We start from the raw sequence: 144,179 nt of genomic DNA on the forward strand, positions 1-144,179 counted from the left end.
ATAGCAGTGATAGCAGAAGCATGCAGAACAGTTTTGGAACTGCACATCCCAGAAGAGGCATCATTGGAGGCCATTATTCAGAAGTTGGCTACAGGTATGCGTGATGCTAGGACCAAGATGCCAAGGTTCAGTTTGAGTTAAACCTAACTATTACAAAGCTCTAGTGGAGGGCACAACCTTCAACTCCACCAGAGGTCAGAAGTGCGAGGCAATTGTCAAGGATGCAATTGCTATAGTATATGTCGCGGTGGCATAATGCACTGCACTCTTCGAGAAATCAATGGAGGTCCTCACGATCCTACAGGAATATACCAACTTGCAGAGGTTAAATACCAAGTCAAGGGACATGTAACAGTAATACGATGAAGCTAGAGCGACGACACACACCATCGCTATCATGCAGAAATTGGCAAAGCTGCAAGAGGCATAGCAACCGAAAAAGCAGGTGGAATCACCATAGCAAAAAGTGGCAGTCCTCAAGGCCTTATTGGGGCTTTGGCTGAATGAGTACTATGCACTCTCCACCACCATTGGGGAGAAGTTTTCCAGACTACAGAATACACAACAGAAGACTAAGGCACATATTGCAAGACCAGCAACGGAGCAGCTAGTGGAGCAGGTCTAGCAGGTAGCTATGCTGTGTACAACTAAAGTTACAATGCTGCAAGTGGAGTTCGAAAGTCTTCATAGTAAGGTCTCCACACTAGCGGAGTGACTCCAGGAGAGTCACCGTATTTTTGTTGGGGTCCTGTTGGAACAAAATCCCTTAGGATCAATTTTAGGGCTAAAAGCCCACATTTTAGGGTATAAAGCCCAAGTTTTTGTATGTAAAGTGTAAATTCTCCGCAATTTGTGGTCACAGAGAACGTAGATATAAAGTATCATAAAGGTTTTTACCCTTCTATTTATGTAAGTTGTGTTGGCTTTAGAATATCTACAGACCATGGGATTGTAAAAAATGAGAGTCTTAGAAGAGTCTAAGGCAGTTGAGTCATTGATGACCATGAATGTAATGGGTCATTAGGAGAAGGAGTGAAGACTCTTAGAGTAGAAAAGAGGCTCTGCAGCTATGTGCATAGAGGCCTAGAGTAGAGTCTGTAGCTGAGTGCGTAGACCCCTGTAGCTGAGTGCACAGGGTATTTTGGAGTCTATAAGTAAATCTGAAGTATTAATAAAGAGACTATTCTGGAAATATCTATGTTTTATCTCTTTAATTCTATTATGGATGGATGTGTTTATGTTGTGATGAATAATGGGTTTATGATTTAATGTTGCATTGATCCATGAATATGTATGTTTTACATTGTTATATGAACGCAAGTAATAATATTTTCTTACACGAAGAATATATCAATGCATGCTAAAGATATCAGACACTTGAGCCGATCTCGGTAATAACAAACTTAGGAGTGATTACAGAGTGCATAAGTGGTTGAGTCGCCTATTTAGGGTCCACAAAACATAGTCGTAGACCTTCGCAAAGGTCTAGAGACTCGTAAGAGGAAGTTATATTGATAAGCCTCGAGGGATTATCTATTTGCACGAAGGTAGATAAAGGGTACAAAATGATATCCCTACCATCTCTAGGCATAGAAACTTGGTTCCAACATACCCCCATACTACTTCGGGTGAGACTTTAGGTTGAGCCCCACGAATCGATGCCGAAAGGGCTAGTAGTGTAGGGATTTGTTTGGATAACTTAACGGTAACCCTAGGTCAGGACCCCTTAAGCCAACACTAATTAAACACCATCATGGGGATGGCTAGAAATCATTCATTATCCTTTCATATACTGCAAATCCTTCACAAGAAGGACATTATTCAAGATGCAAGATCAAAATTTGCCTAGACGCCATCATGGTGATGGTTAGAAATCATTTGTTATCCTTTCATATGCTACAAATCCTTCACAGAAAGGACATTATCCACTTGTAACAGATATATCCGTTGGGGACTCAAAACATTGATCCCCAGAGTTGGAGAAGGGTCGAATGTCTTGGCATATGGGAGAGATATCATGAGGAATGGGGGTCATACTGTAGAAAATTTGTGTAGGTTAACCCGATAACACAATATAAATCAAAGTAGAATACTATAACCTACTTCTACTATCATTTTCAGAAGCTTAAAGATCGAGCTGATATAACCAGAAGAAGAAGAATCAATCACACAATACACATGAAAATACTTTGGGCAAAGCCTTAGATAAAATCCCCATACTATCTGTATTATCATACAAGGTGGAAATACATAGGAATTATACAAAGCCGTAGCTCTCAGTACAATCCTCACATATGCTCACAGGAAATCTTAGCTTCTCTCAAGACTTCCTCTCTGCCCTCCAAGCTCCTATTTCCTTGTGTTGTTCCTCTGGGATGATTCACCCTCAACCAAGTGGAAACCTCATTTACCAAGTGGATGATCTCTTGATCTCACACACTGTCAGAACTTCTGAATCCTCAAGAAATGATTCCTTGACTACATGCATGAGTTTTCTTTACAAGAAAACACATGTAACTGATAGTACACTATCCTTGACTTTAATCTCAACTTGGTCTTTCTCAAAATAGATAGGCATGAGTTTCTGATGAGGGAATCTTTAGTTAATTGGAGTAGCACTAGTTGAGTTCATGAATGCATCAGCTGACTGTTAACTCTCTATTAGTTCCTCAAACAATTTGGAACTAATTTAACTGGAATTAACTCAGTAAACCGAGTTAACTAATTACAACTCAAATATAACTCAATCTTATCTCCTTAAGTTAAGGGAGAACTCTTGCATGACTTTAGAAAGACTTCTAACTTGAATTTCTCCAACTAATTAATTCAAAGTGAACTAATTAATTATTTCCAAGTAGCTGTTAAGACTAAATTCGATTTTAATTCACAATTTGATTTAAGGACAAATTAAATTGGAATATTCTTGTTGCCATATTTCAACACTCCCTCTCAACAAGAAAGGGATTATTTTCCACCCCGATCTAGCTCTATGGAACTCGAATTTACACTTTGACAATGCCTTTGTCAAAATATCATCATCTTGTTCCTCTATCGAAATATACTGCAACAACATGATCCTCTCGACCTGTGAAAAGCCATGGGCAGCAAATCTTGCCTTATGCTTCTCTGCACTACCGTCAACAGTTTGTTTCACTTTGTAAAGCCAACGGGAACTCACAACTGACTTATTCTCCAGTCTCGGAACCATGTCCCAAACAATGTTATGAACTATGGAGTCATACTCCTCCACCATAGCATCAATCCGAATCGGATACTGCACTACTTCCTCAAAGGAAGATGGCTCAGTCTCAACACATTCCCCAACAAGGGCCATGTATACAGTGTACCTCTCAGGTGACCTTCTCTGTCTGTGCTGAGAAGATGGTGCTCCCACATTCTCTCTTGCATCCTGTAACAATATGTCAGCTTCATTTTTGCGCTTCCATCCATCTATGGAAGACTCTGCTTGAGTGGATGTCTCCACTCCTAGAACCTCTACATGCAGCTACTACGCATCAGTTTGAGGCTCCTCCTACTTAGGAGCCAACAGTTCCTCCACAGCATATAGTTGGAGCTCCCTCTCAAGGGAAACTCACATGGCCTTCTGCTCATCAAACTTGAGATCTCTGTGAACCAATGTCCTCCAACTAGTAGGAAAGTACACCCGATCATTGTGAGGTGTATCAGTGTACCCCAAAAATATCCCCAACTCTGTTGTCTGCTCAAGCTTATTCCATGCATCCTTTGTCACATGGCAATATAACGATGAGCCAAAGATCTTGAAATGACCCACATCTAGTCTCTTACTAGAGAAAGCTTCCTTTCATGTCTTCATACCATGTATGTGATGCGGGCTTCTATTCTGCAAATAGACCATTGCATTGCATACCTCATCCCACAAGTGAAGTGGTAGGCCTTGGTCATGCATCATTTCCCATGCTGCCCCTACAATAGTTCTATTCTTCCTCTCGGCCACCCTATTCTGGTGTGGGTTATGAGGTGCCATCAACTCTCATTTAATTCCCTCCGCTACATAGAATTCCTTAAACTCTTGAGAGACATATTCTGCATTGTTGTCGCTTCTCAAGGCCTTGATCTTCTTCCCTGACTCTTTGATGCAGGAGCATTCAGCTCAACATCATTATTGTATTCTAGTAGACATAGGGGGGTCTTGTGTTTCAAGGATGTTGGTTTCCTAAGTATTGAATTAATGTAATTATTTAATGTTTTGAGTGATTTTAATGAGAATGGGAATTAATTGAATATTGTGAGGCATAATTGTAAATGTTCTCAAATGTAGGAGAACGTGAGAGATTTAGGATAGTTAAGTGATGGGAGGATTGATAATTGATTGTAAATCTTAAATTAGGAGTTAGTTCACGACTTTATGGAATAGAGAGGATCCTTAGGGATGAGGAAAATATTTTAGGATTTTGTTGAGGAATCTATGGATCTAAATTAGGTGTTGGTTTTAGAATCCCTTTGTATAAATGTAAGCCTAAAAGGCAAAGACAGAGGTTAGAAATAGCGACACTGGAGAGGTTTAATAAGTTAGATAGATAGCAGATTGGAGTGTTTGTAAGCCTACGGGAAGATAATGAACAGAGACCATTAAATTAGATGATCAGGTCAAGGAGAGATAGAGAGTCTTGTTATGTAATTTTTGTTGATATATATATACATAGAGATTCAATTCTAATTTGTATAAGTGTGCTATCTAATATTGAATGATGAATGAATGAATTAGCATATTTTGTGTAACAAAGAGTTGTAAGCGGAGTTTAGCGAACACACAGAGAGAAGCATGAGAAAAAGGATTGTAGTGGACCTTTGAGATGGTTCAAAGAACCAAAGGATGTTCTGGAGAGACTGTGTTAAATAACACATGCGAAGTCAAGCTCAGGAGAGAGTCGTGCAGTGGAAGGACCAAAACCATTGAAAACTGAAAACCACAGAGAAACATTGAAAAGTGGCATTAAAACTAAGTAAAGGGAAAAATGAGAAGTGAAGAAACGATGAACAACAACCGTTGGATCTTGAATATCAACGACTAGGATCCAATCGCAGAGGAAACGGAGGAATATCACATCGGTAGTTTTGTAATAATGAAAGTGGATTTCAGGCAGCCTCAAAACTGTAAGTAGTATTAAAGGACGAGTGCTGATTCCACTCATCAAATGACACGTGGTAGCAAGAGGAGAGAGGAAACCACTTTATTGGGTGGTTAATCCTCACACTTATTATCTACCCAATATCAATGATAGTCGTTGGATCTGTTGGGTGCAGATCGAAGATGGAGAACAGACGCGCAAGTTTAAACGGTCAGGAGTAATGTCAACCATTGGATCGGAGGATACAACAGACAGTCAAGGTTTGATCGGAGGCTTTAGTGATCAGAGATCAGAGGACAAGCAGCGCAGTGGAAGTTTTGATGTGGAAGGGCAGAATCGAAGATAAATATAGATGCGGCTTATAAACTTTGAAGTCTGGCCTTATGTGTTCGGGTCATGATTTCAATGTATTCCTTTGTATTCCATAAAGTGGATGCCCAAGTCTTTTAATATAAAAGCGTTATTTAAAACATGCCCGATAGTCACATATCAGAGTCAAAGGGGTGAGAGAGAATATATGTGGTAAGACCGTGGGTAACTGTGATGGTTGATGGTGATAAAGGCGTTTATCGATAACTATGCAAAGGCTTATGAAAGGTGGAAAAGGTATGATCTACGTGGGTTTATGTGATAACTATTATAAAGGGTTATAATAGTATTAAAGTGCAGATGGTGATTTGTGGGTTAATCCTATGTATGACCAAAGTTCAATACCGACTTAGAGCAGTTGTATGAGTCCCGATATTAATGGGGATGAAGGTTAAGGGGTGATATGAGTCCCGATAACAAGGGTTTAGACTATGGTTAGTATATTAATTATTTTCCACATGAAATATAATGGAAAGGGCCTAAACCATCATTGTTTTCAAGTTTTGACCTGGTAGGTTATATCTATTCCTAGGAAAATGGTGTATGCATAGGTCTATATGCATACTATGGGTAAAGCAGAGGTAACCCTGCATCATTTGGTATCAGAGCTGAACAAATAAATTATGTGTGAAAGTTCCTTTGGAAGAACTTAGAACAAAGATATGTGGCAAGATGTGTATGTAGGCAAGGGAGATCAGATTCTAATATGACAGTGAAGCAACCAGAGTAAAGTTGACAGATTGCAGGAACATAAATAATCCATAGTGATGTTTTGGAGAATGGAGATTTATTCGAATCTGAATAGTGGAAGGAGACTGCTTGTGAAATCATACAAGTATTGTTTTATTTAACTTTGATTTGAGTTTTTCTGGATAAAGAAATAGATTGAATATTGATAGTTGCAGCTAATGAAGTATCTAATCAAAACAAGATCAAGCCTTAAGAAGCAGTAATGAAGGAAACTATTAAGAATTTCTGAGTGGAAGAAAACTCAGAAAAGTGGGAATTGTTGTTGATAGCTAAGCTTTTCCAAGATAAATCCAGAAGATTGGAAGAAATAATGATCAGGTTCTAAATCTGAATGACAGTGGCTGAATATTGAGAATTTATGCATTGGAAGCATGAAGATCTGCTGAAACAAGTTTACAGAAATGGTGAGACCCTGAAGGTAGGTGAAGGTATGCAAATTTGTCTAATGATTAGCAAATATTGAATGAATGATATTTAGAGCAGGATTACAGTAGTTAAACTGTAATAGGGACTTTGTAATTTTTTGAAGTAACAGAGTTTTAAGATACGGCTAAAAGCTAGTGAGAAGAATAGTCCATCCAAAAGTGCAGGTGGATAGGAGGACAAGATCAGGCAAAGATCTTAAAGGTGAGATGATATGGTTTTATTTTAATTAGATTTGTAGATTGGAAAGTTGTAGTCTTTGCATTGATGCAAAAGTATTGTTGCAACTCCCAAAGGCAATTCCACAATGAATGGGGGTAGAATTTCTAAGAGACAAGAGAAGCTAGTAAGAGTTTCTAAGTGAAAGAAAAATGTGGCAGAACCTTGAGGAATTCCAATAGAGATTGGATAAAGAGGATAGTTGTGTTCTTGAAAAGGTGCAGATGAGTTAAAGCCTAGAAGGAGCAAAGAGAATTGCCCAAAGTAGGTTCAGATATAGAGAACCAATTGCTTGCCAAAAGACCAAGTACAGAGGAAAGCTTGGTGAGGTAAGTGGCAGCAGGGCAGACTTGTTGTTGTAGAGGCTTTAGTGCAGCTCATAGTGAGTGAGTGAGGAACTCATAAAGATGGAGAGGATGATGACTAGTGACAGTCATAACGGAGGTTCTGAAAGAAACCACAGCCAAGGACAGAAGAAAGGAGATGCCAAGGCAAATGGCATACAGAGACAGTTAAGTAAATAAAAATATGAGAGGGAGAAGGTTGAGATAGCAGTTCAGATTGAAGTGTTAATGGAAATGTTGCAGAGAAATGATACAGACCAGAAATATGGTTATGTCATGATAAAGAAAGTGAAGTGGCAGAGACTACAAGAGAAGAGAGAACAAGAGGTGAATATGTAGTTAATAAAGGAGCTAAGGGAACTTGAAAAGATCATAGATTCCAAATTGAAGACAAAGAAGCTTGAAGGAGTTGAGCTACAACAAAAAGGATATGTTGAATGAGATGTTGAAGTTTTGAAATTTGAACCAGAATGTGGACCATTACTTTTTGAAAGTGATGAAGGGACAGAGGATTTGGATCATATGAATGATTCAAAGCAACCAGAAGACTTGATGACTAAAGCATAAAATGAGACTGAAAGGTATTGTATTTTTAAAATTAATGATTTGTCTATGATTTCAGGTTTGGAAGAAAACAAGCAGTCTTTTAACGCTGTTAAAAACATGAAAGAAAACCTTCCAGGAGATGAAAGTTTTGAAGCAGAATATGACAAGGAGACTAGAAAGGAATCAGTTCACTACAGTGGACAAGTAATGAAAGAAATCATTGAAACAAATGATGAGAAGGAGAGACTAGCTGATAGTCTCAAGAGTTCTTTGAGTTTGAATGAACATAATGATATGCTGACAGAAAAAGAGTGATCCGAGTAGCATACTAAAGTGTTGCCAAAGGAAGAACAGGTACAAAAGCCTTATATTTTTTATTATGATGATTGTCTTATAATTCAATATGTTGTTGCATAAACCGGAACATATTTGGCACAGTTGGATAGCCAAATGAAAGAAGAAGAGGAAGGAAATCTACTGAAGGATGTTAAGGGAGATTTATCAGAGGAGGAAGGACCATGTGATGATGGGTCAATCACAAATGGAGAAATGTGAGATTGTGTAAAATTTCCAAAGTTTACTCCAAGTAAAATAATTGAGTTATATAGAGAGTTAGACTTTCAAAGGAGAAAGTTGGAGGAGTAGAGAATAAATGTTCAAGATAAATTGCTGAAGAAGGATGACAAAGAAGTTGTCATAAATAATAATCAACAAAAGTTGACAGGTGCAAAAAAAAGAAGCAGGAAATTGTTCAGAAAGACAATATAGCAACAGTTGAAAAGATGCAAGATAATAGTAAAGAAGAGGGTAAGGATGTAAGGGCGAAAGCAAGAATGAGAGTTCAACATTCAAGAGTTGAAGACAATCAGCAAACAGAGGATATACTGGACAGAGAAATTGAGTTGATAAGAAGGTTAATGATGAAAGTGCTCAGAAGAATACAACAACAAGAAAGGAGAGGAGTGACAACAAGAGGAACAGAGTAGCAGACTATGAAAGAAGAGAAAGTGGAGCATTGCAACATAAGATATGGAGGCCTAGAGAACAAAAGCAGACAAAAACATCAATATAACAATGGACAAGCAAAGACAGGTTACAAAATAAAGTCTGGGATCCAGGAGGAAACAATTATCCAGACTTATGACTAGGAGGTCATAAATTTTCTTACTTGGGGAGTTTCATGCAGGAGCATTCAGCTCAGCATCATTATTGTATTCTAGTAGACATAGGGGGGTCTTGTGTTTCAAGGAAGTTGGCTTCCTAAGTATTGAATTAATGTAATTATTTAATGTTTTGAGTGATTTTAATGAGAATAGGAATTAATTGAATATTGTGAGGCATAATTGTAAATGTTCTCGAATGTAGGAGAACGTGATAGATTTAGGATATTTGAGTGATGAGAGGATTGAGAATTGATTGTAAATCTAAAATTAGGAGCTAGTTCATGACTTTATGGATTAGAGAGGATCCTTAGGAATGAGGAAGAGATTTTAGGATTTTGTTGAGGTATCTATGGATCTAAATCAGGAATTGGTTTTAGAATCCCTTTGTATAAATGTAAGCCTAAAAGGCAAAGACAAAGGTTAGAAATAGAGAGGTTGGATAGATTGGATAGGTTAGATAGATAGCAGATTGGAGTGTTTGTAAGCCTATGGGCAGATAATGAATAAAGGCCATTAAATTACAAGATCGGGTCAAGGAAAGATAGAGAGTCTTATTATGTAATTTTTGTTGATATATATATATACACAGAGATTCAATTCCAATTTGTATAAGTTTGCTATCCAATATTGAATGATAAATGAATGAATTAGCATATTCTATGTAATAGAGAGTTGCAGGCAGAGTTTGGCGAACACACAGAGAGGAGCATGAGAAAAATAATTGTAGTGGACCTTTGAGATGGTTCGAAGAACCAAAGGATGTTTTGGGGAGACTGTGTTAAATAACACATGCGAAGTCAAGCTTAAGTGAGAGTTGCGCAATGGAAGGATCAGAACAATTGAAAACAAAAAAGCATAGAGAAACATTGAAAAGTGGCATTAAAACTAAGTAAAGGGGAAAATGAGAAGTGAAGAAATGATGAACAGAAACTGTTGGATCTTAAAGATCAACAGCTAAGATCTAATCACTGAGGAGACGAAGGAATATCACATCAACGGTTTTGTAACAGTGAAAGTGGATTTCGGGTGGCCTCAAAACTGTAAGCGATATTGAAGGACGAGCACGGATTCCACTCATAAAATGACGCGTGGCAATGAGAGGAGAGAGGAAACCACTTTATCGGGTGGTTAATCCTCACGCTTGTTATCTACCTGATATCAATGACAGTCGTCAGATCTGTTGGGTGCAGATCGACGATAGAGAATAGGCACACAAGTTTAAATGGTCGGGAGTAATTTCAACCTTTGGATTAGAGGATACAACAGATGGTCAAGATTTGATCGAAGGCTTCGGTGATCAGAGGAGGAGCAGCATAGCAGAAGTTTTGATATGGAAGGGTAGACCCGAAGGTAAATATAGATGCGACTTATAAACTTTGAAGTCTAGCCTTATGTGTTCAGGTCGGGATTTCAGTGTATTCCTTTGTATTCCATAACATGTGTGCCTAAGTCTTTTAATATAAAATAGTTATTTAAAACATGCCCGATAGTTGCATATTGGAGTCGGAGGGGTGATAGATCATATATGTGGTAAGACCATGGGTAACTGCGATGGCTGATGGCGATAAAGGCGTTTATCGATAACTGTGCAAAGGCTTATGAAAGGCATAAAAGGTATGATCTATGTGGGTTTATGTGATAACTATTATAAAGGGTTATAATAGTATTAAAGCGCTGATAGCAATTTGTGGGTTAAGCCTATGTATGACCCAAAGTTTAATAACAACTTAGAGGAGTTGTATGAGTCCCGATATTAAAGGGGATGAAGGTTAAGGGGTGATATGAGTCCCGATAATGAGGGTTTAGACTATGGTTAGTCTATTAATATGTTTCCACATGAAAGATAATGGAAAGGGCCTAAACCATCATTGTTTTGAAGTTTTGACCTGGTAGGTCATATCTATTCCTGGGAAAATGGTTTATGCATAGGTCTATATGCATACTGTGGGTAAAGCAGGGGTAACCCTGTGTCACTCTTTCTCGACCAAAGCTTTGAACTCACAAAACATTGTGAAGGTTTGGTCCTTCTTTTGCATGAAATAAATCCATCATTTACGAGAATAGTCATTAATGAAAATCAAATAATACCTTTGCTTTATTGTGGATGCCATCGAGAATGGCCCATAAAGATCAATATGAATTCACTCTAAGATAGCCTCTACTCAACTGTCTCAATCATGAAAGGAAGACTTGGTGTACTTTCCCAAGGTACAACCTTTTCATGTGTCAACTTGCTCAAGTTTACCTTCGAGAAGTCCTGTAGATATCTACTACATTATCTTCAAAGCCCCATGACGAAAATCGCCCAACTACCTGTGCCACAACTCACCAATGTCTTGGCTTTGCACCAATTCTACTTTCGTACTCAATGTTGCACAGTCATCTACCTCTAGTTTATAGAGATTCTTCACCCGAATCCCTATCCTCTTGGTCTGACCCAGGGCTATGTGTCTTCATAACGCCTTTCCTTTACTGAAGACAACATTGTAGCCTTTGTCCTCCAACATCGTGACTGATACCAAGTTCTTCCTCAGTCCAGGCACATACATCACATTTGTCAAGGTGAGAGGAGCTCCATGCTCCCTCTAAAAAGCAACCTTGCCCACTCCCGAAACACTATACCTTCCATCTTCACCCATCTCTATGCGCATCTTGAGGTCTTTCTCCTCCAAGGAACTGAATAAATTTTTATCACTAATCATGTGGAAGGAGGCTCCACTGTCAAGATGCTAGACACAACCCATCATCGATGCCACCATGCATGCAATGAGGGTAAAGTCCATTTCAAACTGAGAGGCTAATGCCCGACCTTCCGATCCTTCCGAGGATCCCTTCTTGGACTTCTTCGATGGGAACTTAGAGATAATGTCCCATCTAGTGACAATTAAACCATCTTACTTTAGACATGTCACCCTTCTTCCCTCTATGAGAAGAATTTGATTTAAAATGGGAAGCCATCCCCTTCCATTTCCTTGCCTTACTTGCTAAGGCTAGATTTTCTTCATCACCATTCTTGGATGAAGAACCATCTCGTGTGCTCCTCCTGATCTCCTCCTGCATAAGATTCGACCATATTCGTTCATAATCTGATAGTTTCTCCCTTCCATTCACAAAGTCCTAGTAGTCATTCCATCTCTTTGGAAGGCCAAGGAGAGCAAGGCTTACCATATCATCATTGGCAGTAGTTATTCCCACACTACCAAGCTCATCTCTGCAGGTGGTGAGCTTTTTCAGATATGTGGAAATAGTATCGCCCTTCTCCATCTTAATTCTTTGAAGCTTATCCTTGAGCACCAGTTTCCTTTGGTCACTACTATTCTGGTAGAGGTCCTTCAATGTCTTCCACATTGAAAATGGAGTATCCTTCCCATGGAGACTCAAGACAATATGGTCTCAAACTCCCTCACGGATGATCCATCTTGCCTTCACCACACACTTCTTCTACTCAGCCAACTCTTGTGCATTAGATGAAGCTGGCTTTGGGATTTCTTGATCAATGAATTCCTTCAATCGATTGTCTTCTAATACAACCTCCATTCTATCCTTCCATGCAATATAATTTGAGCTACCTTCCAAGGCATACTCGAGTCTCAATCCATAGAACACCATTCACCAACCTTGAAGTATGATATGAATTCGATTTGCACCTACAACCATGAACTTCAAACTTTGAATTCTTTTCTCAGTATATTGTTCATAGCTCTGATACTGTGTAGAAAATTTCTACAAATCTATCTTTGATACCATGTAGAAAATATGTGTAGGTTAACCCAATAATGCAATATAAATCAAAGCAAAATACTATAACCTACTTCTAATATCAATTTGCGGAAGCTTAAAGATCAAGCTGAACAATATAACTAGAAGAAGAAGAATCAATCACACAATACACATGAAAATACTTTGGGGAAGCCTCAGCTAAAAACCCCACATTATTTATATTATCATACAAGGTGGAAATACATAGGAATTATACAAAGCCTTAGCTCTCACAGCTAGCCAGTTCTCAGTACAATCCTCACAGATGCTCACAGGAAATCTTGGTTTCTCTCAAGCCTTCCTCTCTACCCTCCAAGACCCTATTTCCTTGCGTTGTTCCTCTGGGATGATTCACCTTCAACCAAGTGGAAAAATCAGTTACCAAGTGGATGATCTCCTGATCTCACACTTTCAGAACTATGCAATCCTCAAGGAATGATTCATTGACTGCATGCATGAGTTTTCTTTATAGGAAAACACATGCAACTGATAGTACACTATCCTTGACTTTAATCTCAATTGGGTCTTTCTCAGAATAGACATGCATGAGTTTCTGATGAGGGAATCTTTAGTTAACTGGAGTAACACTAGTTGAGTGCATGCATGCATCAACTCACTGTTAACTCTCTATTAATTCCTCGAAAGTTCGGAACTAATTTAACTGGACTTAACTTAGTAAAATGAGTTAACTAATTACAACTCAAATAAAACTCAATATTATCTCCTTAACTTAAGGGATAACTCTTGCATGACTTTAGAAATACTTCTAACTTGAATTTCTCCAACTAATTAATTCAAAATGAATTAATTAATTATTTCCATGTAGTTGTTAAGACTAAATTCTATTTTAATTCATAATTTAATTCAAGAACAAATTAAATTGGAATATTCTTGTTGCCATATTTCAACACATACATAGTGCAACTTCGATCTGCTGGCATCACTCTTGATTATAAGAAATATTGTATGATATGGGGGGTAAAACAAAAAATAAAAATTTGATGGTCCAAGGTATATACTTGAAGTTTCCAAGGGCCAGGAGGATTAATGATTGTAATAAACAATACTGTGTGATATGGGGGTCTAAAATGAAAAACAATAATCCGATGGTCCACGACATCGAATTTGCCAAGGCCCAAGAGGATCCGTGATCAAAATTTGATTAGATGCCATCATGGGGATGGATGGAAATCATTCATTATCCTTGTCGCTACTACAATAATTCACAAAAAGGATATTATGTGCATGCAATAGATATATTTGTCGGGGACTCAAAACATTGATCTGCAGATTTGGATAAGGGTTGAAGATATTGACATACTAGAGAGATATCATGAGTAATGGGGATCATACAGTGTAGCTTCGATCTGCTCACATCACTCTTGATGATAAGCAGGACTATATGATATGGAGGGATAAAATTAAAAACAGAAATCTGATGGTCTAAGACATCTACTTGAGGTTGCCAAGGCCCGTGAGGATCAATGACTATAATAAATGTCTATAGGATATATGGAGATGGAATCTCCCAAACAAATTAAAAAAAAAAATTGGCTGGAAGCACATGATCGTATATTGACATGGAACAACTTACAAAAGCATGTGTTCATTGGTCCTAGAATATGCCCTATATGCATGGGGTGGTGGTGGGGGGGGGGGGGGGGGGGGGGGGGGGGTGGGGGGGAGGGTGGGGGAGGCGATACACTTCATTAGTTGATCAAATGCTCATATGTGAGGATGATTTGGGATGGAGTTTTGGAGGGAATGAATCTTCCTTTCACTACGACTAATCAACCCTTGCTCATATTTCTTTGTCATGGTTCACTTCACACAAGAAATACAAGTCCATCCCATTATATATCATATGGAGTATATGGTGAAGTAGGAATGCTAACATTTTTTTATCATAAAACTGTAATTGTTAGAGAAAAAATTATCAAGGCAGTTTCTTTTTTCAACGAGACGGGGCCATTGATCAAGTCAAACAGAAACATGAAATGAAAATTCATTGATATTTGGAAAGAATATCTAGTTGGGTGTTTTGATGGAGCCAACAATAGAAGGAAATGCAGCTGTGGTGTAGTCATAGTTACTAAGCCTCGTAATTTATTTCACTTCTAATGTGAGGGTGGAATGGGATCAAATAACAAAGCAAAGATTACAGCATTATGGGGAGTCTTATCGTAGAAAAATGGATAAGGTTAGACAAACTTCAGGTATATGGAGATGCAAAAGGAATCATTGACTCGGTAAAGAAGCATACTAATTTAGATCTCCCCATACTTGCGAATTGGATGATCACAATTCAGATAGTGGTAAGGAATTTTTTTTTTTTGCTAAGGCAAGAGTCTGTCCTTCTATTATCTTGTCACTATAAAAATAGATTACATAAAATACAGCACACCCAAAGAGGAAGAGGGCTAAAAAATTTAGCAATCACTTCTAGCTTTGGGAAAAGAGTCAACGTCTCGAGAACTAGGCCTTGGGCCCAAGAAAAAACAAAACAATCTGCCTCCATTACCTGAACCATGATCCGAGATCAAGCAGTCGAGGGTCAAAATAGAACAAAAACATGTGAACTCGAAAAAACTTTAAGCGGACCCAAAGAGGGGAAATAGAGACCACAGAAGAAAGATTTCAGGTCCGCTGGGGAAGCAAAAAGATCACCAAGACCCACTAACCTACTCATCAAACCTAAGCCATTGATCTGCACCTACGTGATCCAACGGCTGAGGAAAATATCGGGTGGAGAAGAAGTAGGAGGAATACCTGCCCGATGAAGGTGGTATTCTCTCTCCTCCAAGAGCCACGTGTTGAACGCTTAGTGGCATTGGGTTCATTTCTAATAAACCACTTCTGTTTTTGAGGATGCCCGATAACTCGGAAACCGCTTTGACGCCCGAAAACCCAGAAACCACAGATACACTTCACCCACTGCCATCCATTCAACTGAGCCACCCATTTGAACCAATGCCTCGTAGCTTTGAGCAGATTGTCACAATTTTTCTGACTACCCGCTTGCTATCCAAGCTCCCCCTATCATCCATCTATTTAATGGTCAACTAGTTGATTCCCCTTCATGTGCCGATAATGCTCCCTGTCTATGCAAGTAGAGTGTAGCAGCCCTCACGCTATTTTCCTGTAGGTACTGACTCCCATAAGCAGCACTTGTTGTCTCTTGTGCATCTCACCCCTTCATTAGCTAGCCAATCCACTACTCTGTTGGCATCTCTGCGCACATGTACAAAACTAAGGGTTCTTAGAATTCTTAGGTGTGATTGAATTTGGTAATAGACCTACAAAAGTCTCCAATGTCTCGAGACTTTGTCTGGTGCAGTGCTTGTGCCTAGCCATTTGACTAAATTAATTGTTAATTCTGAGTCTGCCTCGATGATTGTATTATGTAAATTGAACTCAATCAGAATCTCTAAGCATTGCTTAATGGCCATGAGTTCAGCCATATTGTTAGTGGCCCTCCCCAGATGACTATGAAAGATGACTTTTATATTACCCTCTTCATCTCTTATGACTCCTCCATAACCAACATTCCCAGGTTTACCTTTTGAGGCTCTTTCTATATTGAATTCTAAAAAGCCTTGGGGAGGGGGTTGCCAGAAATCCTTTCCTTCTGATATGTGCCTTGATGTCTTATTGATGCCCTGAGGGAAATGTGACTGGAGCCGCAAAAGTTCTACAATGTGAGTGTCTCGATGACCCTGGGGTTTCTCAGGAGGTTGTTTCTGAAGGGCATTGATAGTTCCTTTGAGTTGTTTTAGGATTTGTGCTATGATACTTTGTGTGAGCCAAATTTATCATTGAAGATCCTGTTGTTAAATTCTTCCTAAACATCCCAGATTAAAAATCCTGAAATCAGATTCTAGGTTGTGTTTACTATCTCATTATCTGAGAATTCCTTCCTCGAGTTCTTTAAATTATCAGTGATGTCATTTTCATTCATGTCTGACTGATTGAAGATATAGGCCACCCAATTACATAAGGTTGTGGTGAAAGAGTAGAGGTTGAGAAGGTGATCCATAGTTTCTTCCTGTAGGCCACATAGTTGGCATCTTGATGGACCAGCAAGACCTCTCTTTCTGATATTTTCCCAAGTTAGAATCTTTTTGTGCTGAACCAGCCACCTGAACAGTTTCATCTTCGTCGAGTGTGGGTTGTTCCATAGTTCTTTCCATGTCTTATCAGGGGTTGGGTAGTTAAGATCCATGGCTATTCTTTTGACTTGTATGAGGTTGAAGATTCCATCGTCGTTTCTCCCCCATCTTAGTAGATCATTTGAGGTTGAAGTCAAAATTTGCCTCTTTTCTAGAATAGCTTCTAGAACTTTAGCTTGGGTCTTCATCAAGGTCTCTTCATTGTAATCTAGTACCTTCCAAATTCTCCATTTACCAATGTCCCTTGACATATCCCAATAGTCACTTACTTTTTTCAATCCTTTGTTAATGGTATCATTTTTGATGATATCCAGTCCTTATCTACAAAGTTTATGTTCCTGCTGCCAGTTGTCCTTCTAGAACCAAGCAAGATTCCCATTTCTGATCTCCCAAAAACTATGTTTCTAAACTAAGGCTCTGTTCTCCCATGCCTTGTTCCAAATATGGGAACCTATGATGTGTCATGTCATTCTAATGTGGTCCATTTCTTGCCAATCCATTGCATATTTTTGTTTCCATAGTTTAGCCCAGGGGTTTCTTATTTCCTTTAGCCATCTCCACCAAATTTTTGCCCCCAAAACTTTGCTTAGAATATCTGGGTCATGGAGACCCAAACCACCATGGGTTTTGGGTTTGCAGAGCTTGTCCCAAGCTACCAGAGCCCATTTCTTTTTCTCTTCCCCTTTACCCCAAAGAAAATCCCTTTGGATATTCCTGATTTATTGTAAGACTCTTGTTGGTGCCAGAAGGGCTGATAACATGTAAATTGGAATGGTTTGTAGTATTGCCTTTGTGAGAACTAGCCTCCCTACTAAATTCAAAGATCTGCTTGTCCACTTGCTGACTTTCTCCTTCAATTTATTAGTTACTAACTCCCAGACTTCCTTTCTTAGAGGTTTGTCAATGAGGGATATTCCCAGATATTTTGAGGGAAGATGATCTCTTTGAAAGCCTAGAATTTTGGAGAGATTTCTTTGAATTGAAATATCAGTGTTGAAAAAGAAAACTTTTGATTTTGAGAGGCTTACCTCAATACCAACAGCCATTGTGAACTCATATAGGATTTGTTTGAAATCTTTGGCTTCCTTGACTATGGGTGTGCCCTACAACATGGTGTCGTCCACAAATTGCTGATGAGTCAATGTGTCCCCATTCTGAGTGAGTTTGAGTCCCTGTATTCTTCCTTCCTCCTTGGTTGAAATGATCACTCTACCCAATCCTTCCATCATGAGAATGAAGAGGAAGGGGGAGAGAGGATCTCCTTGTCTGAGGCCTCTCGATGGTCTGAAGGTTTTGGATGGAGAGCCATTAAGAAGAATTGAACAACTGGCAGTGGTAACAAGAGCCATGACCCATCTTATCCAGTTGTGGTCAAAGCCATATGCTTTAAGAACTTCCCTGATATAAGACCAGCTTAGCTTATCATAAGCTTTCTCAATGTCCAACTGTATTATCATACCTGCTTGCTTATTGGTCTTGAGGGAATGCACCACTTCTTGAGATTGAATGATATTATTGAGAATTTTTCTACCTTCCACATATCTAGTCTACTCCTCTAACACAAGTCTTGGAAGAAGGGGTTTGAGTTTGTTAGAAATTACTTTGGAAATGATTTTGTACACCACATTTCATAAAGTTATGGGTCTGAATCTGTCTGGAGTCATGGATTTTTCCTATTTGGTGATTAAGGCTATGAAGGATTCATTAAGCACTCTTAGAACTGATCTTGATTTTCTCGAGTCCTCCACCACATCCAGAATGTCATGTTTGACTGTTTCCCAGCATGTTTTGAAGAAGTCTACATTGAAACCATCTAGGCCTGGAGCTTTCCCATTGTGCATATCTTTAATTGCTTCATTGACCTCAACTTCCATCACTAACCTATTGAGATTATAATTGTCTTCCCTGGTTACCAGTTTTGGAATATGCTAAGTAAAGCTTTTAGTAAATTGAGATCTATCTTCCAGGGTCTCCTCTACTATACTTTGAAAATGTTGAACCAATACAGCTTCCATTTCCTTGTGAGTATTTAGCTCTTTTCCTTAAGGATCTATAAGTTTTGTGATCCGATTATGTGCCCTGTGTTCCATGGTAGACTTGTGGAAGAACCTAGTATTTCTCTCCCCTTCATTGATCCATTGCACTATGGATTTCTATCTCCAGAAGATTTCCTCCTGCTTCCATCTGTTGTCCATTCTTGTTGAAGTGAGTTCGCTTGCATTTTCCTTTCCTCTGTGAAGCCTTCTCTGATGAGAATTTGATTAATTTCCTATAAAAAAAATTCCACTTCTTCTTTGGCTTTGAAAATGTTTCCAAACACATTTTCATTCCATTCTTTGTGCCTTCTCTTGATTTGTTTGAGTCTCTAATGCAGGAGGAACTCTTTTGTGCCTTGGATGGGCATTTCTTCTACCCACCAATCTCCAATGTTAGTCATGAAATCAGGGTGAGTAAGCGAGACCTTTTAGAGCCTGAAAGGTCTATCAGGGTTCCAATAAAGGAAGCTTCTAGCTGGATGGGCTAGTGGTCTGAGCCTCCAAAAGGGAGGATGAAATCTATCATGATGAAATCGGTGAGAAGGAGATCCTCCGAGATTGTGAATCTATCTAATCTTGAGGCCACTTGGGAAGTTCCTCCTCTCTTGTTGTTCCACGTGAAGATGCCATTTATTGTATCCATATCCACCAGTCTCATGTTGTTAAGGAGGTCCTGGAAGGCTATTGCATCTCTACCAAGTGTTCTAACTCCTCCTTTTTTATCTGTGAGAGATCTGATCATATTAAAGTCCCCTCCTAGAATCTAGGGCATTGCTAGGTGTCTCTCTCTCAGCTCCTCTAAAGAGGTGAGGAGCCTGAGTTTGTCTTCCAGAAGTTGAGGACCATAGACATATGTGATCATGTAACAATCCTTGTCCCCCAAATGTTGGATAACCATTGAAAGGTGGTTTCTGGATGCCTCAACATCCAGGATTCCAAATTTCTGAGGATTCCATAGAGTGAGAATTCCTCTAGCTGAATTATTTTCTTTGACTTCTAGGTACTCATACTTAATAATCCATTTGCTCTGCATTTCTCTAATTTTATCTACTGAGAATTTTGTTTCCTGTATAAGCACCATATTTGGTTTTTCTTCTTTTATTCTGTTACTGAGATTTCTTTTTTTTCTTTTACTCCCTAGTCCTCTAATGTTCCAGGTTGTAAGCTTCATAATGATGGATTTGTAAAAGAGTAACTAGTGAGATCTTTCATCTTACCTGAATTAATCATGAGTTTCCCACACTCCGTCAGCAGTTCATTCTGTCTCTTTCTTCCTTTTTTCTTTCCTGGGTTTTTGGTGGGGCGTGCTGATATTATCTCCATTGATTTAACTCCTCTGTTCTCCTGGCTGTTGTGGTTCCTTTTGACTCCTATAGCCTTTGTTTGAGACCTTCAGAGGAATAGTTGTTGTACTCTGTCAAACTCCTCTTGTGGTAGAGAGTCAATTCCTTTGTTGATTTCCTACTCTAGAAACTTTTCTAGTTCAAGGTTCTCCCTCTCAAGGATCTCTTGTAGGTCTTGGTCCTCCGTATCTCCTTTGCTTGAGGTCATCCCTTGGTCCCTTCCAAGTTCCATAGTGCTCGGTGGGTTCTCCTTTTGTCCATTGTATTCCTGTATGATTTCCATGCTATCCTCTTTTTCCTTCTCTATTTGATAGTCCTCTGGTTTCTTGTGCATTCCATTTCCCCCCCTCTTCTTCTAAAATTTTGAAACTATTATGACTTGGTATCTTTCTTTTACTAGGTTTCTTTGGGGACATTTTCCCCCTCTTTTCCCTCTGCCTCCCACTTTGGAAAAACCTTCAGGGTCTTTTCCTTTGTTGGTTTTCGGGTAGTCCTCCCTTTTGTTGAGTGGGCAATCTCTAAAGAGGTGCCCATGTTCATGAAATTTACGGCATCTGAATGGGATGTGTTCATAGTCGACTACCTGTACCCATTCCTCGTCATATACTTCTAGGATGAATTCATCCAGGAGGGCTCCCGAAAGGTCCATCTCTACACATATGCGAGCAAAGGATGTATATTTCCCTCATAGAGTTGCCTCTGATATCTTTATAAAATTCCATAATTTGTTACCTATAGATTTTAAAGATTCTGGCAGCCAATAATCTAAAGGTAAGGAGTATATTTAAATCCATACTAGGACCAATGTGAACAGTTCTCACTCCGGAACAAAGTTCATCACCCAAGGTCGCATGTAAAGGCCTGCGACAGCATAGAAGTGGGGTCCTCCTTTGAAAACTTTGTCTTTGTCCTCTAGGTTAGTGAAAACCACTGCAAAGAAACCCTTGGAGCCAAGATGTAGATTTATTTCTCCCTTTGGTTTCCAGTTGTTTCTTATCCATGTATACAGTGCTTTCTCCATGGGCCATATGCCCATGAACTTGCAAATGACTGCATAAGTTGCCATATGATCTCTGTGCACCTATAGTGCAGGATCATTTAAGACCACCCAGGGTTTAATGTTAGCCTTGGGCTTGCAGGGTCCCGTCGCAGACATTTTCTTAGTTCTTAGACTTCTGTCTCCAGGATTCGTTTCCCTCCTAGCTTCCTTGTGGGTCCCTTCCTTTTCAGGGGAATTGTTGCTTTCCGACTTGTGAGTTCTAGTTGTTTTTGTCTCTTCCTCCGCAGGTTTCCAGAAATTTTTCAGAATCTCCTCTTTGCTTCTGTTTTAAACAATGTTACTATAGGAGGGAGTGGAGCTCCCTCCTCCAAGCCTCTCCATAGTTATTAGCCTGCTCTTGTCACCCCTTGTTCAAAACCCTAGTTCCTAACAGCTCCCAACTGATCCCGAGAAAACATTTGTCTTAATATAACATGTAAACTTTGTGGTGGTAAGTAATTTTAATCATACACATTTCCATCATATATACATAGAACAAAATTGGATAGCACACCACCTATCTAAAAGAGGTATTTCGAAGGAAACTTGTAAATTTGTTTTCTGAGTCTTCAAGCAAGGTATCATGGTAAATGCATGCAACATCAACTAATATTAGAAGACATTTTAACACAGACATAATTTTGATGGAACGTTTGTATCTCTAGACAATGGAATTGTTCATTTATGAAAATGTAATGGTTATAATCTATAGTTTGATGTTAAGAAATACACTTTTGGTAGAACAGAAAAAATAAAAATGTATGGGCATAAGAATGATAGGAGAAGTATGAAAGGATAATATAATGAACAAAATTGGAATTATGTATTATCCTTATATTTCAATACAAAGATAGAATTTTTTCTTAAAAAAAAAAACAAAAATAATTAGCACTCAAAATAAGTGAAAGACTCGAAAAACACATAATAAAATAGAATCGATGGAGACCCTGAAAATTACTCCAACTATGTAACTACCTATCCATGTTCAGTGAAAGTGCCTCCATCGCTCCTCTCATGAAGCACACCTCCGTTGTCTGCCTCCATTGCCCTAAATCTCATTAATTGTTGTCATCCTCCATTGCTTTGCTTCCTAAAGAACCCATGAAAAATGTAAAGAAGGATTCCTAATCCTTTACCTTCACCTTTTTTACTAGTGCCTCGTATTGAAAATTTTAAGACAAAGATTTCTTTTATCTTAAAAGCTTTTCTTAAAAACCCCTTTTGTGTATTAGTGTCGAATGAAAAAACAAACAAGATGTTTATAATCGTATCAACACAGATCGAAGGGACAAAAGAGGAATTGATGTCCAGGAAATATCGCGAGGAGAAGTTGTCGCATTCCTCAAATTAGCCACCCCCACAAAGCAAAGAGCCCAACAAATCATTGTATTTATATAAGATAACGTGAATGGTAAGTAAAATAGAAACCTTGGTATAGGCGTGGGATAGTTGTAGGCTACAAGCTTGTGGACTTAGAGTGAACTGTGAGAGTCAATTTTGCAATTATCAGATAATATTGTCTTAAATTGATATGTTTTTGTCTTGATTTTTAATTGGCTTAAATGCGTTTCGTCATAAGTGACGATTGTCTTAAACACTAGTACAACCACATTAAAAATATTAATGTGTTTGATATATCCAAAGGTTCATAAATATAACCAAAAAACTATTCCAAGACAAAGAAATGTCTTAGTAATGCACACATTTATGTGATTAAGCATGTATAAAAAGGTTATGAGTCAAGTTTAACTTAAGAGAAAAAAGGAATTACACAAATGTACCATTTTTCTAAATACAGTTTGCTTATATATAATTGAATGTCATAAATAATAATGAGGAACTTATCATGGAGGAACTTATTAGAATTGGAATAATCTCAAATCCTTAGGAAATTAGTGGGTGGGGATTCACTTTGCACAAATCTATTTTTTTTAATTTATTAAAAGTAATGGACCATTTTGCTAAATAAAATCTGCTTATATATGAATGAATGTTATAAATAATAATGAGAAACTTATCGTGGAGGATCTCATTAGAATTGAAATAATCTCATTAAAATTCAATGCAACCTAACAAAATTTTGTACTACACTACAACCGTTGATAAGCATTAAGACTAAGCATATGTTGAGCATATTCTGTTGACAATCAATCTAGGTCCTCCATTATAAAAAAAAAAAAAAAGGTCAAGAGATCCTCATCCACCTTAAGTTGAAATAAGAAGCTTTCCGCAATAAATTGGTCCTTTCTCAAATTGTTTTTGTCTTAAATATAAAGTTTTGTCTTCAAATATTTTTTTGTCTTAAATTGTTTTCATCTTAAATATAAAGTTTTGTCTTAAATATAGAGTTTTGTCTTAATATATATTTGTCTCAAACTCTTTTTGTGTTAAATTTTATATTTAAAACAATTCAATTGATATTAATTTTTAATGTAAAATAACTAAAATAAAAAGTGACTTTTTAAGACAAAAGATTTCTTTTGTCTTATAAAAATGTCTTAAAAGTGCCCTTGGTGTAGTAATGGTATGAGAAAGTGGGCAGACCACGGGTACGAGAAAACAATACTTAAACTCATTAGCTCTTCATTGACAAATGAAGGCTTTGTTGGGATTTGTACTCAGGGACAATCAAGTGGAGAAACACAATATCTTCGTCTCTCTCGAGGATGTTAAGAGGATGCTAAGGAATCAAAGGATTTTTATGGATAGAATTAATTCTCAACTCGCACATGTAAAAATCAATATAGCCTATGACTCTCATGGCGGGGACTTGATGGATCGTAGAGGCTCTAGCGCAAGGGCTCCAAGGCATATTTCATCTTCAGAAGATGATGAATGAGTATAGGTGGTGGGTGGGTAATCTACGGTTTTTTCCAGTGCCTCTAGTTGTGTTCTATTCACGTTAGTTGCTAGCTTCTTTGTCCTTAGATGGCAATTGCTAACTTCTTTTTCCTTAGATGACAACGACTTAGTTTGGTTGTGACCTTGTGTTTCTGCGAGGTCTTTTGGCATTGTTTTAGACTACAGTGTTCCCATTTCCATCTTGTGTTATATGCTAATAGTAGTAGTGGAAGGATTTCTTTTCCTACGCCAACTTTGTTGTGTTCCTGTCATATTGTCACATGGCATCAAAACATTGCTTGGAGGGCCATTGCTTTGTAGTCCCATAGGTTGTGGAGATTCTCCAAATAAAGTGTAATTGTTGTTTTTAATGAATGCTTGGGAAAGAATCATTTGTATTGGTGTGAGTATGTTTGTGAGTTCTAGCATATGCACAGAGCTCTCGTATGTTTGGAGAGATAACTAAGCCATCTTCAACTCTGACCTTAAATGTTTTTGGTAAAGTGTATTCTTTTTTAGCTTTTTAAAAATAGTATTGTTAAAAAAAGTCACGCTCTCCACGCTCATTTAAATATCCATATAAATATTTTTTTAAATAATATAAATTTTAATTTAAAAAGAATAATAAAACATTCAATTTTTTAAAGTCATTAATGAATGTAATTTAACCCTCTCGCTTCTTTTTTTAAATTTTAGATATTTTAAAGAAGATTTTTTATTCAGAAAAAAATAGAGCGGAAGATTATAGAAGGAGACATCCATAAAACAAATTTCCGACTATACTGCACACGAAGCTTCATGAAATTTGAAACTGAGTTTTCTACTCCAAAAATGGTTTCTTAGCGAATTAAATTACTCCGTATTCTAACGAAATTGCTCTTCCATTGCAAGGCAGTGTGGAATTGACTTCTGACTTCCCATGCCCGGTGGAACCTTAAGTTGCAATTGTGATTTATGTGATTAATATGGATCTTTTCAATGGAAGTTGTTGATACGATTTATACCCAATGAATTAATTAATTATTTATGGTGAGTTTGTATTTTGTTTTTCACTTGTAAATTTTTATATCAATTATTATATCAATTATTAGATTGAAAAAACAAAAAAAATTATGCACATTTTCTATACCAAATTATATTTGGAAAAAATTATCTTAAAGAAAAATAAATAGTTACACTAAAAACCACAATCAACAGAGTAATCAACAGAGTTAAAAATGATAGGAAGGAAAAACAAATAGCTGAATTAAGAAACAAAATTTTTTTATAAGAAAGATAAATAGTTAAACTAAAAGCCACAATCAACAGAGTTAAAAATGGTGGGAAGGAAAAACAAATAACTGAATTAAAAAACAAACGTGAGCAAAAAATGAACATGTTAATTAAAAGGCACAAATAATGAAATTTAAAATTTAAACTAGTTTGTTCACTTTCTAAAATAAATGGTGATAAGGTGTTTTCCTAACACACTCACTAGTGTAAGCTATAAATTTTATATTTAAAAGTTTAGTAATGGGGGCTAGTATGGCTTAGGCGGGATGCAATCAGAGAATATCTTTGAGAGCTTAGATACCCTTGAGTCACCATTACTAAAGCCTATAATTAACATAACCTAGCAAACATAAAAATATCTATGGTATGCTAACAATTTCCTCATGCTTGGATGTATGTGATCTAAAGAGAAAAGCTACTCTTAAAGATTCATACTGAGTGGCATATGAGGTTTTTAGAATTTTCAATGCACCTATGACATTTACTTTTTGCTTGAAACTTTCCTAGCCCTAAGATAATAATTATAATCATTGGGTTAGCATTTGCTATTATAAAAAAAAAAAAACACATCTATTAATCAAAATATTGTGAATAAACTTATGAAGTGTAGATTAATTGTTTCGTGTGTGGTTTAGTCAAATGGTCGAATCATAAATTCAATCATAGAAAAGTTAAGGATGGAAACTATATTGGAAAATTAAATTTGATAATAAACATCCTATTATAAGTAGAATCTTTTTCATCTAATAAATCCATATATTTATAGTGCTGAATCCACTTCCCCGTGACTTTTTCATCTAATAAATCCATATATTTATAGTGCTGAATCCACTTCCCCGTGACAAATAAGATTGAAATACTCTTTCTATCCAATTCAAACCTTTCATTCAAATTTGTTGAAAAAAAAAAACCAACCATTTTTAATTTTCCGCCTGAAAAAAAGGCTTTCTCCACAAATTAAGTGATTTCGTATTCAAGCTAAAGTGCTCTTCCATTCCATTGCTTTGTGGAATTAACTTGCGTATTCCGCTGCCGTATGTTGTGATGTATGGCGTGATTTACCTGGAAGCCTTCGTCATACACCACATGTCAGCTGACGGTTGTCATAAATATAATGTCATCGTGGTAGGTCGTATGCGGTGGTAAGGGAGAAGCAACGCAGAAAGATTCACACCGCCTTGCATCAAAAATGTAAATACCTAGTCACAGCATATGAGGCTCTCGGAAGTTTCAGAGCTGCTATACGCGACCCGGACTTTTTGCTTGGAGCTTTCCAAGTCCTGGCTGCGATAAAAATTCCATTGTACTGCACGCTGAGAACTTTCCGAGTACCGGGTGTTATTAAAAGAACACATACACTGATCCAAGCATTGTGAAAAGCTACATTTTGAAGAGAGAGAAATCAGGTATTTGTGATATTTTGGAGCATCTGTATTTCACTTTTCCGGATTGTTCTGATGGATAGATTTAGTTGCAAGACTTCATGCGCTAAATTGGATGCGCTGCTCTCAGCTCTTATTCAAATATTTCAGCCTGTATGCTTGTTGAATTTACAGAAGCCTGAGAGTGAGCAAAATACAGTATACGAGAACTTCCTGAACATCCTCATGAAGGGCGTTGAATTGGTGAAAAAGTGTGAGAAGACCAGCGTTTTCAATTTTTTTCATCATCTCAGATATGCTTCTCAAATCCGCCAGTTCGAGAAGGAAATCTCTGACTTCCTTCAGTACCAGATGCCTCTCAACATTCTGCTTGACGTGAAGAATATCTTGACAGAGCTGAACAGTCTTCGCCGTCTGTACGAGTTGGGATCAATGGATGAGAGCAAGATGAATGGAACTATCCTCAAACACTCGTCCAAGCTCACCAATGATGCGCACGAGAATTGCATGATGCTCCAACAAATGGCTGTGGATGAGATGCTTGATGGAGATTCTGTTGAGGTTCCTTGTAGTTATGATGGGTTAGCAAAGCCTGATTTTGTAATGGGGTTAGAGAAAGATATTGGGAATTTGAAGAGAATTCTGTTTCAGAAAGAGGTGTCCCTTGTGGCGGTGCAAGGTATGGGAGGTATTGGCAAAACAACCATAGCATTGGCCCTCTGCAACGATAAAGAAATAAAAGGTGATTGGTTTTCCATCATTCTTCGGTTCCGGTGAAGTACCAATTTCTTCTTCATTCTTTTATTTTCCTTTAAAAGAAAGATCTGGTAATTTTGCTTCTAGAAAAGACTCATTTAAACCAGGTCCAAAGACACACACCCTATTTGGTGAGCTCCAGGTTGTTTATTTTTGAAGGCAAAATTTTATATGTTTATGATTCCAATATTTTAGATGTTTAATATAGTTGACAATTCAGGGAGTAAAGATCCAATCTCTCTCATTATGTGATATAATTTTAAGTTTTATTTTTATTTATTTTTAATTATAGAGGATAGCTTAATTGGAGATTGTTGTGTCATTTTATTTAGTTTTAGATTTTATTTAGAGTATAATTTTAGCTTTTTGTGTAAGGATAAAGGAGTATGCTGCCCCATTTTTGCTAAGTCATAAATTTCTTCCATATCTAGCTTACTAGTTGTTAGATATACTCTTGGTGGTTGTTGGGTATACTCTGGGGTTATAGTGACAATCCCTTGGTAAATTATTAGGGCTATTTAAGTTAGTTCAATGCATATATGATGTCATTATAATTTAAAAGTTTATTTAACAACCCACTAATCAAATATATCAATAGCTTAATGACTTAGGACTTCTATTTCAAGGTTGTCTACTCTTTTAGTCTTATCTAGAGAGGTCTCCATTTAGTCTTATCTAGAGAGGTCCCTCTACATCTTTTTAATAAAAACAAACCATATTTTTACTAAATTCCCTCTTTTATACCACCAAGACCTAAACTCCATATCCCCCATCCCCCACCCAGTACCTACAATAACTTGATTTTATTTTTCCACTACATCTAATCTAAATAAATGCTGATAAAAACTTCCAAATTCCTTTTATTGAGTCTCCACACTAATACATCTTTCTAATAAAATTAACCCCTTATTTTTAATAGATATCTCCTATTTTTAGAGAATAAACTTCTGCAATGTATTGATTATATTTTTCATATTGATCAGCGAAGACTGGTGAACTTATCACAAGGTGCCATATATCTTTTGTGGGAATTGAACCTAGAAGGGGAGGAGCCCAACCACCTAATCTATGAACCCTAGCATGCAAAAATTTAGGGGCCAATGTTCTCTGAGTGGGCTAATTTCTCATGATTAACTTGCCCAAATTTTAGAATATAAAATTATTTTACCTTAAAAATAGCCAACATTATATAGAGACTATACATAAAATCATTATAAATTTGAATATTTTTACAAATATATCAATAAACATTTTATAGTTTGCATATTAGGAATTAACGAAATTGGCCAATGTTTTTAAACTTCAAGAAATTTTTCCATCCTTAAAATTTTCCTTGAACCTTAGATATATGTAACCAATCCAATCTTAAGCATGAGGAGAACTTGTGTTTGTGGTATGTTCCTTTCCCTTTCATTATGGGATAATATTTTATATGTTGATAATTTTCTTTTGGTAAGTTTCTACTTTTCTTTGGAATAAAAAGGTAAAGAGGTAAGAAGTTCAAGTTAATTATTCTTTCAATGGAAAGGTAAAAAATTTAAATTTAGGTGTTTGGGAGAGTGCATTCAATATATCATGCATCCTAACACTCCTTACACCATAATAAGGCCACCTATCCCAATATTCCTCTCATTCAAACATGCCTACCCATGTACTAAGGTCCCTCTTCAATTACCCATACAAAGCTGGCACCTAGTAACCAATACTTCTCTCAAAGCTCACCCATTTCAATCCCCTTGAGTTCAAGCACACAAACCATGGAACTTGAAGTTCATTGTGGGTATATTATACACCTTTGACCCCACCAACATACGTGTTATTCTTAGGATAAATCCCTTAAAGTTGACTTCCATATGTAATGGCAACTCCTCCAGTTTATCGTATTAGATTTATTTTATGAATTTATAAGGTTTATAAAAAACAATTATCTTTAAAATAAATGAAATGCCTAAAGGAAATCCTAATAGTAGGAGTAAGTTAAAAGAATTTTGGATTGAAATGCAATATTCCATAAACCAAAGAACATGAATGGTCAATAACACTTAATGCATACAACACAATATCTATTAGATATATCAAATAGTTGTAAACTTCTTCACCTCGTCTTTTAAGCTAACAAGTTATAAAGAAACAAATAATTAGTTCATTGACATAATAAGTGATAGTTTGTTAAGTCATTAAAATTGAGTTGGTTTTATCATCTTCATCCAAATTCAATTGTATATAATGACATTTGTGGGGTTACGCAATATTCATATGCTTGCAAAAGTAGATAAGGACAAGAGACTATCGAAAAATATGATTTACATTATTCATCCATTTTAAATTGAACAAGGATTCCATATCATTGAGAGACAATTTTGTCTAGTGTTACATCTAAAAAAGGATTCCATATCATTGAGAGACAATTTTGTCTAGTGTTACATCTAGAAAAGGATTCCATATCATTGAGAGACAATTTGGTCTAGTGTTAAATCTAAAAATGAAACAATTACCCACTACTAATTCGTATTTTTATTCCTTCAAGGTGGCCTTATTATATACATGAGGGAGAGATTGTTTAGTTCATCTTTTGATGACTGTTCACATTACTTATTTATTTATTTATATTATGTTCACCCAAACTTGATGATTAGGTGTCAACATTCCCCCCTTAATCTGAAGGGATGTTGGTGAGTCCAAGCATCATTTTGAATCGTACAAGCTTTTCTCTTCCAAGTGCTTTGGTGAAGACGTCTACAATTTTCTCATTAGTGGAACAATGACAGAGATGGATTTTTTTGGCCTCAACATGATGTCGAATCAGATGATATTTCGTATTGATGTCCTTCATTCGATCATGGTACTTTGGGTTCTTGGCCAACTTTATTGCAAAGGTATTATCAATCATAAGTGGAGTTGATTGTACTTCTTTTACCTACGAATCTTCAAGAATTTTCCTAAGCCACACAATTTCTTTTGTTGCTTTAGCTGCTGCCACGTATTCTGCTTCTGTTGTGGAATCTACTGGAATTGATTGTTTGCGTGATCTCCAAGATACAGCTCCTGATCCAAGACTCATAGCATATCCTAAAGTAGATACCCCAGTTTCTTTGTCTCCATCGAAGTCTGAATCAAAGCATCCAATCAAGCTGAAGTCGTCCACCTGTGTATACTTGATTCCAAAGTCTTGAGTTCCCTTCAAGTACCTTTGAAGTCTTTTTGCAGTAGACCAATGTCCCTCACAAGGCTTTTGCAGAAACCTGGAGAGGATTCCAAAAACAAACGAAATGTTTGGTATGGTAGTAGTTAGGTAGTTGAGACTTCCTACAAGCTGTTTGTACTTTGTTGCATCCTCAAATTCTTTTCCTTTAATAGATGTGAGCCTTAAGTTTTGTTCCATTGGAGTAGTAGGAGGATTGCATTCTATCATGCCAAACCTGTTCAACAGATCTCCAATGTATTTTTTTTGAGAAAGAAATATGGACTTCAGATGTTGGGTTACTTCAATACCAAGATAGTAATGAACATAGCTCAAATCAGTCATTTCAAAGCTTTTTCCCAATTCCTTCTTTATGGATGCAATGTAGCTTTCATTGTTCCCTGCCATTAAAAGATCATCTACATATACCGTAATATATACAACTGTTTTTCCAACTTTCTTGACAAATAAAGTTGCATCATCAAGATCATAATGTTTGAAATTGAGTTTCAGGAGATGCTCAGTTAATTTTTCATACCAAGCTCACGGTGCTTGTTTGAGGCCATACAAGGACTTCACTAGTTTTCATACTTTATGTTCATGTTCTTTCATAGCAAATCCTTCAAGCTGGGACATAAAAACATTCTCTTTTAGATCTCCATTCAAGAAAGTTGTTTTTACATCCATTTGATGGACTTTCCAACCATTCTGAGCTACTAGGGCAAAGAGTGTCCGGATGGTAACCCATTTTTCTGTGGGGGGAAAAGTCTCCTCATAATCGGCCCCTTCCTTCTATGCAAAACCTTTTGACACAAGCCTAGCTTTGTGCTTGTCAAGTGAGCCATCAGCTTTATACTTGTTCTTGTAGACCCAATTGCAACCAATTGGTTTGGTTCCTAATGGAGGATCAACTAGCTTCCAAGTGTCGTTCTTTATGAGGGCATCATACTCCTTTTGCATCGCTTCTTCCCATTCATCATGAGAAGCAGCTTCTTTGAAGGAAGTTGGTTCAAAATATGTAGACAAGTTCAATTCACAATCATAAGAAACATCCATATCAATAAGTGAATTAGAGTCATCCACATCACCTCCATTTTACCAGTTTGAATTTCTAGTTCCTCTCTTTCCAACCTCATCAGGATGAACACTTTCAAGTGTCTTTGTCAACCACTTTGGGGGACCTTTCTCAGATCGTCCAGGCTGCTCCGTTGATTGAGTTGGGATTGAATCAAGATTGAGTCTCCCAATTCTATCAATCACATCACTTAAAGCATCATCTGTTGTTGGAGTTTCATGCGGGGGAGAGTGTTCCTCAGAAGAAGATTCCACATGTTGATCTAGTATAGGAATCCTCCCTTCAAGATGTGGAATCTGATTATCAAATTATTGAAATGATTTTTCTTTTGCAAATCTATCCAAGTGATCAAGTTGCCGCTCAACAACATTGTCAGTTTTGGATGATTCAAGAAAAATTACATCTCTACATACATCAAACTTTTTATTTACTTCATCATAGAGATAGTATGCTTTGGAGGTGTTTGAATACCCCAGCAAGATACACTTACGACTTCTAGCACCAAGTTTGTTTCTATGTACCTTTAGTATCAAGGCATAACAAGTGGAACCAAAGACCTTGAGATGCTTTACTGAAGGAACATGTCGATACCACATTTCATATGGAGTCTTGTTTCTAATAACATTGGATGGACATCTATTCTTTATATATGTAGCACATAGAACAACATCAACCTAAAACATTATCTTTACATTTTATAATAAGAGCATGGATCGTACCATATTTAAGATTGTCCTATTCATTCTTTCAACTACACCATTCTGTTGGGGATTATAAGGCACAATTATTTGATGTTTGATCCCATGTTGGCGAAGATAGTTTTCAAATTCATTTGATGTGTATTCTTTTCCATTATCAATGCGAACAGACCCAATATGAGATTGTGCATCATTTTTAATCCATTTATGAAAGTTCTTGAATGTTTGAAAAGCATCATATTTGTTCTTCAAGAAATAAACCCAACACATTATGGTGTAGTCATCAATAAATGTCATTATATATTTGTTTCCATTTGTAGAAGGAATAGGCATTGGACCACATAAATCTAAATGAATGAGTTCAAGTTTTCTATGTGCTCTTGAATGTGAATCATGAAAAGACTGTTTTCTATGCTTTCCTAGGATGCAACCATCACATTGCTTAAGTTTCCTAGGAATTGTAGGCAAACCAGCAACACCATTTTTCTTCAACAAGCAGAGACTGTCATACTTCAAATGTCCAAATATAGCATGCCATAATAAACTTGATGGAAGTGTACCTTCTTCATGATAATAATTGTATGAGAAATGTTGTGCACGAGCAGAGGTTCCTTGCAGCTTGAGAAGCCTTTCTTCTTCTATTCCCCTCATGACAAATGAGTGGCCAGATGTTTTTCTTACCTCAAACTTGCCATCAAACATATGAATGGAGTGACCTTGCTAGTGGATGTGGACCAAGAACAACAAGTTTCTCTTGAGCTGTGGGAGATATAGAACATGATGCAGAAGAAAGTCTAGAAGACCGAGCAGTTTAAGCCTGATTGCACCAAGCCCTAATGGCTTGATTTTTGATTGGTCTACAAAGTATATTGCTCCATCAACATTGTCAGTAAATTCTTGAAAAAAAATCTTTTCTATGAGCCATGTGGCAGGTTGCTCCTAAATCAAGCAACTAATCATTTTTCCAAGAAGCAAGTGAAGCATTAAATAAATCTTCATTTACTCCAATATTACATTGTGCCACAACATAGTCAGCGGATTCAGGTGCTTTACCTTTGTCTGTATCATCAGTTTTACCTTTCTGTTGGTTTCTTTCCTGCTCAATTTTGTCCCATGGTAACTTGCATGTAGAGGCATCATGTGATCCATTTCTCTTACAGTGTATGCAGTGAAAATCTACCTTTTCTCCTTGAGAGTGTCTGCCCACCCTGCCTCTGAAATATCTTCCTCTTCCTCTTCGACCACCTCTTCCTATTGAATGCATACTATAACAAAAAACTTATGCTGCAAAACTTTTACTCTTAATGGGAAAAATAATACGGGACAACAAATTCAAATGTCAATTGGCATTCATCTGGACAACGTTAAAGTATAGAATATATGGGTGAGACAGCTAAAATATGAGTGATTGTGGGTGTGAATTTTGTCCCATGGTAACTTGCATGTAGAGGCATCATGTGATCCATTTCTCTTACAACGTATGCAGTGAAAATCTACCTTTTCTCCTTGAGAGTGTCTGCCCACCCTGCCTCTGAAATATCTTCCTCTTCCTCTTCGACCACCTCTTCCTATTGAATGCATACTGTAACAAAAAACTTCTGCTGCAAAACTTTTACTCTTAATGGGAAAAATAAGACGGGACAACAAATTCAAATGTCAATTGGCATTCATCTGGACAACGTTAAAGTATAGAATATATGGGTGAGACAGCCAAAATATGAGTGACTGTGTGTGTGTGTGTGTATCTAGATATATATATATATATATATATATATATATATAGAGAGAGAGAGAGAGAGAGAGAGAGATATATATATATATATATATATATATATATATATATATATATATATATATATATATATATATATATATATATATATGGCAACCTAAATATACCATAAATATATATAAAAAATTGTGCAGCGCTGGACACAAAGCTTTACAACGCATACAACAAGGTTTATATCAGAGTTCCAATAGCATTCCAGCAGCATGATAATAGCCCTTCACACAGTACTCCCAACTTAAATTCACCGCATATCAATCCAATACCATGTGACCCATATAAGTGTTTTGCTTTAAACCTCATATAAATCCACCATTATATATGTATATGCCATAGGTCCCCTTTATAAAAAAAACTCAATTACCATACGTCCCTTTGTATATGTACATACCATACCATTGATGTAATCTTTTCACCATTTAAAAACCCCATTCGTTCTTCATAAAAAAGGGATTTTTTCACAATTTAAAAACAATATTTGGTCCTCATAAAATTGGATAGTGCATAGTCAATTTACCAACACATGTAATGGCTCCAGGAGAAAAAACCCAATGCATGGTACTCACCATAGAAACCAATGCATTATATAGTCAATGCAACATCAACAACTTTCAGTAGGATTTTGATAGAGATACTCCACACTCACTGCATCATACAACCCATTTTCAAATGCAGAGATTTCATAGCCCATAGAATACCATGTGCAACAGATAACGCGCATATAATACAATAGAGAAAGTTGGGGCTTCGATGGTGGCTGCTCGACTTGGAATAAAGACATCGCTTTCAGTGTTCAACGTATACCATCATTTAATATATGCCATTTAACAAAGGCCACCAAGTCATAAAATTAGACTTTAGCACTTCCTCTATATATCACAATAGTTACAGTCCTTTACACGAATTTATAAAAAATAATTACAAATCTTGAAGGACCGTCACGGTTTTCAAAAAGAAATGAATAGCAATGTCAAGAAATGTGTACCAGAAGAGGCCTATCTCCGTAAATGAGTGCAACAGAGTGATACTGTACCAGCGTTGTCAGCATTCAAAACAACGTAAATACCATACCAAACAGCCTTAATACAGTAGCGTGAATACCATACCAAACAACCTTAATACATCAACATTAATACAATATTAAAACAGTATTAATACAATGGTAAAATAGAGTTCAACTTATGGAATTAACTTCAATGTTTGCCCTTCATAAACCAGCGAACACGACGCTTGTATACCAACATATGGCCAAAAAACTTCAACGCATAGCCAGAAACTTCAACAGATTACTAAAGAAACTTCAACATCTAGCCATACCAGCGTAAATACCATGATCACAAGTCATCTAGCTTATCTCTAAATCTTCAGAATTTTTATTTTTTTGTAGATAGAGTCTTTGATTCACGCAGTGAACATGGTCATGGAGTCAATTCAGACACTAGCATTTCACTGCTCCTCCACATAGCTACTCAGACCATTCAACACATCAGCATGGCCTCAAGGGCATTCAACTCAGTGATTTAGAGGATTTTCAGGTCTGTTGCTGTCAGGTCAAAGAATTGAGAGTTAATTATGGAAGACAGAGCGCACAGGAGCAGTGGAAAGTGGACAGAGAGCAGTAGGCAGAAGGGAGTTACAACTATTTTGGGAGCTGGCTCTGATAGCATGTCAGACCAGGCAGTAACTCCTCAACCAAAAATTGATTCATATGTTTATTCCTTCAGGGTGGCCTTATTATATACATGAGGGAGAGACTGTTTAGTTCATCTCTCGATGATTGTTCACATTACTTATTTATTTATTTACATTATGTTCACCCAATCCTGATGATTAGGTGTCAACATAAATAAATATAGTTTGTATTTATAAATTATTTGTAAGACCATTAATTAAAAATGAAAATAGTTTGTATTTATAAATTATTTGTAGGACCATTATATAAAAATGAAAATAGTTTGTATTTATGAATCAACTCAAACAATTAGTAATATCTGAAAATTCTCTCACAAATAAATGACTTACAAATGAAATGGAACCCCTTCTTTTAATTTAAATGATTCAATTTCCATAAAAAAAAATCTTTTAATTATTCAAACTTCTAATTATCAATACTCTATTTTTTTCACATAATCTTCCAATTTTCTAAACACATTTTCCAAATGAACATAACATGGAAAATGAGCATTCAAAATATGTACATATAACCTATAAACCATGTTAAAGCTTCGTTCAATACCGCTTTAATCTTTCACATAATCTTCTAATTTATTAAAAACATTTTCCATAAAAGAACTTGGAAAATGATCATTCAAAATGTGTGCCTATTATATATAAACCATGTCAATGATTCGTACAACCTTTTTTCATCTCAGAAATAATAAGTTTGTAAAGAAGGATTTGATAAAAACTAAATATATTAACTATAAACTAAATGGCTAAATGACTCTCCAGGTGAGATACCTGGAGAGTGTACAAACACTCATACAAGCCCTCTTACATTGAGTGAGATGAGCCTCAAATAGATAGGCTTCCTCACTAATGAGATGGTTTCACCCACTCCCTGGATATTAGGATATGAGGTCTAAGATTAGAGTCTCAAACCTATCATCATCATAACAATAATCTAAGTTTAGCTTTCTCCATTACTTCCAACACTCGCCCTTAATGGAGAAAGGGTACTGAATAATAACATATGCCTACTAGTTTAGTCTTAGCTAGGCTTACAATTAAAACATGAAAAAACTTGGTAATAGAGGTTTTCATTTTGGTCTTTTTGCTTTTGATTCCATGCTTGTTCATCTTGAGTAGAGGTTTCATAGTCACTTTCCTCGCCATGAGGTAGTGATGTATCTTCACCTCATTTCTTCCCATGGATGGAAAGCTTGAATTCTTATTCTCGCCCTTCTCAAAATTATGACAGGTTGGATAGGAGAATTTTCCCTCTCACTATTTCCAGTGTCAACCATCTGAACATTAGCTATGATGTCTTCATAATTCATTGATGTAACATCTCTACACACAGAAATATTAGTGAGATCATCACAATTTAAATTCTCTCCAACTTTGTCTTCTTTTGCCACGTCTTTGCAATCAGCTTCATGTGGCTCGTCCATTTGATCAACAACACTTTGTTCATCTTTACACCCTTCCTGAAGATCATATCGTGTGTATTCAATCTCAAGATCTTGCACAACAAAGTGTGCCTCTTGATTTTCGTGGTCATCAACAGAACCACATTGTTTCTCTGAAATTTCTTCTGACTCAAACATACTACTCATGCTAATGCCTCCAAATGGCCACATGAGAAAATCATCATCATCAGAATCAAAAATATCTAAAAATATATACATGTTGTTAAATTCCATCTTATCTCACTTTATCTTGCTTCGACATTTCTTTTTGACTCCACACAATCCTCTAACGAACTCCAACAACCCTGTTACCATGTAGGCAGGAAACTTCTCCCTTTGATAGCTTTTCAACTATAGAACCTTGTAGACTATGGCTTCTATGCCATGCATGTCTCAGTGCCCTCGACTCTAGCGACGAGCAACAAAACGACCTCTCACAAGTTGGAAACACTATCAATATCTAATTCTGATGTATGTAATTAGCAATTTCTGATAACACATATTTCTAAAGATGGGTTCAAATCAGCAAGAATTTTCGCATTTTCATTGTGGCATATAATAACCTAGAAGAAAATTTACCCAATTGGTTTTGGGATATCCACAACCTGCAACTTCTAGGCTACTCAAACAATAAGATTTTTAGGACAAATTTGCTAGATGATGCTAACAGCAATACCGGATCTATGGCTTGTATGATGATTTGGTTCGAAACGAGGCAGAGAATTCATCCTCTCAAGGTGATTATATAATTTCGCCCCTCAATAATTAATGCTCATAACCGAGAGAAAATCACCTTGAATGGCATTTACCACTTCAACGCAATCCTCCACACCACTTACGACAAATGTTTAAGGTTTTTCTTTGATTCAATGTGGCAACATTCTGCAGCCTCTGCGATTTCGTAGCCTCTTGCATGCCTCCACGGAATTCCATGCAATGGTCTGATCTGGTAATTCAATGATCCAGTGTTTTGGCAATGCAACGATCCAAACTACTACTGATCTCCTCACGGCCTGCAAACAAAAAACAAGGATCCGGCCTCCACGACCTCCTCCTCATGGCCTCTGGGCAAGTCTGGCCTCATGTGATCTCTTCATAGGAGAAGTAGCCACACACAGTTTTTATTTTTTGTTCTACATGGTCAGCATGATTTACCATGGTGGATTCACACCGTTCAACCCTTCTGTCACACTGTTCCACCCTTCGGTCGTGCTGAAATGTCAAAATAAAATGTACGCAAGTCTCATAGTGGGATTGGAACAATTGTTCCTACAAACTACGCGACGATCTCGCCTCAGGTGTGCTAGGAAAATCCTTCACTCATCATACAGGTTCCTTGACCCTGCAACTCTCATACCATGATAAAAACTAAATATATTAACTATAAACTAAATGGCTAAATGAATCTCTAAGTGAGATACCTGAAAAGTGTACAAACACTCATACAAGCCCACTTACATTGAGTCAGATGAGCCTCAAATATATAGGCTTTCACACTAACATGATGGTTTCAACCACTCCCTAGATATTAGGATATGAGGTCTAATATTAGAGTCTCAAACCTATCATCATCATAACAATAATCTAACTTTAGCTTTCTCCATTACTTCCAACAGGATTGATTTTTCTTTCTTTGATGTCTTCAGTCAATTTCCAAATGGTGGTTTTCTCCTCTATCATGAGATATGCTTTAGGGAGTCCCTTGCTTTTCTCCGTACGGAGATCAAATTTTATAGAAGAGATACATGTATTTTTGTTTTGAAAAGTGGGCAATCTATAGTTCTTAGTAACTTTTAGTGTATCTCCTTTATTATATTTAAGCCATTTTTTATATTTTCAATTATTATTCTAATATTGTTTTTTCAAGCAACCAATGCTAATGTCCATTTTATCAATCTCCTTGGCTTGTAATCTAGGTAAATTTAGTGGAGTTTCTATTAATCCATTTTTTCGAAACATTACACTCTCTCGATGGACAAGGCTTGTCTACAAGCATAGTACTTAGAGAACATAAGCCTGAAAAGAGCGCAATCAAGTGGATCGATGCAAAAGAAGCAACATGAAGCTTCTACGGAGGGGAAGAAGAAGAAAAAAGGAGGGAATGATAAAAATACGGTACCCACAAGACATCAGTGCAAAGATCCTAGCAACCATTGAAACATTGATGGCCATATAGAGGATAAGTGTTGGAAGTTTCATCTAGAGATAAACCCAAAGAACAAGAAGAAAGATAATAAGAAGAAGAATCTCATGGCCACTGATTCAAGAAACCAAGTTGAAACCGGCTTGGATGTGGATGAGAAGATCGTATGTACATGAGTGTAGAAGTAGGTGAATTTGAGTAGCCTTCAGCAAGAGGAAGAGAAAGAAATGACCAAACTATTCCATATAAAGATACATGTCAGGAAAACAAAGATTGATGCTCTATTTGACTCAGCATCACAGGCGAATCTCATTGCAGTAGAGTTGGTCAAGAAGTTGGGGCTGGAAGTTTGTGAGCATGCAAACCCATATCCACTGGGATGGGTAAATAAGGATGTAGAGCTAAAGGTAACAACACAGTGCAAAATCAGATTTGCTATCAATATTGACTTTATTGATGAAGTAGATTTGGATGTGGTTCCCCTTGATGTATGTGGAGTCGTGTTTGAGATTCCATACATGTACATGCATGATGCAATATGCATGAGGAAGGCTAACCAATAAAAACTCATCAAGGATTGAAAATCGTTCATCATTAACGTGCACAAAGGCAAGTCAAAAATTTCACTGGTAAGTGCTAAACATGCCAAGAAATTCATTAGTTCAAGCAAGAAGTATGTTTTATTGTTTTTAAGAGAAGGTTAGTCTGAAGAGGAGTTAATAAGAGGCAAGGCATCCCTGGAGGGGTGTACTAACAAACAAAAAAAACAATTTGAGGAGTTGTTATAGACATACAAGGATGTGTTCCAAGAGCCTAAATGGTTACCACCCAAGACAGAAATGGAGAACGACATATAGTTATTTCCATACTCCCCATTGACAAATATTGGGTTGTACAGGTAGTCTGTTATAGAAGAAAGTGAGGTGAGGAAATAGTTGCAGCACCTTGTGGAACAGGGTGTCATTCGACCAAGTACATCACCATGTGGGTCACCCATCATCAGTGTGCCCAAGAAGGATGGAACTTGGCTTATTTGTATATATTATAGGGCATTGAATCAATCACGCTCAAGAACAGATACCCCCATCCCAAGATATATGATCTACTAGATTAGTTGCAACAAGAAAAGTATTTCACCAATATGGACTTGAATATTGGATATCACCAGGTTCAAGTCAAAGAAGAAGATACATAGAAGACTACCTTCAAAACTAGACAAGGTTTCTATGAGTGGTTAGTTATGCCATTTGGCCTATGTAATGCACCAACTACATTGATAAGAATAATGAATGATGTATTGTGCCCTTTTATAGATTCATTTGGCATTCTCTATTTGGATGATATACTGGTAAGTAGTGGTACCTGGGAGGAGCATATGTCACATTTGACGCAGGTGCTAGAAACAATGAAGAAACACAAACTTCTAGAAAATATCAAGAAGTGTGAGTTTGCACAACAGTATTTGGTGTATCATGGGTCTGTGGTCGGTGGAGGAGAGTCAAAGATAGATCCTTCAAATATGGAGGCCATCATGAAATGGCCGGTGCCTACTAATGTTTTTGAGGTCAGGAGTTTCATTGGGGCAACACAGTACTTGATGAAATACATATCCTTATTTTCAGTGGTAGAAACACCACTCCACATCATAATAGCAAGCAACACGAGCTTCCATTGGGGAAAAGGTTAGCAAAGGGCTTTCCATGACAAGCCCACATAGTTAACCAGGGGGTTAGAGGGGGGGGTGGAGCCCCCCACTCATTATGCCAATTGCATAGTGAGGGGAGTTACAGGGTGTTTGAGGGGTACAAGTAACCCCACTCTATGGGGTCCAGGGCAGTGCCCTAGAAAAATTTGGTTTTTGAACCTATGTTAGGTTGGGCGGACTCACCTATGGTTTTGTGCATGATTTTCGCACATGTTTTTGGATGCGATGGTTTTTCGGTCCATGGTTTTGGATGCGATCATTTTCAATCCATGGTATTGGATGCTTCGGCATGTATAAATATGTATTGTAACGTTGAATGGAACATAATGAAAAATTGAGCTTGTAGTCCCGGTTTTTGGATCCAAGGGAAAATCTCTGTGTATATGTTTTTATGTGTTATGCTCTCACATTGTTTATTTTTTGTGTTTTAGAATTCGTATGTAGGTAATTTATGTACGGGGTTAAAACCTACATTTGGTATCAGAGTTTTTTTGGCTTCAAGGGGATGCCTTTATTGCTGAGGGGTTTTGCTCGGGCCTATGATAGACCCTATTTAGTGGGAGATCTGCGAGATTGATTCTAGTGGTGAAAGAAGATGGTGATCAGTGGAAAGATAGAGATCGAGAAATTTAATGGTCAGAGTTTTGAGTTGTAGAAACTTGAGATGGAGGATCTGTTGGTGGATAAAGATCAGTCGATCGTGGTAGATCTGGGTACTAAACCAATGGGAGTGTCTGATGAAGAATGGAAGAAGTTGGATTGGAAGGCAAAGAGCACAATATGATTGTGTGTCTCAGATTCAGTATTGCTGATGTATCGAGGGAAGCTACGATGAAGGCTTTGTGGGACAAGTTAGGAACTTTGTACCAATCTAAGTCTCTGGTAAATAAACTGTTCCTATGGAAAAAACTGCATAACCTGAGGTTGAAAGATGGAGACTCAGTGATAGAGCATCTGAACACATTTAATATTGCGGTAAGTCAGTTAGCATCTGTTGATATTAAAATTTCAGATGAAGATAAGTGCATCAGTTTGTTGTGTTCTCTACCAAATTCGTGGGATAGTCTGCTTATTGCAATAGGTAGAAATGTAACTACTTTGCAGTTTGATGAAATAGTCTCATCTTTGCTTATGGAGGAGATGAGACAGAAAAACATGGAGATCCAGAATGGTGATGCCTTGTCTGTATGAGGACGGTCCCAGAACAGAAACAAAAATAAGTCATCGAGTGGGAGATCTAAATCTCTAGGAAAACCTGTAAAGGTGGTGTGCTGGAAATGTGGAAAGGAAGGGCACTAAAAAAGGGACTATAAATCTAAATCTTTTGATAAAGGAAAGGGATCTGATGATGTTCCTTCTGCAGAGGTGAAAACCACCTCAGATAAAGGTGGGGATGTGTACTTTGCTTCTTCAAGTACACATGTAGATCATGAGGCATGGTTGATTGACTTAGGTGCATCCTTCCACTTCACTCCCCATAGAGAGTGGTTCTATGAGTATGAGAAATATGATGGTGGTGATGTCTTCTTGGAGGATTATAGGAAGACTAGAATCATCGGTCACAGAAAAGTAAAGTTGAAGTTGCAAGGTCAAAGGGTTAGAACACTTCCGGTTGTTTTGCATATTCCTGCATTGGCCAGAAATCTGATTTCTGTAAGCAATTTGGATGATGCAGGTGTAAAAACAGTGTTCGAGAAGGATACCTACAAGATGTTTCGGGGGGCACTGGTATTGATGCAGGGAGTCCGAGTTGGAACTCTGTACAAGCTGCAAGGTAGCATTGTTGTTGATGGGTGCAACAATTTCGTGGTTCTTGAAAGTGGAGCAGAAAACCTAGTGGTCTCTGGAGAGAAGACCATGTTGTGGCATCACAGGCTTGGACATATTGGAGAGAGGGGCCTTCAGATATTTCATGGTAAAGAGTTGGTAGAAGGTATTAGTAATAGCTCTCTTGATTTTGATTCCTGTGAAAATTGTGTATATGGGAAGTAGAATCAAGTGAGTTTCCCCTCTGGTGGTAAGAGGGAGAAACATATATTAGAGCTTGCACACAGTGATGTGTTTGGACCTATGAAGGTTCCATCACTGGGTAATTATGTGTACTATGTATCATTTATATATGACTTCTCAAGGAATACATGGATATATTTCCTTAAGAAGAAATATGAATTCCTTGACAGGTTTAAAGAATTTAAGGCTCTGGTGGAAAACTAGACTAAGAAGAAGATAAAGGTGCTAAGGACAGATAATGGTGGAGAGTTTTGTAGTAAGGAATTTGAAGAATTCTGTAAGAAGTCTGTTATAGCATGGCAGAAGACTACTCCATATACACCTCAGCAAAATGGAGTTGCAGAAACAATGAACAAGATGTTGATGGAAAGGGAAAGAAGCATACTCACTAGTGCCAGGTTAGGATACGAGTTCTAGGTAGAGGCAGTGGAGACAACATGTTACCTAGTCAACAGATCACCTTCATCGGCGTTGGAGGATAATACTCCACAATAGGTATGGACTAGTAAGAAATCCTCTCTTTCACATCTGAGGGTATTTGGATGTGATGCATATGTACATGTTCCAAAGGAGAAACAAACCAAGTTGGATAGTGAATCTAAAAGGTGCATCTTTATTGGGTATAAGGATGGTTTAAAGGGTTATAAGCTTTGGAACCCAGTAACAAGGAAGGTTGTGTACAGCCAAGATGTGGTGTTTAGAGAGGCGAAATATGTTGTTAAACATGAAGTCCAACCAAAGGAACCTGAGAAGATAGAGTTTAAGCTAAAGGAGGAAGAATCAGACTCTACAACAGAGGAGGAATCAGAAGATAAAGAGCCACAAACTTCAGGTGTGAGAAGATCAGTTTGAGAAAGAAGGTAGCCAAAAAGGTATAGTCCATCTGCTTTCTGTTCAAATTTTTCTTTATCTATTACTGATGATGATCCTTGAACTGTGAAGGAAGCAGTAGATTTAGAGGATGGAAAACTCTGGGAAGAGGCCATGGTTGATGAAATGGAATCTTTGTACAAAATTGAGGCTTAGGATCTGGTGGAGTTGTCGACTGGAAGGAAACCCATTGGCAACAAAGGGGTGTTCAAGAAGAAGACAAATTTAGAAGGAAAGGTGGAGAAATACAAAGCTTGGTTGGTAGAAAAAGGTTATTCCCAGGTATTGGGAATTTATTTTGGTAATATTTTTTCTCCTGTTGCCAAGGTAACTTCTATTAGATTACTTTTATATGTTGTTGTTGATTTTGATTTTGAGGTAGAATAGATGGATGTAAAGACAACATTTCTTCACATGGATCTGGAAGACGAAATCTACATGAAGCAACCTGAATTCTTTGCAGTGAAGGGTAAGAAAGAATTGGTATGCAAGTTAAAGAAGTCTCTGTATGGGTTAAAACAGTCACCAAGGATGTGGTATCTGAAATTTGATACATTTATACGGGGACTTGGCTTCACCAAAGGCAAAGCAGATCATTGTGTGTATTTTAAATTAATTGGTGACTGTGTTATTTATTTGGTATTATATGTGGATGATATGTTGTTGGTTGGAAATGACAGAAATTATCTAGGATTTGAAGACCCAATTGTCCTCCAAATTCGACATGAAAGATCTTGGTGCTGCAAACTATATTTTGGGCATTGAAATTAAAAGAGATTGGGCAAAGAAGAAGCTTTGGTTAAATAATAGGAAGTATGTTGAGACAATATTGTAGAGATTTAATATGTAGGATAGTAAACCGGTGAAGGTTCCTATTCTTGTAGGTGTAAATTTATATGTTGAACAATGTCCCAAGACACAAGAAGAGGAAGAGGACATGTCCTGTGTTCCATATGCAAGTGCAGTCGGTAGCCTGATGTATGCAATGGTCTATACTAGACCAGACATTTCACATGCAATGGCAGTATTGAGCAGGTTTATGTCAAAACTAGGAAAGGAGCATTGGACAGTAGTGAAGCGGATTTTCAGGTATTTGCGTGGCAATAGTGATTATGGTTTGTGCTACCAAGGAAGACGAGGATTGGACAGAGTGTTGGATATTCGTGGCTTTGTTAGAGATCTGGATCAGAGAAGATATACAAGTGGGTATGTGTTCAACCTATTTGGAGGTGCAGTCAATTGGATGACTAAGAGACAAACTGTAGTGGCACTATCAACTATAGAGGCGGAATACTTGGCAGCCACTCATGCAAGCAAGGAAGTAGTTTGGTTGCAGAGATTGTGTTCAAGTATGGGGTTAGCATAGGGAGCTATAAGGATAGACTGTGATAGCCAAAGTGCAATTTTCTTGGAAAAGAACCCTGCATATCATTCAAAGACAAAGCACATTGATGTTCAGTATCACTTTGTGTGGGATATGATAGAAGACAAAAAGGTGTTCTTGGTAAAGGTGGACACTTTGAAGAATGCTATAGATGCATTGACAAAATCTGTGAGCTTTGAGAAGTTCACTTGGTGTAGAGAAACAATGGGCATTGCACGGTTGGATAAATGACTAATCTCTCTTGTGGCCCCCTGTGGAAAGGAAACAACAAGTGGGAGAATGTTGGGTTGTGTTATATTCTTTCCACGACAAGCCCACATAGCTAACCAGTGGGTTAGGGGGGGCGAAGCCCCCCCTTCATTGTGCCAATTTCGTAGCGAGGGGAGTTATAGGGGCTTTGAGGGGTACAGGTAACCCTGCTCTATGGGGTCCGAGGCAGCGCCCCAAAAAAATTTGGTTTTTAAACCTATGTTAGGTTGGGTGGACTAACCTATGGTTTTGTGCATGATTTTCACACATGTTTTTGGACACGATGGTTTTTCGGTCCATGGTTTTGGACGCGATGGTTTTTAGTCCATGGTATTTGATGCTTCGGCATGTATAAATATGTATTGTAACATTGAAAGAAACATAATGAAAAATCGAGCTGGTAGTCCCGGTTTTGGGATCCAGCGGAAATCTCTGTGTATATGTGTTTTATGTGTTATGCTCTCGCATTGTTTATTTTCTGTGTTTTAGAATTCATATGCAGGTAATTTATGTACGGGGTTAAAACCTACAGAAACAATGAAGAAGCACCAACTACTAGAAAATATCAAGAAGTGTGAGTTTACGCAACAGTATTTGGTGTATCATGAGTATGTGGTTGGTGGAGGAGAGTCGAAGATAGATCCTTCAAAGATGGAGGCCATCATGAAATGGCCGGTGCGTACTAATGTATTTGAGGTCAGGAGTTTCATTGAGGCAACATAGTACTTGATGAAATCCATATCCTCATTTTCAACGGTAGAAACACCAATCCATGTCATAACAACAAGCAATATGAGCTTCCATTGGGGAAAAGATCAGCAAAGGGCTTTCGAGGAGTTAAATGAGAATATTAGTCAAGCACCAGTTCTGGCATTACCAAACTTGAAGCAGCCCTTCGAAGTGGAGACAGATGCAAGTGGGTATGCTATGGGAGCTATGTGTTGGAAATAATACTGAGAGGGGGGCTGAATCAGTATTATCAAGTTCTTTTAATAAATCTTCCTTATTTATTCTTTGAATTATTTTTGCATGTCAGTACTATAAAATAATGAGCATGAACAAAGAAAATAGATAATCACACCAAAGAACACAAGATGTAAGGTGGAAACCCAATGTGGGTGAAAACCACCTGCTGCAATATGTCTCTATCTTCTTTCAAATTAGAAACTCCTTTTACAATGGTTTTGTACTGGTGCAGTCCTTTACCAGTACGCAGGCTGCAACCTGCAGAGAGCTACAACTCTCTCTCGTTTTCCAGTCTCTCCTGGAAGGGAGCTACAACCCCCTACTTCTTTTCTTTCAAGGACCACTTTTCATTAATTTTCAGACTGGATCCAAGAACATCAAAAACCCATCAACTACACTTGCATCATCAATCTCTGATTTCACCAAAACCAACCCGCATACAGATCTGCAAATATTTCCTTATAACTTTGCAGTTGTTACATCAGACATACCCAGATCATAACATGTGTAAAATAAAACATGCATCAATAATTCAGACCCAGATTATTAGATTTATAGATCAAGCGTATGCCACATATCACAGATCAAAATCATATAGAGATACCACTATTCCAGCCTTAAGATTTTGACCCATCAATAGAACTTATCCTTCTCCTTAAGCTCAGGTTCCTTCTTCATTCAGATCCAGATCTGCACCAAAACCCAATCACAATATTCCAGATCTAGCACTTTATCAGATATTCGATAATTCAGAAGATGCTTTGCCAAATGATCTCCTTCCTCTTTTATAGTCTTAGGCCTTTCACAATACCACGGGCCAAAACCATAGGATCAAAAAAACTGTTGGACTAATACCATGAACCAACCATGAAAGTGCGTGAGATCAACACTTTTGGATGCAATACCACGGGCCAAAACCATAGGATCAAAAACTGTCGGACTAATACCATGAACCAACCATGAAAGTGCGTGAGATCAACACTTTTGACGAGGTACCATGGTCCAAAACCATAGGTTCAAATACCAAGGACTAACTACCATGGACCAAAGGTAAGTTCTCCAACATATACGCACTTTTCCTTGCATGAAAGTGCGTACCATGGTCCAAAACCATAGGTTCAAATACCAAGGACTAACTACCATGGACCAAAGGTAAGTTCTCCAACATATACGCGCTTTTCCTCATAGGTTCAAATACCAAGGACTAACTACCATGGACCAAAGGTAAGTTCTCCAACATATACGCGCTTTTCCTTGCATGAAAGTGCGTGAACTTTTTCTCTACATGAAATAAACTTTTCTCTGCATAAAAGTGCGTGAACTTTTCTCTACATGAAATAAACTTTTCTCTACATAAAAGTGCGTGAACTTTTCTCTACATGAAATAAACTTTTCTCTGCATATAAGTGCGTGAACTTTTCTCTACACTATAATTTATTATCTGAGATGAGTGGGTTGCCATCAAGTACAACATATGTATCATAATGCCAACAATCTCCCCCTTTGGACTTGATGGCAACAACAACCAATCACTCTCCCCCTTTGACATCAAGGGCAAAGGGTTATGCTCCCCCTAAGAACATGCTCCCCCTGACTATAAACCAGATCTGCAAAGAAGAACCATAATCCATGACCATGAAAGACATAAAGACGTATTGCAGCAATATTCAGACCAGCATCCATGATTTCCTTCTGTACTTCCTCCATAATGCCAACAATGCATGATATGCTCCCCCTGAACCTATGCCATTCGATCTTTGACCAATCCGCAACCCAGCACATGTACGCATATACTTCAGATGAACCTTGCGTACAACCAACAATCAGAAGAGATTCAACAACAAGATGATGCATCAACAACCCCCAGCTTTTGCCTGAGGTATTCAAAGGTCTCCCTGGGCAAAGGTTTGGTGAGTATATCAGCAACTTGTTCCTTAGAAGGAACATACTCCAACTTGACCTTTTGTTCAAGTACTTGTTCCCGGAGAAAATGATACTTGATCGGTATGTGCTTGGTATTTGAATGCATGACTGGGTTCTTTGAAATACTGATTGCACTTGTGTTATCACATAAGATGGGGATAGGTGGTGTACAAGTGATTTGAAAGTCCTGCAAGGTCTGCATCATCCAAAGGAGTTGAGTGCAGCAAGATGCAGCAGCAACATATTCTGCTTTAGCTGTAGACAAGGCAATCGAACTCTGTTTCTTGCTGAACCAAGATACCAATCTGGGGCCCATAAAGAACGCACCACCACTTGTGCTCTTCCTGTCATCCACGCTTCCTGCCCAATCTGCATCTGTATAAGCATGAAGTGTGAGATCTGTATCTCTAGGATACCATAAGCCATAATTTTGAGTCCCTTGAAGATATTTAAAGATTCTCTTCACTGCCTGAAGATGAGTTTCCTTCGGATTTGCTTGAAATCTTCCAACTATTCCCACTGCATGCATGATGTCTGGTCGGGTACCTGTCAAATAAAGTAGACTTCCAATCATAGATCTGTAGGTTGGTTGATGCACTGCTGTTGATTCATCATTTGCACTGAGGCTACATCCTGTGACCATGGGTGTACATACTGGTTTTGCATCTTCCATGCCATATTTCTTCAAAATATGCTTGAGATACTTGGTTTGAGACAAAAAGATCCCTCCTTCTTTTTGTTGGATTTGCAAACCAAGAAAATATGTCAGTTCTCCCAGCAAGGACATTTCGAATTCTTTCTGCATCACCAAGGCAAAGCTTTGACTCATAGCTTCTTCATTGCTGCCAAAGATAATGTCATCTACACACACAACAAGTATCAGCAATTTGTTATTTTCAACTTTTATATAAAGATTGTTGTCTGCTGATCCTTTTGAAAAACCTTGTTGATGAAGATATTTGTCCAAACGATAGTACCAAGCCCTTGGAGCTTGTTTGAGACCATAGAGAGCCTTTTTCAATCTGCATACAAGATTTGGATCATTTCCAAGAATGAAACCATCTGGTTGCTCAATGTATACTTCTTCTTCCAAGTCTCCATTCAGAAAGGCTGATTTCACGTCCATTTGAAATACTTTGAAGTTTTGAAAGCTTGAGAGAGCAAGGAACATTTGGATGGCCTCAAGTCTTGCAACAGGAGCAAAGGTTTCTTCAAAATCTATTCCTTCTTTCTGCGCATACCCTTTACAAACAAGTCTGGCCTTGTTTCTAATTACTTCTCCATTTTCATTCAATTTATTTTTGAAGACCCATTTTGTCCCTATAACGTTCTTATCCTTTGGTCTAGGAACCAGCTCCCAAGTGTTGTTCTTTTCGATCTACTCAAGTTCTTCATCCATTGCTTTGACCCAACATTCATCTTTGCATGCCTCTTTCACATTTTGTGGTTCAGTGGAGGAGAGTAATGCCAAATAGCTTGAAGCTTCTGCAATTGCTCTTCTTGTTTGTACACCTGGTTCTTTCTGTCCCAAAATCTGAGATTCTGGATGATTCTTCTGAACATATCTGGATGGAGTCTTCTCTTCTATCCTTATTTTCTCCTCTGGTTCTTCTTGAGGTTCTTCTTCTTCATCATTCTGTCTTTGAGGATGGCCTTCATCTTCTTCGATATCTTCATGATTTACTTGCCTAGGAATATATCCCTTCTCATCAACCACTACATCAATGCTGTCAACAATTCTTCCAAGTCTTTTATTGTAGCACTTGTATGCTTTGTTGTGTGGAGAATAACCAAGAAGAATGCCTTCATCTGCTCTAGGTTCAAGTTTGCCAAGTTTCTCATCAGTATTTTTAATATAGCATTTGCTCCCAAATATTTTGAAGTGCTTTACCGAAGGAGTCTTACCATACCAGAGCTCATGAGGGATTTGAGTGCTATTCACTCGGACATTTGTTTTGTTGAGAATAATAACCGCAGCATGTGCTGCTTCACCCCAGAAAGTTGCGGGAGTTCCAGACTCATCAAGCATAGCACGAGCCATTTGTTGGACAGTTCTGTTCATTCTTTCCACCACTCCATTTTGCTGAGGAGTTCTAGCTGTAGAGAATTCTCTTCTTATCCCATGTTCTTCACAGAAATCGAAAAATTCATTTGAGGTAAACTCCCCACCTCTGTCGGATCTAAGGCACTTAATTTTGTATCGTGATTCATTTTCAACCAATGCTTTAAAGGATTTGAATTTTTCGAATGCTTCATCTTTGTGCTTCATAAGTCATAACCAGACAAACCTGGAGAAATCGTCAATGAATAATATCAAGTATTCTTCTCCTCGAGGTGTCCTTTTCCTGAATGGACCACATGTATCTGTATGTACTAGCTCAAGAGGCATGCTAGCTGATCCTTCCTTCTCCAGAAAGGTAGTTCTGGTTTGCTTTCCAAACTGACATGATTTGCATATGGTGTTGTCTAGAACTTTGATATCTGGAAGACCACGAACTGCCTGATATTTGCATGCTTTCCTTATTTGTGAAAAGCTTAGATGCCCCAATCTCCGGTGCCATAACCAGTGCTCATCATCCTTGCTCAGATAGCATTGTTGTTGTCCTTCTTCAAATATGTATAGATTATTTGGAGTTCTTTTACATTTGATCACTGTTTTACCTGTATCAAGATCACGAACAAGACATCCATTTGATCTGAATATCACCTCGGTTCTTTGATCACACATCTGGCTGACACTTAGAAGATTATGTTTCAATCCATCAACATACAAAACATTTCCAGCTTTGACCTTTTCTTTTAACTGAGCAGTGCCTTTTCCTTTTATAGTTGCAGGAGTACCATTTCCAAAAGAAACTTTCTTTCCTTTTTCTAGAGCAGAATATGATTCAAGTTTTTCTTTATCACCTGTCATATGCTTTGAACATCCACTGTCAATGTACCATAGATTTTCCTGTCCCTCTGCATAAAATGCTATCCCACATCTTTCTGTTTGTGGTTCCTTTATTCTCCATGTTTTGGTGCTTGAGGCTTGTTCCTTTGTCTACTAAAACCTGCTCCTGCATTCAGAATCTTCATGACCAAAGTTATTGCAAATAGAACATTCAACTTCATTTTCAAGAACCGAAAAGTTGTTATAGGTCCTTTTTGTAATCCTGGTCATACTTCTTTGTTTTTGAGCTTCTCTAGTCATGATTGTTTTATATGCAACACATTGAGCTGCTTTGTGACCAAAGTTATGGCAAGAAAAGCATTGTCCATTGAAGAAATTTCTGCGGTTATCAAATCTTCCAGCCAAACGATTGTAATTTCTATTGTTATTCATTCTTGAAGCAAATTGAGAGGATTTTACCTGTGGCTGGTTGTAGCTTTTGTTCATCCTTAAGACAGATTGCCCCTGATTTGCTTGATAGTCTTTGTTTGTAATTGGTCCATGCTTTACTTGGTGATCTCCATTGTGCTTTTGCTCCTTCCTTCTTGCTGCATCAAGATAACTCTTTGAGGTAGATGCTTGAGAAGTTTCTCCATTATAGCCCAGACCTATCTTGTTTAGAGGAGAACGCTGTACATTGATGATCTCATCCAGAGTTTCAGATCCTTTGACAAACTTAAGATTAATAGCCTTTGTTTTCTCAATCTATTTTCTAAGACCAACAATTTCACCTTCTAACGTTTCAAGATATTTTTTTTTTCATCAATTTGAAGTTGTAGAGTATCAATGATCCTATTCTTTTCTTCTATACATGTCTTGAGTCTAGAAATTTCTTCACAAAAGCTATCCACATCTATAGCATCCATGTAATCATCATCTTCAAATGCCATTAAGAGTTTATAGTCATTACCTCGTTCATCTTCGTCACTATTTGATAGACCATCACTATCTTCATGAGTGTAGTAGCTTTTCTTATTTGCAATCTGTTTCTTGTTCCATCTAGCAGGTTCCTTTCCTTTATCCTTATGAGGACATTTTGCAGCATAATGGCCTACTCTTCCACAAGCAAAGCATTTAAAAGGTAACTTACCTCTGAACCTTCCAGTTCCCCTTTGAAGATTTCTGACAAAATTTGATTCTTCTTCTTCTTCTTCTGGCACGTGACTTGCTTCATAATAGTCTCCTTTGCCTGAAGCCTTGAAAGCAGCTTCTCTTCTGTCTGATGGACCTCCCTTTCTCATTTCATAAGAAGTTAGAATTCCGTGTAGTTGAGACATAGTAAGAATTCGTAGATTTTCCTTTTCTTCTATTGCAGACACTTTAGATTCAAACTTGGGGGACAATGATCTTAGAACTTTTTCAACCACAATAGCCTCTTTTATTTCTTCACCCAAGTTTTTCATGCAATTAACAATCTCATCTACCCGAAGGAAATAGTTAGCCACACTTTCATCATTATACATTCTGAGATTCTCATACTGAATCCTGAGGGTTTGAATTTTAGCACGCTTTACCTGTTCATCTCCTTTGTAGCTCAAGACAATCTTGTCCCATATTTCTTTTGCGGATTTATATTGCATAAACTTCACGAATTCTGTTTGAGATAAGCATCCCAGCAGAGTATTGACTGCTTTAGCATTTGTTTCATATTTCTTCTTTTCGGTCGTATCTGTAGGAGTAGCTAAAGGAAAAGTGTAGCCTGTATCTATGATATCCCAAACTTCTGTACCAAGAGATTGAAGATAGGTAGTAACTCTTACCTTCCAATAATTGAAGTTTGTCCCATCAAAAATTGGTGGCTTGATTGATGCTTCCCTCTTGTAGTTGCTCATGATGAATGATCTTCCTTCAAGCGATCAAGCTTCTCTGAAGGACCTGCTCTGATACCAATTGTTGGAAATAATACTGAGAGGGGGGGGTGAATCAGTATTATCAAGTTCTTTTAATAAATCTTCCTTATTTATTCTTTGAATTATTTTTTCATGTCAGTACCATAAAATAATGAGCATGAACAAAGAAAACAGATAGTCACACCAAAGAACACAAGATGTAAGGTGGAAACCCAATGTGGGTGAAAACCACCTGCTGCAATATGTCTCTATCTTCTTTCAAATTAGAAACTCCTTTTACAATGGTTTTGTACTGGTGCAGTCCTTTACCAGTACGCAGGCTGCAACCTGCAGAGAGCTACAACTCTCTCTCGTTTTCCAGTCTCTCCTGGAAGGGAGCTACAACCCCCTACTTCTTTTCTTTCAAGGACCACTTTTCATTAATTTTCAGACTGGATCCAAGAACATCAAAAACCCATCAACTACACTTGCATCATCAATATATGATTTCACCAAAGCCAACCCGCATACAGATCTGCAAATATTTCCTTATAACTTTGCAGTTGTTACATCAGACATACCCAGATCATAACATGTGTAAAATAAAACATGCATTAATAATTCAGACCCAGATTATTAGATTTATAGATCAAGCGTATGCCACATATCACAGATCAAAATCATATAGAGATACCACTATTCCAGCCTTAAGATTTTGACCTATCAATAGAACTTATCCTTCTCCTTAAGCTCAAGTTCCTTCTTCATTCAGATCCAGATCTGCACCAAAACCCAATCACAATATTCCAGATCTAGCACTTTATCAGATATTTGATAATTCAGAAGATGCTTTGCCAAATGATCTCCTTCCTCTTTTATAGTCTTAGGCCTTTCACAATACCACGGGCCAAAACCATAGGATCAAAAAAACTGTTGGACTAATACCATGAACCAACCATGAAAGTGCGTGAGATCAACACTTTTGGATGCAATACCACGAGCCAAAACCATAGGATCAAAAACTGTCGGACTAATACCATGAACCAACCATGAAAGTGTGTGAGATCAACACTTTTGACGAGGTACCATGGTCCAAAAGCATAGGTTCAAATACCAAGGACTAACTACCATGGACCAAAGGTAAGTTCTCCAACATATATGCGCTTTTCCTTGCATGAAAATGCGTATCATGGTCCAAAACCATAGGTTCAAATACCAAGGACTAACTACCATGGACCAAAGGTAAGTTCTCCAACATATACGCGCTTTTCCTCATAGGTTCAAATACCAAGGACTAACTACCATGGACCAAAGGTAAGTTCTCCAACATATACGCGCTTTTCCTTGTATGAAAGTGCATGAACTTTTTCTCTACATGAAATAAACTTTTCTTTGCATAAAAGTGCGTGAACATTTCTCTACATGAAATAAACTTTTCTCTACATAAAAGTGCGTGAACTTTTCTCTACATGAAATAAACTTTTCTCTGCATATAAGTGCGTGAACTTTTCTCTACACTATAATTTATTATCTGAGATGAGTGGGTTGCCATCAAGTACAACATATGTATCATAATGCCAACACTATGTTGACGCAAGGAGGAAGGTTCGTTTGCTACCATTCTGAAGTATTTCATGGGGCAGTCCTTAACTACCCTACCTATGACAAGGAACTCTATGCCATGGTGCAATATGTGAAGAAGTGGAAGAAATATCTCATGGGAAAGGAGAGAGTAATCTACACAAATCACTAGTCATTATAGTACTTGCTAGCCTAGAGTAAGCTACAACAAACTAGCCATTACAAGTGGATGGGATTTTTACAACAGTTTCATTTCGTGATCAAGTATAAGAAGGGAAGAACAAACAAGTTGGCTGACATGCTTTGAAGGCTACCCACATCGAATATTACAGCTTTGGGTACTCTTATGCACATGGATCCATTCACCCATGAAGCATACAAAGAGGCATATTCAGAAGATGAGGACTTCATGGAGGTGTATCAACAGTTGCAGAGTTTGATTCATGTGCATGATGGTGACATCATCGTTGACTACCATAATGCAAGATGGGTTACTCTTCATGATGGATAAGCTATGTGTTCCTAAAGGTGAGTGTTTGCAGATGATTAGAGAGGCTCGCACCTCCAAGGTTGCAGGGAACTTTGGCGTAGGGAGGACCATGGCTAACTTGCAAAGGTATGTGTATTGGACCAAGATGCAAGAGCAGGTAGCTAGGTTCATAAGAGAATGCATGCTTCTTGTACCAACAAGCCTAGCAATAGGAAATAGGGTCTATATCATCCCATACTTGTACCTACTCGTACTTGTGAAAGCATTTCCATGGACTTTGTGGGAGGTTTACCGACAACCAAGAAGGGACATGACTACCTATTCATCGTAGTTGATAGGTGCAACAAGATGTGTGTTTTTATGCCTTGTAAAAATACCATCAACAGACACAAAGCAACAAACTTTTCCTTTGGACAGGTCTAGGTTGACTTTGGAATACCAAAGAGCATCATTTCATATAGGGACACAATATTTATCAATGCATTTTTTACTACATTATGGGAGAAAATGGACACAAAGATGAAGAGATCTATAACATTCCATCCACAAACAGAAGTATTCAATAGGAATTTGGTGCAACTTCTAAGGGGATAAAACTAGAAGCATATGAAGGCCTGGGATGAAAATCTGATATATATACAACATTCTTATAGAGCGGCCCACACTTCTATAGGAAAGTCCCCATTTTAGACTTTTTTTGGATATTTTTCACCTTCAACTTTGGATATTGCATATGGGTAGCAAGGAGGAGTGAGGTAAGATCTTAGAGGAGATGCTTTGAGGGCTGAAAAATTGATATAGAATATCAAGTAGATCCATCTAAAAGTACAAGAAACACTTCAAAAGTCACAGGAGAAGTATAAGACCAGCATGATCAACACAGAATAGAGAAATAATTCAAGGTGGGAGATAGAGTATGGCTACAGTTGAACAGGGAGAGACTGCAGGGGCCTAGTAAGAAAATCAAAGCTCTAAGATATGGTCCCTTTGAGATATTGGAAAAGGTGGGTGACAATGCCCATCAGCTCAATTTACCACCATATATGTGCATTCATTCAATTGTGAATGTAGATAATTTGAAACTCTATGAGCCCTCGATGTCAGATTAGGAAGAGGAATAGGTCCTACCTTCTATGGAGGATTTGACACTAGATGCTCAAGTAGAGTTGGAAAAATACACAATTTTTCAGAAGAGGTCTAGAACTACAAGACAAGGGCAGCATGACCTTTGGTAGATTGGGTTGAAGGGAGAACTTCCAGGAAAAGCTAAATGGTACACCGGAGAGAAGGTGGAGGAAAAATTTCCTCACCTCATTTAGTAAAATATTTTGGGGACCGAAATCATCCCAAAATGTGGAGGTATGATCCAGAATGGATCATTATATTTATTTTCATCCATCATGATGCATTTGAAGTGGAGTGGAAAAAGTGGGACCCAGTTTGGAAAAACAGGGTCTAAAACCCTTCAGGAGCATTTTGAGTCATTAAATAACGCTTTTGGGGGTAAAAATTTGCTTCTTTAGCGTAGTATCCTTTCATTCTATTCTACACATAGATACCTTTCCAACGGTGCAAGAAGCATGTTAGTCGGAGTCCGTATGCAATAGTTATGCCACTCAAAAGTTGACCTTCCTCTTTTCACACATATAGTTTGGGAGGATGCCACATCATCCTCCATTATTCATGGAAAAATGGGCTAGCCATATGTTTGTAATGTAAAAGACTCTAGAAGAGGCTATTTGTACCTCTAGTTAAGATTTCATGTAGTCAAACTTAACCACTAGTAGGCTAACACGTTGTGTTATAATTAGACCACTAGCAGGAAGAGGAATTCCATCCTTTCAAAAGAATTTTGTTCCATAGTTGAGAAAAGATAGACATGAGAGATACGAGGTAGAGAAAACAGAGAGGATTTGTGCAATGTAGCAGGACACGGGCCACAGGCCATAGGACACAGGCATTAATTCTTTGTACCTGCAACCATATTTCCAGACAGATAAAGAGAGCTAAGCGACCTCACATTTTAGCCGGGTTTTCTCTCGAAAGAGTTTCCCATATATAATATCATGTGTCTTGTGTGTGTGTTCTTATTCTTTCATTCTCTATTTTTCTACATAATTTCCATTCACATGCATGCCCTAATTACAATTAAATCCACATATATTAAAGTTTAATAAATTGTAATAGTGTAGAATTTTCAGAGTTTTAATATAATGTTATTAGATCTCTTGTGATGAACTATCCAATGGAATAGCCATGATAGTTCACGGATCAATAGGTCTTTGGAGTTCACTCGCATGCTCAAGAAGGAAAAGGAGGGCACATGGTGCATTTCTGAAGGATCAAGGATGAAGCTTCAGGGCTTCAAGGTGGTCTCATCCACTCAAAGGGAAAAGAAGGGTGTAGGGTCTATTATTGAAGGCTGAAGGATTTGAGCTTTGGGCCTTGAGAGTGCGCTCAAAGGAAGACTTATTTCTTTCAGAGGACACAGTTCAAAAACAGAGGGAAAGATTCTTAAGCGTGCACCATGAACTCTTGGAGGGCACAAGGCGCACTTCTGAACAATCAAGGATTCTCTCTTGAGGCTTAAGAGTGCTCTCATCCACTCCTAGCCTCGATGGGTTCACATTGCAACCTCAATTTTTCAAAGAATGGATGATATAATGAGGAGGAAACACAATGAGTTTAAACAAAAAATCATGTGTGACACTTACCAAATCATCAAGGAAACTTATAAAACCTTGAATAATGATGAATAGACATCAAAATATAACTTTTCAAGCATTCCCCAAGTATAATAAACAAAGTATGTGCGACTACGGAAAAAACTGTCGTTTTACAACCATAAAGGTGTTATGACCATGATGTGCACTACAGATGTTCTAATCAATATGACAAAACATAAGAATGATCAAGGACACTTGAAACACATAGAATGACCTGAAACGAAACTTGATGACAAAAGAAACACTAGATACGATGATGATGTAGGGTCCAAAATTTGAATGTAGTGAAATTTTGAAGGGTGTTGTAGCAGCGACAATAGAGAGTATAGGATAAACATGACAACTCAACAATAGAATGAAGACTCAATAGCTAGCTTCATACCAGCTATGGTTTTGATAGCTAGCTCACAAGTAAACCATATAATTAGAGTAATGAAGTATCTAAGATACAAGGTGGTTCATCAAGGAATGAAAAACTATGTCAAACTTTTATTGTCAATTTGTGAATACAAAGTTGAACATTGCAAGACCGATCAACACATCTCTATAGGACATGGCCTCTAGGTGTTCATTGCAATAAGATGAGGGAAGTCTTGGTAGCAAGGTTCATGCTTGAGTAACATCAATGGATGTTAAGATTCAAATAATGAAAAGAAACCCCTCAAGGAGAAAGCAAGGCTTACTTGTAATGAGAAAAGAAACCTTATGTTGACCTGAATGACAATTAATGATGGGCTTATGAAAGTGAGATTGTTGAGGAGAAATTTGATCAATGTTATGGTGTGGCTTTATATTATTGAAGTGAAAGTGTGGCTATGAACAACACTACAATTAAAAATATCAACCATTTAAATTTTATGGTTTTTTTGGATAAGAGAGATGAGGTGCAACCCCTAAATTAGCCAACCATAAAGAAATAAATGAGAAAAAATTCAAGCTAATATGAGGAATGATATAAATGTATATATGTGTAGGAATTATCATGTTGAATACACACCTATACTAAGAGAGGCTTGTGAATCAATATAAGACAACTTTTACATATTTCAACATTCACGAACTATAAGAAAATAGTCACATATGAGATCTATCAGTTGCAAAACATGGAAAACAAGACTTACATGGAAATCATTTTGGGAGAAAACCAAAAAACACTTTTTTTAATACTTTGTAGGAACCAACATATTGGAGACACCAATCACCATTGGTACAAACCTTAGTAGGCGCCAACCTACTCTTAAATATTTTTGTAGACACCTAGAGACACCAATATCTATTGTTGGAAATATTTGTAGGGACCAACTTAGTGGATACTGTTGACACCTAATCCGAAACGGATGAGGTGAAGCCGGACAGTCATCTAGAAGATGAACTGATCCGTTTTGTAAATGTATAAATAATAATAGTCTAATGAATAATATCATCCAGTTGTTTCTTGCGCTCATTAATTTCTGAGCTAACCTGGCCTGACATGGTATCAGAGCACAGGTCCCAGAAATAACTCCTGCCTCTGCCAGGTTTCTGCGCCCTCATGAAACCTCTGTCCTGAGAGACTGCGCATCCGTTTTGTCTGAATTCGCTGCCCCTCTCTGCGCTGCCTCTGACCTGACATATCTGTCCATATTCCAATGCATCTGTCTGAATCGATTTGCCTACGCTGTCTCTGTTGCTGCCCAAAGATGCATGTAACTGTCCAATGCCTCTATCCAGTTGCGTAGATACCATAACATCCGCATGCTCACTCATTTGCCCGTTTGGCTCACTGGTTTCCTTCTGTAAAATCATGAATTGTATTACTGATGCGCCTTTTCTCTCACAGTCTTCATGACCTGTGCATAGTGAGACACTGCTTTTGGAGTCAATAGGCTATTTGCAGTCATGCTTTTCTTACTGTTCGGGCGAAATAACGTTTGTTGTTGGCTTTTCGTCAAACATATACGTTCAAGAACAAGTCCAACCTGAAATATGAGCACTGGTTTAGAGCGATGTTGCAACTTTTTGTGGAACGTGCCTTATTTGCATTATATCATATTTATTATGCAGGTTTATTCTAGTTCATAGGCTTGGCGATGCGCTTGATGAAGGTTCCTTTTTTTTAGACGTCAGTGAACTGCAACAACTCTTCTTCCTTCCATCGTATTTTCGCTGGAAACGCTGCGTTGTATTGTTTTGAAGTCTGCGTTATATTGAAGAAACGCTGCGTTGTTGTGTTGTATTGGACTGCGTTTTTTTATTGTGGGCACCCATGTTTCATATTTTAAGCAGAGTTTGGAAATTTCAGTCAATTTCTGACCTAATCGACGCATTGAGCGGAAAGCAATGATGCCTACAGTGAATGATGCGGTGACCGCTTACCAATTGCCTTCAAAGCTGTCTGCATAAGTCAAAGTGCGCAACCGTGCGTGCAGCCTGCAGGAATCTGGGTTTCTGTTCACGGTTCAAAAAAAAAATAGCAAAATGACAAAGTGCGTAGGGACATTAATTGTGTGTATGGCTTAAGCCAGCTGAGTCTAAAGTGTTAAGAGTATGTATTTTTTAAAAGGATTCAAATTGCTGTGACCGTGGATTTGAAGACTGCGTTTTTTAGAATGAAATGGTGACTGCGTTTTTTTAAAGCTTGAAATGGTGACTGCGTTTCTGACATATTTCTGCTCTCGGCATCGGTTGTTGCCAGAAACTATTTTTTGCAAAAGTTGAATGCTCCCTTACTTTGTATGTGTAGCGGAATGTTGCATGCAGTTTTGAATGGACGTTTGGTGCATGGTTATGCGTTGTTGGTAATTTCGAAGGTGAAAGTTGTGTGTGTTGGAGACTGTGTAATGGTATGTGCGTTGAAATTTTGAAGAGCTATGTTTAATATTGGCAAATTCAATGTTGCCATGAAGTTGAGCAATTATAAAAACCTGTCCAAACAGTGTTCTTTGAATGCGCTGTCCAAAGGACTTTATGTTTGAGCTTTTGAATGCGTGTTTTTGAATGCGCTGTTCATACATTAGTTCACTATTTCAAAGTTTTTCCAGTAGTGCCCTATGAAATGTTTTAGAGCCTTTGATGTATGAAGGAAAATGGAACACCATTGAATCTGTTCTCAAGTAAAAGACTGTTTTTAAACAGATAATCACATAACTGATGCATTGTTACATACAGAAGTTACATAAGGCTGTGGCATAAAGTACATAAGGCTGTATTATTTTTTAAAACATATTTTCCCAGCAGAAGTATTTTTTCTATCAGCAGAAGTTTTTTTGTTACAGTATGCCTTCAAGAGAAAGAAGAAGATACTTCAGAGGCAGGGGGGGCAGACATTCTCAAGCAGAAAAGGCAGACTTACATTGCATTCGCTGCAAACAAAAAGGATCTCATGATGCTTCTACATGCAAGCTACCATGGGAAAAGATTGAGCAGAGAAGAAATCAGCAGAAAGGTAAAACTGATGACACAGACAAAGGTAAAGCACTTGAATCCGCTCACTATATTGAGGCACAATGTAACGTTGGAGTAAATGAAGATCTGTTTAATGCTTCACTTACTTCTTCGAAAAATGACTGGTTGTTTGATTCAGGAGCAACCTGTCATATGACTCATAGGAAAGATTTTTTTGAAGATTTCACTGATAATGTTGATGGAGCAGTATACTTTGCAGATCAGTCAAAAATCAAGCCATCAGGGCTTGGCACAGTCAGGCTTAAACTGCCTGGTCTTCCAGACTTTCTTCTGGATCATGTTCTATATCTCCCACAGCTCAAGAGAAACTTGTTGTCCCTGGTCCACATCCGCCAGCAAGGTCACTCCATTCATATGTTTGATGGAAAGCTTGAGGTAAGAAAGGCATCTGACCATTCACTTGTCATGAGGGGTATAGAAGAAGAAAGACTTCTTAAACTGCAAGGAGCCTCTGCTCATGCACAACATTTTTCATATATTTCTCATCATGATGAAGGTACACTTCCATCAAGTTTATTATGGCATGCTAGATTTGGACATTTAAACTATGATAGCCTCCGCTTGTTGAAGAAAAATGGTGTTGCTGGTTTGCCTACAATTCCTAGAAAACATAAACAATGTGATGCTTGCATTCTAGGAAAGCATAGCAAACAGTCTTTTCATGATTCACATTCAAGAGCACATAGGAAGCTTGAACTTATTCATTCAGATTTATGTGGTCCAATGCCTGTTCCTTCTGCAAATGGAAATAAATATATCATGACATTTATTGATGATTACACCAGAATGTGTTGGGTTTACTTATTGAAGAACAAATCTGATGCTTTTCAAACATTCAAGAATTTTCATAAATGGATTGAAAATGATGCACAATCTCATATTGGGTCTATTTGCACTGATAATGGAAAAGAATATACATCAAATGAATTTGAACACTATCTTCGCCAACATGGGATTAAACATCAAACAACTGTGCCTTATAATCCTCAACAGAATGGTGTAGCTGAAAGAATGAACAGAACAATTTTGAATATGGTACGATCCATGCTTTTCTTCAAAAATGTAAAGACAATGTTTTGGGCTGATGTTGTTCTATGTGCTGCATATATAAAGAATAGATGTCCATCTAGTGCTATAAGAAACAAGACTCCTTATGAATTGTGGTATGGACATGTTCCTTCGGTAAAACATCTCAGGATATTTGGTTCCACCTGTTATGCTTTAATACCAAAGGTACATAGAAACAAACTTGGTGCTAGAAGTCGTAAGTGTATCTTCCTGGGGTATTCAAACACATCTAAAGCATACCGCCTTTATGATGAAGTAAATAAAAAGTTTGTTTTATCTAGAGATGTCATCTTTCTTGAATCATCCAAATCTGACAGTGTTGTTGAGCGGCAACTTGATCGCTTGGATAGATTCACAAAACCGAAATCATTTCAAGAGTTTGATAATCAGATTCCACATCTTGAAGGGGGGATTCCTATACTAGATCAACATGTGGAATCTTCTTCTAAAGAACAATATCCCCTGCATGACACTCCAACAACGGATGATGCTTTAAGTGATGTAATTGATAGAATTGGGAGACTCAATCTTGATTCAGACCCAACTCAATCAAAAGAACAGCCTGGATCATCTCAGAAAGGTCCCCCAAAGTGGCTGACAAAGACACTTGAAAGTGTTCATCCTGATGAAATTCGAAAAACAGGAACCAGAAATTCAAACCGACAAGATGGAGGTGATGTAGATAACTCTAATTCACCTGTTGATATGGATGTTACTTATGATTGTGAATTGAACTTGTCTACAGATTTTGAACCAACTTCCTTCAAAGAAGCTGCTTCTCATGATGAATGGAAAGAAGCGATGCAGAAGGAGTATGATGCCCTCATAAAGAATGGCACTTGGAAGCTGGTTGATCCTCCATTTGGAACCAAACCAATTGGCTGCAAGTGGGTCTACAAGAACAAGTACAAAGCTGATGGCTCACTTGACAAGCACAAAGCTAGGCTTGTGGCAAAAGGTTTTGCACAGAAGGAAGGGGTCGATTATGAGGAAACTTTTGCTCCCACAGCAAAATGGGCCACCATCCGGACACTCTTTGCACTAGCTGCTCAGAATGGTTGGAAAGTCCATCAATTGGATGTAAAAACTGCATTCTTGAATGGAGATCTAAAAGAGAATGTTTTTATGTCCCAGCCTGAAGGATTTGCTGTGAAAGGACATGAACACAAAGTATGCAAACTTGTGATGTCCTTGTATGGCCTCAAACAAGCACCACGAGCCTGGTATGAAAAACTAACTGAGCATCTTCTGAAACTCAACTTCAAACATTTTGATCTTGATGATGCAACTTTATTTGTCAAGAAAGTTGGCAAAACAGTTGTATATCTTGTGGTATATGTAGATGATCTTTTAATGACAGGGAACAATGAAAGCTATATTGCATCCATAAAGAAAGAATTAGGAAAATTTTTTGAAATGACTGATTTGGGATATGTTCATTACTATCTTGGCATTGAAGTAACCCAACATCCAAAGTCCATATTTCTTTCTCAAAAGAAATACATTGGAGATTTGTTAAACAGATTTGGCATGACAGAGTGCAATCCCCTTTCTACTCCAATGGAACAAAACTTGAAGCTCACATCTATTGAAGGAAAGGAATTTGAGGATGCAACAAAGTATAGACAGCTTGTAGGAAGTCTCATCTACCTCACTACTACCAGACCAGACATTTCATTTGCTGTTGGAATCCTCTCCAGGTTTATGCAAAAGCCTTGTGAGGGACATTGGTCTGCTGCAAAAAGAGTTCTAAGGTACTTGAAGGGAACTCAAGACCTTGGAATCAAGTATACACAGGTGGACGACTTCAACTTGTTTGGATACTCTGATTCAGACTTCGATGGAGACAAAGAAACTAGGGTATCTACTTCAGGATATGCTATGAGTCTTGGATCGGGAGCTATCTCCTGGAGATCATGCAAACAATCAGTACCAGCAGATTCCACAACAGAAGCAGAATACGTGGCAGCAGCTGAAGCAACGAAAGAAATTGTGTGGCTCAGGAAAATTCTTGAAGATTTGCAAGTAAAACAAATACAATCTACTCCACTCATGATTGATAACACCTCTGCAATAAAGTTGGCCAAGAACCCAAAGTTCCATGATCGTACTAAGCACATCAATACTAAATATCATCTGATCCGACATCATGTTGAGGCCAAAACAATCCATCTCCGTCATTGTTCCACAAACGAGCAAATTGCAGACATCTTCACCAAAGCGCTTGGAAGAGAAAAGCTTGAAAGATTCAGAACGATGCTTGGACTCACCAACATCCCTTCAGATTAAGGGGGGAAATGTTGACACCTAATCCGAAATGGATGAGGTGAAGCCGGACAGTCATCTAGAAGATGAACTGATCCGTTTTGTAAATGTATAAATAATAATAGTCTAATGAATAATATCATCCAGTTGTTTCTTGCGCTCATTAATTTCTGAGCTAACCTGGCCTGACAGATACACCAATCTGCACTGCTACAAATATTTGTAGGTGCCAACCTAACGGAGAGACCAATCCCCACTACCTGGCACCAACTGATCAAGAGACACAAACACTTTGTTTCATCAACCACCAGGAATTATAACTCTTTTGTAGTGCATATAATTTCTTTAAAAGACGATGACATTCACATTACCTTCACCATGTCTACTTGCTATTTCATCCTTCACTAGATCTACATGTTGCTTCTGCCCTAACCAGGTCTTCTCACTACTTCTTCCTTCACCAAATTTTAACAAAACTTGAATCTCCCAATGAAATTTATGGTAACTATCCCAAAGATTATTTTTTTTGGCACCTCCCAAAGAATTAACCTTTATATCGCTAAGGACCATTCAAAAACCCTAACTTCCATAGGACATATCACTAAAATTATAGCAAACCAAAGTATGAAATTTTTACTTGAGGTTATTCTATGTGTCTCCTTAGATCTCTAAAAATCACAGTATAAAAAATCACAAAAATGAAGTTATAGAAAAAATTCTAATCTTACTTATTTGAAATTTATTTAAGGATTGTTTTAAAACCCTAACTTCCACAAGGAATATATCTGAAATTATAACAAAATTATATTTGAAAATATTCCCACATTTACCCACAAAGCTTTCTCGTGTCCTCAAAATTCCATGATATGAAATGCCCCAGAAAATAAGTTATAGCAAAAATTCCAAACTAACCTATTTGAAACTAATTTCATGAGAATTTAGGAACCCTAACTTCCATACAGAATATGTTAGAAAATATACTGAACTAATGTTTGAAATTTTTAATTCATGTACCTAGAAATCTCACTTCTATATCCTTAATATTTCACAATCTAAAATATGTCAAAAAATATGTTGTAGTGAAAATTTCAAACTATCATGTTTAAAATTGATTTTAGGAGCATTCAAGTACATTGAATTCCTAAGGGCATATCTCATATAGCATAGTGAATCAATGTTTGGAATTTTGACCAAATGTACCCAGGTATGTCACCTCTATCTCCTCAAAATTCGACATTCTAAAACATCTCCAAAAATAAGTCAAATTGAAAATGCCAAACTGACTTGACATTGATTTCACACTCTCCCCTTTTGGAATGATATTCAATCTTTTCTCATTCAATTCTCAAAAGAATGATACATTTTCACTCACACATTTCTCCTACTATACTTTGTCATGAAATTTCATGAAGGGACATTAATTTAAAAGTAAATGACACCATTAATTAAATAACTAATTCCATTGTTATTTCACCTTTCCACATACCATGGGCTTCCAAACCCATCTATTTCAAACTCTCATTTCACTTTTTAATTTTTCACATGAACCCCTTTCTTTTCATACTTGTAATGTATTAATATAACATTAATGACAACATTAATCCTTTGACATCAATGCCAATAATTATAGAAGATTGCATTATTCAAATCAAGTGATCCAATTCTACTAATCCAGAGGATTAAAACCTCAAATCATAGGATAATGAAAGGAGGGGAGTATTCTTTTGTTATTTTTCTTTGAAATAACACTAACACTAAACAAATTAGTAACTAGGTAACACTCAATAACTTAACCATTGAAAAAAAATTATAAAGGAAATCACACCAAAACCTTTTGAGAATTGTTATTTCTTCTTCATTTTTCTTTTGTTTATTTATTTTTTATTTGATAAAACAATTTGAATAAGCACATTAACTAGTCACAACAAAAAATTTTAAAGCTAAATACTAGAAAATTATTTTGGGGTTTTGGGATTAGGTTTTATGAAAGATACATTAGTTTAAGGGTTATTGGGTTACAATGTAACAATATCATGATGGTTCTTAAGGGCTTAGGAATGGTTGCAAGTATAGTTAGGATTAGCTATCAAGTTCCATTTAAGGAGAAAGGAAAATGTCATTAGATCAAGCTGGGGGGTGGTCTTATTTAGGATTACTCCCAAGTTCAAGTGGGTTAACTTAGAGAAAGGGAATGCAAGAGGGCCAAGCTAGAAAAATTTGACTGCAATGAAAAGCCTACTTACCTATGATGATCAAGGAGTAACCAAGTGGAGACCACAACATGGATAGTTCCTCTTGTAGAGCTAGATGCCCCTCAAGGACAACAACAAGAGCTTTGTCCTTAATTGAAACAAAAGAGAAACTTGTTTCTAACCCTTTAACACATAATAATAACCATAAAAACACTAATCTTATACTCAATAAGCATCAAACAAGATCTTCATTATTTTTCCAAACCTTGAAAATGAGAAGACTCATTCCTTATACATAACAAAATTTCTCATTGCAGGTATGAATTATTACAATGGGAAATTCAAATAATGAGCACTCAAACCGTGGGCTCAAATGCCATAGTTCAGATACAACTCAAAATTTCCACCTCTGGAATGGTCAAGGGTCACATCAAACCATGCACTAATGAAGCCCTTTTTCCTTCATTCATGGATTAAAATATTGCACTTGTAATTGATGATAGGATATTCCGACACACAAGAAATAATTAAGTATAACTTGGTCTAGTGTATATTTATATAAAGCCTATTTCTTTAGTATGTACTTTTTGTAACTTACAATCTAACGTCCATGATATGTTCTAGATATGAAGTGATCCAATGGTTCATTCTCTCCTCGGTATTACTGACACTTGATATGTGGATTAACACCCAATTAGTCCATCATATCTATTTAAAGAGCATGGAGGGTCATTTTTTAGGCGACCGTTCATGAGAGAAGCTTATGTAAATTTTCTTTATTTTACATTGATAAATAGCCTGAAGTGGTCGTGTTGGCTCAGGTTATGGACTGTTTCTCTCTTTGAGGGTTTTAACCATGTCACGAATACAGGTGTACTGATCTATGATCTATTTGTGAGAAGTATCCTTTGGTGTTCTATATAAGGAACTTACCTTGAAAAATCCTACATGGTATCGGAGCTATTTGAGGGTCGCATTTGTTGGTGATCCAAATCCGAAGCCGGTACAACTGCATCTGACTGTCGTTTCCTAGATCTATTGTTTTTTGCCGCTTTCGAGCCGATAGCACTGCTCTATTTTGTTAGGAGTATCTATTCTAGTGAGAAACCCCTTTTGTTTCATGCGAAAAGCCCTAGGTACGTCACTTTTAAGATTTGGATGTATACAATCGTTATTTGCAGTTATAGTTATTTATCTCTTTGTTTATTTTAGTTTATATTCCTCTATAATTTGTTTTTATTACCGGATCTATACCTTTCATTTTTTCCTATGCTCTTTGCCTCGCGACTCTATGCAATCTAGGCAAACCAAAAATAGAAAGAAAAGATTTTTCTTATGTGTATGCTCTTTTCCGGCATGCCTTAGTGTGATCTCAAAAATCAGAAACATTGAGGAAAATATCTAGTTTCCGAACAAATCTAACTTGAAGTCATAAGGCTTGGATACTTTTTCTTGTTGGTTTAGTTTGTGATGCTATTTTTTTGTTTTGTAGGCAAAAATGGGTTTTTCAAGTAAGCACTCACCCCAAAGCTTCAAAAAAAAAAACCCTTCCTCCTTTCCAACAATTACGAACCTTTTAAACTAGCTCACTTGGTCTAAAGGTAATTTATGAGAATAGAGATATTGTGTTTAAGTCTTTCTTTTTGTTGAGTTAACTTTTTTAAAAAGCACATGTAACTTATGTTTTAAAGTTACTTTATGTAAAATTGTTCTCACCCATTATAAAAAGTGAGTCACTTATAATTCTAAAGTCACATCATCTTTTATTTAAGTTGCAATTTAGTGGATAGTTCATAAAGTACCATTGCAAAAGTGACTTTCACTTATTTATAGAAGTGGGTCACATAAAGTAATTTCTTTTTAAAATTGATCTAATTAGATTAATTTTGGATGGGGGGGAGGTTATATAACATTATCATCAACTTCCCAATATTCACGTGATTAGTTGGCATATTCAACAACGTTTCTTCAAAAAACAATAACTTCTTCATCCAAAAGCCATTTTCAAAGCCTTTTCTTTTAATCAGTCTAATTTTTTGATATCTTTCCATTGGAACGTTTAGTTTGAGCATATAAAGCTTTAGTTTCTTTCAAAATGGAAAGTCCATGCCTAGTTATTCTTGACAGCGCCAACTACTTCCATTGGCTGTCTTACATGGTGGATTTACTTACAAGTAAATATCTTTATAGAATAGCCTCAGGCCAAGAGTCTAAACCTCAAGATGAAGATAAGCAAGCCAAATGGGAAAATAATCAAGATCAAGCACGTGGGTTGAAAGGGATGTCTATTTCTCCAGAACTTAAATTCCATGTCACAGAAATTCATACCCTTGATGAAGCAATGAAAAAGATCAACAAATGTTTTTGGAATTAAAAATGAAATTAGAGCCCATCAACTCGAAAATGAGTTGCTTACATTGGACCCAATAATTTTTCTTCCATTGAAGATTTTTTGTCCAAGTTCAAGACCCTTAGACTTCTCTTGGAAGGTGTTAAGGTTAAGAAAAGAGATGGTAGCCTTATATATTCCATTCTTACTAAGTTAGGATCGACCTACTCTATATTTGTTTCTACCTTCCATTCTACTAGAGAAGCCTTTATTTCTTATGGACAAGCTGACAAGACTCCCTCTTTTGATGCCTTTTGTGATTCTTTATTAAGAGAGCAAGACAAACTCTTACATTTTGGTATTCTTAATACTGGGAACTCCTCTAAGCATAACCACCTTGAGCTTACCTTACTTTGATCGATATTGAATGGGCAGTAATGCGCAAGTGTCAATTCGTTTCGTATTGTCATGTTGTTTCAATGTGCCTCTTAGCAGCCCAACAACAACCAAGTTCAAAGAATCCTAAGAAAAAACATCCTAAAAAGAATGGTCCTAAACCAAACAAGGGTACAAATCTATTTCAGTCTCACAATGAAAAAATCAACTCAAAAAAATGATAAGGCAACTAAAAACAAAGGGAGGAAGACTAATAAACATTGCAGCTTTTGTAATCGTGATGGCCACTTAGAATCCAAATTATTTAAGAATATGGAAGCCTTGGAAGCAGCAATGAAGAAGAATAACATCCATTTGGAGCACTCTTCAACTTCAACTTCATCTTCAGGAATAACACTTTCTACATGTGGCTACCAATCATCTCAATCTGGTTATGCATTAAATGTATCTTCTTCTTCTCATTCTCATGAGTGACTCATTGCTTTTGGAGCTTCTTATCACATGGCCAAAAACAAAGCCATGTTTTCTTCTTTCAATGATTGTAACACCAAAAATATATATGTTGGTTATGATAGATCTCTTAGTGTTGTAGGAACTAGAACTATTTATCTAGACAATGGTCAATTTAATGATGTATTATGTGTTCCTACTTATCCTGCAACATTCTATATGTATATCAGATAATTCATCCAGGTGAAGGTAAAACCGTTGAATTTTCACCTCATGATGTTGTAATTACGGACCGAAGAGATCCTAAGCAGATTTTAGCTACTCATGTTGCTGATGATTCTACAAGGTTGTATAATTTTAACAACTTTGGGTCATCAACTCTTCTCATGGTATTTATTGCTCATAATGATGAAGTGAGCAAAATTTTGCATGAGAAATTTGGTCACTTAAACTATCACTCCCTTCAAAATATATGTAAAGAAAATATGGTGACAAGTCTTCCTATGGTATCTTATAGAGATGGTATTTGTTCTATATGTGTACTCGGAAAACATCATCGAGATAGTTTTGAAAAATGTGCCTCTTGGCACACCTCAACCCATTTACAACTTGTGTTATGTGGTCCACTTCCATTTGCTTCATTCTCTAGCTACAAGTATTTCTTGACTTTCATTGATGATTTCTCCAGACGCACTTGGGTATGCTTCTTAAAACTTAAGAGTGGAGTCTTTAACATGTTCTTGGTCTTTAAGGCCTTGTTGAGAAACAATCTAGACATCACATTATTAAGCTAAGATCTGATAATGGCGGAGAATATGTTAATAGAAAAATCATCAACTTTTGCACTGAGCATGGAATTCAATTTCAACATATTGTTCCATATACTCCATAGAAAAATGGTGTAGTTGAAAGGACAAATTTCACCTTAGGAAATGGCTAATTGTATGCTTCAATCTAAATGAATTAGTCTTAATTTTTGGGTAGAAGCAATTAACTGTGAAAATTACATAGTAAATCATACTCCTACTAAGGTTTTAAAGAATATCACTCCATAAGAAGCATGGTGCTCAATTAACCAGATGTAAGTCACTTTCGTGCTTTTAGAAGTGAAGCATGGGCCCATATTCCATATGAGAAACATAAAGCCTTAGAACCTTAAAGTGAAAAATATATTTTCGTTGGATATTCTAAAGATGTCAAAAGATATAGATTTCTTCAACCTAAAAAAAAAAAAAATTATCATTAGAAGAGATGTAGAGTTTGCTGAAAATATATCAGCCTACGATGCTAGTTCAGCGGATGTGCCACCTCTCTCTATCCCTTCTACTTCTGAAAATATTCCTTCTTTACATGATGACAGTGAGGATGAAAATTCCCCCCCACCTTCTTAGGATCCTCCTTTAGCTCCTCAGCTTCTAAATGGGTCTACGTTATGCAGGATGCAGCAGGTGCTCTTGCAGGTGATCCTACAGATCAACGTGGTACATGTTCTCAGTTCAATAGATCCTCTTCTTTATTAGCTCAAGATTCAGTGAATTGTGATCTTGACACCTTTGCAGAAGCTTCAGGACATCCAAATTGGGACATAGCTATGAATGAAGAATATCATTCATTATTGGCAAATGATACATGGGACCTTGGTCCTCTTTCAAAGGGACAAAAACTTGTTAGATGAAAATGGGTTTATAGAACCAAGTTTGGACTAGATGGAAAAGTTGATAAACATAAAGTTCGTCTTGTTTCTAAGGGTTTTTCACAAGTTGAAGGCATTGACTATACTGAAACCTTCTCCCCTGTTGTAAAAATGAACTCTATTCGCCTTGTTCTTTCCCTTGCTTCTTCTTTCAAATGGGAAGTCCATCATATGGATTTTAAGTCCACCTTCTTGCATAGGGAATTGTATGAAGAAATATATATGGAACAACCCCCTCGATTTATGCAAATAAACTCCAACCTTGTATGTCAGCTTAAGAAATCCCTTTATGGTCTCAAGCAAGCCCTTCAGGCTTGGTATGAAAAAATGGATAACTTTCTTTTAGATACTGGCTTTTCTAGGTGTCATTCTGACAATATTGTCTACACCAAGAAAGTGTGTAAGTCTCTTATCACTCTTGTTCTTTATGTTGATGATCTTATCCTTACTCGTAATGATCCCAACCTTATAAATTATGTGAAGTCCAACCTTAAAGGACACTTGCATTATTTTCTTGGTCTTCAAGTCTTGCAATCCAAAGAAGGTATTTTCTTTTCCCAATCCAAGTATTCTTGTGATATTCTACGCCACTTTCACATGGAAGACTGTAAGCCAACCCCTTCTTCCTTTCAGTCTGGAGCCTAAATTTCAGTCACTTGTACTTCCGATGAAGTTGATGCTACATTATACCATCAGTTTCTTGGAAAACATTTCTATCTGACCCATACCCATCCTAACCTTTCCTTTATCATTGGCCTTATTGCTCCGTCTATGAAAAACCCACATGAAATTCATTGGAAAGAAGCTAAAAGAATACGTTGTTGTGCACGATGTATAGTTCCATTTGGGATTCATTATAGTGCAGAAGCATCTCCTATATTGGTTGGTTCACTGATTTTGATTGGGCTAGTGACCCTGATGATCAGAAGTCTACTGCAGGTTATGTCGTCACTCTTGGTTCTAGACCTATTACATGGGATTGCAAGAAACAAAGTGTCATTTCTCTTTCTTTAGTATAACCAAAGTATCTTGGCACTGTTGAAGTTAGTAAGGAAGCCCTGTGGCTTCGTCAGATCCTGTCAGAGTTTGGTTTTCAGCAGCAGCATCCAACTACACTTTGGTATGATAATCAAAGTTCCATTTAACTATGCAAAGAACGAGTCTAACATCAGTGCAGCAAACACATTGAACTACACATGGACTTCATCAGAAATCTCATTCATGGCCATGTTCTTGAAGTGCAATATTGTTCAATTGATGATCGAGTTGTAGACATTTTTACAAAGGATCTCACAGAGGCGAAGTTTAATAAACTTTGATTTATGGTTGGCGTTTAGAAATTTGTCACTAAGGGGGGATAGGATCTAATGCCTCCTTCCTTCTCCTATTGCGTCATCTTTGTACATCGTTCAATCCTATCCCAAGTTATTCTTAAGGGGGGATGTTAAGATATTCCGACACATAGGAAATAATTAAGTATAACTTGGTCTAGTGTATAGTTAGGTAAAATGTCTTGATTTAGTATGTACTTTTTGTAACTTACAATCTGACGGTCACGATATGTTCTAGATATGAAGTGATCTGGTAGTTCATTTTCTCCTCGGTATTACCGACATTTGATATGTGGCTTAACACCCGATTGGTCCATGATCTCTATTAAAAGATCATGAAGGGTCATTTGTTAGGTGACCGATCATGAGAGAATCTTATGTAAATTTTCTTTCTTTTACATTAATAAATTTCCTGAAGTGGTCGTGTTGACTTAGGTCATGAATTGTTTCCCTCTTTGAGGCTTTTAACCACATCAAGAATAATGGTGCACTGATCTATGATATGTGTTGTGAGTAGTGTTTTTTGGTGTTCGACTATATAAGTAACTTACCCTGTAAATTCCTACAATTGGAAGTTGGAAAAATATTCCAGCTTCACCATCTTCTTCAATACTTGTCATTGATTAGTGTTGAAGTGTGCAAGGAACTTAATAATGTGGTGGTCTTCGTGGAATTGTTCATTGATATCTTCATTTGAAATGGTTATAATAGCTCCTTATGGTGATTATGTAATGAAAACACCAACAATTTTACAGTCTAGAGACTACGGGAAAGCCTTCATGACATGACCCTAAGTTTACCATGAGACACAATCATAAATATTTACACATTAAATCACAACCTAGGAAAAACTGTGTTTCTTAGGGGACTAAACTAGGGTATGTTAGGTAGCGACTTGTTGTAGGGAGTGAAAGGAAAAACCTCCATGACATGACCCTCAAGTCATTAAGAGAGTTAGGTTGTTCATTTATGTCTAGTTTTAGCTAGGAATTTATCATTAGCCTTTTAAGAGGGAGGATAAAGTATTGAGTGGCCATGCTTCAAAAAAATTTAATTAATCAAGTGTTTGATTTATTGAACATATGCATTTTATTTTGATGTTATATAGACAAGCCAAGGACTAGGGGAGAGCCACATTATGAGGTGGCATCTTGCTCATGGAAAATTTTAGGGGCTAATATTATCATGTGGGCTAATTTTCTATTCTTTTTCTAAATAAATGATTCACAATTTCAATATTTTCTAAAAATGGTTCACCCAAATTTTGTAGTCTAAAATTATTTTATCTTAAAGATCACTTCAAGTTTATAGACACTATATATAAAATCAGTAGAAATTTGAATATTTTTACAAAGATATCTCCAAATATTTTATAGTTTTCATATTGCGGACTAGTAATATTTTCTAAGGTTTCTAAACTTTAAGATAAATTTCCATCCTTAAATTCTTCTGTGATATTGCTCAATATTTATTTATTTCACATATAGACCTTGTTACCCACCAAAATGGGTAACCCCATAGGACAAAAAATTTATCCTACATTTGATAGCCATCCAAACAACCATAAGCCAATATCCCCTACCAGCCACCATTAGTTGATGACATTCCATTTTCCTATACCACTTGCATCAACTATGTGCATCTCACCCATATGACATTAGCACTTGGACGAAGGTGTGCTACCACCAAATGGATACTTTGATCATTTTGAAATTGGGTGCTTATACTTGTTTGTTTTTGGTAATTTAGTATGGATGATAGGATTATTTGTATGATTGATAGACCTTGACTATATTCTTGCCCTCTCACCTTACTTGTGGGGTTAATCTTTGATCCTAATGTAGTGGGACCTCCCTTAAGTCCCTTTCGGTTATAAGAGAGGCGGTAACTAGAAATCCATGACTGATGTGGCATAGTTCTATCTTCCTATATATCATAATTAATAGTTTCCAACTTACATGACAAGCCCTATAACTCAACTCCATTCTTCGGGTATAAATTGTTCTTGGTTCATGGGGATTGGGCCTTCACATGTTCACATTCCTTGAGTAGGGCCTAAAAACTTTTCCCTCGAAGGTTGATGCAACTAAAAGTAAAGGAAAGAGGAAAATCATGGCCGTAATAAACAAAGGAAAGAAAAATCAAAATGTAAAAGATGGTCACGACATAAAGATTAGTATGTGCAAAAAAACCTAGATTGAGCTCTACCTCACTGATATGGCCATCACCCAGTTCCTGAGTAAATCATGCTCCATTAAATCAAAATAAAAAACCCTTAAATGTCCCAACCTTAATGAGCGATAAGCTAACTTGTCTTAAAGGGTTAATAAAATGGTTACATCATACAAAGCAAGCTCTAACCCTTGAGCTATAAGAGATAATACAAGCAAAATTCAAGGAAAAGTAAAAGGCACAAAAGAGGGGTAGGAAAACCAAGGCTAAGTTAGTAACTCATTCATACATGAATGCTCCCTCCTCACATATATACACTTAGGATGTGGAAATCCACATCAATTGGTCCTTTAGACCATGGAACTTGGCCATGAAGCACTCTCCCCTCCATTACGATGTTATTATTCACTAACACCTATCAATTTAAGGGTAGACCATGAAACTATTACTTCCCCTTAGGGGTTGGAATCACCTAATAAGGTTGACCTTTAGTCACTCCTACCTAGGGAGAAAACAACCTTGTGAGATCTTGATCCAGATTTTGGAAGGGGATCCTTTTTTGAAATATTAGAATGCCCTAAAGATTCAAGTTTGGTTCACTTAGATGCATTATTGATCTATGTCCCTAATGACTGGTTTCTTTCACTATAATCCATGTTGTTCTGGTTAGGTCGTTCAACATCCCAAGCTTGGGCACCCACTTCAAAAGTATCCAAGCCCTTTAGAGGAGTGCATTGGCACAAACAAGTGAAGCCTTAAGAGTATGGAGCCTCGTAGCATTATGAAATGACACATGTCCTATATCTCCTCCAATAACAAAGATGTAGGTTGAATTTGACCCAAATTTGAGGATTCTTGGGATGAAACTACTAAACCTAGTGACCTTATTAGGAATACTAGATTATTTGTGCTAAGATCCTCCTCATATTATAAACAAAATGATATTCATGCGCTTAAGCATTCATGATTTTATTGCAAGTGAAAATGAGTTTTTATGTTAATTTTATGAGCAATTTTAGCATAAACAAGAAACTGAACATTAGCATATAAATGTACAGAACATCACCAACAACACATCACAATAGGACCATGATGAAGGCTTTCACCACTCTTGGCCTACGTCTCCTTGGTCAAGCTTCGAATGGCTTGGGTCTCTCTATTATGCTAAAATGTGTAAAATGATGTGTTTATAATGCTTAAATGCTTCTATAACCTACTCCAATGAGTCCAGAATGTCAAAAAATGGCTACCTTGCCTCTTTTTGCACCAAATTTGGTATAAAACTAGAGAATCTATGACCTCTCCTACTTTCTCCACTATTCTCTCTGCAAATTTCCCAAAATCTGGCACTGAACCCTCATTTTTGCCCAAATTTCTGCTAACAGGCCACCAAATTCGCTGAAATTCACACAGATTTGTTGGACAATTAATTTGGCCACCAAGGCCTGAAAATGCAGAAATGTTAGGGTCATATGGAGGGTCATGCGCCCAGGGGCTAGCCCCCAGCGCTGGCCCCTTGCCTCTGGCAATCACAAAACCCTTGGCAGTTATGGTAGCAGTGTTCACATGGGGGAGTTAAGTCTGTGCCCACCTCCAAACTATGCGGAATTAAAGTTTCAATACACCGCATGAACCATATGGTTACATAACATCTACATGGTGCATTGGCAATGGGCTCTGTTGTGTGTTGAGAGATTTCGGGTTTGACCCTCGCTGCCTTCGCTCAGACTAAGGCAATTTTTTGGGTGGCCTCCTGTGCTGCCACATGGCAACCTTCGAATGGGTCACATGTCAGCCCATGGTTTGCCATCATTCCAACCAATGAGAACCACTTAAAATTATACCAATTAGAATGTGACACTTGGCATGATTTCATTAGCCCAGAAGCCCTTTGACCAAGTCAATGTCCACATCACCTGCCTAGTCAGTGCCACTTCAGCAGTAAGGGCTGTTGACTCAGCTGTCCTTTTTTTTAAATTCCCATGTCTGGGAAAGTGAACAAAACTTGTTTCTAGAGTCTTACGAAGTCCATTTCATGAAAAATGAGTTGCACCAGATTCAGGATGATAAGGAGTGCGCAGTCGTCCAGGTTCCATACCAATCCAACAATTTTGAAATTTGAGCTATTTTTCGAGCACTTAATCATTCCTCCCCATTGGAAGCCTTTTCGACCCCAAAAGATCACTTTCAATTGTCCAACAAGTGAGGGTACATCTCCCTCACCTTTCCAATCTTGATCCATTCATCACTGACTTGGAACTTGTGATCTACACAATGCTTGTCATGTGTTGCTTTGTACTTGCCTTTCCTCTTTTCACGTTGATCTTGCATTGTTTGATGTACCATTTGGAGTCATTCAATGAACTCTTTGGATTTTTCCATGTTACTATTAGTAGAAACATTATTCTTACCAAGATGATACGACACTTTATGATGCAAATGGTAAACAAATTCCTCTACTTGATTCCCTTGACTCAAGCTTGAATATACATCTTGAAAGTATGTATTTTTCCGAACATAACTTTCATGCAAAACAAAATAATTTTTGAAGAAAGTAGTTATACAAACTATAGGCCTAGAAATTACATCAACAAACTTGTCACTTATACCTTTCTTATTCCTTTTTAACAAGTGGAAGTGTAGAAGAAAACCCTTCCAATGAAAGTGTTTTTGTTGCTACAACTTAAACACTGCACCATTGAAAATTTCTTAATGAAATGAAATGGGCTTACCACATTTCATAAATACTATGCCCCTGGCATAGTTGCATACATCAACCTGAAACTCAAATGAATTTTTCAATTATATAAGATCAAGTATAATGTTTGAACTAATCTTTTGTCTTAAAGCATTAAATGCCTCTTGTTGTTTGCCTCCCCACTGGAAGACCTTTTGCATAACTGTCAAAGAATGCAAATGAGCTACAATAGAAGAAAAATTAACAAAATCTTTCCTCCAACATTGGGTTGCTCCCAAAAAACCTATTATCCAAATGACTATCTTGAGCATTGACCAATCCATAATGGCTTCGATTTTGGAGAGGTCTAACTTCAGCTCACCTTCTCCAATATTATGGCCCAAGTACATCAAAGAAGTTTTATCCAACATATACTTTGACATCTTCAATAACAAATGTTCTTGACATAAGACATCAAGTATTTCTTTCTCACACATGACATGTTGATAATGAAATTTTCTGAGAATCAAAATGTCATCCAAGTAGACTATCATGTCTAGAGATGGTTTCAATACATCCTTCATATGCATGAAAGTAATAGAAGTATGGAAAAGACCAAAAAGAATAACAAGCCATTCAAAAAAAAATTTCTTGGTTTTGAATGTTGTCTCTGATATGTCTCCTTTAAAAACTCTACTTTGATGATAGCCACTTCATGAGTCCCATTTAATTAAATTCTCTCCATTCTTCTTGGACACCAAAACAATAGGTGCACCACATGGTGAAGGAAATGGTTGGAACTTTTGTTCAACAACCCTTGGATTTGCTTTGTTATTTATGAATTTTCCTTTCTTGACACCCAATGCATTTCAATGTTATAAATAAGACACTTTTTCTACAATAGTATTTCATGTTGGATTCTCCTCTTGGAAGGAAATCTCTTTGCTTTCTGAAACACCTCATCATCATGGTTAACAACATCAACCAAATCAATTTTGAATTTTGAAATAAAACCATCAAATGCTTCATAATAAACATCAACATTGGATTTGATCATAAGAAACACTAAATTCTTTCTTGAATTCACTTTTCTTTTCATTTTCCCTACATTAACTAATGAAAGATTTAGTTTTTTGCGATGAGCTCTCACAATATAATCCACACCATCTTTGAACAAGTGGTACTTGTTTTCATGATGATAGAAGATTTCTTTTCTATCATAGAGGTAAAGACTACCCAAAATAAAAATTGATATATCAAGTGGTACAACATCTAATTCAACTTCGTTAGTGAAGTTTGTTGTGATTGCAAACCGAAGAATACATTTTCTTGTAACCGGAAAGTTTGTGTGCTTGCATATCCAGCCCAATGGATATGGCTTGGGATGTGAAATGGTTTCAAGATTAAGTTTCTTGACTAAATCATCAGATATCAAGCTGTCTTGAGACCCACTATTGAAAAGTGTGTCGGCTTTTGTATGTTTTGAGATTACCCTCACATGAAATAATTCAATCATTGTTTCTTCATTTGGAGTGCTAGTGTGACAATTTGGTATACTAGTGCTAGCAATGAATTATTTTCATTTTATCCCCATGGTTGTAATTTTAGTTTCATCACCTGAATCGGATCCCAAATCCTCTTGAATGACGGAAATTGTCTTTTCTTTTCCTTTTTCGCTTAATTTATTAGGCCTCATCTCAGGATGAAGCTTCTAACAATTAGCTTCATCATGACCCTCTTTGGAACAATGTTTACGTAATTTTTTCTCTCTTTCTTCCTTAATGGATGCATTTTTATTTCCTTTGAAACCATTTTCTTTTTCTTTACCCTTAAATGGCTTTTTACTACCCTCTTCTGGAGTGTTTTTCCCTCTTACCTAAAGATGCGTGGCTTGCACACACACATCATCTAAATTATTGGGATAAAACATTAAGATAGTATCCCTAAGGTAACTATGTAAACCCCCTATGTAATTCAACAACATGTCTTGTGATTTTAAATCTACGCCTAACATTAGAGACATTTTTATGAATCCTTGGGTGTAATCTTGCACATTTTGACCTTTAAGTTGTTTAAAGTTTTGCCAATTCATGATGGATTTCTCCATATAAGCTAGAGGGTAGAATTGTCTTTTAATTGCAAAAATGAAATCAAACCAAGAAATTGAGACCTTACCGTATTTGTTTATCTCCTCTTGTGTCTTTGATTCCCACCATACTAATGTTTCACCCTCCATTCTCAAGGAAGATAATTAAATCATTATGTCATCCTCTTGAATTTTTTGAATTCTGCAATAGACCTCCAACTAACGAATCCAATTATCACGCTTCTCAACATTCACTTCACCATTATACATGGGGAGTTCAAATTTAACATCATGTTTTAATAAGGGTGATTTACCAGTTCCTTTTGAGGTATGTTGATGAGTATGAGTAAGGGTTGTGTTAATGGAAGAGGGTGAAGATGCTTATGAAGAAGAAGATGGTGGAGAGGGTGGAGGTTTACCTCCATTTCCATTACCTCCTCCTAAAGAACCTTCTCCTTTGGGAGGTTTGGATATTTCACCTTGCAACCTCGTATTCCTCTCTTCATAGAGGACCTTTACCATGTCTGTCATATCAAAGAAAGCCTTATTGAAGACCTTTTCATCCTCTATCATTGTAGGCTCTCCTTCATGAGACATGCTCACTGGAGTCTCAACTGCAACTTGAGGCAGAACCGCTGTTGGAGATTGTGGCAACCTTTCCCTCCTTCCCCTTGACTCAACTTGAGGGCCTCCAACCAGTTTCCCTTCTCCTCTTTTGAGTTTTAACCTTCTAAGCATGACATAAACTTGCAAACAGTTAAATCATTCTTGCACAAAGCAAACCTAGTGCTCTGATACCAAAATTATCTGATTAGGAATATTAGTTTTGTTGTGCTAATATCCTCCTCAAATTATAAACAAAATGTTATTCATGTGCTTAAGGATTCATGAGTTTATTGCAAGTGAAAATAAGTTTTTATGTTAATTTTATAAGCAATATTAACATAAATAATAAATTGAAAAATAACTTATAAATGTACATAACATCACCAATAACACATCACAAAATTAACATGATGAAGGGGTTCACCTCTCCTGGGCTATGTCTCCTTGGTCCAACTTCCAATGGTTTGGGCCTCTTTGTTATGCTCAAATGTGTAAAAATATGTGTTTACAATGCTCAAATGCTTCTGTAACCTACTCCAATGAGTCCAAAATGTCCAAAAGTGGCTACCTAGCCTCTTTTTGTACCCATTTTTGGTCGAAAATTGGAGAAATTATGACCTCTCCTAATTTCTCCACTATTCGCTCCTCTAGTTGCCCAAAATCCGGCACCAAACCCTCATTTTTGCCAAGATTTCCTTTAACTGGCCACCAAATCCATTGAAATCTTGGCGGATTTGTTGAACAGTTAATTTGTTTGTCAAGGCCTAAAAATGTGGAAATTTTAGGGTCATATGGAGGGCCATGAGTCCAAGCGCTAGCCCTCAGTGTTGGGTCGTTCCCTCTAGCAGTCACAAAACCCTTGGGGGTTACTGTAGCAATGTTCACATGGGGCAATTAAGTCTACACCCACCTCCAAACTATGTAGCATTAAAGTTTAAATACATCACGCGAACCATATGGTTAACTAACATCCAAGTTGTGCATTGGCAATGGGCTCTGTTGTGTGTTGGGAGGTCGCGGGTTCGACCCCTGCTACCTCCACTCAGACTATAGTAATGTTTTTGGTGGCCCCTTGGGCTTCCACGTGGCAACCTCTAGCTACGTCGCGTGTCAGCCTGTGGTTGGCCATCATTCCAACCAATAAGAACCACTTAAAATCTGACTAGTCAAGGGGATGCCTTTGCTACTGAGGGGGTTTTGCTCAGGCTTGTGGTAGACCATGTTCAGTGGGATATGTGTGGGATAATTTCTTGTGGTGAAATAAGATGGCGAACAATAGAAAGATAGAGATCAAGAAATTTAATGGTCAAAGTTTTGAGTTGTGGAAGCTTAATATGGAGGATTTGTTGGCAGATCGAGATCAGTGGATTGTTATAGATCCTAGTTGGGCACTAACAAGAATGTCGGAAAAATACTAGGCGAAGCTATATCGAAAGACGAAGAGCACAATGTGATTGTGTCTCTCAAATTTATTATTCTTGAATGTATTATGGGATGCTACAGAAAAGGCTTTGTGGGACAAGTTAGGGACTTTGTATCAATCTAAGTATCTGGTGAACAAATTGTTCCTATGGAAATAGTTGTATAACCTAAGGATGAAGGATGGAGAATCAGTGACAGAGCATCTAAATGCCTTTAATATTGTGGTAAGCCATTTGTTATCTGTTGGTATTAAAATTTAAGACGAAGATAAGTGCATCAATTTGTTGTGTTCTCTACCAAATTCATGGGTTAGTTTGGTTGTTCCAATAGGTAGAAATACAACTACCTTGAAGTTTGATGTAATAGTATCATCCTTATTGTCGGAAGAGATGAGACAAAAAAATATGGAGAGCGAGAATGGATATTTCTTGTTTGTGAGAGGACGGTCCAAAAATAGAAACAAAAATAAGTCCTCAAGTGGGATATCTAAATCTAGAGGGAGATCTAACTCTCTAGGAAACTCTGTGAAAGTATGTTGGAAATGCGAAAAGGAAGGATACTACAAAAAGGACTACAGATCTAAAGCTCCTGAGAAAGGAAAGGGATCTGATGATGCTCTTTTTGAAGCGGCAAAAACCACCTCCAATGAAGGTGGGGATGTGTATTTGTCTGCTTCTTCGAGTACACATGTAGATCATGAGGCATGGTTGATTGAATCAAGTGCATCCTTTCACTTCGCTCCCCATAGGGATTCGTTCTATGAGTATGAGAAATATGATGGTGGTGATGTCTTCCTAGGGGATGACAAGGAGACCAGAATCATCAAACGCGGAAAATTCAAGCTTAAGTTGCAAGGTGTAAGGATTAGAACACTTCCCGATGTTATGCGTATTCTTGCATTGACTAGAAAGTCGATTTCTATAAGCAAGATTGATGATAAATGTGTAAAAATAGTTTTCAAGAAAGATACCTGAAAGATGGTTTAGGGAGCATTAGTGTTGATGCAGGGAGTTCAGATTGGAAATTTGTACAAGCTTTTGGGTAGCATTGTTATTGATGGGTGCAACAATTTTATGGTTCTTGGAAGTGGAGTAGAAAATCTAGTGGTCTCTAGAGAGAATACTATAGTATGGCATCAAATGCTTGGACATATTGGAGAGAAGGGCCTTTGAATATTACATTGTAATGGTATGATAGAAGGGATGTCTAATTGCTCTTTGGATTTCGATTTCTATGAAAATTGTGTATATGGGAAGAAAAATTGGGTGAGTTTCCCCTTAGGTAATAAGAGGGCGAAAGGGATATTATAGTTTGTGCATAGTGATGTGTTTGGACCTATGTCAGTTCCATCACTGGATAAGTCTGTGTACTATGTCTCATTTATAGATGACTTCTCGAGGAATACATGGATATATTTACTCAGGAAGAAATTTGAAGTCTTTAATAGGTTTAAAGAATTTAAGGCTATGGTGGAAAATCTGATAGAGAAGAAGATCAAGGTGTTGAGGATATATAGTGGTAGAGAATCTCTGCAAGAAGGAATTTGAAGAGTTCTGTAAGAAGTGTGGTATAGCATGACAAAAGACTACTCCATACACACCTCAGCAAAATTGAGTTTCATAAAGAATGAACAGGACATGGATGGTAAAGGAAACAAGCATGGTCAATAGTGTCGAGTTAGGACAAGAATTCTGGGTAGAGGTAGTGGAGACTATATGTTATTTGTTTAATAGATCACCTTCATCAGTGTTGGAGGATAAGGCTCCACATGAGGTATGGACTAGTAAGAAACCCTCTCTTTCATATCTTAGGATATTTTGTTGTGTTGCATATGTACATGTTCCAAAGGAGAAAACAACCAACTTGGATAGTAAATCTGAAAGGTGCATCTTTATTGGGTATAAGGATGGTTTAAAAGGTTATAAGCTTTGGAACATAGAAACAAGGAAGGTTGTATACAACCGAGATGTAATGTTTAGAGAAGTAAATGATGTTATTAAACATGAATTCCTATCAAAGGAACATGATAAGATAGAGTTTGAACTGAAGGAGGAAGAATCAGACTCTACAGTAAAACAAGAATCAGAGGAGGAAGAGCCACAGACTCTAGTTTTGAGAAGGTCATTTTGAGAGAGAAGGCAGTTATATAAGTATAGTCCATCTGCTTTATGTTCAAATTTTGCTTTAGCTATTACTGATAATTATACTAGAACTGTGAGGGAGGAAGTGGATTCATAGGATGGAAAAATTTGGAAAGGGGCCATGGTTGATGAAATGACATCTTTAGACAAAAATGAGGCATGGGATTTTGTAGAGTTGTCGGTTGGAAGGAAACCCATTGGAATGAAATGGGTGTTTAGGAAAAAGATGAATGCAGAAGGGAAGGTGGGGAAATACAAAGCTCGGTTGGTAGAAAAAAATTGTTCCCAAGTGCTGGAAATTGATTTTGGTGATATTTTTTCTCTTATTGCTAAGATAGCTTCTATTAGCTTAGTTTTATCTGTTGTTGTTGCTCTTGATTTTGAGGTAGAATAGATGGATGTGAAGACAACATTTCTTCATGGTGATCTTGAAGAAGACATCTACATGAAGCAACTTGAAGGCTTTGCACTGAAGGGCGAGAAAGAATTAGTATGCAAGTTGAAAAATTCTTTGTATGGACTAAAGTAGTCGCAAAGGACGTGGTATCAAAAATTTGATACATATATATGGGTACTAAGCTTCACAAGGAGCAAAGTAGATCACTGTGTGTATTTTAAATTAATTGATGACTGTGTTATTTATTTGGTCATATATGTGAATGATATGTTGCTGATAGGAAATGACAAAGAAATTATCCAGGATTTGATGACATAATATTCCTCCAAATTCGACATTAAAGATCTTGGTGCTGTAAACCTTATTTTAGGCATGGAAATTAAATGAGATCAGGCAAAGGGGAAGCTCTACTTAAAGCAAAGGAAGTATGTCGAGACAATATTGTAGAGGTTTAATATGAAAGATAGTAAATCATTGAAGGTTCTTATTCATGTATGTGTAAATTTATATGTTTGAACAGTGTCCCAAGGCACAAGAAGAGGAAGAGGACATGTCCTGTGTTCCATATGTGAGTGCAGTTGGTAGCCTAATGTATGCAATGTCCTGTACGGGACTAGCCAATGCACATGTAGTGGGAGTATTGAGCAGGTTTATGTCAAAACCAGGGAAGGATCATTGGACAACAATGAAGTGAGTTTTTAGGTATTTGCATGGCACTAGTGATTATGGTTTGTGCTACCAAGGAAGACCAGGATTGGGCAGAGTTTTGGACATCAACTTTGTTGATGCATATTGGGCTGGAGATCTGGATTGGAGAAGATCTACAAGTCAGTATGTGTTTAACCTATTTGGAGGAGCAGTAAGTTGGATGAGCAAGGGGCAGTCTGTAGTGGCATTTTCAACTATAGAGGTTGAATACATTGTAGCCACTCATGCAAGCAAGGAGGAAGTTTGGTTGCAGAGATTCTGTTCGAGTATGGGGTTGGTACGACGAGCTATAAGGATAGACTATAACAACCGAAGTGAAACTTTCTTGGCAAAGAACCCTGCTTATCATTCAAAGACAAAGCACATTGATGTTCAATATCACTTTTTGTGAGAGATATGGTTGAAGAGAAAAAGGAATTGCTGGTAAAGGTCAACACTTTGAAGAATGTTGCAGATGCATTGACAAATTCTATGAGCACTAAGAAGTTTTCTTGGTGTAGAGAAACAATGGGCATTGTAGAGTTGGACCAATGACTAAGATTTGATGTGACCCCACGTGTGGAAAGAAAATAATAAGTGGGAGAATGTTGGGCATGTGTTATGTTCTTTCCATGGCTAGGCCCATGTACTATACAATGCGTTGGGTACAGTGGCCCGTACGTTTTTTTATTGCAAACCCAATAATAGTTAGGCAAACCCAAAGATGGTGGGTGTACCTACCCATGGTTTTGTGCATGGGGTTTGCACATGGTTTTGGGTTGATGGTTTCTGACCCATGGTATTTTGTAGATTTAGTCAATTGAACTACAATTATGTTCTAATTGAGGGTTATTGGATCGGGTTTATGAATGCTTCAATATGTATATATATATATATATATATATATATATTGTAACATTGAAAGAAATATAATGAAAAATCAATCTGGTAGTCCCGGTTTTGGGATCCGAGGGAAAATCTCAGTGTATATTTGTTTTATATTCTCACCATTGTATATTTTTCTATTTTAAAAATTCATTATTATTTAATTTTTGTATAAGGTTAAAACCTACAATGTAAACAATAAATTAAGTTACGACTCACACATGTGGTAAAATTAGGCTCATTTCATTGTTAGCTAATGGGCTGGTAACCCAAGGTCATTTATTGATCTAACATGATTTTAGGGGATTCTTAGGCATAATTACTTGTCCTAATCCTGATATAAGTAGAGGATAGATTCATTTCATTGTTCATCATCACTTGTGACTATTTCAGCCCTCTTGGAGAATTTGAGCCCAGCTTGTATCTTGTATCTTATGAATATGTCATTTTGAGGCAATAAAGGCTTGTTAATGCATTTTATCTTGTAACTTTACCTTGTATTTGATCATTTTTTCTTTTTGTGTCTAATGTATCGAATAGATAATTATCTAGGGTTTCTATTGTGTTAGTTATTGTTGAAGATCATGATCATTCTATGGATTCTAGATGATGGTATTGCATGCATTACACTTGTAGAAAGTGAATGACAATCCCATTGGTGAATATTTTAACTAACTCTCCCAATTGACTTTGCTCCCTCACAAAAGTGATAGCTAGAAGTTTGAAATCTAGTGTATCATCAGTCCCTTACTCCCTTCTAAGATTTAGTAAAATCTACATCCCCATTGACTCCAACTCCCTAGGACAAGGGCACTAGCCTTGGTCAATTTGTTGGTCAACCATAAAATTACATCAATGCCTCTTTTTCTCCTCTCTAATCTAATGTTTGGCCCCTTAAGGATAAGCTGCTAGCCAGGGCTAGCACATGAATTTCAACGAGGGTTGAAATCGTTGGCCTTTGGAAGTATTCAACACTTGAAGGAAAGATGATTTCCTCAAAATCAACTTCTTTTAGTGGCCAATTCATCCAAATTAGGGCTAAAGTCTTATGCCCAAGGTAAATTTTTCCCTAGAGAAGCCCTACTTTTCCCTAGGCTTCAACTTGGGGCTTCTTGAAGACTTCTTGTTCCACAGATTTAAAATATACATTGATTGCAAAACTTTTCTTGGCCTTGTGACCTTAGGTTGATCTTCTTGGATTACTATTTCTCAAGACCTAGGTCATGTTGTGCTCTAATTAGGCATATTGGAGGATGTGAGTTGCCCTAGTGTGCTAGTTGAGCCTTGTTCTTAGCTAGAGCTATCCTCCTTAAGCCTATCTTGTCACCTTATCCCTCCTACTTGATAAATCCTCTAGGTGACCTACTAAAGGGAAGCCTCCCTAGTGGTGAAAGTATGCAAAAGAGCAAGAGGTAGTGGTTATGGTGACAATGGGCCACATCTCATAGTTGTCCCTTGGTCTACCTTTTGTCTTGTGAGTTATCCTCACAAGACCCACTAGATTTTGAGGCAAGAGACATTTCATGGATGACAATGAGGAGCCAAGCATGAAAGGTATAATGGAGGGGATGGAAAAAGAGAAGAAAGTAATATGTATGATGGGATATCAGACATTACCATAGGAAGTCACCAATAGTACACCTTAACCATGGGAAATGACTTGCTTTTCAAAGTACACTATGTGTAGTCATGGTATGGTGAGACAAAACAACAAATTGGGGACAATGAAATGTTAACAAGTCCTACTCACGAAAGCATCACCATAATCACACTTAGAACCACAATGCCATCCAATTAGTTTTATGCAATCTTCAACTAGCAGTCCTTTCTTTCACATCTGAATTGAGGAAGTCATTTCATGCATCATGGTTGAGCCAACACAAGTTTGCAAAGAAAAAATAAGAACATATCTTGATGAATGTAGTTGCACGTGAACAAAAGAGAGAGAGCTCAAAGAAATTAGCAGCATACACCCATGGAGTGACAATTTAAGTAGTTATCCATTGAGGGGTAATAGGCAGCAATGTTGCTGAGCATTTGACTAGTTCCATGCCAATAGGTGCTCAATTTGAATCCCCATGGGTGAAGTGCACTAGTCTTCACTGAGGGATTTACTAGGGATACCATCTATAAATGTGGGTAAGAATCCATTGGATTTCCCCACAAAGTTCCCTTGGATTTCCCCCACAATTTTTTCCTTCAAGAAATAAAGGAAATGGATTCTTATGGTGTGTATTTTACTGAAACAACCAAACTGTTTTTGATGTTTCTATCCATTTTAGTTTGTTTAAGCTACAATTGTGTTATGGCTTGGGCACAATCTAATGGTGTAAATGGTGTTTCACAGCATAATCTTTATTTTTTCATGAGAAGTTTAAGATGAAGAAAACTGGATTCTAATGGTAACCAGCTGCGTGCCATCTCTATAGCTTGTGGCTAGCATGGATTTCCGGAGATGCAGATGTTATATTGTAGCTTTGTCGTGTTCTTTGCTCCTTTTTGGTGATGATGAAACTACTTGTTCTTGTACCGATTATGGAATTTCTATCTAAGCACTTGTCTCTTTATGTCTACCAGGTGTTTTTCGAAACAATATCATTTTTCTTACGGTCTCACAATCCCCAAACGTTAAAGAAATTTTAGAGACTATGTGGGAGAAGATAGTTCCGAAGAAGAAACCTGAATTTCAGAATGTTGAGGATGCACATAGGCAGCTGCAACAACAGCTGCAGAGGCGGGCCAAGCCAATTCTGGTGGTGTTGGATGATCTTTGGTCTAGGGCAAATTTGGAAAACTTGTTATTTGAAGGGGAAGGATGTAAGACGCTTGTGACAACCAGAGATCGATCTACCATCCCCAGAACAACCCATACTTGGATTTATGAATTGTCATTGCTAGATGATGCCCATGCTCTGCCCCTTTTCTGCTTCTGGGCTTTTGGACAGAGATCAATTCCTGGTACTGCAGATGAACATCTAGTCAAGCAGGTATATGCCTTACAGTACTGGAATGGTATTCATATGCAATATAATATTGTCTCAAGTGTGGTGTGACTTGGTTGGGTTTAGTGATTGCAATCACAGTAAATGTCTCAAGTTACAAGCTATCACTAGTGTCATATCCTTAATGATGATACTTTCTCTATGGTTAACCAATAGATACCTGTTCAAGTAAAAAAGATGGTAGACATATACTTAATAGTCCTTTAATAGACTTTTTCCATACCTTCATATTAATGAGCCATAAGACATAACCTGTGAATGAACATTAAGCATATTTGGTAAGTGATTCATGCTTCAACACCAAAATAGGATTTCCAGTTATGATTATTGATGTATGAACAAAAGAATTTGCACTTATGATTATTGATGTATGAACCGTAGGTGCAAGAGGAATGTAAAGGCCTTCCACTTGCTCTGAAGGTTATTGGAAGCTCTTTGCATAATGAGCCTCGCCCGGTGTGGGAGTCTGCCAAGAACAAACTCTTAAATGGGGAATCAATTTCAGATTATCATAAAGAAGGGCTACATAGATGTTTGGAAACCAGTATTGATGTCCTGGACGAGGAAGCACGAGAGTGCTTCTTAGATCTCGGATCATTTCCAGAGGACAGAAAAATTTCTGTGGATGCATTATTGGACATTTGGGTTTATGTGCGAAAGATGAAGTGGCAAGATGCTTTTGTAATCTTGTTAGAACTTGCAAGTAGAAATCTGTTGAATTTAACAAGCAATCTCAGGTGAATTCCTTCTCTTCTGTTTATTTTGCTTCAAACTCTTTGATCTTGGCTCCCCATGTCTTATGCATTGTGTTGTCTTTGCTAATCAGACCTAGGAGTCAAGCAATCGATTATGGAAGTGTCTCTGAGCTGTACTTTTCTCAGCATGACGTAATGCGAGACTTGGCACTATATCTGGCATCTCGAGACAGTATAGTTCATAGGAAGAGATTGTTTATGCCTACAAAGGAGGACAGTTTACCAGGAAAATGGGAGCTGTTAAAAAATCAAGCATTTGATGCTCAAATAGTTTCCATTCACACAGGTTGGTGATTTTAGAAGCTTGCTTGGGATTTACACACTTTTTTCTTCAAAACATTGAAGTCGAATGTATTGTATTGGGTATTACTGTTTCTTTTCTCTGTTCCTAGTGGTTCATGCTATCCAATAAGTTTAATCAGCAAGATATAGGTTATGGACCAGGCCTAGAAACCAGAGAGCACCAGATATAGGTCATGGACAAGGCCTAGAAACCAGAGAGCACCAGATATAGGTCATGAACAAGGCCTAGAATCCAGAGAGCCTTGCCAAGAAAATATTATGGGACTCTTTATCACGAAATCATTATTTTGGAATTACTGTTATTTTTCTCTGGTCCTTGAGCCCTTGTGCTTCATCCTAACCAATAAGTTTTATCAACAATATATAGGTCATGGACCAGGATTAGAAACACGAGAACCTTGTACAGGAAATGTTATGGGGTTGTCTGTCATTAAATGGTTATTTTGGAAGCATTTCCATTGAAACTCCACTATACAATAACCTTATTGTCTTAAAATATTTACCTTTTTTTACCTTCAATATCAGAACTTCTATTTCCCAAAATTTCATATGGCAAAACGTCCTCTGATTTTGCTACTCAGGAATACTAAGCAATTAACTTCAGAAACAACTGTTTATTTTGTTGAACATTTACAATATCCCATCCCCATTAAAATAATAGCAAGCTCGTTCTCAAGATTTTCCGTGCATGTCACAGGTGAATCTTATCCTACTGTTATCATTATGTGATCTGCGTGAACTCTGAATAACTGATCACAGGCCAATTTCTATGTGTTGGCCATTGATATCAGAGGCCTTAGAAAAGATAAGTAATGATTTCATTATATGTTCAACAACCTATATTGTTGTAATTGAACTTCGCATTTGTGGTTTATTTATGTAGGTGCCATGGAAGAGAATCAGTGGTGTGAGATGAATTTTAGTGGGGCAGAGGCTTTGGTGTTACACTTTTCTGCAGGCCAATACTTTCTTCCATCGTTTGTGAGTTCTATGAGAACACTGAAAGTCCTCTTAGTATTTAATTATGGGTCCAAGAGAGCCACAATTAATGGTCTATCAAGCTTATCTTCGCTCACTAAGCTTAAAACTATTCGCTTCGAGAGGTTGATTGTGCCCCCACTTCAAGAGTACAGTGAAGTCTTACAGAAGTTACATAAGCTATCCTTGAGTTTATGTGAGGGTCTTGGAATTATGTCAAGGTTCAACAGCGCCCAGTCAAGCCTAAAGTTTCCTATCATGCTAGATTTTAACCTGGACCATTGCTGTGATTTGGAGGAGTTGCCCCCTGGTATTGATGGCATATCGTCTGTTGAAAAGTGTTGCATCACTAACTGTCATCTTCTTCAAAAGTTACCTGATCACTTGGGGCAGTTCGGCTCTTTAAGAATGTTAAGGGTATCTGCATGTTTAGGTCTGAAAGAGCTTCCAGCATCCATTGGAAAACTTGGGAAGCTGGAATATCTGGACATTTCGTTATGTGAGTGCTTAAAAGAGCTTCCAGAGGAAATAGGAGAATTAAATAAACTCCAGGAGCTTGACATGAGAGAGTGTTCTCGGTTGAAGAAGCTGCCTAAATCAGTTGGAGGTCTGAGATCTCTAAAACATGTTATTTGCGATGCGAAGTTTGGGCAGAAATGGAGTCGTGTCAAGAGCTCTGCCATCATGGAGCTTAGAGTTGAGGTTGTAGAAGCACATTTCAGCTTGGATTGGCTGGATGCAGGTTGAAATCCTACCTAGACAGGATGCAGGTACTGGTAAGAGATCAAGACATAAGCTTGGATTTTTCTATTAATAAAACTTGGTTTTCATTTGCGTATAGGCACTGTTAACACAGTCCATATTATTCCATTGATTTAAATTGAATTTACTGCACAAATTCTGTCGTGCAGGATTTGGATGAGTGCGCACATTTTATCCATCTCCGATTTCTAGCATTGGCATTATCTACATATTCAGACTTGGGTGTAAGTCCTGATAATAAAGACATTATTAAATATTATCGTCCTTAAAATAGGGTGTCCTCCATAAATATTTTTGTGAAGGAAGGATGTCTGTCCTCATCGTAACATTAAGACTTTTCTAAATAGTATTGGAAACCATATGTGTGTTTGTGGACAAAAGTAAACAAGGATATATTATTAATAAGTTATTGATGTGTTTAAAAAATTAAAGTTTGTTTTGTTATGGTAGTAAGATTTCAATTTATTTTTGAACTTACAAGATATCATTTTAACTAAATTTGTTTTTGTTTTGTTATGGTAGTAAGATTTCAATTTATTTCTGAACTTACAAGATATCATTTTAACTAAATTTGTTTTTATAATTTTTTCATTAGTGCAAGAGTTTGAAATATCAGCATTATGATTATGAAAACTTGTATGAACTTGTTTGGTGATGTTCGGTGAAGTTTGGAGGTTTGATTGTATTATGTTTAGAAATTATTTTGAAAATATTATGAAGTTATTTGGAAAATATTATAAATGGAAGTATTGGTTTTTTAATGGTGTTTTGTTTTTACTTTTATTTTTTATTATATGTTATCATATTTAAAGTAAAATTAAATGTAAATATTTATACACATAGATTGATAGACATGATACATATTATTCATAAATATATTTTTCATTTTCTAAGAGGTCTCTTGAACTTCTCATGACTGTTGGCTTTCACTTGAAGTTATTTTTCTTCCTCTCAAGTGAATAAACCAATTTTGGATAACCCAAGAGGATTATGTTTCCAACATTTTCTTCCTTTGTTCAAAGGAGTGTATATGAGTCCAAAAAGAGCGTTGAAATACAAAGGCAGATAGCACTGAATGGATATATGTGCTCTCTGAAATGGTGGTTTAAGGTCAAATGAGGTAGCAAAAGTTGAAGCCTTGTACTGATGGTGGTTAAAGACTAACCACCAATTGTGGAAATTTTCTCAAAACAATTCCTCGAATGATTCCAAATCTAGATAGAAGTTGAAGCCTTCGATGAAACATAAATGTTCCATAATGATTGTTTAAAGATGATCACAAACCAATGAAATGTGTAGAAGAAGTCTAAGTCTTCTACAGGTGATGGTTTAATGTTGACCACCAACCAAATCATGCTCATGGAACATGAGTCTATCTCTAACTACAAGTCTGACTCTAGCTTTAGTTGACTTTGGTTGAAGGCTCTAGTGTAGGTTGTGGCTCAGATTTCACTTGATACAACTTTGAATCTAGTACCTAACTCTAAATTCCCCCCTTGTTAAATACAAGGTGATATGATGAAGATCTATAGAATGAACTCTGAGGTACGAATGATATATCTTCTTATTTGTTGAAGACCATTTCCAAGAAGTTATCCATTCAAAGTGAATCTTTTCTCTTGTGGGAGTCTTGTGTCTAGAACATTTGTCAAAATTATGAGTAAGTTTTCCACAATTATCACAAGGGTGAAGATCAAAACATGTATCTTTTAGGTGGCCAACTCAAACGCAATGTTGGCATCTGATAATCTGAAGTGGTTGTAGAAGTGGAGCTAGTGAAGATGAGCTTTCTTGAAAAACCCAACACTCTAAAACTCAATTGACTTAGAGTAGTATAGAATATGAAAGTAAACTTCCTTTTCATATCCAAGATTGGTTCTGTGCTTGCTATCGATAACTTTTTCCCAATGTCTGATGATGGGCTTGGGAAATGCAAGTGGAACCTATGCATCTTCATGTGAAACTTATCCTGAAGTGTGATCATGTGTTGGCTACTGATAGAAGTGTGTCTCAAACTCAAAGAGAGAATTGTTCTAAACAAGAACCAATTCATAATATTGACTCTTTTGTTGTAATTCATTTGGTTGAAGTTGTGATTCAAGTTGAAAGAAACTTGATTTTCTCGTGCGTGCTGTAAGCAAATTTGAATATTGGTGAGAATGACTATGTTGATTTAAGTTGTATCATGAGCAATAGAGTATATTAGTGTATTAAGTAACTGTAATACTTTATTAATTTTGGTCATTTTCTCAACAACTCGAGTGAATGAAGGGTTTTGGCTTCAATCGAAAACACACCTATTTACAATGCAATAAACTTATTTTCAAAATTGTACAAGTTGGTCCATGGGATTGACATTAAGAAAATATTTCTTCAACTTTGAAGCTTACATGAAAACTAGTTTTTGAATCAGCTTTCAACTATGGAATGCCCAATAGATAAACCATGCTATTCAAAATATTGAATACCCAACTTAGAAAAATCAGATACCAATTTAGAATCTTGTTTGCAAACCAATGACTCAAAATTCTCTCTTTTTCAATGGAGAATTCTGCCCGAAACCACAAAAAGTACCAACGTCAAATTACGTCTCATAAATTACTATGAGAGTTGTTTGTAATTACTAAAATTTGTATCACTTCCAGATATAATGACAACAACATAACACATTCTGAACCGTTCAAATTGACTCACTTGAGAAGAATGCTTAAATATCTCCCAAAACTAAGCTTACGAAAGTCTAGATTTTGTAGCCATCCAACACCCTACCTAGTAATCCCTTATTTTGTATGAAGGCTTAATTTAAACCCAAATTCTTGATATTTGTACTGAGCTTTGCATCTAAGAACACTACCTTAGGCTGTACACAACGGCTTTCAACGTCAACACCACCTTTCAATGCCCTAATACACCCATGAATCTAACCGTGTCATATGAACTTTCATTCTAAAGAGAATCAACCACTAGGCACTAGGAGAAGCCTACATTGCCTCGGCAGCTATCAAATGGTAGTGGCCTCCTCCCTGTTTTCGGATAATAGTCTTGCATACTAAGCCAATTTCAAGTTTGGTCACAAATCGCTGTATAAAACACTAATTAATAGTTTTTCAAGACTCATCCAATCAACAATGCGTGCAATCCATCTCTGAAATGTTAGGAGTGAGCTAAAATCCCCAGTATTGCTGGAAACATACAACTACGAGCAATTTTAATTCATAAATTTAGCCGTTATCTACTCAGTAGTAAGCCTGGCGGCTATTTTCTTCCACAAACATCTGCCCTTGAATCTCAATAATATTCTCATTAAAAAAAATTGTTACTATTATTTTCACTGCACAATCAGCATCTATTCGACGCACACGAAAATAACATGCAGAACCTCGAGAGGTTGCCATTGCAGAACACACAGAAAACATAAAAAATCTGAAATTGGATCTTTGAGACTAGAGGTTGGATTTCTCTTAGCAAATTTGTAAAGTCCGTATATCAGAAGTTTCCCAGAGCTAAATATGCTCACAGAAAAAATCACCATAGCGTGGCATAGCTTCGAGCTTAATTTGACACAAAACTTTTACACACGAGGTTGGAAATGTTGGGAATTTTCTGGTAAATTCCAAAACAAAATCATTGAACAGAGAGTAATACTTTGTTTCAGGGAAGCTTAAAATAGATTGTTGGAGAAGCTCAGAGTGTTTCACACACACAAAAACTTTATATTCATTAAGAAACAACTGCTGTTACAAAAAATATTTTTCCTCTACCTGAAGGATTACACAAGTTCCAAAAAGAAATTTACTCTGTAACAAAAAAAACTCTGTTTCACAATAAAAATTCAACACTCCTATGTAAAATTTTTATTTATGCGCTACTGCGTTACATTCCATATGCCCTAAAAAAGAAACATTACATATTCAACCAACAAAAATTAACATCCATACACTACTACGTATCTTCTCATTACATTTCATATGCAATGAACAACATTTCAAAAATTCACACTGCTGTGTAATTTTTGTTTCTCTTCTTGCTTGGACGCTGCTGCGTTCTTCCCCTTTTTTTTTACATTACATTACAAAAAAAAATGCAACAACTACATAAAAATTACGTATATGTTTTTACTTCTTCCATACTCCGGTGGAAAATATAAAACATTAAAATTAATAAAAACTTACCTACATTTACGATAATAGTAAATTGCATTAAATTACTTTCATGACAAGCCGTCGGTCAAATGAAACTTTTACTCCACGCAAGGTTCATGGATCAATGGTGGAGACCTGTATAGAAACTTGGTTTCAATCGGACGGAGGACAACGTTGAATTCAATTGGACGGATATCGTTTGCCCAAACAAAATGAACGTTACGTCCCGATGAAACGCTGTTTTACAAAACGTACTAGGGACATGCGTCAAATGGTGATTGTATCGGGGGCGTTTGAGAGAATACCACCAACTTGTGAAAAGCGATGCGATAAAGACAAGCAGTTTTCCGGAATAGTTTTATAGTCGCCGTTTAATGGTCGCTGCAGTTGGAATTACAATTTCAACACTCCCCTTTAATTTCAACAACTGGGTTATTTGTCATACCCAAACATTTCTTCAAAAATTCAAAGCTTTTCTGGTCCAATGGCTTTGTCAGAATGTCTGCAACCTGTTCCTGAGTCCCGCAATGTTTTAAAATAATTTCTCCATTGCTTACCAATTCTCTGATGTAATGAAACCTTGTGTCAATGTGTTTCGTTCTCTTATGAAACACCGAATTCTTGGATAATGCAATAGCTGAGTTATTGTCACAAAAAATCACCGTTCCTTTTGCCTACTCTTGGCCTAAGCTCGTTAACATCCTTTTCATCCAAACTGCTTGACATGCTGCTACTGTAGCTGCCACATATTCTGCCTATGACGTAGACGATGCTACAATAGGCTACTTTTTAAAAGCCCATCAAATGGCTCCTGAACCCATGTGAAAAACATAACCGGATGTGCTTTTCCGATCATCTACACTTCCAGCACAATCAGTATAAGTGTATCCAATTAAATCTGAACATTCTGAAATAGTATATAAAATTCCAAACCTTTTAGTACCTTTAACATACCTCAGAATCCTTTTTGTTGCCTACCAATGTGCTTCTTTTGGCCTCTCCATGAATCTGAAAATTAAACTAACAACAAACATTATATCCGGCCTAGTTGCAGTCAAATACATGAGGCTGCCAACTATGCTCTTGTACAAGCTAGAATCAAAATCCTTGCTGCTGTCCTCTTTGCTGAGTTTTAATCCCATCACCGTGGGAGTGATTGCTGCCTTGTTGTCCTGCATGTTAAATCTTTCCATTACTTCATTAACATATTTTGCTTGTGAGATAAAAATCCCATTTTCATTTTGATCTACTTCTATTCCTAAGAAGTATCTCAGCAAACCCATGTCAGTCATTTCAAATTCTTTTTTCATGACTGCTTTGAAATTTTCAATGAGATATTCATCATTACTTGTGAAAATAACAGCATCAACATATAACACAACAATTAGTAAGTTACCATCATTTTCTTTGATGTAGACGGTGGGTTTTCCCTCACATTTGTCAAATCCATTTTCCAGTAGATAGGAATCTATCCTACTGTACCATGCTCTTGGTGCTTGCTTCAGCCCATAAAGTTCTTTCTTCAATCTGCATACTTTGTGCTCTTGGCCTTTCTTCTCATAGCCTGGAGGTTGTTCAATGTAAACCTCTTCTTTTAACACCCCATTTAGGAATGCTGACTTCGCATCCATTTGGTAAACTTTCCACTTGTTTTGTGCTGCTATGGACAACACTGCTCTCACTGTTTCCATTCTAGCAACTGGTGCGAAAGTTTCTTCATAGTCTCTCCCATACTGCTACTTATATCCTTTGACAACCAGCCTTACTTTGTGTCTTTCTATTTTGCCTTCAGCATTACTTTTGGTCTTGTAGACCCATTTAACTCCAATGACTTCTTTTCCTTTTGGTAGTTCAACCAAATCCCATGTCTTGTTTCTTTCTATGGCATTCATCTCCTCATCCATAGCTTCTATCCATTTCTTATCTTTAATTGCATCTTTGAAATGAATAGGGTCATCAACATAACAATATAAAGCAAACAAAGAATTCATACCTTCATCATAAATGTCACTTAAATTTCTGAATTTCTTACCTCTTTCATTTGATGTACAAGTGCTTGAAGACGCACTTGAGTTTCCTCCTTGTGGTGTGCTTGGAGAAGCACTTTCATTTCTCCTCAAGGGTGTTTTATGCTGCCCTTGTGTTGGCGCTGCTGTTTGGGGATGTATTTCAGCCATCTCCTCATCATCTTCATCATGAGACAAACAATTTTTAACATTCACTGTTTTCTCTTTGCTTCCATCCCAAGCTTCCTCCTCAATGAACTTGACATCTCTGCTCACAAAAAACTTCTTGGTAGATGGGATATACAACCTGTAAGCTTTGAATTCCTCACTGTATCCAATGAAAATACATTTCTCCCATTTGCTGTCCAACTTCTTCCTTAGCTGATCTGAAATGTGTGCATAAGCCACACATCCAAAAACTTTCATGTGGGTGACTCATTGCTTTCTCCCACTCGATGCTTCTTCCGACACTCTGTTCATGACTGCTTTTGTTGGGCATCTATTCAAAATATATATTGCACAGTGTACAGCTTCAGCCCAATAATCATTTGGCAAATGTTTTCCTTTTAACATACTCCTCACCATATCCATAATTGCTTGTTCTTTCTTTCAGCTACTCCATTTTGTTGTGGAGTGTACCTTGTGGTAAACTGTTTGTGTATTCCATTTTCTCTATAAAACCGTAGTAATTCCTTGGAGATATACTCACCTCCTCTATCAGTTCTTAGAACTTTGATATGCAGCCCACTTTGGTTTTCCACAAGTGCTTTGAAATTACGAAACTTTTCAAACACTTCACTTTTGTACTTCAGGAAAAAAACCCAAGTTTTTCTAGTAAAATCATCAATGAATGTTAGAAAATATTGGCTGCCTGTTAGTGATGGAGTTTCCATTGGTCCACATAAATCTGAGTGGACAATTTCTAAGGATGATTTTGCCCTGATGGAAAACTTTCTCTGTGTTGTTTCCCCAAGATACAACTTTCACAAAGGCTGTCCGGTTTCTCTATCAATGGTAATCCTCTTACCATTCCTTTTCTACTCAACAAGTTAAGACCTCCAAAGTTGAGATGTCCAAATCTCAAGTGCCACAACCAATCTTCATCCTTTGGTACGCTTTGGAAAGCCTCTTGGGTAACTGCTGCAATTACTTCTTTATTTTTCAAATCTGCCTTTATTTTGAGGGGGAACATCCTGTTCCTTGTCATCTTCACTTCAGCAATACATCGTTTACTGGGTGCTCTATCCATGATGGTGCATACATCATTCTCAAAGAAAACATTGTAACCCTTTTGAACAAGCTGTCCAATACTTAAGAGGTTACATTTCATTCCAGGAACATAATAGACATCTGCTATGTTTTTCTTTTCACCTTTTTTTGTAAATATTTTTACTTCTCCTTTTCCCATAACAGAAATTTTACTATTAGTCCCAAGGGTGACTTGTGACTTCACACTCTGATCTAAAGCAGAAAACAGGGCTATGTTTCCTGTCATATGGTTACTACAACCGGAATCTAGAAACCATATATCATCATTGTTTATTTTAGCCATGCTACAAGCTAAAAGCAGATTATCTTGGCTAATATTTTCTCTAGTGATATTTGCACTAGATCTATTATTTATATCATGCTGCTTCTTCCTACATTCATTTGCATAATGCCCATATTTTTTACAATAATAACATTGGATATTGGATTTTTCATACCTTTGTCCTTGAGCATGATGTTGTCCACTTTGTTGGCTTTTTGCTTGGCCTTGGTTCTGATTTGGATTGCTGCATCTTCCTTGAGCATTTGTTGGACTGTTCCTTCCACCTCTATTTTGGCTTCTGCCTCTTCCTCTCTTGTTTCCTCTACCTTGACCTCTTCCTCTTCCAAAAGACATCTGGGTCTTGAAGGCATGCTCTAGAGATGAATTTTCATTTCTATTCAACCTCTGCTCATGTGTTATCAGTGATGCATAAAGTTCATCAATTGAAAAGTTTGTGAGATCTTTTGTCTCTTCTATGGTGGTGACAATCACATCGAACTTTGAGGGTAGGACCCTCAATAGTTTCTCCACAATCCTCCTTTCTTCAAGAACTTCTCCATGAGTCCTTATCTGTGTGACCAGACCAATCACATATGTGAAGAATGAGTCAATATTGTCTGACTCCTTCATGCATAGATTCTCAAAATCTCTTTTCAGCAACTGTAGTTTTGCTGTCTTTACTTTCTCCATGCCTTGATAGGCTGTATTGAGAGTTTGCCATGCTTCTTTGGATGTCTTGACTACTACTATCCTTGGAAACACACTCTCATGCACTGCTTGATACAAAAATACGAGGGATTTTGAATCCTTCTTCCTATTGCTCTTCAACAGATCTTTCCCTGCCTGAGTTAACCTATTAAACTCATCTTCATCTCCTGGTTCTTCAAACCCATATTCAACAAGTTCCCATAAATCTTGTGAGGCAAACATGGCTCTCATGGTTATTGCCCAATAGTCATAGTTTTTCCCATTAAACTGTGGGAGCTGAGTATTAAAAATACCCATGCTAGTGCTGGTGCTGGAGCCAGCCATTCCTTGCACTCTCAGCTATGCTTCAAATATTTGACTGTGTATTTAAAAATCACTGAGTGTCTTCAATAGCAATACAGAAAAAACTTTGAGAAATACCTGGATCCTTTCTTGACTGAGTTTTCACTCTGCTGGAGAAGATGCTGCAACAAAAGGAACCTTCCTTCAGCTTCTTTGACACCTTCAAAGAGCCTGGACAAGCTCTGATACCACTGTTGGGAATTTTCTGGTAAATTCCAAAACAAAATCACTGAACAGAGAGTAATACTCTGTTTTTGCCACAGGATCTTTAACACAGGGAAGCTTAAAATAGATTGTTGGAGAAGCTCAGAGTGTTTCAATCCCATAAAAACTTTATATTCATTAAGAAACAACTGCTGTTACAAAAAATATTCTTCCTCTACCTGAGGGATTACACTAGTTCCAAAAAGGAATTTACTCTGTCTCTGTAACAAAAAAAAATACTCTGTCTCACAATAAAAATTCAACACTGCTGTGTAAAATTTTTATTTATGCACTGCTGCGTTACATTCCATATGCCCTAAAAAAGAAACATTACATATTCAACCAACAAAAATTAACATCCATACGTTGCTGCGTATCTTCTCATTACATTTCATATGCAATGAACATCTCAGAAATTCACACTGCTATGTAATTTTTGTTTCTCTTCTTGCTTTGATGTTGCTGCGTTCTTCCCTTTTTTTTTACATTACATTACAAAAAAAAATGCAACAACTACATAAAAATTACATATTTGTTTTTACTTCTTCCGTAAAAAAAAAACTACACCCATACTCTCGTGGAAAATATAAAACATTAAAACTAAAAAAAACTTACCTACATTTACGATCATAGTAAATTGCATTAAATTACTTTCCTGACAAGCTGGCGGTCAAACGAAACTTTTACTCCATGCAAGTTTCATGGATCAATGGCAGAGACCTGTACAATAACTTGGTTTCAATCGGACAGTGGACATCGTTGAATTCAATCAGACGGATATCGCTTGCCCAAAAAAAACGAACGTTACGTCCCGATGAAAAGCTGTTTTTCAAAACGTACTGGGGACACGCGTCAAATGGTGATTGTATCAGGGGCGTTTGAGAGAATACCACCAACTTGTGAAAAGCGGTGCGATAAAGACAACCAATTTTCCGAAATAGTTTTACAGTCGTCGTTTAATGGTCGCTGCAGTTGGAATTACAATTTCAATAGGAAAGTACGATTTAAATGTGTTTTGAAAAAAATTTGGTGCAACTTGTTTTGAACGTGCTTTGCAAAACAACTGGTGCAAATGATAATTAAGTAAAACCACTTGAAAAAGGTGCATCGCTTTTGCATTGCAGTACAACACCATCCTGGTGTAGCTTGCAATCAGTGAGAGAGAATCATGAGTGATGTTCATTCCATCAATTTCATTCTCACGCCATTTGATCGTCAAACTCATCAGCACCCCAGAATGTAGACACTTTCAAAACCTCTCAATCGACCACAGAACCTCCATACGCAACACTTGCATGGATATTCTGTCGAGGTCATACAATAATACTTTACTAAACTGCGACAAAAACAACACGAAGATAAAGATTTTCCAATCCAATTATTCACTTGAATTGGATGGGATCCTTCACCTTCCCATAGAGTTAACCTTAGGGACGCTATGAAATCCCTTCAATAACAAAAGAAATACCTCCATGAAATTTGAGAACTCCATAAGCTGCCTACCCACCCTTTCATCAACAAAATCATTCATGGTTGAGTGGCAATTGACAAGCTGTGTTAATCTATAATAAACTCATGAATCTTGTTGGGTTGTGAAATTTTGTGTAACTTGTAGAGAATCTAGGTGGAAACAAAAAGTAAAAATTGCAAGCTAATAACTAAATATTGCAAAAGAGATTAGAATCCAATTTCTCTCTATATCAAAAAATAAAGTATAATACATTGATATATAGCTTTCATGAAGACATGTGCCTGGGTTGGGTGTCATAGTGCATGGATAACATCTCTAAAATGTAGGCCTAGTTAACTAGTCAACTGAACAAGTAGAATGCGAGAGATAACTAGAGAATCACATGCATAAGTGGAACTATATTAAAGTCAATTGACACCTAGTCCTAATTAACTAGAAAATCAACATGCAATTATCACTTAACTATTTCATGGCTTATGCATGACTCCACTCACAGTGAAGAGAAGTAAAACCCATACATGCATGACTACATTCCACTAGTGTGACTTAAGTACAACTAAGTATGACTAAATAGGGAAAAACATAGAGATGTTGTACACCAATACTCCCCCTGAAGTTCAACGAAGGTGGAAATTAAATAAAGTGTGTCTCCACAATATATGCCCATGTTAGGTACCCAATATACAATGCACCTAATAAGAAAAAATAAGAGGAAAGAAGAAAACCCTAATAGGAATAACTCCCCACCCCCGACCTGTGTGGGAGAAAGTATAAGCAACGTGGTAGATGATGTCAGCATGATGTGGCCATACGAAGGACACGTGGTAGGTAGTTTCGACATTTTTGGATGGCATAGTGAACCAAATTTAGGTGACATGTGTCACCATACTAAAGGAGCCATGTGGCCTAGATGATGTCAGCATGACATACATTGATGATGTGGTAGAACCGTGAAACTTGTGCCAAGGGTTTGTTTTGTGAAGCTTTTCTTGTGTATTTAGTTGTCGGCTTTGAATGAATAAAACAGGCCAAAATAGTGGAAAAGGTCCCTAGTCAGGCCTACGGGTAAGTCAAGGGTCGAGGCTAATACAGGTGCACAAGCAAGTAGATTAGGCTGACTCACACCTCCTAACAAACATTGGAAGGTGTTCCCAACGATTAGTTTCACATGTTCCTCCTATGTTATTGGTGACTTCATTAACTATGACAGAGGATCAAATATGGTGATAGTATTAATGGTGACTATAGAGAACATAGACAAGGCAGTGAGGACCTTGGCTTGTAGAGAATATTTAATGGGTCTTTCTCAAACAAAAAATAACTTTCCCTGATATTTCTTGCACGCCATAAAGAATTGATGACAAAGATGGCTGGGTGTAGAAGAGCTTGAATTGAAGCATGAAAGTCATTCCTAAGGTACAAGTTGTTCATTGAGCATGGAACACCTCTCTGGAATGCACAATTTTACTGAGAAAATTCTCAGTAGAGGGGATCACTAAGAAGTTCATCCTTTACATTAAATCAACTATCGTGACTGAGAACACAAGTTAGAGTGGAATGGGGAGTCTTGCTGAAGTGTGAAAGCAACCTGATTGAGCAAAAAGAGATCATAACATGTAGAAAATTATCTAGTACAAATATTGTAACATCCTCCTCCCACATCTACCAAATTAACCAACCAACTTGGTTAAACATGCAACGAGAGGCTACTATGATTGGATTCGACCTCCTATGAGACCTTAAGGAAGTGGAATTGACAGAAACATGACACAAAGACATTTAACATCAGGTTCATGACCCTCATGGACCAATCCAATACTTTAGACAACTTGCCCATGGATCCCACTGAGATTTTGTACAACTTAAGCCTCATTCGCTCTCATGCTATAGGCATGAAAACATCTAGAAACTCAAAGTTTCTCTCACATGCTTACCTCCCAGGGTCCAGAGACTCATTTAGTCAATTCTATGCGAGTGTCCCCAGGATTTGAGCCACCTTTTCAAGCCCAGAGCCTAGGTCGCTACCCAGAATTGAACCATCTCTTCAGAGCAGTAAAATAACATGGAAATGACAGTACTAATGCAAATACCTTTTTAATATATTGACTGGACCCCTACTAGCCATGACAAGTATTTCATCAAACATATCATGAATATGTAAACTACAGGAGCAAAGAACAAATCGGAGCATAGGGGTCTTATACTTATCTGAGATTTGCCATGAAGCATTGATGTCTTAACACATCAACTGTCATTCCATCCATTAGACTATGAATACATTGTTCAATCATATACAAGTAAAAATATGATGAAGACCATATATAGCTGCTGTCATAAAACACATACATAACCAACATAATAGTAGCATAAATACTAATGAATGTACAACCATATAGACCACATGTAATCCATAAAAATGCTCATATAAATACAATGAGAAATAACCTTTCATTAATGATGTAAAATCCAAACCCAAGATATGACTTCCATGTTGCACCCAATCGTAGAATGGCTGAGCCAAATCTCTGTTCAGCCTTTCACCCCCGTTCCATATTCTAAGCATGAATTTGAGATCTCTTACAACACATCAATCAAAACTCATCCAGGGCTTCCAGAGGCCATCCACCTCACGGCTGGACATCACAAAACCATCATCAGATTGGTTTCCATCCTAGCCTTCCAAGGCTTCTAGAGCATTTGTTCCAGCCAAGGCTTCCAAGACTAGTAACTCAACCTATACCTTATACAAGGCTTTCAGAGCATTTGTCCAACTAGGGATTCTAAGACTAGTAACTCAACCAACCAAGGGATTTAAGAGAATTTTTCCAACCAAGGCTTCCAGGACTAGTAACTCAACCCAAGCTGTTACAGGGCTTCCAGAGCATTTGTCCAACCAGGGCTTTCAGGAAGTAATAACTCAATCCAAACTAAGGAAACATGAAAACCAACTAAAACAAACAGTGAAAGTAACCCACAATCACCATGGCTATCTAGGAAATGGCAAGGTTAGGAAATCGACTATCAATCCAGGCAATCCTCCATGCCAGTGATAGATTACAACCAATAATCCATATGCATATGTCATACATGCCAAAACTAGTGAAGAAATAATACATGAAACTCGGTACCTGAAAGCAAATCTGATGTAGTTGTTGATCCCGATGTCCTCTTGTGCTTTCCTGCTCATCCCTTGCCTTCCTTCTCCAAGAATCCAAGTATGCCACACCCTCCAAGAGTGCTCCAAAAAAACTTTGTCTCTAAGAGTATGAGAGAGAGAATAATGAGAGAGAGCTCCAACACTGAATTGATGAAGTCTGAGCCAAGAACTTACACTGACTAATAGTTTGCCAACTGATCCTCATAAGCCCTTTTATTAATGAGGTCTCTGTTTTCTTAATTTTCCATTAGTTTCCTTCATTTTCCTCTTCACATGCAACTTGTGACCTTTCACCTACCTTTTCTCCTAATTTCCTTTATTTTCATAAATAAATGTGCCAAAAATTCCATTTTTCCTTTCCAAAACCTTAACCATTGCTTTTTCCAATTTATTTAGCCATAATAAACCAAATCAACACCCATTAGGATGTTTCACCCACCATTCAGCTTGGAATATGTGTCCCATGACCGTGGCCTTATATATATTTTACATGGAATTTTCACCAGGGTTGTTACAAAACCCTCCCCCTTGGGGGAACACCGTCCTCGGTGTTCAATGACACCTATACCAACAAGACTGCTGAAAAAACATACTACCCATGGATCTTTATAACACAACTCATTGCAGTATTTACAATGACCACCGCTGAAACATGAAAATCATACCGTTTATTGGAGCTTTATCACATAGCTCATTAAGGTATTTACAGTAACCACATACACATACGCATTTGCTTCAACCAACAAATAACCATACTATTTATGGAGCTTTGTAAATCTATCTCGATATATTATTTACAATAATACATACATATATGCATATGCACATTTGATCAACCAGCAAATAAAAGGATATGATGCATGCATCCACACAAGGGAATCTAGAGGCTCACACCTCCACCCTAAAATCAATACCAGGATTCACCTCATTCCAGGAAGTCCAGAATCAACTACAAAGTCAAAGATATATCCAATGTCCAACACTATAATCAACCACCACTTGTCCTCTCAGTTAACAGTTATCATCTCATTGTTCCAGGGCGCACTCCCATTGTGCATATGATTCCATCTAGAAATGTTAATGACAAAAAAAAATACCATCCCCAACCTTCCCCTCTCTACTATGCAGTCCCTCGGGAAATACGATCAACCCTTCCATGTAGTTACTCACCTTCCAAGTGCTGCTGGGACCCCCATCTTGGGTAATCCATCCCTTGGCGAGGCTTCCTCGCATTGGAGATACAAAAACCAAGTCATATCCTTTCCTCAAACCATCATACCAGCAATAGAATGCTCATGGAAATCAATGGACACTATTGGGTACTAGCATCCCACAATGGCCCTGCTCCTGAAGTGATTTACCAGCATATTGTTGCATGTTCCAATCCTTTCATTCTTGCTGCTAATTCTTGCAGTTGATTTCAACACCCAACTAGGAATGCTCTTGCTTTCCTGTACCAAGCACATAACTTCTATTATATTCAAAATAAATTGAAATAACTTCAAATCATACCTCATTGGTACCTCGTCAACAAAGTACACTTGCAATTTTGTTTACTTCTTGTCATAACAAGTCAAAATAGCATCTTGACCAAATCATCATGTATAAAAATATCACATCATGTTAGAGAAAAACACAAACATTGTAGATGAACATCATAAATCACATGTAACCATCATAAACCAGAATCATAGATCACATGTAATCATCATATACCTGGATCATAAATCACTTGCATAATAAAATTGAAATAAAATATTGATAATTATATTTTAATCAATCATTGGCTTCTACCTTTGTCTTTATTCTGTATGCACTCCAGATTGGTTTCCACACCTGACAAACACCCCGTGCCTCTTTTTCAACCATGTGCACATACACATAGTGTGCATCACACACATACAACCACACATGGCATATAACTCCATGCAATACATGCACCTACATCTGACATACAACTCATACACCTACATCCAATGTACAACACAACACAATACATATGCCTACATCCAGTGTACAACACAACTCAACATTTATACATACATAGTGTACATCACAAGACATGCATCTGCACACAGCGTGCGAAACCACAAATTCATACACATACACCTGATATAAAACAAAACTCATACATCTATACTCGACGTACAATGCCATAAAATTGTACCTACACCTGGCATACAACACAACAAAATACATGTACTACACAGAGTACAACACAACAAGTATGCATTGGAGGATAACACAGCTACACAATATACATACATAGTACCACATATATGGCATGCACACAATACCACATGTACATTGGTACCATATGTACAATACGTACATAGTACCACATGTACAAAGCACCACATGCACGATGTATGCTCAACATGACATGTACACGGAACCACCTACACATGTACACAATGCCACATGTACATCGTACCACCTATACAACGTATACACAATACCACATGTACACAATACCACATGCATGACATGTACACAACACCACATGCACGACATGTACACAGCACCACCTACACACAGTGCCACTTGTACCACATGTACACGGCACCACATGCTTACAACACAACTTGTACAATCATGCACACAACACCATATATAAAACATGCACACAATGCCACATGTACATAGCACCATACGCAACACTATATATCCAACATGCGCACAACACCACATATCCATCATGTACATAACATCATCTATACCCAACACTACATATGCAAAATTCACACAGCAATAACTGTACCACCCTTGTACATAACATTGCATAAACAACATGTACACACACTATATATACACAACACCGCATGCGCACAACATCACAGATGTAGCATGTACAACATATGCACAACAATAGTACCACACATCCAAAACCACATTGTTTCTACCAAGTAGCTTTGGTTCTAGTGTCTTATCCATACTTGTCCCAGCATGTTGCAAACCACATTGCTTTCATTTCATTGATGTATCCCTTGGTATAGCGTGTCCATAACATAGACATAATATAATAACATAATATCAAATCATAACCACATGGTACTAACCTCATATATTTTTCAGGCTACTCCTCCCAATTGATTCCTCGTAAGACCCGAAACCTCTTCACGTCATTCACCCGCGTAAGCAATCATTCCTCCACAAGAGTGATCCCTGATGACCTTGTCACACAACAAAAAAGATACATGGATACATACATATACATATACATACACATTATCATAAATAATCATGATCCCATCTGTTACAGGGAAAAGTGTCTATATAGAACTGCTCTATCCCACTAAGGTGTGACAGCTGCCTTAGAAAAAAATAGAGAAAAGCTACTTTCATTTTTCCTTTATGAATTATAGATAGAGAGGAACAGAAAGACCAATGTCTGTCTTGCGCTAATCTTCTGATTTGACTCCTCTCTTCTTTGATAGTCTTCAACTACCTGCTCCCTTGCATGCCCAGCTTCACAAAGTACCTGTAAGATCACAGAAGCATAACACTATACAAAGACATGGATCTATAATCATAAACAATTTAGGATCAGATGTAAATTGACCATACAAATGTAACAAGCATCAATGACACAAAAGCATGGAGGAAAACTCGAATAGATTTTATTTATAAACAAGAAAAGAGCCAAGAGGAGTTACAACCAGTTGTTCTGACCAAGCATCAACCTCTCAGCAAAGAAGCCCCTCTTCACCTCAAACAAAACTTAGATCACCGAACAATCTGATGTTTGTCTCAAGAAACCAACAACAATTCCTTACAATATGCAAAATTCCAACCTCTGGATCTCTAGGATGAGGGATCTATATATAGATATTTGTAAGGGGGATGAGTCAGCTTGTGATTTGATTAGTGTCTTCTCTCTGATAGTTCTTGCTTCCACTTGGAGACTGATGGTCTCTTACTCATCCTTGGTCGAATTCAGTGAGGCAAGTGTCACAGGAGAAGATTCTGGAAGCTTCCATTGCCTCTCCACCTTGCGGAATGACACTGCCATTTGTCATTTCTCGCCCATCGCACCCCACAGAAGGGATTTTTGAAATGCAACACACCCACACAGTGTATTTAGGTGAGATGCAATGCACTTAGCCAGTGGAGTAGCTGAAATGATCCTGTTTTGACCAATTTTGAGCAATTTTTCATGGAGAACTTCTGGGAGAAGCTGTAATCTGTTGACCTTGTTCCTCTAGGGGTTAGAACAACACTTTTAGGGACTTAGGAGCCCTTGGTTTATGGAAATTTCATGCTTGGGGTTGTAGGGCCCAAAAATGTCTATAACAGTTGCCCCCTAAAGCATGAGGTCGTTAATCTTTTGATGTCGGGTGAAATGCTTTATTATGAGGGTCCGAAGTTCTTTCAATGCTGGGAGGAGACCTATAATAAGATACAATACAATACATTATCTTCAAAATATTTTCATGATCTAGCTGAGGTGGGCATTCCCATGCTCAGCTTTATAAATTCATTTTCATGTACATAGGACAAACAATCGTCTGAGTGTAGACTGATGATTTTGATAGAGCCATCATCCTTTGGATTGGATGATTATCTGTGCAGCAATGATGTACATTTGATGTCTTTATTTTCCCTGAATATAAATCACAACCCAAATGGATGAGACTAGATCTGGGGTCTTCAATCTCGTTCGATATTCACTCGGAGTACAAGTCGATCCATGTGAGAAATGTTCTGAAGTCGAATATGGAAAGACATCGCTTGATTACCAGCCAATGATGTAGACTGTTAACAAGCACGAGAGGAATCACCGATAATGATAATGACCCTTAAGGTACTGCAGTACAATTTACGTGGTGTGAATAAAAGACTTGGTGTCAAACACCACGCAAAATATTTCGGTTGAAGGCCATTGATGTAAACTTGTTGCCGGAAGTGAGAAACTTGCCATTGAGGCATGCAAGCTTCAAAGTACTGAATGGGGTGTTCCTAGATCAACTTCTTGGATAATGAGCTGATGTCGACAAGAAGTGATCCGTCACAGGAGGGCCTTAATGAATCCCACATCAATGACATGGAACGGAGCAAATGATTTTAATGGAGGTGAAAACGATCTGTGATGTAAGGTTCAGGGTGGCGGTCATGAAAGAATGGAGTATAATGTATGGTAGTGGGTGAGACACAGGTGAATTCTCTGAATGACTTCTCTTGACCATATCGGCGACATTATTGTGATGGATCAGTAGCATTAACCCCAAATGTGGATAGTATGATGGGACCATGGTGATGTGACCGGTGAATGAAACAACCCAACCCGACTCGGACACGGAGTGGAAGTGTCATGTTCAAGAGCGACTTGCTACCAACAAAGTTTCTTCAAGTTTTCTTCCCAATTTTCCCCAGTCATTGCTGACCAGTACCTCTTTATTTTTTTCAAGCTTGAGGAGGATAACATATGCTTGCTCTATAATTTTCCCTTCGGGCAAACCCATCGCTATGTTTTAACGAGCCTAGTGATAGTGAAACTCGTTCTCGTCTATAGACAAGTTTGTCGCTATTATACTTTTAACGAGTTTAACGACAAAGAAAACTTGGTCCTTTTCACTTTTAGAGAGTCTGAAAAGGAACGTAAAGGTAACTCCAAAATTCCTTTTTCGTCATCTAATCCCTTAATTCCGAAAAAGTATAAAACAATACAGAAGGGATGAATTTTCGATACTTTTTACCAGCCGAACAAAACAAGCGCTCGATCGTTTTGTGTAATAATCCCTCAGGTCCAAAAAGATTAAAATCTAGAGGAGGGATAGCACTTCCTGTCCCTTTAACGAGCTAGAGAGGCCAATGGCTCAGCAATCTTTTCATATTTTACGAGTCAGTTGAAAAGAGCTTAAAGGAGACTCGTCTTTTGAGGAACGAGTGATAAAATGGGTAGCAGCTGATTCCAGGTAAGGTTTGGAATTTTCCAATCACGGCAGTGTTACAAGGATGGCTAGTGAAATCACTCTTTGCAGCTGTTCCTCAAAATGGGTAAACAATCAAATGGGGGTGAATGATTGGCCAATGCAAAAGTGGAGGTGACAGTGCAAACACGACCAAGGCTTTAATGGCTGAAGTACTACATTCACGATGGTTATTTACCAGGGAATAGTTCATTTTTTAACGAGCTTAAACGCAGGGGGAAACATTTGCTCATGTCTTATGTTTATTTTTTAACGAGCTTGAACTATGTGCTAGAACTGCTCGATTAATCCAGTCGTGTGATAAGAATGTCTCATATACAAACGGCAACTTTTAGAGTTTTTCCCCACATCCTTTCTTTATGCAAGTTAGGAAACGACCAATCCTACGAGTTTAAAGGGTTAGAGGACCTACAAATTTAAAAAATAAATAGTCGCTCTTTGCTTGCACGCCAAAAGGCTTGCATGCCCCCAGGTATAAAACAGAGTTTCAAGGTTACCCCTTCTTTAGTCCGTTAAAACATTTTTTTTACCGAGAGAGGCCTACTTCTTACAGGTTACCAAAGATTGTTCTATTTACGGCGTAAACAAAACACCTCTTCGGCGATGTCTACCGAGATAAACAAAGGTGAGCGGCGATGCCCACCAACTCACATAACTTTGACAAGAGGATCTTATTCCAGTCCAACTCCCTCTTCCAATCACGGATGGGAGTACGGAGGTCATATACTCTAGCGGAAACCTACCCTATACCCAAGGTTTTCCTACCGAAGCAGACCAGGGTGCATGCCCCCTGGGTTTCAGTCATGTCCCTGGAATCACTCGCGCTCATCGGGTGGACGGACTGGGGATTGAGACATTTCTTGCGTGAAAAGACCATTCAGGGATGGTATATGACTATTTGCTATGCGTGATATGGGAAATGAAAGCTGGTCTACGAGCTTGACCACTCTTCCTTCGTGCGGAAAACACATCACTCTAAAGAGTGATGAGACAATGACTCTCATGCAATAAATATAGTCTCGTCCAAGGAGTAGATTGTAATCCAGGGGTCCTTGAACTACCATTACGTTCATGTGAACGGTTTTCCCTCTCAATGTTATGGGCACATTGGGAAGGATCCCTAATGGTCGACTGGTTCCTTTATCAAAACTTGTTAGATTTCTCATCTCAGGCAAAAGTGATGGCGAACCAAGCGCTTTCCAAGCAGTTGAGGAAAGGATACTCACAGAAGCCCCCTCATCTATGATGGTACCAGCCATAACCATTCTATATATTTGAACAATGATTCGGAATGGTATACTAGCTAGTAAACGGGGTCTGCCTAGTTGATTCCAGTCGAAGGAGACAACAAGGTTGCTTGGAGGTGGGACCGAATAGATGGCCGAGTACGACTCTGACGAACTTCCTTCCTGCAGTAAAGGAACGGGTAAATTGCCCCCATGTTCGTTGGAGTCTGTGCTTATGAAAAGAATTTGGACGGTGTCATCCTTGATCTCTTCAGTGACTGTATCATCTGAAGATGGAACCTCTGAAGGCAAGACCGGGTCAACTGCCGCCTCGACCTTTTGACTTTCGTCTGGTATGGGTTCAGATGGTTTATCTTCAATGATAGATGCTTCGGCCGACCATCTGAGCGGGCCAGCCGGATTTTCAACTAGGGACGGACTCGGTAAGAGTTTTTTATATCCAGGAGGAAGTCATAACGATGAAACCGGACGATCGTCCAAAACTCTTTTAGCTTCGCCTAAGAAGGGACAACGGTGGATGGCATGATCGCCTTCGCACAGTTTACAAGGAAATCTATATTTTCCTTTTTCTCCTGGGGGCTTCACTTTCACTAGTTGACGATGTGTTTTCAACATGACCCTCAGAGGTTGATGACACCGGGTTGTGAAAACGAGGAGACCAGTCCCTTAAGATCCTAGGGATGCAAGGACAATCTCTGTGATAGTGATCTCCTTTGCAAATGACACATGACGATTTAGGCCTGGTCGGTGCAGTGTGTGGATTTTCGCTAGACGACACTCGTTTGCCCCATTCGCTTTTGGCTCCTTCTTCTTCTTCTCTTTCTTCTTCTTTTCCTTCTTCTCCTTAGGTACTTGACGTTTGGCTTTACCAGCCCCATCAAGCGAAGAGGAAGGAGGAGAGGAAGAATTAGAGGAAGTAGAAGTTTGGTGGGTAACTCTGGACTCATCTAGTTGCTGATTCGATTGTTCAGGAATTGTGGTGTTCTGAACAACAGAGGTTGAGAAGAGCCATACAGGAAAACCAATTGTCAGTCCTGGAAGCAACAATGTGGCCATATGGGGTGCACCAACATCTCCCCAAGAGGAGAAGGGACCAGGATTTCCTCCAAGGGGAATTCCTTGGTTGGTGGATTCCATTTTCTCAACCCAAGATCAACGTAGGAAAGGGTAATGAATATTCTGTTTAAAATAAATTTTAGACGCTTTGACATAACTTGTTTTTTCAATTTTTAAGAGTCGAGAAAAAACAAAAGATGACTCTAGTCTCCTTCGATTTTTAATGAGCCTGAAGTGACAAGTGCTCAGATGGACCTTTTCTGTTAAGGAGTCTGAAAAGGAACGAAAGGGACTGCTCTGGAAATCTAGGTAGAGGGATTAACAAACCAATCGCAAAACTGCAGAATACTTTTTACGGTACAGAAGTCAATCTTCTCGAATGCTGTGTTCAGTGCATTGCGATCGATAGGGCGGTAGACACGGCTTCCTATGGATAAAGAATTAAGCCTATTGGGGTCTCCCAAAATATACTCGACGGTACGTGGGAGCACAAGTCCGTACTGGCACTTATCGTCTCAAAGTGGAGGAATCACCCAACCATCAGTGAGAACAACAGTTACCAGGCTTTACGACGCCAGAATACGTCTCTAGCCTAGACTTCTAAATGTTGTGCGTTAAGTTCCAAAGCGTTGTTAGATTCATTGAATTTATTTTAAGTTGATCTTGTTTATGAAGTTTGCCTTTCAGGTTCACCACGAGATGTAGATGTAATTCCTAAAATGCAATCTAAGATGATAAACAAACTTTTTATCTTCTTTGTGCAATGAAAATCCTAGCTACTAAGGAAAAGAAAGACAAAATCTTTTCACAAAGAGCAAAGAGCACACTCTAAATGCACTTTCCTAAATCAAGCCAATCAGACTGTGTATATGCAAATGCACATGCATGTATTTGTTTTCGACTTTCTTAGTATATGAATGCTAAAAAGAAAGTTGATGCACAAATCTGAATTTCTTTTCAAGCGACAAATATTAGCAAGTTTCTTTTCGAAATCAAAAAATGGAGACGATCACAACACCTTACGATTTTGAAATGAATACTTGTTCTAGACACTAGAAAATTACAAACTCAGACCAAAAGCAATAATAACAGGATAATCGACCATCAACAGCAATCAAACTCTTTCCTATGATTGAAATCGACACTTGCGACAATTTCAAATCAAAGGACGACAGTATGATTACGCTACTTTTGCAAAGTAGAACTGTAAATGACTCAACAAACACACAAAAACATCTACAGTTCTTTTGTACAAAGGAGGCGGAATAACAACAAGGAAAAGGGGTTTCAAACAGACATATACTGATCACAGGCAGCAAAATTCAGGAATAGAACTGGAAAGAATGAATCGCAGAAGCCACAACTGCACATAGCTAGTCTGATCAGCGCACCTGTAACACAGAGAATTCGAAATGCAGCGCAGCTTGTCCACTCAGGAAGTGCGCTGAAATTTAGATTCTCTGAACAGTACCTGCACTGGGACAGAAACGAGACTCTGTTCGGGTTCCGGGTCAGTTTGCAGTTCAGTTCTTGGGTTTTGGCCAAGCAAAAAGTAATCAGTAATGCAACAATCAGGGGTAGGTCTAAGGAGGATCTAAGAGCTATCACAAGGGCAATCAGATAGTTTGTGAATCAGTTGTTTAAATCATAAACAGATCCAGTAGATGGATTGAGGTAGCAGTTATCTACTTTGCATTTGTTATGGAAAATGTAGTTCGAATGCTACTTGTCAGTTTATGAGATAGACAACAAAGAATGATAAACAAACACACTAATTATCTCCCCAGCGGAGTCGCCATTTTGTTACAGGGAAAAGTGTCTATATAGAACTGCTCTATCCCACTAAGGTGTGACAGCTGCCTTAGAAACAAACAGAGAAAAGCTACTTTCGTTTTTCCTTTATGAATTATAGATAGAGAGGAACAGAAAGACCAACCTCTGTCTTGCGCTAATCTCCTGATTTGATTCCTCTCTTCTTTGATAGTCTTGAGCTACCTGCTCCCTTGCACGCCCAGCTTCACAAAGTACCTGTAAGATCACATAAGCATAACACTATACAAAGACATGGATCTATAATCATAAACAATCTAGGATCAGATGTAAATTGACCATACAAATGTAACACGCATCAATGACACAAAAGCATGGAGGAAAACGCGAATAGCTTTTATTGATAAACAAGAAAAGAGCCAAGAGGAGTTACAACCAGTTGTTCTGACCCAGCATCAACCTCCCAGCAAAGAAGCCCCTCTTCACCTCAAACAAAACTTAGATCACCCAACAATTTGATGTTTGTCTCAAGAAACCAACATCAATTCCTTACAATATGCAAAATTCTAGCCTCTGGATCTTTGGGATGAGGGATCCATATATAGATATCTGTAAGGGGGATGAGTCAGCTTGTGATTTGATTAATGTCTTCTCTCTGATAGTTCTTGCTTCCACTTGGAGACTGATGGTCTCTTACTCATCCTTGGTCGAATTCAGTGAGGCAAGTGTCACAGGAGAAGATTTTGGAAGCTTCCATTTCCTCTCCACCTCGCAGAATGACACTGCCATTTGTCATTTCTCGCCCATCGCACCCCACAGAAGGGATTTTTGAAATGCAACACACCCACACAGCGTATTTAGGTGAGATGCAACGCACTTAGCTAGTGGAGCAGCTGAAATGATCCTGTTTTGACCAATTTTGAGTAGTTTTACATGGAGAACTTCTGGGAGAAGCTGTAATCTGTTGACCTTGTTCCTCTAGGGGTTAGAACAAAAATTTTAGGGACTTAGGAGCCCTTGGTTTATGGACATTTCATGCTTGGGGTTGTAGGGCCCAAAAATGTCTATAACACCATCATACAACGATATGCATACATACACATACATACATATGAACATCAACATAAAATAATAGTGATCTGGCCAGTCAACGACATAGATACATACATACATACATATCTACATATATAGGTATCAACACAATCATGATCACAACATAATCACTAGATATCATAAGTTCTAGGTTAAGAGAACTTCATCATTCGTGCTTAGCATGCACAACATTGAGAACCTTAGTTCCCTACTTAGCCAAGGCATCCTACACCTCAGATCCATTTTCTTTACCCTTTTTGGTTACCTTTCTCATGTTTGTATTGTCACTGTCCATTTACCACAATAGACTCAACCAGTCTAACTGACTATCATAGTCTTACCTTCCGTCGCGCTGACTCAAGCACTGAGCTTCATTCGTGTCTTCCACACATCTCTCCTCGAGCTCCATTAACCTTCTCAATTCCCAAGACTCTCAACATAAAAAGCAAGAACAAGAAGCAAACAAGAGAAAACCATGAAAACCAATAGCGATATGACATCAAAAGCAAAGTGGCATGACCATGCACTAGACATAACAAAACTACAAATCAAGCGCAAGAAAATCACAATGACCAAAAGTGCAAGACTAACAACAGACACCATGACTCAATCCCCATGGTTCTTAGTGCTTCCAAGGAAAGCTCAACCCGAGCCTTCTTGAAGATTTCATGGCAGTCTCTTTTCCATGCAATTTCCTGCATCGTACTTCCATAAACACATAACTGTTAGTGCATAAATAAATATTAAAATACACCAATTACCTTAACTTTCTATGCCAAGCACTTTGTTTGCAATTGAATACATCCATGCCAACTTACATGGGACTCCAATTCCCTTAACAAATCCACTTGTAACTAGAGACTAGCTAATATACCTGTCAAGTGCATGTTCATGAATCTAACACATATCCACATAATGCTAGATAATGCTAAGGTTAAAAAGGCTTCTTATATGAAAACCACTCATTTGTTTGGAATTATGGTTTCCAAACATAGCCAAATGAATTATTTCCCAATTCCTTTCCTTTACCTTTTTACCTTGTTGCAATCAAGGCTTACTATGTAATGTCACATCACCCAACTATTAGTTATATAAACACATCAATTATTACCTTTTCATGCTAATACCAAGCATATTCCTTGTAACTGTTCTGACATGTCAATCACATGTTCCAAATATCAAGACAATGATATATATCAATTTGAAATCAACTTTTAAAAACAATCATGTCATAACCCATAGTCAACTCACAGTCATTAGAAATAATGCTACAACTGTCAACTACATTCAAGTGCATATAAAATATATCAACACATATGTGTTAGTACAATCATCTTAAAAGAATATCATTGGAACACATACTCATATCATGCAATTAATCAAACATTCAAACAACTCACAAACATACAATGTTAGATAAATAAACTAGATGACATAATAGACACCAAACACTCAAACACCAAATAGACGACATAATCAAACAGTCAAGCACAAAGTAGACGACATAAGAAAACTCATACCTTAATGTATCTTAAGGGAGGCTATATTATCTACACAATCAATCTATATTAGCATGATATAAATTCACAACGTATCAAGCTAAAACATAATAAGGTCATGATATCCATAATAGTCACTAGCTAAGATGTTCACATCATAACTCATACACAATTATCATTCACACATATGAAAAGTCAATCTAGATTAGTACAACACCATATTACAAATATGTCATCTCATACCTGAATATCGTAACCATAGCCAACTGCATAGACCAATCCAACTTAGTATGATACACATAACATCAAGATCTTAAATTAAATAACCCTAATCATGAAGCTAACATTCACATAACAACAACAAGTTAAACTATAACATACTCATCAACAACATATAACATAATCATTAAGTTATCTAACATAAAACAACAATAGAAATGCATACAACCACATGTTACTATCATTCTTGACTATCCGACACATGTGCATATGAATATACTAACCAACTATCATCTGTCATGTATGCAACCATAACATTAAAAGCCATGTACATAAACCTATTGTATATAAACCTAATTCACGTAACAATCCCTAACATACTTATGTACATGCCCAACATGGAAACTTGTATGATGATATGCTCTTATCCCAAAGTTTAATGTTGCAACCTCATTATGATGATCTGAATCTCCTACTCTATCTCAGCCAACACATTAGCATCCTAATAGCCAATAGCATCACGATGACTTAAATTGCATACCATGACTTCACAAGGCATGTTTGACCTACTATACATGCATAACTATAACCAAGACCATACATGCATAACAACTGCGTATAGACATATAACACATGAGTACAAAACCATATATACATCATTCTAGCTAGAGTCCAATCATCAATGCATGACCATATCAACTACATAAACCATGATCTCATGCATGACAACAACAACCACATCACATGCACTTAATAACATGTGAACACTAACGTGCATAACAAATGCATATACAACCATACAATAATGACGACGCATCCTAACAACAACAACATCAACCTTCATGTGGCGATATCACTACAACCATTATGAACACCATGCAAATGAAACAAGCACATGGAATGTAAGATTGAGAGACAAACATGCATTCATGACCAACACATAGCCCATCCAGTCCAAGGGGCGAACCATGCTCTAATACCACTATGTAACATCCTCCTCCCATATCTACCCAAGTAACCATCCAACTGGGGTAAACATGCAACAAGAGGATACTATGATTGAATTCGACCTCTTATGTGACCTTAAGGAAATGGAATCGACAGAAACATAAAACACAAACATTCAACATCAGCTTCAATACCCTCAAGAAGAAATCCCACACTTTACACAACTTTCTCTTGGGTCCCACTAAGCTTTTGGACAACTTAAGGCTCAGTCACTCTCATGCTATATGCATGACAACATCCAAAAACCCAAAGTATCTCTCACAGACTCTCTTGCCAGCATCTAGAGACTCATTTATTCAGTATTATGATAGCATCCCCAAGATTTGAGCCACTTTTTTAGGCCAAGAGCCTAGGTCATTGCCCATAATTGAACCATCTCTTAAGAAAAGTAAAATAATATGGAAATGAAAATATTAAATAAAATACTTATTTAAGACATTGATTGGACACCTACTAGCCATGATAAGCATTTCGTCAAACATATCACGAATATGTAAACTACTGGTGTAAATAACAGATCTAGGCATAAGGGTCTCATACTTATCTGAGATTTTCCATGAAGCATTGATGCCTCAACACATCAACTACCATTCCATCCATTAGACCATAGATACATTGTTCATATGTATACAAGTAAAAATATGATGAAGGCCATGTGTAGCTGCTGTCATAAAACACATACATAACCAACATAATAGCATCATAAATACTAATGAAAGTACAACCATATAGACTGCATATAATCCATCAAAATGCTCATAGAAATACAAGGAAAATTAAGATTTCATTAATGATGCAAAATCCATACTTGGGATGGGACTTCCACTTTCCAATCAATCGTAGAATGACTGAGCCAAATCTCTCTTCATCCATTCACCCCCGTGCCTTATTCTAAGCATGAATATGGGATCTCATAGAACGCATCAATCAAAACTCATCCAGGGCTTTCAGAGTCCATCAACCTCAACCAATGAAAACATGATTCCACCTCACGATCAAACATGACAAAAACATCATCAAATTAGTCTCCATCCTAGCCTTCCAAGGCTTCTAGAGTGTTTGTTCTAACCAAGGCTTCCAAGACTAGTAACTCAACTCATAGATTATACAACGCTTCCAAAGTGTTTGTCCAACTAGGGCTTCCAGGACTAGTAACGCAACCCACCCAGGGCTTCCAGAGTGTTTGTTCCAAACAAGGCTTCCAAGACTAGTAGTTCAACCCACAACTTATATAGGACTTCCAGAGCATTTGTTATAGAAAATTTTAGGGGCTAATATTCGTAACTGGGCTATTTTTCCATGGTTTTTCCAAAAAAAAAAAAGATTCTCCAATTTCACTTTTTTTTTCTAAAAATGATTCGCCCAATTTTTACAATATAAAATTATTTTAACTTAAAAATTGCCAAAATTATATAGATACTATATATAAAATCATTATAAATTTGAATATTTTTACAAATATATCAACAAACATTTTATAGTTTTCATATTACAAACTAGTGAAATTCGCTAAGGTTTCTAAACTTTAAAATAAATTTCCATCCTTAAACTTTTCCCTGACGTTTGTTCAACCAAGGCTTCCAGCACTAGTAATTCAACCCAAGTTGTTATAGGGCTTCCACAACGTTTCTCCAACCAGGGCTTCCAAGAACTAATAACTCAACCCAAGCTAAGGGATGAGAACCAACCAAAACAAATAATGAAAGTAAACCCACAATCACCATGGTTATCTAGGAAATGGAAAGGCTAGGCAATCCACTTTCAATCTAGGCAATCTTCCATGCCAATAACAGATCACAACCAATAATCCATATGCATATGCCATGCATGCAAAAAATAGTGAAGAAATCATACATGCAACTCGGTACTTGCAAGAAAATCTGATGTAGCTACTGATCCCAATGTCCTCTTGCGCTTTCCTTTTCTTCCTTTGTCTTATTTCTCATCCAAGTATGGCACACCCTCTAAGAGTGCTCCAAGAAAACTCTAAGTCTCCTAGAGTATGAGAGAGAGAATAATGAGAGAGAGCTCCAACACTGAACTGACCAAGTCTGAGCCAAGAGCTTACATTGACTAAGAGCTTGCCAACTAATCCTCATAAGCCTTTTTATTAATGAGGCCTCTATTTTCGTCATTTTCCATTATTTTCTTTCATTTTTCTCATCACATGCAACCTGTGACCTTTCACCATCCTTTTCTCCTAATTTTCTTTATTTTCATAAATAAATGTGCCAAAAATGTCATTTTGCCTTTCCAAAGCCTTAGCCATTGCCTTTGCCAATTTCTTTAGCCATAATAAACTGAATCAATACCCATTAGGATTTTTCCCCCACCATTCATCTTCCAATGTTTATTCTTTCATAGTTTTATTTGTGTAGTTTGTAGTGTGAGTTATTCAGTATTTATCATAGGAAACAATAAATAAATTGTTAAACTTAATTAACAATTAGGAGAATAATTTCCAGTTTGTAGGCTTTAACCCCGTACAAAAATTACCTGCATATGAATTCTAAAACACAGAAAAATAAATAATGCGAGAGAATAACACATAAAACACATATACATAGATATTTTCCCACTGGATCCCAAAACCGGGACTACGAGCTTGATTTTTCATTATATTCCTTTCAATGTTACAATACATATTTATACATGCTGAAGCATCCAATACCATGGACCGAAAACCATCGCGTCCAAAAAACATGTGCGAAAATCATGCACAAAACCATAGGTGGGTCTGCCCAACCTAACATAGGGTCCAAAACCAAAATTTTCTAGGGTGTTGCCCCGGACCCCATAAAGTGGGGTTATGGGTGCCCTTCAAACCCCCTGTTAATATACGTGGAAAGAATATAACACAACTCAACATGCTCCCACTTGTTGTTTTCTTTCCACAGGGGGCCACAAGAGAGCTTAGTCATTTTCCTAGCCCTGAAATGCCTATTGTCTCTCTACACCATTAGAACTTTTCAGAGCTCACAGATTTTGTCAATGCACCTGCAATATTCTTCAAAGTGTCCACTTTTACCAGCAACACCTTTTCTTCTTCTATCATATCCCTCACAAAGTGATACTGAACATCAATGTGCTTTGTCTTTGAATGATATGCAGGGTTTTTTGCCAAGAAAATTGCACTTTGGTTGTCATAGTCTGTCCTTATAGCTTCCTATACTAACCCCATACTAGAACACAATCTCTGCAACCAAACTGCTTCCTTGCTTGCATGAGTGGCTGCCATGTATTCTGCCTCTGTAGTTGATAGTGCCGCTACAGATTGTTTCTTACTCATCCAACAGACTACACCTCCAAATAGGTTAAACACATACCCACTTGTAGATCTTCTCTGATCCAGATCTCCAGCCCATTCTTCATCAACAAAACCACAAATATCCAACACTCTGTCCAATCCTGGTCTTCCTTGGTAGCATAGACCATAATCACTAGTTGCATGCAAATACCTGAAAACCCGCTTCACTGATGTCCAATGCTCCTTTCCTAGTTTTGACATAAACCTGCTCAATACTCCCACTACATGTGGAATGTCTGGTCTAGTACAAACCATTGCATACATCATGATACTGAATGCACTTGCATATGGAACATGGGACATGTCCTCTTCCTCTTCTTGTGTCTTGGGACATTGTTCAGCAGATAAACTCACACCTACAGGAATAGGAACCTTCACCGGTTTACTATCCTGCATATTAAACCTCTGCAGTATTGTCTCGACATACTTCCTCTAGTTTAACCAGAGCTTCCTCTTTTCCCAATCTTTTTTAATTTCCATGCCAAAAATATAGTTTGCAGCACCAAGATCTTTCCTGTCGAATTTGGAGGACAATTGGGTCTTCAAATCCTGGATAATTTCTTTGTCATTTCCAACCAGCAACATATCATCCACATACAAGACCAGATAAATAACATGATCACCAATTAATTTAAAATACACACAGTGATCTGCTTTACTTCTGGTGAAGCCGAGTCCTCGTATAAATGTATCAAATTTATGATACCACATCGTTGGTGACTGTTTTAAGCCATACAAAGACTTCTTTAACTTGCATACCAGTTCTTTCTTACCCCTCGCTGCAAAGCCTTCAGGTTGCTTCATGTAGATTTCCTCTTCCAGACCCCTGTGAAGAAATGTTGTCTTCACATCCATCTGTTTTACCTCAAAATCAAAAGCAGTAGCAATAGATAAAAGTAATCTAATAGAAGTTACCTTGGCAACAGGAGAAAAAATATCACCCAAATCAATTCTCAACACATGGGAATAACCTTTTTCTACCAACCGAGCTTTGTATTTCTCCACTTTTCCTTCTACATTTGTCCTCTTTTTGAACACCTATTTGCATCCAATGGGTTTCCTTCCAGCCGGAAACTCCATCAGATCCCAAGGCTCATTTTTGTGCAAAGATTCCATTTCATCAACCATGGCCTCTTTCCAGAGTTTTCCATCCTCTGAATCTACTGCTTCCTTCACAGTTCTGGGATCATCGTCAGTAATAGATAAAGCAAAATTTAAATAGAAAGAAGATGGACTATTCCTTTCAGGCTGCCTTCTTTCTCGAATTGATCTTCTCACAGTCGGAGTTTGTGGCTCTTCATCTTCTGATTCCTCCTCTACTGTAGAGCCTAATTCTTCCTCCTTTAGCTCAAATTCTATCTTCTCAGGTTCCTTTCGTTTGATTTCATGTTTAATAACATCTTTTACCTCTCTGAACACCACATCTCGGCTGTACAGAACCTTCCGTGTGACTAGGTTCCAAATCTTATAACCCTTTAACCCATCCTTATACCCAATGAAGATGCACTTTTCAGATTTACTATCCAACTTGGTTCGTTTCTCCTTTGGAAAATGTACATATGCATCACATCCAAATACCCTCAGATTTGAAAGAGAGGGTTTCTTACCAGTCCATACCTCTTGTGGAGTCTTATCCTCCAACGCTGATGAAGCTGACCTGTTGACCAGGTAACATGTAGTATCCACCGCCTCTCCCAGAATTCTTGTCCTAACCCGGCATCAGTGAGCATGCTTCCTGCCCTTTCCATCAACATCTTATTCATTATTTCTGCAACTCCATTTTGATGAGGTGTATATGGAGTAGCCTTCTGCCGTGCTATACCACATTTCTTACAGAATTCTTCAAATTCCTTACTGCAAAACTCTCCACCGTTATCTGTCCTCAGCACCTTTATCTTCTTATTTGTCTGGTTTTCCACCGGAGCCTTAAATTCTTTAAACCTGTCAAAGACTTCAGATTTCTTTTTAAGGAAATATATCCATGTATTCCTTGAGAAATCATTTATAAATGATACATAGTACATAGACTTACCCAGTGTTGGAACCTTCAAAGGTCCAAACACATCACTGTGTACAAGTTCTAATATCTGTTTCACCCTCTTACTACCAGAGGGGAAACTCACCCGATTCTGCTTCCCATATATAAAATTTTCACAGAAATCAAAATCCATAGAGCTATTACTCATACCTTCTACCATACCTTTACCATCAAGTATCCGAAGGCCCTTTTCTCCAATATTTTCAAGCCTTTTATGCCACAGCATGGTCTTCTCTCCAGAGACCACTAGATTTTTTGCTCCACTTTCAGGAACCACAGAACTATTGCACCCATCAATAACAGTGCTACCTTGCAGCTTGTACAAAGTTCCAATCTGATCTCCCCGCATCAATACTAGTGCTCCCCGAACCATCTTGCAGGTATCCTTCTTGAACACTGTTTTTAGACCTGCATCATCCAGCTTGCTAACAAAAATCAGATTTTTGGCTAATGCAGGAATAGGTAGAACACCTCGAAGTGTTCTAACCCTTCCACCTTGCAACTTCAACTTTACTTTTCTACGACCAACAATTCTAGCCTTCCTTTCATCCCCCAAGAAGACATCACCACCATCATATTTTTCATACTCTCAGAACCACTCTCTATGGGGAGTGAAGTGAAAGGATGCACCTAAGTCAATCAACCATGCCTCATGATCTACATGTGTACTTGAAGAAGCCAAGCACACATCCCCACCTTCATTTGAGGTGGTTTTCACCTCTGTAGAAGGAGCCTCATTAGATCCCTTTCCTTTGTTAGGAGCTTTAGATTTACAGTCCCTTTTGTAGTGCCCTTCCTTTCCACATTTCCAGCACACCACCTTTATAGGTTTTCCTAGAGATTTAGATCTCCCACTCGATGACTTATTTTTGTTTCTATTTTGGGTCTGCCCTCGTACAGACAAGGCATCACCATTTTGGCTCTCCATATTTTTCCGTCTCATTTCCTCCATCAGCAAGGATGAGACTATTTCATCAAAATGAAAGGCAATTTCATTGCTACCTATTGCAATAACCAGACAATCCCATAAATCTGGTAGAGAACACAACAAACTGATGCACTTATCTTCATCTCAAATTTTAATATCAATAGATGCTAACTGACTTACCACATTATTAAATGCATTCAGATGCTCTGTCACTGAGTCTCCATCTTTAATCCTCAGGTTATACAGCTTTTTCCGCAAGAACAATTTATTCACTAGAGACTTAGATTGGTACAAAGTCCCTAACTTGTCCCACAAAGCCTTCGTTGTAGCTTCCTCTAATACATTCAACAATACTGAATCTGAGACACACAATCATATTGTGCTCTTTGCCTTCCGATCCAACTTTTTCCATTCTTCATTGGACACTCTCGTTGGTTTAGTACTCGGATCTACCATGATCCACTGGTATTTATCCACCAATAGATCCTCCATCACGAGTTTCCACAACTCAAAACTCTGACCATTAAATTTCTCGATCTCTATATTTCCACTGCTCGCCATCTTCTTTCACCACCAGAATCGATCTCGCAGATCTCCCACTGAATAGGGTTTACGACAGGCCCAAGTGAAACCCCTCAGCAACAAAGGAATCCCCTTGAAGCCAAAATAGCTCTGATACCAAATGTAGGTTTTAAACCCGTACATAAATTACTTGCATACGAATTCTAAAACATAGAAAAATAAACAATGTGAGAGCATAACACATAAAACACATATACACAGAGATTTTCCCACTGGATCCCAAAACCGGGACTACCAGCTTGATTTTTCATTATATTCCTTTCAATGTTACAATACATATTTATACATGCCGAAGCATCCAATACCATGGACCAAAAACCATCGCGTCCAAAAAACATGTGCGAAAATCATGCACAAAACCATAGGTGGGTTTGCCCAACCTAACATAGGGTCCAAAACCAAAATTTTTCGGGGTGCTGCCCCGGACCCCATAAAGTGGGGTTACAAGTGCCCTTCAAACCCCTTATTAATCTACGTGGAAAGAATATAACACAACCCAACACAGCTGTTGCATTAGGATTCAGGATTCTGAATTTTAACATGGTATTAGAGCACAAATGATCTGCCAGAGAGTTCAGTAGCAAAGACGAAAGAAGTTTCACTATTCAGTGTGGGAAACCGATCAAAACCCAAAGGGCAACGTAGTCACTTTTCCAAGAGGTCGATTTTCTTAAGGAGATTCGATTTTTCTCAGTGAGGGAAAAAAATGATTTATCTAGATCGAGGGATTCCAGAGGCAAAGGGAGAAATCCAATATTTTCGTAGAGAAGATCTCTAGATGGACGTAGTGGTTTTGTAGCATTTTGCTAGAGTAGAGCTAACGTCGGGTAGAAGAAGAGCACACATTGAGGGAAAAGTTTCCTCAGGGAACTTCTAGTCTCAAGAAGTTTGATTTCATTTGCAGATCAAAAGTCATTGTGAGAAGAGTTTTTCACTCCAAAGGGGAGTACGAATAGCCTAGCAGCAACTGAGCAGAAGGGAAGAGGATATTTTCAACATTTGTTGATATGGCCACTGCTAGACTTTGCGATCAAGACAAGTTCGATGGAGCCTCCAACTAAGTCATCTGGAAGGCAAGAATGTCCTTCCTTCTGGATGAATATGGCCTAAATCCATATATTGATGCAGTGGTAGTAGTACCCCAGGATGCAAATCAGCTCAAGGAATACAGAAAGGAGATGGAGTGGGAAAAAGGATTCATCCTCGATGGTGTCTTAGATCATTTTGTATCACACATAGCAACCCAGGGAAAAACCAAAGAGATGTGGGATACACATTCCATGTTGTACCTAAGAACTTATGAGCAACGAGAGATGTACTTAGAGGAGAATTTGAGGCTCATCCAGATGCAAAAAGGGGAAGGAGTAGACTCCTTCTTTACCAAGACTTAGGAGGTCTAGGACCATTTTTCATCTATTGGGCCAACACCTTAACCCATAGAGCTAGTGCGATTGGCACTAAATAATGTCTCTAAGGAGTGGCAGGTATTTGTCCCATGTATTCGGGTAGAGATACCTTACCAAGGTGGGACAATATGTGAGTTGATTTGCAGCAAGAGGAGTTGAGGCAAGCTCATCTAAAGAGATACATTAGTGGTAGAAGCAATGGATCGAAGTAGGGGAAGGAGGAGAAGAATGTGGCCCTTGCATCGAAGGGTCCCAGTCAGGGACAGTGAGAGCAGAGAAGGAAGAAGAAGGAACTTCCAAAGGTAAAGTGCTTCAAATGTGGTGATTGTGGTCACTATAGTACCTGGTGTTCCCTCAAGAAGAAGGACAGGGAAGAGAAGCACGACCAATAAGAAGCATCAGTATAAATTGATAAGCTTTCCTCCAGGCTGGAGGAAGACTTTGCCATGTTTTTTTCCTATCCTCCTTCCCCTCCATTCCCTTCCCTCAAGTTGTTGTGCTTTTAGCCCTATTTTGCAACTCAAATCCCTTACTCCTTCTTGCTTGAAATTAGGGTGTTCTGTCAGAATTGAAGCCAAAACATGGTGAAGACTAGTGAAAGGAGGAGCTATAAGGGAGGAGAAATCTCAATATATGAGCCAAATCATATGCAAGAGGTCAATGCATCAGAATTCATTAGAAAATCATTTGAGTAGGCAGTCTGCCTAGGGTTTTGTCTAAAGGTGCAAGAGGTAGGTTACCACCATGATTTAACAAGCCTCTTTGCTACTAATTTCAAGAAGAACAATGCCACTATAGCAGGGATGAACTTTCCAGTGTCAACAAAGGTCATAGCTTCAACAACTACTATCCCTAATCAAGGTGAGATTTGGTTTAAGGGAATGGATTTAGACCTAGAGCACTACAAGATGTTTTTGAAACCACAGTACAAGGAGTCTCCTTCTCACATTTTTTCTAGCAGGAAATTGTTGGACAAGTACAACACTTTGATGAAGATTATCATGAAGTATTTTACTTATGAGGAAATATTTAGTAAGTTGTATCAATATCATATCAGGTTATTGATGCATTTCACTTCCATGAAGCCTCTAAACCTACCTAACTATCTATTTAGAAGTTTGGTGAAGATGACTGAGAAGGTGCAATATGAAGGAAGAGATCATCAAGCAAGCCTCTTTCATCATGCTCTAGTCAAAGTAATAGTCCTCCACCATCTAGCACATATCAGCATGTCACGGGAAGATTTCTTGGAGGATGTTTCTCTCTTAACTATATCCAACCAGTCAAAGAGTCCAAGCACTCCTTCATCATCATCTACACCACGAATCATCAAGGAGGCCATCAGTGACAAAAACTCAGCCAAGGGCAGAGATTTCAAAGACATAAAAGAGAGGTGAGAGGTTGGTTTTTTCTCCTGAGCTAGAAACAGAGATGCCTAGACCTAAACCTAGAACTAGGTCTCAAGAAAAAAGAATACTTAAGGAGGTTGTTACTGAAGAAGCATAGATGGAAGCCATGAGAGAGGAATCACCTAGAGATAAAGATGATTCACCCTTGCAACATCATGAAGAGGTACCTCCTGAAATAGAGATGGCTGACCATGGAGATAAGGTAGCAGAAGACATAATCAAGGAGAAAGAGGCATAGATTAGGGAGCTAAAATATGACCTTGCCAAAGCCAATTTCATGGTGTATTTCTTGTAGCAAGAGAATAGACAATTGCAACTAAGCCTAATGCAGCAAAGCAATTCACAAGAAGGCCCTCCATCATCAAGCTAGGAAGGTGTTTTTGAAAGCAAGGGATAAAGGGAAAGCCATCATTGATGTAGAGCAGCTAGAGGAGAAGAACATTCAGGTACATCCAAGGAGACCCAAAACTAGAGCAATGGCAAGAAAGGAAAAGCATGTAAAAGAGCCATCTCCTCAAGCCCAAAATACCATAGATGACACCACAGCTGCTGAACTTGAGAAGGACAAGGAATATTGGCTTGAGAGAGTAAATGATAATTTGGAGAAGTTATTGAAAAGAGAAATCATGGATACCACTATGCAAAGAAATATGGAAAGGCACTAGTATGCAAGGAACATGGTTTGCAAAGTTAGGGCCGAAAACATGAAAAATATGATAAAGAGAACCCTAAGAAAACTCAAGAAGAGGGATAAACTTGACCTTTTAGAAGATGAATCTTTGATGGTTTGAATGTAGGGAAAAGAGAAAAGAAAAGGAGGCCAAAATTTGAAATTTTGAATTTTTGTATGTACACAGGAAAAATTACCCTATAGAAACTTAACAACTAGTTGCTACACTTTTTCTCAGAGGGTCAAGAATCAAACTTTAAAGCATGATTGGATATATAAAGGCATAAGGATACCAAAAAAATACTTGAGGATGCTTGAAGAATGATAAATTTCCAAGAAATGATAAAACAATGCCATTTTTTCACCTTTTTGCCACCTTTTATGGACTGTTGTTGCGTTTCTGGACACTTTGTTTTGGAATCAGTTTTGAGCAGGATTAAATGATGATTTTTCTTGGTTTAAAGGTCCCAGGGTATAGTAGACATCCTAAGATTTCTTCACAAGCCTTCAACAAAGCTTAGAACCTCTTCCAAGTCATCTAAATATCAAGCTAAAGTTGTTGCACTTCTGCTGAGGAGTTGTTGCGTTTCTGGGTTATTTGTTGCGTTTCTGTGCCTTAAACTTTTTCACTGTATTGTAAATGGTAAATGTTAATTAGGTTGATGTAAATAGTTGTTACCTAAGTTTACCTAAGGTAAATGAGTTTGTTAGGGGTTACTAGAGTAAATAATCTTGTAATTAATGTTTTGAGAGATAAACTCAATCAGTTAGCTAATTAGGGAAAGTTGTTTTTTGTTCCCATAGGATTTGGTAGTGATAGGATAGGTTGATGAATCCATTGCTATGCAGCAAGATTTGACCCCTTAGAAGGGAGATCTATTTTTTTATCTATATATAGTCAGAATTAAGTAAAAGAGGGTTGGATATTGGAAGCTCATACGTTTTAAACTAGTGTACATGATTTTGGCAGAAATAATATGCAGTTGCAACTATTTTTATGAGATTCATGTACTGTGGTTAGTGGCACTATTTTTATTATGTTTTCTGTTGGCATTATGATGCATGTGTTGTACTTGATGGAAACCTACTTGTGGCAGACCAAGTATGTAGCAACTAGGTGAATCTATAGGATAGATTGGAGGTGACAGAATGATGGAACATAGAGGAATCTTTAGGTCAGAGGTAATGGAATGGTGGAAGAGAATAATGGTCAAAGGTTTGATACATGAAGATTTTTAGTGTGTGTTGTCCTTGATATTTGATGAATGAACTAATTGATAAAAGTATAAACAGGATATGACAGAATGAATGGTATTTGTGTTTACAGATGTGACAAAATTAGTTCAGAAGTGATGAATGATGGAAAATCACATTATAACAGGTCAATTCAGAGGTAACAGGGAAATGGTATAGAAGAACAAGATGTTGGAACAAAGGATTATAGATCAAAATCAAGAAGTTGAAGAAAAAGGATGTTTTTAGGTATGTTAAGTTGTATACGTGGGTTCACTGTACAAAAAGAGTGTATACATGTAGGTTCACAGAAAAAAAAGAGGGTATACACATGCACGCACTTTCACAACAGGAAAATCAAGTATGGGTTGGAAAATCAAGGAAATTCAAGGTTAAAGAATACCAAGGGTCAATATCATGGTATTAGCCCACAATATTGAGCAGAGTAGTGGTTATTTGATCCCATCCAAGAATAGCATAAGTTCTAAGTGTTGTTTTGGTTTGAGGTATTGAGAAAGGATAAAACTATATAAGGAGGAGAAGATCAAAGGGCTAAGTGCACAAGTAATGAATATCCTATGAAGTGTTAGATCAAAAGAAAATATGCATGTTATGGGTTTCTGATGATTTTCTAAGTATGCACCTGAGTGTTTGATGATGGATGAGATCTAATGATGGATCAGGATCATAATGATTTATCATTATGTGATCTAATAATGGATAGGATAGAACTAAGTGCTAACAAATGTTTTTTGCTTTAAATGCTATCATATGGGTATATCTGAAGTCTGGAATAGCTGCAAAGTTATAAGTTTTTATTTTCAAATCTATACACTTGCTCGCCTTAGTAAAGGCACGTATACATGCTGGTTTGGCACTTTCAAGTAGTGTATGCAGAAGAAAACCTTTCTTGTTCAGGGATGATTGATCTATCTAATCAGTGCTACTATTTTACTGTTGTTTGTCAGTGATGTATTCATTAGGTTTGAAAGTAAAATTGATTGTATAAGGAGATTGAGTCTAGTTGATTGATTGATTGAGAAAGAAGGGTGATCCTTGTTGCTATCTATTTATAACTCTGTAATATGACAGTAGATCTTCATAATGCCACTGATTGGTACAGTTTGTGGTTCAGAGGTTTTATGATTCAGTATCTTTAGAGGTATACACAGGTTGGGCTAAAGTAAGTAGTGTATACACATCGGTTGGCTTCATTGATGAAGCGTATACACGGTGGTTGGCTTCATTAAAGAAGAATATACATTCTGACACATGACTTTTGAGGTTATAGTTGGTTCTAGTTGTTGATGCAGTGTTCTGGGTTCAGATATGTGTACTAGTTACAATGATCTATCTGTTCCAGTTTATTGGTTGAATTTGACTAAGTTTGAATGAATGGTTGATTTAGTTGTGCTAGAGGTTCAATGATTGTTTAATTCAGTGTGTCAGAGGTTTCAGTGATTGATTGATTCAGTTATGGTTGATTCAGAGATTGATGATTGGGTTTCACTTATATCAGAGATTGGTGATTGAGTTTCAGTGATTGGTTGATGCATACTATAGTGGCGATTGATTTTGAGCTTCAATGTTACTGATGGGTCCAATATGAAAATTTGATGAAATGGGGCCTTCATATTGTGTTGTTTTTTACCAGGAGTATCTTTTCTGAAAATTTATGAAACGTGGTCCCTCGAGGATACTGAGGGTTTGAGCCTTCAGTAAGGAAGTCAATTCTTCCTACCAGTAGTGGATGGTGATTTGATCAAGGGGTTGGAGCTCCCTTCTAGTAGCATATAGAGAATGAGTGAAGGTGGTAGCCTTGTGTAGGATGGTGCCTACGTACTAGTAAACATATCGGCTAGTATAACAGCTAGGGGGTTGTCACTCCCTTCCAGTAGAATATGGAGAACGAGAGAAGGTTGTAGCCTTCTACAGTTGGGTTCCTGTGTACTGGTATGATTCTACACTAGAACAATATTATAAATAGATTATTCTTTATATTAAAAGAAGACAGAGACAACAACAATAGGTGGTTTTTCTCCTGAATTGGGTTTCCACCTTAAATCTTGGTGTTCATGTGTGTTGCTTATTTGTGGTGGTTTATTCTATTATTACTGCACATGGTTACTATTTAATGTTTAATAAAGTAATGTTGCACTGATTAAAGATCAACATATGATGAATTAACTAAATCATAAGTTCACTGGATATACCTTGGTTTCCTTAAGAACAGTTGCGTGCGCACGCGACTTCCCTTCATTGAAGTAGCTTATATAAATCTGACTATGGAAATGAAAAAATTATTGATTTGTAAATAATGATTCACCCCCACCCCCCCCCCCGCCCCCCCTCAGTATTATTCCCAACAATTGGTATCAAAACCAGGTCCTTCGGTAGAAGCTTGATCGCTTGAAGGAGATACGTAGTATCAATGGGAAGGAAGCAAAAGAAGAAAGCACCTCAAAAGAAGAAGACATCTCAAAGGAACGGTGACAGTGGGAGAGACGATTGGCTATTATGTGGAAGCAACTCTTGAGATTCAAAATCACCTCAGAATGAAGATGAGAAAGCAAAAGAACTATCAGGTATGAATTTGTTGTCCTCTAGTGATAGATTTCTCTATTCATTTGAAGATAATGAGTGTGACAGCGAAACAACTGAATTTTCTCTTATGGGTGAAAGAGAAAGAAATCAAATAGAGGTAGAATTTCAAAAGCTCACAGACATAATTAGAGATCAAAAAGATCTTATTGATAAAAGGGAATGTGCTTACAAAGAAGAAGTTACCAAGTTAAAATCTCAGTTGGAGGAAGGAAACAAAATAAATAAGCAATACAAATAAAAGAAAGATCAAAGTCAAAGGCTACAAGATGAAGTGACGTCATTGAGAAATGAAGTGAATGAAAAGGACATGAAAACCAAGGAACTTATTGACAGAACCAGTCACTGTGAAGGTCTTGAAGCTGTGGTCATTTCTCTAAAGGAAGATCTTAAAAATTCAAATAAGAAAAATGAAGAACTACTTAAAGCATTTGAAGAACAAGAAAATGAAGTTCTCAAATTAAGGCAATAGGTGGAAGAAGGAAGAAAAGTTGAAGAAATCATGAAGAAGCAGTATCTTGAAAAGGAAGAACAATATCAAGTTGAGGTAAATATCTGAAAAGGTAAATTAGAAGAAAAGGATAAACTTTTACGATTTCAAGATAGTACTAAGATTTTGGATGATATTCTTAGTAGTCAAAGGTATCCTGCCATCAAATCTAGTCTTGGTTTTCATGAAACTGTTAAAGGTGAATCCAGCTCACAAACGGAAGCAAGGAACTCTAGCGCAAAATCTGAAATTCTCAACAAGGAGATAAGAGGTGAACCCCATCAACAACCAAGGAAAGAAAGTCTTCAAAGAAAATCATTTAATCCTAACGATGGAAGTGTTAATTGATTCTTTCCTCTAATAAATAATGTTCACTATTTTATATGTCATAATTTTGGACATGTTGCAACAAGATGCAGATGTAGAATGGTTCAAGCTAATAGCCATCACATAGAAAGATCACCAACTTCCAAGTACTTTAAGGGATATTTTTTTTCTTGCAATATGTTTGTTCACAAAACCATTGATTTCTTTAGAAAGAATATGAGATGTTATGCTTGTAACAAGTTTGGGCATATATCAAAAGAATGCAGGGACAAGTCTATGAATTGATGTAGACAATATGGTAAGCAATCAAATAAGAATATTTATATCAGAAAATCTGAAAAAGATGAATCCATCAAAAATCAAGAAAAGGAAGATCAGATAAGGTGTGATCTTGCTCTCTGCTCATTCAAAGACAAAGATGATAGTGGAGAAAAGATAAAGATGTAATCTCTGATGACGAACCATCATGGTAATGATATTCTTGGAATTGATTCTTCAGCAAAAGTTCTAGGACCAGGTATAGTTAGAACAGACTCAGAAGGATCTGAAAATGTAAAATTTCAGTGTCCCAATTCTCATACATTGATAGTATGAAGACAAGTCACCTATATATGCGGGTTCGAAGCTGCAAAGTCGCGTATATGTTGGTTTTATGAAGAAGCAGTGGGACAGACTCAGAAAAGTTATCTGATATGGTTCATACAATTATCAATTATGTTTTTCATCTTGATGATTGATGACTAGACTGTGGATGTTATTTTGAAGTGCTTTTGGTCCTCATAAGTTGTTGATGACTTGATGTATAACTAGTTGATGATGTTTCCTTGATGATCCTTATTGATATATGCAATGATTAGATCTGACAGTGAATAGTTGGCATACGTTCAGGGGGAGAATATGATATGATTCTAATAATGCATTGTTGGCATTACGTTTAGAAGTCTTTGGTAATTATGTTGTTGAAGTGTTTAAATGATACATCATGCTATGCTATAGTCATGAGTTTCCCATGATGAAATCTCAGATGATACTTATATTGCTTGAGCCACATAGTTGTTATTCAAATCAGATTTATGGAAGATTGTGGATGACCCTTTTGATGATGCATACAATACATATAGTATGTTTCTTACATGGTGATCTTCATAAGGACAAGGAGAAGAACAAATCTTGAGTACACAACTTCATTATTTGATAAGTGTCATTTCTTTTATGTTGTTGTCATCATGCCTTCAAAGATGCTTAAAATTCATATGGTGCAGTTATGGATAAGGATTTGTATAGTTCTTAGCTCTCATGGTTGAGGATTGTTGTTGTTAATGGTATCAATAAATATTGACAAATGACTATGAGCTCATGGGTTGCTAGATACATATTGCTATCCTTTTGATGGATAGACATTATGTTGGATACATGGGTGATTCCTTAAGCTGCATATTGATAAATATTGTTGGTTTTCCAAGAGAATGGTGTTGTTGCAGGTCTCATGAAGACATAGCTATTTGAAGACATGGATATTCGAAGACATGGCTTACTTATTCACATAATGATGATGAATTCTTAGCTTATGATGGTAGGTTTGATACTCATATAGCTTGATGCTCATCAGATGTGGGATGTTCCCTAGTGACGATACATGGTTGATATATTGAGGGTTGCTATGAAAAATCATGCAGTTCTTGGTACAAGATGATGGTATAATCATGGATGATGACTATGGTGTTTTCACATACATATGATATGACATGAATGGTTTTGTATTGCTACTTGGAAAAATGACATATGCTTAGTTGATTCATGGAAGGTTATGGAGCAAGGTGATCTTGATAAGATCAAAAACATGAGTTGGTACTTATATATACATCATACTTTGTCAAAGGTTGATGATATTAAAGATATAATGGCTTATCTTGCAAACTGATGATGGACATGTATAGGTTTTTGTTTTGGATGCTGATGACAAATGCTTATGGTAAAGATCATATATGGTGTATGATAGTTGTTGATGACTATCATGATCTTGTTTAAATCTTTGCTCTTTGTTATAAATGTCATGCATATCATTTGATGTAAAGGTCATGTCAAGACCTATGATGTAATAATTGTCATATTTAGTCATGTATGGACTTTTGAGATCATGTCAAATATGTAATCCCACTTGGCTGAGTGGTTGAGTCATTTGGTATATCCCCAATTGGTTGGGTGATTGATGTCTGAGTCATTGGTGATAGGATGGTCATACTCACATAGTTGAGTTATAAAGTCATGTTATTCTTTTGAAAAATATTTCTACAGTCTCTGCATGTGCTTAGGGGGATCATGGACAATATAGTGCATCTCAGCATGTACTAATGGGGAGTTTGATTAGAGAATTCAACATATGCCTAGGGGGAGCACGATCAATTTTCATATTCAGCAGTTTAGATATGGGAGTTTTCATTGTGGTAAACCCTTTGCCCTTGATCATAAAAGGGGAGAATATCTTAGACCACCCTTTCCCTTAATGTCAAAGGGGGAGAGTATCTTGGTGTTGCTTGATATATCTAACAAGTTCTATATCTTGAAGTAATCAACACCAATATGGTTTCCATAAAGTCCAAAGGGGGTGATTGTTGGCATTATAATGCATGTGTTGTACTTGATGGAAACCCACTTGTAGCAGAACAAGTATATGGAAACTATATGAATCTATGGGATAGATCAAAGGTGACAGAATGATGGAACATATATGAATCTATAGGTCAGAGATAACGGAATGATGGAAGAGAATAAGGTCAAAGGTTTGATACATGGAGATTGTTAGTGTGTGTTCTCCTTGATATTTAATGAATGAACTAATTGATAAAATTATAAACATGATGTGATAGAATGCATGGTAGTTGTGTTTACAGATGTGACAAAATTAGTTCATAAGTGATGAATGATGGAAAATCACATTATAACAGGTCAATTCAAAGGTAACAGGGCAATGGTATAGAAGAATATGAAGTTGAAATAAAGGATTACATATATGAATTAAGAAGTTGAAGAAAAAGGATGTTTTAGGTATGTTAAGTTGTATACACAGGTTCACTGTACAAAAAGAGAATATACACATAGCTTCACAAAAAAAAAGAGCGTATACGTATGCACGCACTTTTAGAAGAGGAAAAGAATGCATGGGTTGGAAAATTAAGGAAATTCAAGATTAAAGAATACTAAGGGTCAGTACCATGGTATTGGCCCATAATATTTAGTAGAGTTACGGTTATTTGATCCTGTCCAAGAATACCTCAAGTTATAAGTGTTCTTTTGGTCCGAGGTATTGAGAAAGGCTAAAAATATATAAGGAGGAGAAGATCAAAGGGATAAGTGCACAAGTAATGAACATCTTATGAAGTGTTAGATCAAAAGAAAATATTCATGTTATCGGTTTTTGATGATTTTCTAAGTATGCACTTGAGTGTTTGATGATGGATGAGATCTAATGATGGATTAGGATCATAATGAATTATCATTATGTGATTTGATAATGGATAGGATAGAACTAAGTGCTAACAAATGTTTTGTGCTTTAAACTCTATGATATGTTTATATCTGAAGTCTGTAATAGTTTCAAAGTTATAAGTTTTTATTTATGGATCTATACGCTAGTTCACCTTGGTGAAGACAAGTATACACGTTGGCTTGACACTTCCAAGTAGCGTATGTAGAAGAAAAGCTTATTGTTCAAGGATGACTGATATATCTTATCAGTGTTGTTGTTTTACTACTATTTTTCAATGATGTCTTCATTAGATCTGAAAGTAAAATTGATTTTATAAGGAGATTGAGGTTGGTTGATTGATTGATTGAGAAAGAAGAGTGATGCTTGTTGCTATCTATTTAGAACTCTGTAATATGATAGTATATCTTGAAAATGCCACCGATTGGTACAGTTTGTGGTTCAGAGGTTTTATGATTCAGTATCTTTAGAGGTAAACACAAGTTGGGATAAAGGAAGTAACGTATACATGCCAGTTGGCTTCATTGAAGAAGCGTATACATTCTGACACATGACTTTGAGTTTACAGTTGGTTCTGGTTGTTGATGCAATGTTTTGGGTTTAGATTTATGTACTGGTTACATTGATCTGTCTGATCCAGTTGTTTGGCTGAATTTGATTAAGTTTGAATGAATGGTTGATTCAGTTGTGTCAAAGGTTCAGTGATTGTTTAATTTAGTATGTCAGAGGTTTCAGTGATTGATTGATTCAGTTATGGTTGATTCAGAGATTGATGATTGGGATTCAGTTATATCAAAGATTAATGATTGAGTTTAAGTGATTGGTTGATGCATATGTATTTGATGGATGTACTGCAATGGTGATTTATTTTGAGCTTCAATGTTACTGATGGGTCCAGTGTGAAAATTTGATGAAACGTGGCCTTCATACTGTGTTGTTGCATACTGGGAGTATCCAGTCTGAAAATTTATGAAACATGGTCCCTCGAGGATACTGAGCATTGGAGCCTTCAGTAAGGAAGTTGAAGCTTCCTACCAGTAGTGGATGGTGATTTGATCAGGGGGTTGGAGCTCCCTTCCAGTAGCATCAGGAGAACGAATGAAAATTGTAGCCAACTGTAGGCCGGTGTTGGGTAGCGCAAGCCCCACGGAACGAGTGTGGGGTGCGAAGCCCGGAATTTTGGGTAATATTTGGGTAAAAGACTCCGCGAAAAGCACAGAGCGTGAAATTTAGAAGGTTGAGTCAAAGGGTAGTATGCCCAAAAATAATGTAAAGGAATAGTAATAGAGTCGGCCCCTGGAGGGATCGCGGGCCAAGGGAAAGTATAAATAGAGCGGGGCTCTATGAGGGAAGGTAGTTCTTTTGGAAGATGGAATGTAATGGGATCTCAAAGGAAATAGTTTGAAAGCATCTATAAGTTCGAGTCAAGGGATTAGGATAGATGGTAGAGGCTCTACAGCTATGTGCGTAGAGGCTTAGAAAGTCCGCAGTTGTGTGCACGGACCCCTGCAGCTGAGTGTGCAGGGTGGATCTGGATGTATTGTTGAAGATTGCTAATAAAGATAAGTTTCTTCTGAATTTTGTGTTGATTGCGACTGTACTATTTTATGAAAAATTAACTGTTATGATTTCTGCATCTGCTACGAATGAATTCATGTGAACTGGATTAATCTTGATGCACGAAGTAACCAAAAGTAATAAATGTTTTCTTAAAGACCATTCTAGCTAGATCATACCAGTAATAAGTGATTCAATCTATAATAAAAGCGAGAAAGGTATTTAGGTATGTGTGGATCTAGCGTAGCGTGAAGCTACAGAACAATGCGCGAGCCCGAAACCACATCCAAGGCATGCCCAAGGTGCGGAAACCCAGTTCCAGCACCCTCGCTTGCTACCTCAGGTGAGATCTCAGTCCGTGCTTCACAGGTTGTTGCAAAAAGGGCTGGTAGCTGCAAGATTTGTTTGGCTAAATAATTCTTCTAAACTTTGGTCAAGCCCTTATAAGCCAATAAATGATTCATTTTCGGGACTGAGATCTACTTAAGGGGTGTCTGGTGTGAAAGGCGGGGATGATAGAGGAAAGAGCGACCAAGGATCAAGACCGTAGTAATGAGGAGCACCATCCAGTTACCAATATTCAAGGGAGCAGGAAGTGAAGATTTGGAAAAGTTTTGGTTTGAATTGAATTTAGTATGGAATGCGTAGCAGATCACGAATGATGATATCAAGAAAACTGTCTTAATCAGCACACTAGAGGACCAAGCGCTAACATGGTATATGAAGTATTCGGGCATCAACCCAATGGCGGGAATAACATGCATCTACACGGAATTAAAAAAGGAGTTCATTCGGCCAAAATCAGAGTCACAGTCGGTCATAGGATTCAAAGAAATAACAATGATGCTTAGTGAGACCCTGTGGGATCTGCATTAGAGGTTAAAAATCAGTATTTGTGAAGCCAACATGACCTTGATGGATGCATAGCACCACACTTGGTTTATCACATCATTAACACCATATCTGAAATCGATTTTGTCACAACAAAAGATCTCAACCCAAGCAGAATCACTAGAGGCAGCAATGTGGCTGCATGAAACCCCGGTACAGGACCCAGGGTTGGGAGTTTGGAAAATCCAAGTGCAGGTCCAAAACTTGTCCATGGAAATACAAAAGTTAAAACAAGATCAGGCGCCAAAAGTTTGGGAAGAAGTTTGGTGCATCAAGTGTAGGGTTCAGGGACATGATAAAGACCATTGTCCAGTCACGGTAAACCTTGTGGTCATGAGGGGACCAGAACCGTTATGACCAGAGGCACATGTAGGGCCGAGCGTGATCGCGCCATTGTGGTGCGCAATCTGTCAAGTAGGAGGAAAAAACAACACAGATAATTTCCACCTGTTGTTGAAATACAATCAAACACCCTAGCAGCTCTTTTGTAACTTTTGTATATCAGTGGGTCATGAGGACAGAGATTGCCGAATGTTGGTGGAGCAGGCATCTACCTACCGAATACAGACTATCAGACGAGGTCAAAATCCAGTCACAACATTTGCACGTGGTGGATTCCAAGGACGGGGTCGAGGACGGGGTGAAATGGGACTAGGAAGGGTTCAAGGACAGCTACTTTGTTACAATTGTGGAGGACCAGGACACTACATGTAGGATTGCATAAATCCAACTCGAGTATAATGTCCCTATTACAAACAATTTGACCATGAACTACTAGATTGCCCTATGCTGCTAGCACAGATTCACGACAAAAGGATAGCATCTCCTACTACGACACAGAATGTCCAGATGATAAGGGCCGAACCACGCGATGAAGAACCTAAAGTAAATATGGTACTAAGGAGCAGTACAATCTCAGAAGGAGATCAAGTTGAGTCGTATAAAGGTCCCTCGATGTTAACAACTTTCATAGAAACTTGCACAAAGTTACTTCACGATGATAGTGCAGTGAAAGGATTGCAAGAGGTAATTAACAAATACACAAGGTGGCGATAACCTCACACAATCCGATGAATGGGAAGCCATACATCGCGGACCAGACACGAAATGTGGTTAAAAGCGTGGATTGGTGACTATGAGATGGATCAGGTCATTTTGGACCTTAGTTCGGATGCAAACATCCTACCCAAGCAGACATGGGAGCGTATCAGCAAGTCCCCACTCCAATGGTCTCCGATCCAATTATGGATGGCAAATCAGTAGAAGATCTTGACCCTGGGTAGGTTACAAGGAATCACCATAGACCTGGATGGTGCAAGCACTAGAACGGTTATTGAAGTTATTGAGATAGTGGACGAGAAAAGCCCATACCCCGCATTGTTGGGAATAAACTAGGCCATCAACATGAATGGGATTATTAATTTCAAGCACAAGGAGATGATATTTGAGAAAAATTTGTGCTGTGTAGTTGTTCCACTAAATCCAACCAAGGGACCCCACTACACAAAACCTGTGCGTGACGACGAGCAAGATGAAGCCTTGGATTATATCTGCCAAATTACTACACAAAGCCCAATAAAGGATAAGGTAATGACGAAACGGAGAATTTCATAGGGTTATGTGGAACCATACACCGATGATTCAGAGGAAGAAGATGAGCAATGGCAGAACAGAATGAATGGGGCCACTACATCAAGCTGCAATATGCTGACAAAATCCGTATACTGCATTAAATCTTAGGACCGCGAGCTGCTAGTATATGATGGGCTCACAGTAGTAAATGTATTTCTGGAGAAGTTTGATAGCACAGTACCAAAATATCAGTGATTTGATGTGCTCAAATGGGCTTTGCACGTGACACCAATGAGATGGTGGGGTACCCATGAAGGCACTTTCGCATATTGGCAAAGTTGTAAGTGCATGATGCAGATATAATTCGGGAAGCCAGCACTCTAACTAAAGGAGAAATATGATGGATGAGAAAATCCACACATACATATGAGCAAATGGACCAAAGCCTATGGCGAAGAGCCACAACTAAAATGGGTGCACCTATTTTATCATACCTTAGATGTCATCCCCAGGAATTGGTATACTGAAACAGAGCTTCGACGTGGCACAGGTGAGTGGGATATCTTACACGAAAGGTTTCTGTCAACATTTCATTTTGAGGATCAATGGATGGATACAGTGGACAACATGTTAAAGCTAGTAAAGACCACAATTTCACGTTGTCACTTGAACCGTAAGAAGTTGTGCAACCAGACTAGTCGCGATAGCTGAGCCAGGCCTTGGAATGTGACAATGTAAAAGCAGAAGGGGACGAGGATGATCTGCGTGATATCAATATACTAGAATTTGAAGGAAGTCGAGAAGTGCACGGCTCCGAAATAGAAGATCCAGATGTTGCAATGCCATTGAAAACGAAGCAAGTGAATATCAGAATAGAGGAAGAACCGAAGTATGCTATGCTTTGAGATTATTGGGATGAGGCTACAGTGTAAAAGGTCATCAAGCTACTCAGGGAGTATCAAGACCTCTTCCATACTAAGATTACGGAGTTGAAAGGGATTCGGGGTGAATTAGGAATGATGAAGATAACTTTGAAGCCTAACACGAAGCTAGTAAAGCAGCAACCTTACTGACTGAATCCAAAATACAAAGAAAAAGTACGAGAAGAGCTGAACAAGATACTGGCAGCCGAGATCACTGAACCAGTCGAGGAGTCCAATTGGGTAAGTACGATGGTGGTATAGGAGAAGAAACAGAAGGGTGAGATCCACATTTGCATGGATGTATAAAAACTCAATGATGCTTGTGTTAACGATCCATTCCCCACACCTTTTAACGATGAAGTCTTAGAAAATGTGGGTGAGCAGGAAGCGTATTCCTTTACAAATGGATTCTCTAGATACCATCAGATCAAGATCGCACCAGAGGATCGAAGCAAGACAATGTTTGTTATGGAATGGGGTTTCTTTCAGTATACAATGATGCCATTCGAACTGAAGAATGCACCGGCAATATTTTCCCGCATTGTGGTAGCTGTATTCAAGGAATTCATACATAAATTCTTGGAAGTCTATCTTGACGATTGGACCTTCTTTGGCCTGGTTAAGAATCATACTGAGAGCTTATGATTAATGCTGGATACCTGCCATCGACACTAGATTGCGCTCAATCTAAAAAAATGTACATTCCTTGTTCCTTTTGGGAACTTGCTAGGTCACGTAGTTTATAGGCAAGGCCTAATGGTGGATCCAGAAAAGATTGTTGTCATATTAGGTCTGCAAGCACCGCGCCGTGTCAAATTGCTCTATGCTATGCTGGGACACACAGGGTACTATCAGAAGTTCATAAAAGGTTATGCCCAGATCATGGCTCCAATGGAACAATTGTTAAAAAAGGATGCCACGTATTGCTGGAACGAGGAATGTAACAAAAGCCTAGAATTACTAAAGGAAAAAATGGCATCTATCCCTATCTTGATCTTTCCAAAATGGGACGTGAAGTTCCACGTGAATGTCGACACATCATGTATCACATTAGGAGAAGTACTTACTCAGGAAGGTGCAGAGGGAGTTGACCAACCGATTCCATTTACAAGTCGAAGGGTGTCAAAAGCCGAG

General features: G+C 37.6%; 1 protein-coding gene across 1 annotated transcript; it reads left to right on the forward strand.

The window, feature by feature from the left end:
• Positions 1–26,775: 26,775 nt before the first annotated feature.
• Positions 26,776–92,615, forward strand: LOC149245514 (putative disease resistance protein At5g47280). The gene is made up of 6 exons (XM_089455607.1): positions 26,776–27,508; positions 89,023–89,432; positions 89,829–90,184; positions 90,274–90,488; positions 91,389–92,259; positions 92,395–92,615. Exons 1-5 carry the CDS (start codon positions 26,842–26,844, stop codon positions 92,228–92,230), a joined length of 2,490 nt encoding a protein of 829 aa, XP_089311733.1. The 5' UTR covers positions 26,776–26,841; the 3' UTR covers positions 92,231–92,259; positions 92,395–92,615.
• The last annotated feature ends 51,564 nt before the right edge of the window (positions 92,616–144,179 follow it).

Source organism: Pinus tabuliformis, chromosome 7 (assembly GCF_031772625.1).
Source record: "Pinus tabuliformis cultivar Carrire ecotype Pingquan chromosome 7, CPIR1, whole genome shotgun sequence".
Lineage (NCBI taxonomy): Eukaryota > Viridiplantae > Streptophyta > Pinopsida > Pinales > Pinaceae > Pinus > Pinus tabuliformis.

What these genes read in the sequence shown, in the direction of transcription:
- LOC149245514 (XM_089455607.1), top strand. Translation starts at nt 26,842, where the DNA reads ATGGATAGATTTAGTTGCAAGACTTCATGCGCTAAATTGGATGCGCTG. An exon ending in AATTTAACAAGCAATCTCAG is followed by an intron (nt 90,185 to 90,273) that starts GTGAATTCCTTC and finishes TTTGCTAATCAG; the next exon opens with ACCTAGGAGTCAAGCAATCG. An exon ending in AATAGTTTCCATTCACACAG is followed by an intron (nt 90,489 to 91,388) that starts GTTGGTGATTTT and finishes TTATTTATGTAG; the next exon opens with GTGCCATGGAAGAGAATCAG.